At 41.1% G+C, this 144,179-nt stretch overlaps 2 protein-coding genes and 1 non-coding gene across 6 annotated transcripts; all 3 read left to right on the plus strand.

The window, feature by feature from the left end:
• Positions 1–8,424: 8,424 nt before the first annotated feature.
• On the plus strand, positions 8,425–80,819 carry Aplp2 (amyloid beta precursor like protein 2). 4 transcript variants are annotated; one of them, XM_005330729.5, is made up of 18 exons: positions 8,426–8,641; positions 43,758–43,931; positions 44,804–44,927; positions 54,547–54,659; positions 55,754–55,950; positions 56,351–56,550; positions 57,612–57,779; positions 61,086–61,216; positions 62,198–62,272; positions 64,385–64,543; positions 65,451–65,579; positions 69,409–69,508; positions 71,643–71,795; positions 73,390–73,425; positions 76,514–76,599; positions 77,450–77,524; positions 77,848–78,003; positions 79,370–80,819. In XM_005330729.5, the coding sequence occupies exons 1-18, from the start codon at positions 8,537–8,539 to the stop codon at positions 79,469–79,471; spliced, it is 2,283 nt and encodes a 760-aa protein (XP_005330786.2). In that variant the 5' UTR covers positions 8,426–8,536; the 3' UTR covers positions 79,472–80,819. The 4 variants fall into 4 exon arrangements, with proteins under 4 accessions (XP_021585802.2, XP_005330786.2, XP_013216403.2 ...); XM_021730127.3 differs by lacking the exon at positions 57,612–57,779 and having other exon boundaries at positions 8,425–8,641; XM_013360949.4 differs by lacking the exon at positions 73,390–73,425.
• An 18,158-nt stretch (positions 80,820–98,977) lies between these two features.
• St14 (ST14 transmembrane serine protease matriptase) lies at positions 98,978–143,948 on the plus strand. Its single transcript, XM_005330728.4, has 19 exons — positions 98,978–99,313; positions 119,937–120,096; positions 120,366–120,493; positions 120,727–120,797; positions 121,788–121,945; positions 122,136–122,171; positions 122,456–122,696; positions 125,804–125,943; positions 126,278–126,375; positions 128,729–128,838; positions 128,963–129,093; positions 130,484–130,588; positions 131,004–131,114; positions 131,221–131,334; positions 131,645–131,767; positions 132,596–132,782; positions 141,845–142,119; positions 142,991–143,127; positions 143,221–143,948. Exons 1-19 carry the CDS (start codon positions 99,233–99,235, stop codon positions 143,380–143,382), a joined length of 2,568 nt encoding a protein of 855 aa, XP_005330785.1. The 5' UTR covers positions 98,978–99,232; the 3' UTR covers positions 143,383–143,948.
• Positions 113,483–113,555, plus strand: Trnaa-cgc (transfer RNA alanine (anticodon CGC)). Its single transcript has one exon. It is a non-coding gene; the product is annotated as a tRNA-Ala (tRNA).
• Positions 143,949–144,179: the final 231 nt, after the last annotated feature.

Raw genomic sequence — 144,179 nt, forward strand, 5'->3', positions numbered from 1 at the left:
GGTGTTGCTGATCAAACCCAGTGCCTCACACATTTGAGGCAAGTGCTCTACCATTGAGCCACAACCCCAGCCCATGAGTCACATTTTTATGATGGCTTATTTATTATTAAAAGTGTGATTTTGCTGCACACAGTGGCGCAAGCCTGTAATCCCAGTGTCTGGGGAGGCTGAAACAGGAGGATCATAAGTTCAAGACCAGCCTCAGCAATTTAGCAAGGCTCTAAGAAACTGAGTGAGATCCTGTCTCAAAATTTAAAAGAAAGGGGGCTGGGGATGTAGCCAGTTGTAAAGCACCCCTGGGTTAAATCTGCATCCTCCCAAAGAAGGATTTTTCAGAATATCACAAAGACAAAATAAAATACAAGTAAAAAGCTGGATGCAGAAGCGCATGCTTATAATTCCCAGTTAAGTGGGATGCTGAAGCAAGAGGATCACAAGTTAAGGGCCAGTATCAGCAACTTAGCAAGACCCTGTCTCAGAAATTAAAAAAAAATAAAATAAAAAATTTAAGGGTTGAGGATGTAGCTCAGTAGTAGAGTGTCCCTGGGTTCAATTCCCAGTATTAAAAGTAAATAAATAAATAAATATTTTTAAAATAAAACAAAATGCAAGTAAACAGAATGGCAAGGCATTTTTCATGTGTCTGTTGAGGGATTTATCTAATATTTTCTGATATGTCATGAGGAGATGGCTAGTAGAGATGTGGTTAGAAGATCATCCATTTCTGAGCCAGAAAAGACAGGATTCAATTTCCTTCTCTGCTAGAACTGGTTTGGGCTATTGATAAATTATTTAACCTCTCTGAGCCTTAGTTTCCTCATCTGTAAAATGGGAATGATACTAACCTTACACATTTTAAACATCTCTCTGGCCATTTCAGTTTCTCTCCTTCTACAAGCACTTTTTTTTTTTCAGAGCTGATTTTTAAAATGTGTTCTTTTTACCAGCACTTTCTTATCAAGAGCAAACAGCAAAACTCCATACTCCACAGGAGACAGTTTTTGTTCCCTCTTTCAACAGGGAGCATCTTGGAAGAGATGACTGTAAATTATTAGCTCTCCTCACTGAGGAGCCACTTAAATTTTTGTTTTCTTCAATGGCCTCCAAAGTCAGTGGTTCTCTCTCAGTCCTCATATTACTTTTCTAACTTTTTAAAGTTATTTGGGATTGAGTCCAGGGGAGCTCTACCATTGAATTACACCCCCAGCCCTTTGTATTTTTTATTTTGAGGCAGAGTCTTGCTGAGTTATCCAGGCTGACCTTAAACTTGGGATCCTCTTTCCTTAGCCTCTGAAGCATCTAGGATGACAATGTGTGCCACGATGTCTGGTGGCTTTTCTAATTTTTGACTCTGTTCTGTAATTATAAATATATTTATTGAATGAAAAATAACACATCCTTTTAGTTTCTCTCTGCCATTCTTGTTGCAGTCTGCATTGGCTATCTTATGGATTTAATTAAGAAACTTTGGGTTGGTAACTTCATATTTTAATTCTGACTCTATCCTCTCTTTGTGCTTCCCCCCCCCCCCCAACCCCGGGTAATTCCTAAGCATCTCATGCTGGAGATGTTGCTGGAATTTCACATTTGCATATCCTTCTCATCTCAATAATCATTTTTTTCCCTATTTCTGTCAATGGCATTTTCATTACCGTGTTCTCCTAGGTGCCACTTTGGGGCACTCAAGTTTCTTTTCATTCCTTCTCCCTTTTCTTCACTCTACTTCACTGATTCCCTGGGTCAGTGACTGGCCAAAACTACACATTTTTACCTTTTCACCTGTCTCCTTTCTAATCCTACTGCAACTCTCTCAGATCTGCCCTACTGATTTCCCCCCAAGATTATAGTATATACCTAGCTGCCTTCTTACCTCCGGCTTCTAGTTCATTCCTCATCTAGTTATCACATTCATTCTTGCCTAAAAGCCAAGAATTATGTTCTTATCTAAAGGATTCTATGACTTCTTTTAGTAAACCCATCGGACTGTACTACTTTAATCATCTATCATGAACTTTGTGTTCTAATTAAGTGAAATGTTCATGTCTTAGCTTACCTATTCCACATTTTTCCAGTCCCATGCTTTGCTTGCACTGTTTCTTCATACTTCATGTTCTCTCCTGACACTACTTATGTACATTCTGTATATATTCCTAGGAAATTTTGCATATCTCCTTTATGACCTTGGTCTGAGGTCCTTACCTAGGTGTAACCAACTTCCTTCTCCTCTGCATTCCCCCAAAGCCTTCAGTTCTCCCCATATGCATTTATGACTTTCCACCTAGTACTATCTTATGAACGTACAAGTTTCCTCCTCCCCAATAGATTGCAAAGCTCATTTGATTATATATTTCATTCAGTAATTTTTTATTTTTTTGGTGCTGGGGATTGAACCCAGGGTCTCAAACATGCTAATCATATGTTCTACCACTGTGTTACATTCCCAATGCAGCAATATTTTTTGAATGTCCACTAAGTACAAATAGAATGCTACAATGTGGAGATAATAAAACATGGTTTCTCCCTTCAAGGAACTCATGATAAAAACAAATGATTCATACTTAGTTTACTTAGTAATATTGTGATAGAGATGTGTACACAATGTTTTGGGGAACACATTCCAAACTCATGCTGGAAGGGGAAGGAGAAGAGAAGAAAATTCCCATAAAAAGGTGATGCCAGACCAAGTCAAGGCAGCCAAGGCTGAGTGGGAAAAGGGCAATTTGGGTAGCAGGAGGCAGATATTTCAAGGTTACCAGTGGTAGGCCAAGGTATATAACTGATTCACACTTATTTCCCTTCCTTCACAGGTTACACCTGTGTTAAACCAGGATTGTTGCATTATAAAGTCTTAACCATTCTGATCTGTAATGAGAATAATAATACATCTTAATTTAAAAATTTAAAAATCATAACTATTCTTTTTTTTAAGAATTAGTCTATTACTTTATTTTTAACTCTTTTTGTATACTCCCCCTTTTAAATCTTTCTCAAGATTGCAGCCTCCTATTAGTATTTCCTTTGTTTAGAGAACACTCCTTAACTTTTTTCTTTTTTTTCCTTTTTTTTTTTTTTTTTTTTTGGTATATGTGGTGCCGGGGATTGATCCCAGGGCCTTGTTTATGCGAGACAAGCACTCTCCGCACTGAGCTACATCCCCAGCCCCCATAATTATTCTTACTATTTGTTGTTAAATCCTCTTTCTTTAATTAAATGGTGGTGATAATAAATCGTGTCTTCATGGAATAAAATATTTTAAGAGGTGGTGTCTCCAGCTGGGGTTGTAACTCAGTGTAGAATGTTTGTGTAGTAGGCACAAGGGTTTGGGTTCAATTGCCAGCACTAAAAAAAAAAAAAAAAAAAAAGAGCAGATGGGTCTCTTATGTTGCCCTGGCTGTGCTTGAACTCCTGGGCTCTTGCAAATCTACCTTAGCCTCCTGAGTAGCTGAGATGCACACCACCATGTCTCCCTTATGTGTCTTAATGCTTTTATTTAAAAAACTAAAAATACTCTTAATTTTAAGTTAGCTCTTCCAATTAAAAATGTTTTTCCTTTTCCATGATATCCAAGAATCAAGCAACTACTACTTTAGAGCAGCTGTTCTGAAAACTATTAGTGGGCTGGTGATGTAGCTGAGTGGTAGAGTACTTGCCTACTATGCTTAGGTTCCTGTGTTCAAGCCCCAGCACTACAAAAAGCAAACCATCAACAACACAACTATTGGGAAGAGCTTTGAACATATATGCATATACTGATACCCTTGGATATCCCAGCCTTAGAGATTTAGGATTTCTGAGACCTTAAAAATATATTTTTTTTTAGTTGTTTAGGGACCCTTATTTATTTATTTATTCACATATGGTGCTGAGAATCAAACCCAGTGCCTCACACATGCTAAGCAAGTGCTCTACCATTGGGCTACAACCCCAGCTTGAGACTGGGACTTAAAATAAAACTCCTTGTTGAGGCTGAGATTGTGGCTCAGTGGTAGAGCGCTTGCATAGCACATGCAAGGCCCTGGGTTCTATCCTCAGCAACATATAAAAAAATAATAATAATAATAAAATAAAGGTATTGTGTCCATCTACAACTAAAATAAATATTAAAAAAAATAAAACTCCTTGTTGATTCTGAAAAACATCTTGATTTGGGAGCAACTATCATAGCCCTATTTATGCACCCCTATCTCCCTGCCCCATATATGCTGGATAAATGAACAAGAGGATGCTGCTAATATAATTATACAGACAGGGACATGAACTTTGCTTTTTTACAACAAAGAAATGCACTTGTCTTAGGTGTACATGGAAGACACTGTTTTAGAAGAAAGTCTGATTTTTTTTTTTAATATTTATTTTCTAGTTCTTGGCAGACACAACATCTTTGTTGGTATATGGTGCTGAGGATCGAACCCGGGCTGCACGAACGCCAGGCGAGCACGCTACCGCTTGAGCCACATCCCCAGCCCAGAAAGTCTGATTTTTAAGAAGATGGAAAGAACAGATTATGGCCTTTTACTTTTATGCACAAAAGTTACTAAAATGAAAACATATCACTCTTAAACCTTGGTCACAGACAAGAATGTATTTGGGATGAAAAATTGTTATTTGAGAATTGGAAAACTAGGTTTGCACCCAATAGTGTCATTTAATAAAACAGAGTAAAATATTCAAGCTTTGAACTTTGATGAACAGGACAATCAACACTTAACTAAGAATCTTTGGGCCAGGTGTAGTGGCATATGCCTGTAATCCCAATGGCTCAGGAAGCTGAATGTGAGGATGGCCTTAGGCCTGAGCGTAAGCAACTCCATTTTAAAAATTCCACTTTGAAACCTGCAGTCTCACCAGGCACACCCACAGAGCCCTCCAGTGGGCCTCAAACAAGTTACTTTCCCTCACCCTGATAAACACAGTGAAGCCTCTGGCAGGCTGTCCTCTCCTGATATGGGGGAAAGTCAAGAAGATTATGGTGGAGACCACCAGACCAGAAGTTTCTGACTCCAGGGTAAATGATGTCATGGAGAAATCTGGTGGTAGCTGATAAGGATTAAAAGGGGGCTCAAAAGTCCCAAAATTTAGTATAAATAATAGAGCTGATGAATAGGGATTGATAAGGATTAAAAGGGGGATCAAAAGGCCCAATATTTAGTATAAATAATAGAGCTGATGAACAGGGATTCAGCTAGCTGAAATAAGGAGGCACTTAAACTGGAGAGCCTGATGAGGACCTGACATCCCAACACTTGTCATCAATTCCTGATTCCCAGCATAATCCTCTCAGATCTCGAACTCTACCTCCTGGTCTGGACCTTGGTGAGAGCCCTACAACCTACAACCCTCCCTACAATCCTCTCCTAAACTATACCCCATTACACTCCAAGGAAGCCAGCCTTGGTTCCAGACCTGATCACCGTGGTTTGAGTGAGTGTGCATCTGCTGGACATAAAGCCTAAGGCTTAAGACTTTTGATCTGACATTTGAACTTAGCATGCAGAGGGAATGTCTGTCATTAGCCTGTCACGATTAAATGTGTTTTGTAGTGCTTAGAATTAATCTAGAATTGTTTGCTGTGATTAATTAATCTAGAATTGTTTGCTGTGAATTGATTATGTCTATTGCAGTGCCTAGCATTAAGGATTGTCGTTTGCTTGATTAAGAACCTATAGAGTGAAATTGTATTGAGTAATTTGAGTGAATAAAGCATTGAAAGGGGCAGAAGTATGTGGACATTCTTTATTTCTCCTCTTGACTGCATACATCACAATTTTGCCTTCTGGAGACACTGAGGCAGGAGGATCATGAGTTCAAAGCCAGCCTCAGTAACTTAGCAAGGCCCTAAGCAACTTAGTGAGCCCCTGTCTCAAAATAAAAATTAAAAGGCAGGGCTGGGGTTGTGGCTCAGAGGTAGAGTGCTCGCCTAGCATGCATGACACACTGGGTTTAATCCTCAGCACTACATGAAAATAAAATAAAGATATTGTGTCCACCTATAAAAAATAAATATAAAAAAAAATTTAAAAAGGGCTGGGGATGTGGCTCTGTGGTTAAGTGCCCCTGGGTTCAATCCTTGGTACACACACACACACACACACAAAAAAAAAAAAAAAGATTATCAGTTGTTTTACCATCTTCCACCATTTATATTTAAGTCTCTTCATACTTTTCACTTTTGTATAATATTCATTCCCTCCCTCCCTTCATTGAATTCAGGGCCTAGTGCATAACAGGCAAGTTCTCTACCATATTCCCAGCACTCAGTTTTCTTTTCGGTGCTGAGGATTGAACTCAGGGGCACTCAACCACTGAGCCACAACCCCAGCCCAATTTTGTATTTTGTTTACAGACAGGGTCTCACTGAGTTGGTTAGCACCTTTCTGTTGCTAAGGTTGGCTTTGAGCTCATGATCCTCCTGCCTCAACCTCCAGAGTCGCTGGTATTACAAGCATGTGCCACTGTGCTTAGCTCTCATTTTTCTTTGAATCACCTAACTGGTGAAATGAGATAGGCTTTAAGATTCACAATTGACAAGTAAGAGAGTCCCAAGTGATGAAGGAGGGAACCCATTGTTACACAGGTGTATTAGTTCCAGCTACTGTAACAAAATACCATAAACTAGGTAGCTTAAATAACAGGAATTGATTTCTCCCAGATCTGAAGGCTGAGAAGTCTGAGATTAAGGTGCCAATTTGGTTCCTCAGCAATGGCGCTCTTCCTGGCTTGCAGATGGCTACATTTTTATGATGGCCTCAGAGATAAGAGAATGAAAAGGAGGAGGGGTGGGGCAAACTCTAGTATGGTTGTCTCTTCTTTCTCATAAGGGTACTAATCCTATTATGAGGGCTTCCTCCCTCCAATATCCCTAAGGACCCACTTACAAATATCACATTGGGGGTTAGGGCCTCAACATATAATTTTGGGGGAGGGCCAAAACTCAGACCTAAACACAAGTCAGTTCCAGAACCGGGACTAGCACCCAGATAATTGGCTTCAAAACCATTGAACACACATCTGTCAAGGCTTCCACTGTGAGGGGCATTGCAGTATGATATAGCCAAGTATCTTCAGTGGCATAGGAGGCAAGGAAATAACTAGGGGAGCAAGCGCTATAGTAGGAAATAATCCTCCGAGCATTCATTTATGAATGATATCACATCTACTTGAGTATAGAAAGAGCGAAAATGTTCCCAGTAGGTAAATATGGAGGACACAGCAGGAGCAGTGTTAGGAAGGGCTCTGTAATGGAAAGGTACTCAAAGTCTTTGGGGAATAAGGAAGAGCCAGTTTAACCACAGGAACTACTCAATGTAGATGAGTAGTTCAAAATAATCCAGGGTTCTTCTCATTGCTCCACTCTGTTCATTCTGCGAACATTGCCTCTTCTGTTTACTGTCAGTTGCTGAGGGTAGAGATTACTTATTTAGTTGAACCTAAAGAAGCTAGTCCAGATTTCTGCAGACAGTGGTACATAAATTACAGGTTACTGAAAGGATACAAAGCTAGCAGAGCCCTCGTGATGGCAAGGCCATGGTGCCAATGTGAAATGGGGCAGCAGAACCTTTTCCCAGTGAGAAGAAATGCAAAGGAGGAAGAAAACAGAAGGCAATTTTCTTGCTAGTGATCTTAAACAGAATAAGAAATAAACCAGGATCTTTTCCTAAAACGCGAGGAGGAGGGGGGCCTGGTCTTTCTACTTATCATGGTCCTTGCACCAGAGGTCTTCATGCAAAGCAGCTATCCTTGGTTTGGGCGGGTAAGGATGAGGCCCAAAGACCACAGGTCAACTCCGTCGGTTCAGGGACAAGGAAAAGGCGAAGCAGCCTGAGGGTGGGTAGGTAGGTAGCAGAGCGCGGGAGGCTGGCGCGTTCCACTTGGGGGATTGAAGGAGCAGGGAGGCTCCCAGCTTTAGTCTACCCTCTGCCTCGGGGGTTCACCTTTGGTAAATAGTCCTGGACCCTTAACGATCCATCCTGTTTTTAACAAAACCATTTTCAGAACCCAAAAGAGGGCGGTACCCAAAGGAATCTGAAAAATATTCCGCAGGGGCGGGGAAGCGGAATGTGCTTGAATCCGGAGGCTGCAGGCAGATAGACCAGCGCTGTGAACACAAATCACCGCGCGGGTGCTAGCATCCGGGGCGCACCTCCGCCCAGCGGAGCAGAGGCCCGCGGTCCACCCACCGCACACCCCCGCGCCTCACGCCCTCAGGGTCCGAAGCGGGGGCGGGGCTCTCCGCGGTTGGGGGCGGGGCCGGGCGGGGGCGCGCGTCTGGGACTGCGGGAGGAGCAGGCTATGCCATGCACTGATTTGGTCTGGAACGAACAAGGGGCGGTGTCTTGGGGGCAGTCCTGCGGGCCAGCATTGGGTGCTGCAGAAGGAGGGCGTGGTTTTGTGAAGTCAGTTCCGGTTGGTGTAAAACCCCCGGGGCGGCGGCGAACCGGCTTCAGATGCTTCTGGGTCGCGGTGGGGAAAGCGTTCTAATCTGTGTGCGTGTGTGTGTGTGAGCTTGAGAGCCCAGGCTAGAACGACCCGGTGAGGGATGGCGGCCACCAGGACGGCGGCCGCCGCGGCCACGGGCAAACTCCTGATACTGCTGCTGCTCGTGCTTACGGCACCCGCTGCGGCGCTGGCCGGCTACATCGAGGTGAGGACTAGGCGAGTGCCCGAGCACCGTCTCCGCGAGCTGCGGGGAGCGCGGCCTGTGGGCGGGCAGTGGGGTCCGCGGCGGGCCGGACAGGGGGCGCAGCGCGGGGTGGTAGGGGTGGTCCAGCGCTGCGGCGGGTCTGGCGCGCCCTCCCCCCGCCCGTCCCTGCTTGGCGCAGTGCTAAGCGCTGAGGTCGGACCGCCTCCGCCGCCGCAGAGGCCAAATGAAAGGCGTCGGGGCTGCGGGGCGCTGGGGGCGGCAGGCCGCCTCGGCCGCCCCGACCGCCCCAGCCCCCAACCTGCCCGCGGCACCGGTACATTCTCCGGGGACCCGGAGCCGCCCGGACGCTCGCCCCACCCTCCCTCGGGAAAATGCTCGTCTCTGCGAGCGCCCTGCGGCCCCGCCGGCGTTCTTGGGGCACTTGCCACAGCCTCTCCGCATCTCGCACCTCGGGGTCTGGGTCCCCTCGGAGGCGGTCCCGCACGCACCCGGTTCACTCTCTCCCACAGCGGCAGGGCCTCTGGTCACGGGACTCCCACCTGCAGACGGCAGGCTAAGCCTTTGTTGGCCAGGTGGACTTTGTTGTGGGATGCGTCTCCGCAGCCTCGGCTCTTGGCTAGCAGTCGCTTTGCCGGGCGCGTCCCGAGAGGCGCCCGCACCGGCCGCGGGGTGCCTTTGCTCTCCTGGCTGCGGATGGAGCCGGTGCCAGCGCGCGGGCTGCGGGCCCGGAACCGGAGCCTTCCAATACAGCCGGTTGCTCAAGTTTAATGAACTATGGAAAACCTGCCTCTGGATTTGGTGTTTGCCTCTTTTAAGTAGGGGGGAAAGGGTGGGGTCTTAGCCAGAGAGGAAAGTATCCTTTGAAGGCGTTGTGAAAACTCTATTTAAATGCTACTCTTTAAGTGTCAGAATGTCAGTGGACGTTTCGCATCGGGGGTAACCTTGTAAATTTTTTTTTTTTTCCGCTGCTGGGTGGTGAAGTGGCCAGGCTCCCCGGTGGTTGGCGGGAGTTCAGGCCACTGGAAAAGGCAGGGTGGCCAGAATCGGTGTGGATTGGCGTTCTGCAGCGCGGTCTGCCTTGAGCCTCCTTAGAGGATCCCTCTGTTGCTGAAGTAGACGTGGGACTTTATTTTTATTTTTTTCTCAAAATAGTGCTTGAACTGTTGCACTGGAATGTGTGTTTCTATGTAGTTTATTCCTTGTGCTTGTTCGCTATATTTAAGATTACTGTTAGTTTCTGCGTGTTGCGCTAATTTCAGAAACGTGAGACTGGAGTTGAAACTAGGCATTGCCTGCGAACTTGTTAATAAAAACCCCAATTTAGAATGTATTATTCACTTCTATAGAATGTGTAAATATTTCCACGGCAAAAGAAATCTAATAAGAAAAAATCCCTTAAGGAATGGCTTAAAAACGTTTGTATTCGTCTTAAGCTTTTTGACTGGGGGGTGGGGAATTAAGTTTTAAGTAGAAATAGTCAATTTTGATATTTACAGGCTTTTATTTTAGTCTCCACAAAGTGGATCCCCATAAGATGTCTCATGAAAAGCAACAAATAAGTAGAACAGGAAGGGAAAGGGGAAAAAAGGATTTTGTATGCAAGATGGAACTTAACTAGTGAGGCAGGATGTCAGAAACCATTGTTCATACTCTTACCTCACTTTCCAGTGGTATGAGAGACTCCAGGCACTAATGAATTCATAAGAGAGGATTTATCAACTTAAAAATATTGGAGCTGGTGTTGTAGCTCTGTGGTAGGGTGCATGCCTAGTACTGGGTTTGATCCTCAGCACCACATAAAAATATAAAAATACTTTAAAAAATATTAACATGCCTATGGAGAACGAAAAAACAATAATAGAATTGGTTGTTGTGGATTAAATTTGCTAGCCACACTGTGTTCAATTGAAAAGTCTGACTAAACAAAATAAGATATCAACTTATGCAAAATGCTTTGTAAATACTAGTTTATGGTAACTTTTATCCTATGGAACTGTTTTTGCCCACTTAATAAGTTATCTTTATTCTTTTGTCAGACTGGCAGAATTTTATTCACATGTATATAATTTGATTTTATTTGCTGTCAGGATTGCTTAAGCCTTAATTTAGATGAGAATGGCCTAAATCAGGATGTCTTTGGGAGGCCCGTATTGAGATTAGCCAAAGGGATTCTGGCCAAATCCCTGATCAAGTTGCTTGGCACAGAATTATTGATTGGCGAATCTTTTCGTGTTGCTTGGTGTTGACTAAATTAATCTCTTACACCTGTTTAAAAAGAAACCCCTCCACCCTCTGTACTCAGGGTCACTTCCTCTGTTAAATCCGAGACCTTCTCCTGTGTGCCTGCTCCTGTTTGGAAATCAAGAAACAGTTTTTGCGTTGAAACCTGTATGCTAAATACAACCGACATTTTAGACGTCTTAGAGCTCGAACTTGTTCTGGCACATCTGAAAATAAGAGGGCCACTTGATTGCCAATTTTCAGGAAACTCAAATTAAGCTCAAATGACAGTATGACAACTGAGGCACAGAAGAGAAGGCTTTGTGTTGGTATTTCTGAAAGGTGGAATAGGGAATATCTAATTGTATTTGGGAGAGGTATGTTGGTAGTGTTTCTGTTATGACTGTGTTAAAAATCTGTTGATAATAGAAGCTGTTTTATGAACTCCTTTTGTAGAGGGAATTTGTTTTATTCTCATCTAAAGTTAGGCTTTCCTATATTGTAGCCATTACCTATTGAGATAATTGTGGCTAGTGTGGCTGAGAAATGAATTTTTCTTTTTTCTTAATTTTAATTTAAGAAGTTTACATATAAAAAACGGATTGGAAAACTTTTTAACTTTGAAACAATTTTGTCTTGTAAATCTAGTTTAACTGTACATTTATGAAATTTAAATGCAGGTGGAATATTTCCTATATGGTATAACAAACTTAGCTTCTGAATTGAGATACACTGTTAAGTGTAAAATATCTGGTTTTGAAGATTTAGTATGAAAGTTGTAAAGCATCTCACATTTTATATTGATTACATTGAAATGATAATATTTTAGACATTTGGCTAAGTGTATGAAAATTAATTTCACCAGTTTCTTTTAACTCTAATATGGCTATTAGAATTTTTTTTTTAAAATATTTCTTTATTTTTGTAGTTGGACACAATACTTATATTTTATTTATTTGGTGCTGAGGATGGAACCCAGGGCCTCACACGCGCTAGGTGAGTGCTCTCTCTCTGAGCCACAACCCTAGCCCCTAGAAAATTTAATACTAAAAATTTAATTTTCTTGGATAGTGCTGACTTAAAGTCTACTGTTGGCCCAATGTGTTGCTATGTTTTCTTGCTTGTAGTTGGGGTTCAGCATGATCTTAAGTGTTTTTTTTTTTGTTGTTGTTGTTGTTAGGACAGTTTCTAATATACCTTTTTTCCTATTACTTTTTTTCAATTAAATTAAAAAAAATTTTTTTTTAGTTGTTAATAACCTTTATTATTTTTATATGTGGTGCTGAGAATTGAACCCAGTGCCTCACACATGCCTGTCAAGTGTGCTACTGCTGAGCCACAGTGCCAGCTCCCAATTTTTTTTTTAATTTAGAAATAACTTTACATTTAAAAAAAATTTAAAAATTGTATAAACAACTTTTATACTACTATACCCACATTTACCATTAATATTCAGAATTTGCTTTCACTGGCTGCCAAGTTTAGCTCAGTGGTAGAGAGCATGCTTAGCATGTGCTAGGCTCTGGATCTCCAGCACAGCCAAAAAAAGGTTTACTTTAACATTTATTCTATTTACTATTTTTTTTGCTGAGTTGTTTGAAAGTAAGTTGTATTCACTTTTCCCTTTGTCCTTTAGAACTTTAGTGTGTATTTTCTAAGAACCAAGGACATTCTCTTACATAACCTTAGTATGGTTATCAATCTAAGGAAGTTCAACAATACTTGAATCCAGTAACAAATGTCTATAGATCCATTTGTTAGTTGACTCAAAAGTGTCCTTGCATTTGAAAACATGGTTATTTTTAAAGCTGAAGAACTTTTGAATTCTTAGCAGTAATGTGTGGAAGCTTATTTATTTTTTCAAAATACAAAAATCAGATTTTTAACCTATGTGCTTTTGACTTGGAAAAATAAAGACATAACTTTTTAAGATTCTCATGTTATTTACCCTTACTGATTTTTCAGGCTTTCATGTTTTATTTTTAAAATAACAGAAGAAAATTTGTGTAGGTAGTGCATACTCATTTGTAAAAACATATTAATGGGCTGGAATTGTGGCTCAGAGGTAGAGCACTCACCTAGTACACATGGGCACTGGGTTCAGTCCTCAGCACCACATAAAGTAAAATAAAGACGTGTCCACCTATAACTAAAATAAGAAATGAAAACTAATCTGAAATCTCATCCAGGAATATTGCACTGTAAATATTTTGGTGGTGTATGTTCTTCTCTATTTATCTTGTACAGAAATTTTATAAAAATGACACTATAATGATTAGTTTGAATCATCTTATAATTAACTCCTGGAAAAAAAAGAATCTTGTTTTGTCAAAAAGTAGGGGTAAGGATTGGGGATATAGCTCAGTGGTAGAGTGCTTGCCTCGAATGCACAAGGCCCTGGGATCAATCCCTAGCACCACAAAAAAAAAAAAAAAGATAGGGGTAAATCTTTGTATAATAATTGTAGTTGTTGTGGAGGAACCAGTAGAGAGAGAATTCTAAATTGCCTATAATTCAATTTTCATGACTTGTTTTTTAGTGAGATAAACTAGATTACTTTTAAGCTTAATTAAATTTAGTATATCATACCTTGATTTATGACCTGAAATGGAAAGTGGATCATGTAGTTATTCAGATAGAAATGGGTTTCAGTTCTTTGTATTAAGTGCAACTAATAATTGCTTTTAAGGGAATTTTTCTTTATATAAGCATTATAAATTATTATTTAATTTTAGTTTTTAATTTTTTTGTTTTGTTTATTTTTTGTGGTGCTGAGGATTGAACTCTAGGGCCTTGAACACACTAGGCAAACACCCTACTCCTGAACTACACCGCAGCCCAAATCTTTTTTTTTAATTCTTTGTAAACATAACTGTAATCTTTTTTAAAGTAGGAAGGTTAGAAAACTAGCCAGCTTTTCTTTTGTTATTCATTCAAGTAGTACTAAACTCCTTTTTGGGGTTTTGTGCTAGGTGCTATAACAATACAGAAGTAACAACAAATAAGGTTTGTTTTTACTCTTAAGAAATGCCCTTGCATGTGATTTTGAGGCCCCCACCCCCAAATACTCATTGTAGACATTTGGGCTGGTCAGTTTCAAAAGCTCTCCAGGTGATTCTAAAATGCAAGTAGAGAAAACAACTCCAGCCAATAAGAAACCCCAAGAAAACAGCAGTCTGGTTGTTATCCTCACCTAATAAGGTAGTTAGTAGAGACCAAGGTTTGGCCAGGGCATAAATCTGTCCATCCTAAGTCCACTGCTTTTTCCTTTTTTTCTGTTTTTGTTTCATAATGTTTATTGTTTGTTTGGAGTTTTTTGTTTGTTTTTGTTTTTAATGTTTACTTGTCTTTCACACTACTAAAAATCTTGATATGACTATGTCTTTAAAATGCCTGTAATCCCAGTGGCTCACAGTGGCTCTGGAGGCTAAGGCGGGGAGATTTTGAGTTCAAAACCAGCCTCTGTAGCTTGGCAAGGCACTGGGCAACTTAATAAGACCCTATCTCAAAATAAAAAATAAAAAGGTTTGGGGATGAGGCTCAGTGGTTAAACCCCACTGGTTTCAGTCCCCCGTATACATATATATATCAAATGAATCAATAAGAGATTTAACAATGACTCTGGAGGATATAATTGACTTCTTTGACATTTTACATTTTACACTGATTATAGAAAAAAAGTTCAAAAGTTTTATTAACGTGGAAGTTCTCTTTTTTCATCTTTATATTCTGACAATAGTTTTAAAAGAAATTATGACCCCATATGGGGAGTTTTATCACAATCCATAGCATTAGTTGGAAGAGAAAAGGCTAATAGCACCAGATTTATAACTACTGATCAATGACCAATGTGACTGTGACAGTTTTTGGAGTGAGTCATGTGTAAAGGTTGGTTATTTAGCAGTTTGCCGTCATCTTTTCTACTCCATCTTCCTGAAACTAACTCCCCCAGTGGTTGAAGAGTGGTTATTGCATGCTGTGGAGAAAATATCCGGAGGAGCTGGGAGTAGTGGTGCACTCCTGTAATCCAGCGGCTCAGGAGTCTGAGGAGGATTGCAAGATCCAGGCCAGCAATTTAGCAAGGCCTGTCTCAAAATAAAAAATAAAAATGGCTGGGAATGCGGCTCAGTGGTTAAGTGCCCCTGGGTTCAGTTTCTGGTACCCCACCTCCATTCCCTTGCCGCCCCCCCAAAAGAAAAGAACATGTCCAGAGGAAGAGCAGGAAACTGTCTCTTCTCATATATCTCCTTTAAAGAGTGAAGTAACATTTCTCAAAGTCCACCTTCACAAGACTCCTAAAATGTCACTGGCCAGATTATGAGCTTCTAGCCAAATTAAGCCTTTGCAGGAGAGATGGTGCTACCTCAATAGTCGTAGATTATCAAAACTTGCTTTTTGATGAAGCAGGTGGCCAGAGCAGGAGATGCAGCCTTGAATCAAATTGTATGTGGTTTGAAAAGAGAACTATGAATATTGTTAATAACCCAGTGTTATCATCAGTTAACAGTGTCTGCTACGTGAACATTCTCCATTTGGGGAGTTATCCAGCTGAGCTGATGGAAAGAGAAGTAATTTTTTTTTTTTACTCGAAATTACCCATGGGTTAAAAGTTACTGGTAAAATTGAGACCTGTCTTAGGCATATGTGTTACCTATGCACTTTATTTTGTCATCTAGAACCCAGTGGCTGGAAGAGTGAATATTTTGACTTGCATGAACTATAAAAAGGAGATACTCTGGAATAGAAGAAAATGGGGAAATTTTTTGGTGGTGGTAAAAACATAAATATTTTCAAATATTTCATCTTTTTCTCTGTAAGGCTAACAAATGCACAGGTAAAAGCAGGATTTTTACTGGAGAGATGAATCGATAGGATCTCTTTTATTTTACCCTTTTTAATTATGAATAGCTGTAACATAAATATATTTAAAATACATAGCAAACATCCAGTTTTGCTAAATTTAACACTTTGCCTTAGCCTTAAAAAACAAAACAGTACAGATATAGATACAGAAATAAAACAGAAATAAAGATCATATTTGAACTTTCCAGAAGCAAGTTTTACCTTGAGTGAGGAGTGTAGTATTCCCAGTCATGTTTTCATGAAGCTTGCTCAGGTTTGATTACAGCTATAGTAAATAATTTGTTTAGTGTTAAATAAGCCCTTGGGTATTTTTGAGATTTTTAAAACTTAAAAGCATACAAAAAGAATATACCTCCTTGTATTTTCACCAAACACTTGTGTGATCACCACCAAAGTCAAGAAAAAGAATAAGGCCAAAATTTCTTTTCTGTCTCCAGAAGTAACTATTACCCTTTTATGGTAATCATTTCTTGCCTTTCTTTATAGTTTTTCCACCCAAACTTCCTCACACCGCCCTAATTTTTCTTTTTTTTTTTTTAAAGCTTCATGTAAATGAAATGATTCAGTATGTATTTGTAAGTGTTTGGTCTCTTTCAACAAACCTATTTTAAAAAATATTTTTTAGTTGTTGATGGACCTTTATTTTATTTATTTGTATGTGGTGCAGAGAATCTTAACTCAGTGCATCATGCACGCTAGGCAAGCCTGCTACCACTGAGCCACAACCCCAACCCATCAACAAACCTATTTTTGAGAGTAGTTTGTATTGAATGCAGCTGTAATTGGTTTGTTTCCATTGCTGTGTAGTATTCTGTCGTATGAATGAAACACAATTTGTTTTGCCTATTTGCCATTTATTTCTAGTTTAATGCTGTTCTCTCTGTGGCTTTCCTTTGCTCTTTTTTTTTGGGTGGGTGGGGGTGGGTACTGGGGACTGAACCTAGGGTCACTATGTACTCTACCACTGAACTACATCCATATCTGTTCACTGTCTTGATGTCTTTTGAAGAAGGTCTTAATTTTAATGTCTAATTTTTCAGTTTTTATTTTATCTCATGTTCTGCGTGGGCGAAGGAAAGGACTCTCCTCCAGAGATGGGCTGGCTGAGAAATAAAAGCTAGGAAAAATAGTACTAGGAAATAACCACAGGACACAGAAACACGGTTTCAGAATGGGGGCTTCTGACAAAGAGCAGAGCCTGTGCCTGGTTTATTTATATCGGAACACATCAAAGACATTTGATAGAAAGTTCTTCACCAAAACAGGATAGAGGTGGGGGCAGGTAGGCTACTCAGTCACACCCATTCCAGTGTTGCTTGGGACCTTTCCGGGCAGAGTGGAGGGGGAGTTCACTTGTAATTGGATGATCTTAATAACAGGAATGCCACTATAAGTTCCCAAATATCAGATCTACCCCCTCACTGGCTTCAACGCTGAAAAGGTCCTCATACATTTCACAGGTAGCTTCCTCCAACTTTATGTAAAAAAAAGTATAGTAGGTGCTTTTTGTGTCCTATTCTTTTACTATCCTGAAGACCTAAAAATATTTTTTAAACTGTATTTTCCCAATCTTATGACTATATATACCTTTTATTAGAATTGTTTTTTTCTAAGCTTCTTTTTATTTGTTCTTTTTAGATTCACATGACAGTAGAGCATATTTTGACATACATAGGTGGAGTAAAACTTCCCATTCTTGTGGTTTTTATATGATTTGGGATTACACTGGTCATGTATGCATATGTGAACATAAGAAAGGTATATCTAATTCATTCTACTATCTTTAGGAACTTTTTTTTTTTTTTTGCCTTTTACATTTGGAGCTATCATTTACTTGAACTGATTTATTTATTTAGGTAGGTATATAGTGAAGGTCTTTTTTTTCCTAGTTGTTCCATATGGATATCCAGCCTGCTGCATTTATCGTCAAGGTTGTCCTTTCCCTTCTGTTCTTCTCTGCCACCTTTATTGTAAATCAGGTATCTCTGAATCTGGTTTTCTCTCTTACAGTACATTGTTCTCTTTGTCTATCCTTGCACCAGGTACTATGTATGGTTCTATATCTAATAGAACAAGCTTTTTTTTAAACCTTGATTGTCTTTGATGGTGTCTTGGCTATTCCTTAACACATTTCTTTCTATGTAAATTTGCCAGATTCCACCAGAAACAACTACCTGTTAGGACCCTCTCTGCACAATACTGGGGATTGAACCCAGGGGTTCTACCACAAAGCTAACAGTCCTAGTCTTTTTTTATTTCATTTTAAGACAGGGTGAGGGCTGGGGTTGTGGTTCAGTGGTAGAGCGCTTGCCTCACACGTGTGAGACCCTGGGTTCGATCCTCAGCACCACATAAAAAAATAAACAAAATAAAGACATTATGCCCATGTATAACTAAAAAAAAAAAAAAAAAACAGGTGACATTAAGTGGCCCAGACTAGCCTGGAGCTTGTCATCCCTCCTGCTTCAGCCTCCTGAGTAGCTGGGATCATAGGAATGTGCCACTGTACCAAGTGTCCACTGGAATTTTTATTGGTATTGCATGAAGTCTGTGGTTCAATTAGGAAAAAAAAAAAAAAAATCTGACCCTAACCTTGAGTCTTCCAATCCAGGAAAATGTCATATGCTTTCATTTAGGTCCTCTCTATACTCAATGTTTTATACTTTTTTTGCATAGAGATCTTAAACAGTTTTGTTAGGTTTATTAATAGGTGTTTTTTTTTTTTTCCCTGAGACAATCTTGTTAAATTGCTTACACTGGCCTTGAACTTCAAATCCTCCTAACTCAAGTAGCTGGGATTATAGATATGTGCCACCATGCCCAGCTTGATGTATTTATTTTTTTGGTATCAGGGATTGAACTTAGGGACACCTAACCACTGAGCCACATCCCCAGCCCTTTTATCTGTAGCTTTGAAATTTTTTGAATATATTCTGTGAGTTTTCTTTGCATTTAATCCTTGTAGCTTTTCTTTTTCTCACTTTATTATATTGGCTAGGACCCTAGTAACATGTTTTCTGTATTAGATGATATAGATTAAGCTGTTATATAACATCTTTGTCTAACTCCTGGTCTCAGAGGAAACTATCATTTATATGATACTAACAGATACTACCTTTTTAAAAATATTTATTTTTTAGTTGTAGTTGGACATAATACCTTTATTTTATTTTTACGAGCTGCTGAGGATTGAACCCAGGGCCTCACATGTGCTAGGCGAGTGCTCTACTGCTGAGCCCCAGCCCCAGCCCCAGATACCTACCACCTTTTATCAGAAGAGAAAGAATTCTTTCATTCTAAGATTGCCAAAGATCTTCCCCAATTCCTGGTGCTAGAGATCAAACTGGGGCCCTTGCACATGCTAGACAAGTGTTCTACCACTGAGCCACAACCACAGCCTGCTCTTTAATTTTGATAGTGCAATATTGTAAGCAATTTTACATTCGTGAAATTAACCAAATTTTGTTTGCTAAAATTTTTCTGGATTTGATTTGCCAAAATTTTATTCAGGAATTTTGCCTCTGTGCCCCAAAGTGGGTTTGACCTATAATTTTTCTCTTGTTTATAATATACTTGTAAAGTTTTAGTTTCAGAGTTGCTGGCTCCATAAAAGCTTTGGCAGAGAGAGCTTGCCTTTTTTAAAAAAATATCTAGAATATTTTATTTAAGAGCAGCATTATCATTTCCTTAAAAGTTTGGGAGATATTTATCAGTGAAGTCACTGGAATTTTCTTTGTGTTAAAGTTTATAGTTATGAAGTCAGATCTTTTGTCAGTTTTGGTGTGTCTAGTTGTTATTTGATCTGACTTTTAATTTAATTTTGTAGTCCTGGGGATGGAACCAAGGGCCTTGCATGTGCTGTGCACATCCTCTACCACTGAGCTACAACCTCAGCCCCTATCTGATTAAAGTTTTTTATAAATATTCTTATGGTCTCTGAAATGTCAGAATCTACAGTCGTCTGGCCCAACTTTTTTTTGAAATGGGTTGTCACTATGTTGCTCCTGGGCTCAAAGCAATCCTCCTGCTTCAGCCTCCCAGGTAAATGGAATGTCAGGCATAAACCACCCTGCCCAGCTTCATCCCTCCTTTTAGCTAGTCTTGCCGGGTGTTAGCAATACAAGACTTTTCAAATGATCAACTTGGGGGTTTGTTGATCTTACTACATAATTTATTTTTATTTTTATTTTTTTTTAGAGAGAGAGAGTTTTAATATTTTTTTTTTAGTTTTTGGCAGACACAACATCTTTGTTTCTATGTGGTGCTGAGGATCGAACCCGGGCCATATGCATGCCAGGCGAGCGTACTACCGCTTGAGCCACATCCCCAGCCCATACTACATATTTTTTTCAACTTTATTTCTGCTCATTATTTCTTTCTTTATACCTTCCACAAGTTTAATTTGTTCTTTTTCTTTTTTTAAATTTTATTTTGTTATGCTGGGGATTGAATCCAGGGCCTTTGTACATGGTAGGCAAGTGCCTTAACACCAAACTATATAACCAATCAAGTTTGTTCTAAATGCCAAATGTCTTCTTTGATATAAAGAGAGCAACTAAGAACAGAACAGGGAGGAAGAGCATGAGGAAAAGATTAACATTAAACAGAGACTCGTGGGGGGAGAGAAAGGGAGAGAGAAGGGAAATCGTATGGAAATGGTAGGAGACCCTCAATGTTACACAAAATTACATAGAAGAGGATGTGAGGGGAAAGGGGGGGGGAAAACAAGGGAGAGAATTGAACAACAGCAGATGAGGTAGAGAGGGATGATGGGAGGGGAGGGGAGGGGGGATAGTAGGGGATAGGAAAGGTAGCAGAATACAACAGTCACTAATATGCCATTATGTAAAAATGTGTGTAACCAATGTGATTCTGCAATTTGTATTTGGGGTAAAAATGGGAGTTCATAACCCAGTTGAGTCAAATGTATGAAAGATGATATATCATGAGCTTTGTAATGTTTTGAACAACCAATAAAAAAAATTAAAAAAAAAGTTTGTTCTAATAATTTGATTGGTTGTCTAACTCAGTTTTTTTAGACTTTCTTTTATTTTATATTAAAGTTATAAATTCCCCTCCAAACAGATCTTTAGTTTTAGTTCATGAGTTTTTTTAAAATGATCATTTAGTTAAAAAGTTGGTTTCCCTTTGTGATTCTATTTTTTTGATTCAGTTATTACTTTAAAAGTTCATCTTTCACTGTCATTTTTTGGGTGTTGGGGATTAAACTCGGGGCCCTCATGTGTGGCCAGCACACACTCTACCCCTGAGCTTCATCTCCAGAAGTATATTTCCTTTTTTTTCCTTTTTTTCTTTTTTTGTGGTACCAGGGATTGAACTCAGTGGTGCTTAAGCAGTGAGCCAAATCAGCCTTTTTTTTTTTTTCTTTTGGTGATGCTGGGGATTGAACCCAGGGCCTTGGGAATGCAAGGCAAGCACTCTACCAACTGAGCTCTATCTCCAGCCTTACCACTAGCCTTTAAAAAATTTTTTTTTTTTTATTTAGAGACAGGGTCTTTGTTGAGTTGCTGAGTCTGGCTTTGAACTTATGATCTTCCTGCCTCAGCCTCCTGAACTGCTGAGATTATAGCCACATCAATGTTTACAGCAGCACAATTCACAATAACTAAACTGTGGAGCCAACCTAGATGCGCTTCAGTGGATGAATGGATAAAAAAAATGTGGCATGTATACACAATGGAATTTTACTCAGCAATAAAAGAGAATAAAATTATGGCATTGGAGACAATAATGCTAAGTGAAGTAAGCCAATCCCCCCCCCCCCAATGCCAAATGTTTTATCTGATATAGGGAGGCTGACTCATAGTCTTGTAGGGAAGGGGAACATGGGAGGAATAGATGAATTGTAGACAGGGAAGAGGGGGGTGGGAGGGAAAGGGAGGAAGGCAGGGGATTAGCAAGGATGGTGGAACGTGACGGACATCATTATCCAAAGTACAAGTATGAAGACACGAATTGGGTGTCAACCTACTTTATATACAAACAGAGATATGAAAAGTTATGGTATATATGTGTAATATAAGAATTGTAATGCAAAAAAAAGTACACGTGTAAAGACATGAATTGGCGTGAACATACTTTATATACAACGAAATGAAAAATTGTGCTCTATATGTATTAATAAGAATTGTAATGCATTCCGATGTCATGTATTTAAAAAATTAATCAATTAAATTTTAAAAAAAGAGATTATAGGTGTCTGCCACCATGCCCAGCCTTATTTTTTTCCATGAACATTAATTATACAACATTAGAGTGGCATGCACTATTGCAGGTGGCAAGTGGTGTGGTAATCATGGAGATAATAGATGCCCTTGTTGTGGTACCAGTAGAAATATCTCCAGGCAAACTGTAGCCTTAAGACTTGAGAGACTACATAGCTTTCATGATGTGAAGGTTGCACACATTCATATCTGCCAGCTTTGGGTGCTTGGGCATATAGACATTTTTCTTGGCTATCATCACACTGTCCTTAAAAAGGAATTCATAAATGGCAGTCCCATTCTTCTTGGGCATCTGGCATGGTGGAAACTGCAGGGTTTGAGGTCACAGCAGGAAAGTAGTGTGAATTCTTAAAAAAATATGTTCTTGTGAAGTTCCTTAATCTGTAGTTGATGTCTTTCAGTTTTAGAAATTTCTCATTCTCTTTATTTATTTAAAATATTTTTTTAGATGTTGATGGACCTTTATTTTATTCATTTATTTATATATGGTGCTGAGAATCAAACCCAGGGCCTCACACATGCTAGGCAAGTATTCTACCACTGAGCCACAACTCCAGCTCTGAGTCATTCTCTTTAAATGTTTAAATATCTACTAACATTTTACTACTAGTAGTTTTCTATTTTCCTATAGGACTCCAAAAAATATCTTAAAACAAAACCCCCATATCTCAGGAAATAATGCCAAGAGTTAATACATGGATGACATCAAATTAAAAAGTTTCTTCATGGTAAGGGAAAGAAGTAGGAATGTGAAAAGAGAACCACTTTTTTTCTTGGTACGGAGGATTGAACCCAGGGTGTTTAACCACTGAGTCACATCCTCAGCACCACCACCCTTTTTTAATAGGTGCAGATGGATACAATGTCTTTATTTATTTATTTTTATGTGGTGTTGAGGATTGAACCCAGTGCCTCACATTTGCCAATCAAGCGCTGTATCATTAAGCCACAACTCCAGCTCCTCAGCCCTTTTTAATTTTTTTTTTTTTATTTTTTTAGAGAGAGAATTTGAAAGATTTTTTAAAAAAATATTTAGTTTTTAAGTTTTTGGTGGACACAACATCTTTATTTTATTTTTTATGTGGTGTACAGGATCGAACCCAGCTCCCCATGCATGCCAGGCGAGCACTCTACTGCTTGAGCCATGTCCCCAGGCCAGCCCTTTTTTATTTTGAAACAGGATCTCTTGCTGAGGCTAGCCTCCCAAACTTTTGGGATAATAGGTGTGTGCCAGTATGCCTGACGAGAACCTACTTTATCTTTGCTAGCTACTCTTCTAATAGAGGGTTAATATCTGGAATATATAAAGAACTTAATACCCCCAAAACAAATAACCCACTTAATAAATGGGCAAATGAGTTAAACAGACACTTCTCAAAAGAAGAAATATGAAAGGCCAACAAGCCAGGCATGGTGGTGCACACCTGTAATCCCAGTGATTTAGGAGGCTAAGACAGGAGGCTCACAAGTTCAAAGGCAGTCTCTGCAACTTAGCAAGGCCCCAACTTAGACCGCTGTGTTTCAAAATAAAAAATAAATAGGGCTGGGAATGTGACTGAATGGTTAAGTGCCCCTGGGTTCAATCCCTTGTACCAAAAAAAAAAAAAAAAAAAAAAAAAAAAAAGGCCAACAAATATATGAAAACATGTTCTATATCTTTAGCAAATAGGGAAATACAAATCAGAATTACATTGAGATTTCATTTCACACTAGTCAGATTGGCAGTCATCAAGAATCCAAACATTAAGTGCTGGAGAGGATGTAGAGAAAAAGGAATACTTTTACAGTGCTGTTGTGATTGTAAATTAGTACAACCGTTATGGAAATGAGTATGGAGCTTCCTCAGGAAACTAGGCATGGAACCATCACATGACCCAGTTATAATCCTCTTTCGTATTTATCCTAAAGAATTAAAGTCATTACACTATAGTGATACATGGATACTCATGTACATAATCACATAATTCACAGTAGCCAAACTGGAACCAGCCTAGGTATCCATTAGTGGATGAATGGATAAAGAAAATGTGGCGTATTTACACAATGGAGTTTTATTCAACTATAGAGAAAAATGAAATAATTGCAGGAAAATGGATGGAACTTGAGACCATCATGATAAGCTAAATAAACCAATCTCAGCAAAGGTCTAGGGGGGTTATACGTTCTCTCCTCGATATGTGGAACCTAGAGAGAAAAAAGGAAAAGAAAGGTGGGGGTCAGGAATCTCAGAAAATTGAAGGAAGATAGTAGAGGAAAGGGACCAGGAGGTGGGAAAAGGGGAGAGGGAGCAGAGAAGTCCTTGGGAGTGATATTGGCCAAAATATATTGTGTGCATGTATGGATATATATATAACAACAGATCTCATCATTATGCACCAGTAAAAGACCATGGAAAGGGGGAAAAAGTTTTTTTTTTTTTTTTTTTTTGTGTGTGTGTGTGTGTGTGTGTGAGAGAGAGAGAGAGAGAGAGAGAGAGAGAGAGAGAGAAAGAGAGACAGGGGAATCTTAAGACATTATCGCTGTATTCCTCATTTGTCTTCCCTCATTTAATGATTTTATTTTGACTCATTCTGCATATTGGCAATTTCTTTAGCTATAGCCTATTTACCATTAAGTTCATCCAGAGTTTTGTTTTTAATTCATTTATTTTTTATGTGGTGCTGAGGATTGAACCAGGGCCCCACACGTACTGGGTGAGCACTCTACCATTGAGCCACAATCCCAGCCCAGTTTTTTTTTTTTTTAATATTTTTTTTAGTTGTAATTTATTTACTTATTTTTTATGTGGTGCTGAAGATTGAACCCAGGGCCTCCCATGTGCCAGGCGAACACTCTACCACTGAGCCACAACCACAGCCTCCATCCAGACTTTTTAATTTTCATTGTTGTAGCTTTCAGTTTTATAATTTAAAGTTGGTTCTTTTTCTTCTTTCTAAATCATAATGGGGAAAATCTCAGTCTTTTTGGTATCTTTGAACATGGTAAGAATAGTGTAATAGTCTGTCTAATAATTCATGTATCTGTGGTCCTTGTGGAGATCTTTTCCTATGATTTTTTTAATATTTATTTTTTAGTTAGAGGTGGACACAAAATCTTTATTTTTATGTGATGCTGAGGATCGAACCCAGTGCCTCATGTGTGGTAAGTGAGCTCTCTACCTCCGAGCCACAACTCATTCCTATGATTTTTTTTCTGCTGGTTTTCATTCATGTGACTTTATTTTATTTTTTAACATTTCTTTTCAGTTGTTGGTGGACCTTTATTATTATTTATTTATATGTGGTGCTGAGAATTGAACCCAGTGCCTCATACATGCTAGGCAAGCACTCTACTACTGAGCCACAACTCCAGCAAGTTATTTTTGATTATATGTCAGACATTTTATTTATATAGATGCTCATAGATTAATTTGAGGGCCTAATGTTATGCTCCAGAGACCATCTTTCGTTTCATTCTACCTGGAGTTTAAGGATAGGAGCAATCCAGAATCTTTTCTAATTTCCTGGATTTGAATGATTGGAAACTGAGCTGCAGTCTCTTTGGCGTTCTGCCAATTTCTGGCTTACATTTCTAGGTCAGTTTGCTTAGGGATATCAACTCCAAACCTTTATATTCTCCAAGTATCCTCTCTTCCTACTCTTCCTTCAGTCCTGGACTCCAGTCCCTTTCTCTTGTTAGTCCTTCTATGATGCCAAAAGGTATATTTTCTTCAGAATCTTTTAACTTCCCTATAAACTGTACTTGGGCTTCTATCCTATCCTGGTTAGTGGCTTGGTAATTCTTTGCTCTCTTTCTAGATATCCTCACTGTCTGCAAGCAAATGCTTTTAAAATGTTTAATATTATATTTTAATTGTCTTCAATGGGAGGATTGACCATGACTGCACATTAATTACCTAGAAATTATAAATATTTTAAAAGTAGCTTTAGAGAGAATTTATGAGACTCAAGTAGTTTAGGGAAGAAGAATAGATTAGCAGGAATAGACTAGAAGATTCTGAAGTTGGTAGAGTAATAAAAATAATGGTAGCTATTTATGGTCCATTTATTTTGTGTTTAGTGTTCTTCATATATTTATTAAAACTTCCAAATAATCCTCTGAGAAAGGAATTATTATCCCTGTTTTACAGAAGCAGAAACTGAGGTGTGTATAGGTAAGTAACTTGACCAAGGTCATAAATCAGTTAGTGGAGGTTTTGCTCTAAAGTTTGTGCCAACTGGAGGAACAGATGGCTTGAAGTATGGGCCATCTCACACCAGCATGTGGGTATTGATCAGCAGGTTGACCAGACAATTAATATTTAGGCAGAAATTTGGAATAGGTAATTATTAGTAATAAAAAAATAAAAGGAAAACTATTAGGTTTCTCAGTACTTTCCCAGCACCAGTTTACTATCCTGTCATGGAATTTAGATTTCTAGTAGTTGCACATTATGATTTGAAATGTACACAGTGTATCTTAGGAATCTGCTGCTGCTGCTTTGTTTCTTTCTTTCTTTTTTTTTTAAATTGGTGGTACTAGGGATTGAACCCTGGGCCTTTGCATATGCTAAACAAGTTCCCTACCCCTGGTTATAGTGCTTGCCCCTGGGTTTGATTCCCACAGCCCCACATAAACAAAAGACCTTGAGGAGCTTAGAGATGTGGCTCATTGTAGGGCTTATGCTTATGAGGTTTTAGGTCCTGGGTTTAATCCATGGCATAAAACAGAAACCAAAACCTTGAGTTCTAAATAGACACTTTACAAATTATTATATAGTGACTCTTGCTGTGTATCTAGTAGTATGTAGTGCTTGCTTCAGCAGCACGTATACTGAAATTGGAACTATACCAAACAGATTAGCTTTTAAATGAATCAACTTTCATGGTTTGGGACTTTCATTGATTTTTTTTTTTTTAAGTTGTTGATGGTTATCCAAAGTACATGTATGAAGACATTAATTGGTGTGAATGTACTTGGTATACAACCAGAGATATGGAAAATCGTGCTTTGTTCTATATTCGTAATAAGAATTGTAATGTATTCTGCTGTCCTATAAATAAAAAATTAATTAAAAGAAAAAAATTGTAGATGGACACAGTATTTTATTTATTTACTTTTATGTGGTGCTAAGGATTGAACCCAGTGCTTCACACGTGCTAGGCAAGCGCTCTACCACTAAGCTACAACCCCAGCCCCAAGAAATCACTGAAATTTTAAAAGTCCACTCCCTGCCCCCAAATAGCCTTTCATATCCTGATTTTGAATTTGGGCTGTTACATAAACATTGCAGGGGGGTGTTGCTTTCCAGCCTGTAGTTGCTTATTTGGAACTGGTATTTGAATATTTTACTACATTTTACCCTCATTTTTATAAGAATGTATTTTAAAAAAAGAAAAGTGCTTATTTTAATGATGAAAGATGCACGGTTTGATAGAATTGATACATATTGGTGCTTCCCAGGTAGAAAATATTTGAACTTAGGTGAACACTCGGTTTTGTATGAATTTTTATAAAATGTTTAAGGATTTTCCCCTTGAAACACTGGGTATAATTGAAATTTGATAAATTATTAGTTTGCTAGAAGCAGAACTTCCAAATAACATGCATGACTCTGAAACTTCCCCATGTTTTCAGGAATACTTTATATGTGAAAGTAGGGAATTACCTATTCTGTGATTTATTTAATTGAACAGCCATGTTTCTAATATTTCTTTGAAAAGCATGCATTGGATGTTTTCCTGGTCCTTTTAGCTGTAGCCCAAGTTGACATTTAAAAGAACCTCTGGATATAACTTATTTAGAAGTTGAAGACATTCCATGGTAGTTGGTTCATTCGAAGTTCTTCAGTGTCATTATTAGCAAACATTTATTAAATTGCTATATGTAAGGCATTGTGACAGAACAGATAACATCAAAACTGAAGGTGTCATGGAGTTTCTAAGGTGATAAATTCTTGGAAGTTTTTTGTTTTTGGAAAAATGATAATACTTTTCAAGTCCTTTAGTATAGATTATTTTAATCTAGCAGACTTGTTTTCTCATTGATTTATATGCTTTACTTCCAGATAGTTTGATAGCTACAAGAATAAAAATTCTGTAAACCTGAGAGATGTGAGATGTAGCTCAGTGGTAGAGAGGCATGCATGAAGCCTGGGTTTTGATCCCCAGCCTAATAAAAAAAGTTCTTTGAATTACACATCTCAGAATCCAGATGCTCATTGTTGTTGTTTCCTTAGTAAACATACATAATATAAAATTTATCATTTTAACCATTAAATTTTTTCTTCAAGATAAGAACACAATGTGAGATTATCCTCTTAAAAAATCTAAGGCTTAATACAATATTGTTAACTATAGGCACAGTGCTATATAGGAGATCTCTAGAACTTATTCATCTTACCTGAATGAAACATATTTATATCTGTTTATGCCCTTCTTCCTCCAGTCTAGTAGCTATAATTCTACTGTTTCTATCAATTTGACTATTTCAGATAATATATTAAAATGGAATCATGCAATTTTTGTCCTTTTGTGATTGATTTATTTCACTTAGCATAATGTCCTCCAGGTTAATTCATGTTTTGTAGCTGGCAGGATTTCCATCCTTTTTAAGGCTGAATAATATGACATTTTATGTATATGTCATGTTTTCTTTATCTGTTCATCTGTTGGTCATTTAGGTTGTTTTCATAACATTATAAAAATTGTAATGGACAGGATACAATCAATTTTAGTTTATGTTATGACTTTAGGGTATTAGTATTTGGTGAATTTTACTCACCTCTTCATTGTAATACCCACTATATAATCAAAAATTCAGGTAGAAAATCCACAGCCTACAGACATAATGTGTCCTGTCCTTATGTTTTATCTTTTCCTCACCATGTTGGACTTCATTGTATTTTAAATTCAAAGTACATATTTTCATTTCCAAATAATATAGATTTTAATGTAAAAAATTTTCCTGGTGTTTGGAAGAAATTGAAAGATCTGACAGCAGGGGAAGGTAGCAACAGGTTTCTTTTAGTTGGCAAAGAGACCCTGTGGTCTTATGAAGGGGAGACCAAGTGTGGTTTGCCATTTTTGTTTTATACATCCATCTACCTTGTTATGTGTAACCAGTTAAGTTTTTAGCCCTTATTGAAAAAAAAGAGATAAAGGTGGTTTGAGTTTATAGCTTGAAATAAATATTTAGAGTAGTAACCTCCTTATCTACGGGGGGATATGTCTCAAGACCCTATCTTGTTTTTTCTTATACATTACCAATGATAAAGTTTAATTTATAAATTAGACCTACTAAGAGATGAATGATAAATAAAAATAGAACAGTTGTAACAATATATTACATTAAAAATTATGTAAATGTGGTTTCTCTCTCAGAATATCTTTACTGTACTCTACTTAGCCTTGTGATAATATGAAAAGATACCTGAAGCATTTTATGACATCTTTGGTATTTTCAAATTGCCAATATTACTGTGCTTTGGGGCTGTTGTTAAGTAAAATGAGGGTTATTTATAAGTGTTGTGATACTGCAACAATCAGTTTGATAACTCAGACAGCTGTTAGGTGACTAACAGGCAGGTAACATATACAGTATGGATACACTGGTCAAATGGATAATTCATATCCCAGAAGGGTCAGAATGAGATTTTATCTTACAACTCAGAATGGTGCCCAATTGAAAATTTATAAATTATTTTTTTCTGGAAGTTTCCTTTTAATATTTTTAGACCACATTTGACTGTGGGTAACTGAAACCGTGTAAAATGAAAGCTCACATAATGCAGGATCACTGTATTACCCATGGTAATATATGTGGGTGTGTGAGCATGCGTGAGCTGCATATCAAATGCAGGACACTGATCTATATATCTCAAGCACTTTTCTGTTAGGTTGAAACAGTGTCTTGATAATTTGGCCAGGCTGGACTTGAATTTACAATATTCCTGCCTCAGCCTCCCAAGGTTTGGGATTAGAAGGATGTGTGTAACTGTACCCAACCCATAGCAGATTTTTAGTGAACTAACAGAATCATCTGATCTCTACGGTTCTACCCTGACCCATTATCCCCTAAGGATATTAGTTTTGACATTATACATTTTTTTCTTATGGCAACCTATTGCTAGAAAAATGTTTATTTGAGGCTTTGTTAGCTTCCTCAGGATCAATATTACTAAGTGTCCTTCTGGACTATTGCTTTGGAAGATTAATCTTGTGAATTAATACAAGCATTGAAACTATGCTGGCTAGTGTTATTTTTAAACTATAGAAATAATATACAGGACAGATTAAAATCAGATTAATTTTCATTTATTTATTTATTTATTTTAAGAATTGCTCTTAAAAGATTAAATACAGGGCTGGGATTGTGGCTCAGAGGTAGAACACTTGCCTGGCATGTGTGAGGCACTGAGTTCAATCCTCAGCACCACATAAATAGAAAATAAAGGTAGTGTGTCCACCTATAACTTAAAAAAAAAAAAGGTAAAATACAAAGAACAGAATCAAACCTGATCAGCTCCTAGCCAAGCAGAGCCATTACTTGTTGTTTTATGTGTATACAACATGTAGTGTGTGAAAGATGAACCCATCATAGACTATGGACATAGAAGTCTGTTGTGAATCATCGAGTGCCAGTCTCTACTGGATAAATGGATTTTCATTAAAATATCCCTATGGTAGTCTGATATTTATGGTATCAAGGATTAAATCCAGGGCCTGTTCTCTACCACTGAGCTCTACACCCTTGGCCTAGAACATGTCAAATTCAATAGAGCCATGCATGGTAGTTCAGGCCTATAAACCCCCAGGTATTCTCAAGGCCAAGGAAGGAAGAGTGCAAGTTTGAGGTCATTTTGGGCAACTTAGCCAGACCTTGTCTCCAAAATAAAGAGAATAAAATAATGATGACTACTATTATTTAATAGAAGTCATCCAGTCAAAGGGTCAAACAATGAAACTAGGAAGAAAAAGATAAGAAGGATAGAACAATCCAGGAGGTCCAAGGTGCAACTAAATAAAAATTTGAGGAAGGGGGTGGAATCAATAGGGCTGAATATGTTGAGGTTGACTTGGCTCATTGAGAGCTCAGGTCAGTGAATGACACAAAGATCACACCATGGCACATTAGTCATTTCAGAATACCAGAGATTGGGAAGAGAAGGAGGAATAAAACAGGACTGCACAAAAGATTAGGAATCAGACTGACTTTAGATTTATCAACAGCAGTGCCACTAAAACTGGAAGTAAGTCAAGAAAGACAAAAACAGTCAGGAAGCCAGAGAAAATTGTAAGGAATTTTCAAGACAGATGACATCAGGATCAAGAATAATGGGTCTAGGGGCTGGGGATGTGGCTCAAGCGGTAGCGCGCTCGCCTGGCACGAGTGCGGCCCAGGTTCGATCCTCAGCACCACATACAAAAATGTTGTGTCCGCCTAAAACTAAAAAATAAATATTAAAAAATTCTCTCTCTCTCTCTCTCTCTCTCTCTCTCTCAAAGAATAATGGGTCTAGATGAATCAGGGATCTGAAGGCCTAGAGGAGGATTGCTTTCATGAAGTGAAGCCATGAGCTGAGAATGTAGCTCAGTGATAGAGCACTCTCCTAGTAATCCTAAGCCCAGACTTGCATCCCCAGTACTTACGTGTGTGTCTGTTCAGTAGATCACCTAGTACATCTGACTGTAGTGTAAGTGTGTTTCAACAATTTCAGGGGAGAATAAGTAATCAGAGATATCAACAACATGTACTGATTAGTAATTCTCCTTGAAATTGTTAAGGAAATAGATGCTAAGAAAGGAATTCTAATTGTATTATGTGTTTATGTTAGAATAAGGGAAATAAGGAGTATGGATTTGAGCAACAAATGAGTGAATGGATGAGTTTAAGGTGTGATAGAGTTGAAACCTTCTTAATAGCAGGTTGATAGATAATTTCTGGACTGAAATGATACAAAAATACATGTTCAGAAATGTGGAGGTAAACAGACAGGGGAGGCCTTGAAGCTATGGAAGTAACTACCTCTGAGGAGTGTGCTCATTTGGATTGGAGGGGCTGTTCTTCTAGTACATTGTTCGGGTCTTGTATTACATAAGTGGCTTTCTGGAGTCAATTGGCAAAGATTAAAATTTTAAAAACAAAATTTCCATCCTGTGTAAGTTTTTTTTGTTATTCTTTGTAGATCAGTGTGCAGATTAGTACAGTGTTGATGATTTAGAAATCACTGTTGTTCAATATTACTTTAACTAAATCCCAAGGTTTTAGAGTGTAACAGTCAATTACTTGATTGTAAATGACTGCGTATTATATTCTAGGTGCTATTGCTGGATACAGAGGTTAGAAAAATAGGAACTTGTGTTCTTTTTAAAAAAATTTAAAGTTATAGATGAACACAATACCTTTATTATTTAGTTTTTATGTGGTGCTGAGGATTGAACCCAGTGTTTCACTAATGGTAGGCAAGCGCTCTACCACTGAGCTATAACCCCAGCCCAGGAATTTGCATTCTAATTGTGGGCAATGGATACTACAAGTCAGTGAGCAAGGTAGTTTCCGGTTAATTGAGGGAAATAAACCAAATGGGCCTTAAAATAGAGTCAGAAAACCTCTTAAATGATATGCACTTGAGCTGAGTCCTGAAAAGTGAGAATACACATGCTTAGGGAAAAGTTGTAGATATAGGGCCTGAAGATGAGTCACCCTGGCTTGGTTGCAGTATTAAGGGTGCTACTGAAGTGAGTGGGGTGATAGAGCAAGGCAGGGGCTGTGCCAGTGTCCTTTGCAAGCCATGCTAACAACCTTTTTTTTTTTTTTGTATGGGGTATCAAACTCAGGAGTGCCCTACCACTGAACTACATTTTGAGACAGGTTCTTTTTTTTTTTTTTAATATTTATTTTTTTAGTTTTCGGCGGACACAACTCTTTGTATGTGGTGCTGAGGATTGAACCCGGGCCGCACGCATGCCGCTTGAGCCACATCCCCAGCCCCCTTGAGACAGGTTCTTGATAAATTGCATTGCTGAGGCTAGCCTCAAACTTGCGATCCTCTGCCTCATCCTCCCTCATCACTGGAATTATAGGAGTGCACCACCGCGCTCAGCATAAGGACTTAGAATCCTATGGAATGGAAGAGGAATGGGTTCTGACTTGTGGTGATTCAGAGTACTAGGGTGGAGACTGGATCCTGGAAGGCAAGAACTGGCTCATCTCACTGGTGGCCACCTGACAAACTGAACAAAAGTACTGTTGTACTTGCCACTGTGTGAGTTGTGTTTACCTATGTTCATACATATTTATATCCTTATTCGTTCTTTTTATTTGAGTGCAGCTTTTCCTTCTGTTCTTTATGCATTTATTTAGTAATTAGATGGCTTTAACCCAGCAAGACTAATTAATGGCTAATGCAGTAAGCAGTAAACATACTGACTTACAGCATACACTAGCCTTATTACTTTATTTTTTAAAGTTGCTGATAATTACAATAATGCACATGGGCATGGGTCCAAGACAGGAAGAATTATTGTCTGCAAGCAGATCTGGTGTGAGCTGATAATGCAGTCTACTTACTTTTAATTTAAATGCTACATAAATCACAAGAAAGATGTCTTTTGACTTGCTTTGAACTTGGAGAGGGTAGAGTACTTTCATATTTTTGTTATTTTCACAGTTTTAATGGACATTAGTTAAAATGATTTGTTTTTATTTCCTTGAGGTCAGTATCTGAGTATTGCTTGCACCTACTGAAATGTTTAGCAGGATAACTGTATAGAAATTGCCATTTGTATTTTAGATTGTCAGTTTCCTCCCTCTGTGCCTGTGCAAATTATGTTGGCAAATTTTCATCTTTTCTAGTTACAGACAAAACTACAAGTTATTTATTTAAGAATTCCTTGCCTTTCTGCACCACAGAACCTTAGAAATTAAGAGCTAAGTTTGTGGTTTCCAATATTTGGTTTTCATAGAATAAAGTTTTAGGTAGAGAAGGATGTTATTGCTAAATGCTAAATGTTATAAAATATTTTTTAAAAACCAGACTTATTTATGATTGCCATCATTTTATGAAAAACATTTTTTTAAAAAATTATTAAAAACATTTTTAATAACAAAATAAAAGAGCCAGGTGCAGTGGTGAATGCTTGTGATCCCAGCTACTCAAGAGGCTGAGGCAAGAGGTTCATAACTTTTAGGCCAGCCTGGGCAACTTAGACCCTGTCTAAAAATCATGCAACATCAGACCAGCTAGCATAGTGCTTATAATTTGAGAACATTACCAGGTTTGTGCTTAATATTCGTAGAAAACCCTCCATCATAAAAATGTTTGTCATCTATGAAGCAATAAGAATGATTTAGAATGAACATATTTTATTGTTAGTATTTAATCGGTAGTCCTGCATTACTTGAAATAATTTCACCCTTTTAAGGTTTAGGCCAATTCATCTTTGTACATTCTCCCCAGTCCTGCATATGCAAACGATTGTGGGGAGGGCATGTACCGGGGATTGAACGTGGGCACTCCGACCACCAAGCCACATCCCCAGCCCTATTTTGTATTTTTATTTAGAGACAGGGTCTCCCTGTGTTGCCTAGTGCCTTGCTTTTGCTGTGTCTGGCTTTGAATTTGCCATCCTCCTGTCTCAGCCTCTTTGGCCACTGGGATTACAGATGTGCACCACCATGCCTGGCCAGCACGTACACCCACTTACTAGGTGGCCAGTAAGTACTAAGATTAAGCTAAATCACACCATTTAGATCATCTTATACTAAAATCTCCTTAAAACCTGATCTCTGCAGTTAGCATGCTTTGCAAAGTATGACAAATGACAGCTTTGCTACATAATCATAGTGAAATGTAGTTCAGTGAGGAAGAAGTCATTATTTGCAAGATATGTTTCTCATGCATTAGAAGTTTTAGGAAAGTAGACTGTTGTTTGTTGTGGGGTGAACCAAAGTCCAAAGTTAATAATGTAATTGTCTCACTGATTGAAATAAACGAAAATTTGGGTAGCACCATGTTTGTGTTGCACAAAAGTAAACACTAAAGTAAAGAGCAATTCAGTAACTTCCATGAGATTGTTTAGCTAGTATGTAGAGGAAATATCCTTCAAGAAAATAAATTTAGAGAAATAATTTACATAGAGCTTCTTTATCACAGAAGTGTCTCAGTAGTGACTACATATTCATTTGACTGTAGCCAGCGGGAAGGTGGACCAGTCAGAAAATCAGCAGCTCCTAGTGATTTTCTTTTAAATGGTAGGGCCACGTTAAATTGTTCATGTAAACATTTGGTGATGGATTCTCATACCTTATGCATGTCTAGATTTAATAGGTAAAGAAGGAATGTCTAGTCTTTTAAACCCATTTCTTGTCATCATGGATTTTAGAGATGTATAGTCACATGGAGGCTTCATGTGCTCTTCACTTGAGTGCCTGTAATTTAAGCCCCATTCTGTGTAATTGCGGCCAAGAGAATTAAATCTTCAGGAGCCAGTTCGATGATGCTGGCTCTGTAGCACGCATTGTGTTTAGTGCTTCTGTGCATTATCTTAATTTAATCTCCAGAAATAGGCCTGAGAGGAATAGGTATGTTAGTAGCCCTATTTTACAAATAAAGAAATCTAAAGCCCATTATTATGGCCACCAATGCTTGAAAACTTCCTTCTGTGTGACAAGCACTATTTCAAACACTTCATCATCATTATAGTAGAAGAAACAGGCTTAGAGAGATTAGGTGATTGCCATAGGTGGCATAGCTAGTCAGTGATGAAGCTGAAACTCAGTCATGGTTTGTATCTTAAAGCCATGTGCTTAGCTAACCTCTCATGCACTTCCTCTGAGGCACAAAGTGCAATGAAAAAAAAAAAAAAAAAAACTACTGGCAGCCCAAGGTAATCCCTGGAGACTATACCCCTGGAAATCAGTTTCTGAGACTTCCTTTTTTATAATGACAGTTGGGAAGAAACACAGGAACTAGTGAAAAATTCATTTGTGAGAATTATGAGTAAACACTGTTCTGCATCCTTTTTTTTAATAAAAATATTTTATTGTCTACTTTCATTAACTTTATAAAAGTTATATTTAAAAGTTATTTATAAAAGACTTTTGACTCTCATCTCACACATAGTGAAAAGCAGACCTGTATTAAATCATGGTTCTTGGATCTTTACCAGTGAAATCCAGATGGACAAATTACAGTGTTCCTATAAAAAGCCTTGGAGACAGGCTAAGCCATTTTCAATCTTGGAAATGATACCTCATTTATGCTTCAATATTTAAAGCTCTAATGAAAGCAGGGTTATTTGTATAAATTACTACCTCCGAAAATAATGCCCAGCAGCTGGTATACATCTGTATAAGAATAATGGCCTTTAATACTTGGAGTTTTTCCTGTACACTTAATTTACCAATTTCTAATTAGAATTAAGTTCAAATGGAAAAAATAAGCCAAGCATTTTCAGTTGGTATAATGTAAACTATTCTTTTTTGGAGGGGGTACTGGTGTTCAACCGAGAGGTGCTTAACCACTGAACCACATTCCCACCCCTTTTTAGTTTTTGAGACATATATCAGTTGCTCAGCCTGGCCTTGAACTTGTGATCCTCCTGCCTCAGCTTCCTGGGTTGCTGAGATTTAGAGGTGTATGCCACCATGCCTGGCTCAAACTCCTTTTGTTGCCTAAACTTGAACATGCTTAACAAGACACTTGCTATTCTGTCAGATAGTGGATTGAAATGTTCGAAGCCTGAATTTTATTTATTTATTTATTTACTTTTTGGTTGAACCCAGGGCCTCGCACATGCTAGGCAAGCTCTATTCCCTATCCCTTTCATTTTCTTTTGAGATAGGATGTCACTAAGTTGCATGTTGACCTTGAACTTTGGAATCCTGCCTCAGCTTCCATAGTAGATGGGTTTACAGGCATATATCACCAGGCCTGACTTGAAAGCCTGGGTTCCTCCCACTTAAAAAGTTTCCATTTTTTGCTGCTGAAGATACTCTAAAGTTTGTAGTCACTCTTTTTATAGCAACCAAGGTGAAATTTCTTTATGTTAATCCCTGGATCAGAATTGTAATAGACCTCTGAAAGAAAATTTAATTATATGTATTAGGATATGTGCTTTTGTGTTTGGAATAAACAACATGCTTTTCAGGTATCGAACCTGCTTTGGTTACACTTATTAGTTGCCTAATCTAAAAATGTGTTCTATCAGTCCCTATCAGACATTTTATTTTGAACTAATTTTAGACTTTTTAGTAAAAATGGCAAAGATACTACTGAGTTCCTTGTGCCTTCCATTGATGCTAACATCTTAAATAATTCAGAGCAATTATTTAAAACTAACAAACAAACAAAAAAGCCAGGTGTGGTGGTGCTGCGCCTATAATCCCAGCAGATCTGGAGGCTGAGACAGGAGGATCACAAGTTCAAAGCCATTCTCAGCAGCGGCGAGGTGCTAACCAACTCAGTGAGACCCTGTCTGTAAATAAAATACAAAATAGGGCTGAGGATGTGGCTCAGTGGCTGAGTACCTCTGAGTTCAATCCCTGGTATCCCCCAACATCCCCCCCCCCACCTGCAAACAAAAAATTAGGAGAGTTACATTGGCCATTGGTACAGCTTATACAAATAATTGCTTCAGTTTCCCCACTTAAGTCCTTTTCCTATTCCAGGTTCCTGTCCAGGCTCCCACACTGCATTTACTTGTCATTTCTGCTTAGTCTTTTCTCTACTTGCAACATTCCCTCAGTGTTTTCTGATCAGTTTTTGTTGTTTTATTTTTTGGTTTTGTTTTGAACCTGGAGATGTAACCCAGGTCCTTATGCATGCTAGGCAAGCACTTTACCATTGAGCTATGTCCCCAACCCTTGATCAGTATTCTTGAATGGTTTTTTGTTGGTAAAGTTAACCTTTTGTGTGTGTGTGTGTGTGTGTGTGTGTGTGTGTGTGTGTGTGTTCTTGAGGGTTGAACCCAGAGGTGCTTTACCACTTAGCTATATCCCCAGACCTTTTTGTGACACAGGGTCTTTTTAAGTTGCTGAGGCTGCCTTCTAGCTTGTGATCCTTTTGCCTCAGTTTCCCAAGTATCTGGGATCATAGGAATGTACTACTGTGTCTGGCAACATTGGTGTTCTATGGGTGCCTGTACTCTAAAGTAATTGCATTTCCTTTTGTAACTTAGAAATATCTTGAGGAGGGAGGGAAGGGAAGGGAGAGGGTATGGGGGTAGGAAAGATGGTGGAATGAGTGGATATCATTACCCTAAACATGTATGAAGACATGAATGGTGTGACTCCACCAGAGATATGAAAAATTGTACTTTATATGTGTAATATGAATTGTAATGCATTCTGCTGTCATATATAACAAACTTAAATTTTTTAAAAAGAAACACTTTGGGGAAAATACTTTTAAAGTATGCTAAAATCAGGATTTATTTCACTTTATACAGTTAAATAAATCTTTGTTGATGGTTTGTGGGCACAGATTAAACCATTGTAGTTTATGAATCATGAAGTGTCTTTCAGCACTTGAATAAACAGGAATGAAAGTAGTATATAGGTTCTTCAAATCTTTTAATAGATTGCTCTTTACTGACTTTTTCTTTAACAAAAAAAGGCCTTTGTGTAGGACTGTTGCATCTTTTTCAGTCATGAACCTCAAGTGGCACCTAGGCCTGTGAAGGCCTTTTTCATTAGTGTTTATTAGAACTGGAACTGTGTTGACTTGCCTTCAGAGAGTGGAGCATGTCTATAAATCAGTGCCTTCCCATCCAGGAAAACATGGTTCTACCCTAAGTAGTATGATAGAACCCTGCTCTTTGGAATATGTTCTCTTTACAGTAATTGGCATTTTCACAAACCCTGTAGCTGATTTGATTCTGGGGCAATAGCTTTAGTGAGGGTAGAAATAACTCAGCCTGTATGCTGGCTTTGGGGTGGGAGGGCTAGTGAGGTCCTGAGTGTATGTATAAAGGGAGAAGAAGTAGGGATTAGGTGGCCCCAGTAGTAGTGTCTTTTGAAGCGAATGATTAAAGGACCTGATTTATCATAGATTCAGATTCAGATTTATTATATTTACATATTTATTGCTTAAAGTTATTTCAGGGTTTCAACCAAGTTACTAGAAGCAGTTTTTACTAAGTTGAATTTTGTCCTTGGATAGCTAAACTCTTTTCCCCAAGCTAAATTAATAAAATGGAATTTCTTATTAAGAATGAATTATTAAGTAAAGTGGAAGCACTGGCTAGGAAAGCAATTGATGCAATTTGTTTTCAAAGCCTTAAAAGTGCTGCAATGTGCATAGATCACAAAGACTGGCTTAAGTGCCAACACATGGGGCATTAATTTTCTTTCATGGAGGATTCCAGGTTCACAGGAGCTCAGAAATGCTGACTTGGCAGTGAAATCCCATTTGTAACATGTTAGATTAGGAAACAGATTGATTTATATGTTGATGTAATGGATCAAGGCACAGTCTGTGCCTAAGAAAATGGAAAGCACATTAAATAAGAGCATTTTCAAAGGAGTCTAAATGTTATAGAAAAAGTCACCCTATCATACACTAGGTAAGGATGGGGTGTGTTTGATTAGTTGATTCCTAGACATGGTCCGCAGAGGCTTTTTATATTTCAGATGATACTTTCTTGAGAGTCTCTCATAACCACAAGGATTAATCTTTCTGAACTCAGAAGTGAATCACTATAGCTTATTAGCTGTCTGGATTGATTCCAGTTACTCTCCTTTTTCTTGGTGGTAACTGATGTGAGGATATGTTGCTGCTTATCTCTTCTTCCTGTTGCTTTAACCTCTGGTATTTTAGATTCTCTTTAGAGATGATAATGCTGACCATTTCAGTGCAGAGATCAAATGCTCTTACTACTGATGTATTGACCTCCGTGGTTGACTCATAAACTGAACATTTATACTGTTGGAACTCTTGTGGTCTTATAGCCAACAACCATAATGAGTAACATGTGGAACATAATCTTTGGTGCTGATGAATGGCTGCCTGCACTAAATTTGACTACTTCAGGACTCTGGCTTGGGTGAGCTCATATAACAAATTGACACTTGTTTCTTACCTGTATCAGTTTTAGAATTTAAGGTATAGATGTTCTCTGCATTCCCCTCTATTATTTTTGGGGATTGACTGGGGATTAGACTCAGCCACTCAACCACTGAGCCACATCCCCAGCCTCATTTTGTATTTTATTTAGAGACAGGGTCTCACAGAGTTGCTTAGCGCCTTGCTTTTGCTGAGTTGGCTTTAAACTCAGAATCCTCCTGCCTCAGCCTCCTGAGCTGATGGGATTATAGGTATGTGCCACCACACCTGGTCCTCTGTTACTCTACTACAAATTCTATTCAGGAACTGTGTTGTTTAATGTTGAAAGTATACAAAGCCATAGAGAGAATTTAGGAAACACTGCTTAAAATCTTTTGCTAGTTTATTTGTAGTAAATTTAGGAAACATATCCTTCTGACCTTTCGTTTGACTTTCTCATATATATCCAGGTTTCTAGCCACAATTCTTAGTTATGGATCACAAAAGAAGAGCCTTCTCTCCTTTTTGTCATTCTGTTGGGGTGAAATGCAGGGCCTCCCTCATGCTAAGCAAGCTCTCTATGACTGAGCTACACTCTAAGCCCAAAAGAAGCCCTTCCTTTTGGTTCACATCTTGAACTTCATTTTAAGAATTAAACACATTTGTCTTGTGCATCCTCTGTACCTTTTAATGATTTGTTTACCTTAAACACATTGTTTGAATTTATAGTATTTCCTATAATTAAGTATGTGTTACTTTCTTTAGATAGCTTTAATTTTTTTCCTTCTTTCAAGGAAGCAGGAATTCACATCAGTCTGTAAGCTTCATATGCAGTTTTACTGAAGGCATAGAACCTAGGGTCTTCTCTTTTAATAAATGATTGTTGATCACAGCAGGACTACAATCAGTTTAATTAATAAGGGTGCTAATTGTTTGTTGGATTTAATTGCAGTGTTTTCCAACCTTGATAGATCTTGACAACATTTTAATTCCAAATTAGCTTTCTCTGACTGATCTAACAGATATTTGTGTTTCCTTCTCCTCAGTGGAAAGGAGGTTGATTTTAATAAGCTCTGTTCTATTTTATTAGCAATTGTTGCTTATTTCGTACTATACCTAATTTATAAATTAAACTTTATCATAGGTGTGTGTGTATGCATACAAAGAATATTATTCATCTGCTCGTAGAACACATCCCTGCAGATAAAGGTGGACAGCTGTAATAATAGATGCACTCCTGGGCTGGGGATGTGGCTCAAGCGGTAGCGCGCTCACCTGGCATGCGTGTGGCCCGGGTTCGATCCTCAGCACCACGTACAAACATAAAAGAATGGAAGCAGGGCTGGGGATATACATCAGTTGGGTGCCTGCCTTGCGTGTATGAGGCTCTGGGTTCGATCCTCAGCACCACATAAAAATAAAACAATAAAGGTTTTTATAAAAAAAAAAAAAAATAGATGCACTCCTGTGCTTGTTTCTTTGCAGGAGGCTTACCACCATAATTCCTAAATGGTATTTCCTGTCTGTAATTTCTGAGATTATTAATAGTTAATATCTGATCACAAAACAAGAGGCTACTGACCAAAGACTTTATGGAATATTTGATTATTGTTGGATAAAAATAGTTCATGGAATCCCTTTTGTTTTAAAATAGTTGATCTTCCTGCCTGCCTGCCTGCAGTGTTAGTGATTTAACCCAAGGCCTCTCTACCACTGAGATACATCCCCAGCCTTTTTTTTTTTTTTTTTTTTTTTTTAATTCCTTCGAAATAGGTCTTGTTAAGTTGCAAAGGCTGGGCTTGATCTTGTGACTCTTCTGCCTCATCCTCTTTAGTTGCTGGAATCTACAGACATGTAATGAAGAATGGATTAAAAGGAAATAAGAATGTATGTAAGCAGGGAAATGCCTCAGGAAGTCAGAGGTGCACAGTCCAAAGAAGGAGAATGGTAGGTTGGGTCAACTTAGCTAAGATAGGTCTTTCTGTGTTGCCCAAGTTGGCCTCAAACTACTGGGCTTGTGCAGTCCTTCTGCCTCAACTTCCTAAGTAACTTGAGCAGTAGACACAAATTTTTCCTAGCTCAGGAATTCTCTTTTGGTATTGTTTCCATGAATGATGCCACCACATATTGAGTAATGCAGACTATGGTAGTTGGTTTTGCATCACTGTAATAAGATACCTGAGATAATCAAACTAAAAAGAGGAAAGGATTATTTTGGCTCAGTTTAGAGATTTCAGAGCATGGTTAGTTGGGCCCTGTTCTTTTGGGCCTGTGGCATGGTAGAACTGCATGGCCGAAGAAATTGTTCACCTCATGGTGGCTGGGATACCAGTGTCTTTTTAAGGGCATGCCCCCAGTGACCTAGCTTCCTCCCACTAGGCCCCACCTCCTAAAGGTTCCACCACTTTGCAGTAACAGTACATGCTGGCCACTAAACTTTCTATATGTAGGCCTTTTACGGGACCATGGAGATCTAAATAGTGACACAAGCCAAATTTTACATCTTCCTCTTCCTCCATATTTAATCTATCTTCAGGACTTACTTATTTTCTTTTTGTCCTTCTCTAGAATCTCTGTGCTTACTTTAGCCCAAGCTACCATCATCCTTTTGTACTGTGCACCTCTGACTTTCTGAGGTATTTCATCATTCTTCATATTGCATCCAGGAAAAGCAACAGAGTTACATATTGAAAGTAGTAACTTTGTGCTTAAAATCTCTCAACACTTCTAGTGAAGTAGATAAATTCTTGGGCTGGGGTTGTACCTCAGTGATAGAGAGCTTGTCTAGCACATTTGAGGCACTGGGTCTTATCCTCAGCACCATATAAAAATAAATAAATTAAATAAGGGTATCATGTTCATCTGTAACTAAAAAAATTTTTTTTAAAAGACTGAATTTTTTTCCATCTACAGATTGTCTAGAAATATTTCTGCATTCCACTCTACCTTTTCTCTACCTCATGGTCTACATTTTCTCCATGGGAGATGCTCAAAGTTCTGCTTAAGCCTCACTTTTTTTTTTTCCAGGAAGATTCTTTGATCATCTTTCTACTGAAGATTGGGTCAGATACCTTTTTATTATTTTAAATTTTTTTGTAGTTGTAGATGGACAGAATGCCTGTATTTATTTTTATGTAGTGCTAAGGATCAAACCGAGTGCCTCACACATGCTAGGCTAGCACTCTGCCATTGAGATGACCTTTTTGTATATTTTCTGAGCACTCTTCACTTTTCCTTCTTAGAACTGGGAATGTAATCACACATTTTTGTGTAAATTTTGACTTCGTGTATTACATCAGAAACTGAGAGAGTGGGGCCATGACTTCTTGCTTATCCTTGTGTGCTAAGCATTAAGCACATTGCCTTCAAAATAATTGCTCAATAAAATTTTGTTGTTGTATTGTGAATTAAGTAAAATCACTGGAACTTGAGCCGTTCCTCTATTTTTGTGACTTATTATATTGAAGAAGTGAATAGATTTGCTTGTAGTAGGGCAGATACAGTCAGGTTTCTTAGGTTACAAGTATCCCAGGTTGAAACTGGGGTCTGGATTTCTAATTGACTTTTTTCTTTAGCCAAAGATGTCCAGAGGTCATTTTAAAATTCTGGATCTCCTCCTGTGGAAAGGGTTTGTATATGAAGATAAAAATAGTAAATAACAAAGTTTATCAAAAGATCAGTTTTGTCACAAACCACTGAATGACTGTGCTGCCACCCTCTTTGGAGTAAACCTGGACTTTCCCCCCACCCTACTCTTTGGTAGGCTCTTGCAGCCAATGCTGGAACAGGATTTGCTGTTGCAGAGCCACAGATTGCAATGTTCTGTGGGAAGTTAAATATGCATGTGAACATCCAGACTGGGAAATGGGAACCTGACCCAACAGGCACCAAAAGCTGCTTTGGAACAAAAGAAGAAGTTCTTCAGTACTGTCAGGAGGTAAGATTGTTGCCAGGCAGTTAAAACTTACCCCACCCCTGGGGTCAGGATTGAATTTGTTTACCTTGGAAATAGATATGATGCCAATAACTGGAGCCCAGGCCTTTTGCTTCTAAATGTCTGGTATGACTGAGGTCTCTCAAAGGCTTTGCCTGTGTGTGCTGTGAGGTCTCAGTTCTTTCCAGAAGGAATACTCCAGAAACTTGGCAAGTGCTATAGAAGCAGAGCGTGTTACTTTTGTCTTCCTACCAGTCTTGGGAAAATGGAAAGCAAAATATCGTGTGTTATGTCTGCTTGTTTTCTACTTGCTAATAGAAAGTCACCAGTATTGTAATTGATCATCTCATATCTGAGTCAGCTTCCCTTTTGGTCCAAAGCGAAAAGGTTGTTCAAAGAAAATGAGATGCTTTAACTTACCAAGGCCAACATATAGAGCCAGGAATGAAATTTTGTTCTGTAATTTATCAGATACTTCCATAGACTTGCCTTACCTAAAGAGGTTCATGAACTCAGTGATTTACTCATGCCCTGTAGAGGAACTGATATCCAGTTGGATTTGTTTTGGGATGAAAGCCTGCTGCTTTTGTTTGTCCTTAAATACAGATTCCTTTTTAAAAGAGAATGCATAGGAGCAGTCAGAAATGTAACCTGTCAAAGGAAAACTAATAGTTTATGTCTTTTTTTACTTGGTGACTTTAGTTGGAACCACAGGGGTGGTGGAGTGAAACTTCAGATTTATGTAGGATAAGATTAGAGCCTGAGTAAACTTAAATACTTATCCTAACTTGAAAGTGCATGTCCATCTGCAGGTCAATTTATTGTATGTGCATGTTTTTGTTTTGTGTTTTTGTGTTTGTTTTTTTCCTTAACAGATGTATCCAGAACTGAAGATCACAAATGTGATGGAAGCAAACCAGCCTGTCAGTATTGACAATTGGTGCCGGAGGGACAAAAAACAGTGCAAGAATCACATTGTTATACCTTTCAAGTGTCTTGGTAAGTGTTTTGAGTTACTTTTAACTTCTCCCTCATCTTTAAATTTAACTTTTTCTAGACATAACAGTGAAGTATCTGCATCTGTTAAGATGAACTTACGAGGGAATTTGTCCTTTGGATAGGCAGCACTTTCCTATGTTGGTGGTTGACTTCTCAATGATTACTAACTGCCTTTTCCGTTGTAGGTGTTCTCAGTGTCTAGAGTAAGAGTACTGCCCAAGAGCAGTTCAGCTTTCCCCTCACATTAACAGTTTGAAATTAGTGTTTTACAATGATAGTAGAGAGGGGTGATAGTAGAAAGTAGCCCAAGGAAAAGATTCTTTGTCTCCCTTACTTGAACTGCATTTGTACTGTTAGACTAGACTTCTGGTAGTGTTCGGGAGAAGGAAAAGTGACTCATGGTAAGTAACAGGTGCCAGGGCCAGATGCTGTGGAACCCACCATTCTGGTTTGGGGCTTGCTGAGGTGTTTATGACTCCATTGATGGCATTAGCATTTGGACCCAACTTAAATAAAGCTGTGATAGTATATTATTCAGCAACAGTGTTAGTAGTCATCCTAACCATTCCTCATCTGACACATTCCATATTTGGTCATAGATGATTAAAGGGACAAAAAATGGGTTTAAATGATTCATGATACTCGTGTGTGTGTGTGTGTGTGTGTGTGTGTGTGTGTGTGTGTGTGTGTTTTCCTGGGAATTGAACCCAGGGCCTTGTGCAGGGGAGGCAAGCACTCCACCGATTGAGCTATATCTACAGCCCAGATCCATGATAATCTTAACATAAATTTGGCATCAACAGTGACATCCTGAGGAGTTTTCTGTAGATACACCTATTTTGAGCTGTCAGTTAAACTTATTTCCCTCCCTCTCTTTAAAACATTTCCTTAAACTGCAGACAGCAGCACAGTAGAATGCTATTTTTCTTTGCCTAACATCGAGCAAGCAAATAATAGGAAGAATCAGTACTTGAAGGAACAGTATTTAAAATTACTGAGCAATTAACTTAGTTTTAAGAGCACTCAGTAGGGGGAAAGAGGGACAGTGTGCATGCTTTAACATTTACTTTAAAACTGAGCATCTTACAGTAGTGTGAAACTTGTCAAAATTTTTGTATGAAGCATTTTAAGGATATTCTTTCCTTTCATTTGACTCTGGGAAATCTCTGCCTATGAGGTTTCATTCATCATCTGTAACATTTTCAACTAAAAGTGAAACATGATAAACATAAATGTGTGTGTGTATATGTGTGTTGCCATGCTGAATATTGTACCCTGGGCCTTATGCATTCTGGGCAAGCACTCGACCTCTAAGCTACATCCCCAGGCTAAGAGATTATTTTTGAATATTTGTGGACAATAAATAGAAAGTACTTAAAATTATTTCTTTTGCATCCTTACCCCTAAAGATTTTGCATTCTAATCTTCCTATTTGTTCTTGTTACTTGCCAGCTTTACTGTACAGGTAGACTTCCAAGTGAACCTGGAACCTATGATTCTTCTATTATTATTTATCTCCCCATATCCATTTCAGTTTTCTTTTCTTTTTTTTTAAACCATGGATTAAATACAGGGCCACTTAACCACTGAACCACATCCCCAGCCTTTTGAGACAGTATCTCACTAGGTTGTTTACAACCTTACTCAGTTGCTGAAGCTGGTTTTGAACCACTGATCCTCCTGCCTCAGCCTCCTGAACTGCTGGGATTATCAGCCACCATGCCCGTCCTATTTCAGTTTTCAAGTCAGCTTGATTTTTACCTCTTATATATGGCTTATATCCATGATTCCCAAACTGCTCCGAGGCACCCCAGGATTTGCAAGAAACTAAAAAGGACATATTTTATTTGCATGGGAAACGTGACATATGCCAGATGTTCTTCATACTGTTATCTGGAGGTAGTTTTATTTCAACATTATTTATCTTGTGAAAACTTCATGTCTTTATGAAGCTGTGTTTTCAGTGGTTCCTGTGGAAAAAAGCAAGCATACCAGTAAAATCACTTTAGAAGAAGAAACAAGGGCCATGATATTCAGTCTGATTGCAGTGTGGAGGGAGTTGTGCAGTGCCCAAAATGCACTTAATGGTTGGACACAGATACTTATTTAGTTTGTTTTTTTGACCTAACTACTTACCTTTAATGTGTTTTTTAGTTGTAGATGGATACACAATACCTTCATTAATTATTTTTTGAATGTGGTTCTGAGACTCAAACCCAGTGCCTCACACATGCAAGGCAAGCATTCTACCACGGAGCTATAGGCCCAACCCCTCTTTAAATATTTTTTTGGCCTAGAAGTGTTATGAAAAAAATGAGATATTTGGGGTGCTGTGAGTTGAGGAAATTTGTAAATTTCTGGATTATGTCCTCCATCAGATTCTCACTACGCTAACTCAGGCTTTGGTCACTTCTTGTCTCCATCATGACAGCAGCCTCCACATATTTCTTTGTTCTGCTGTCCAGTCTGTTGCCCTTATGGTGATCTAAAGTGAAAATAAAGTTATGTCTCTCTTGTATGTAAAACTCTTTAGCATCTCTTCTTTACCTAAAATAATTTTGAAATTTCTTAGTATGACTTTAAAACTCCATAATCTGTTGGGCACAGTGGTGTATATCTATAAATCCAGCTACTTAGGAAGGTGAGAGAGGAGGATCATAAGTTCAAGACCACCTTGAGCAAGTTAGTGAGACCCTGTCTCAAAAGGAAAAGGGCTGGAGGTGTAGCTCAGTGTTAGAGTAACCATACCTGGATTCATTTCTTAGTACAAAATAAAAATAAAAATCACCTTCCATAATTTGCTGAACCTTGACTTTAACCCTGTCTTGATATCTACCACTTCTTGTTCCATGCTTTATTTAGTGTATGCATTTTGAGAGGAATGTCACAGAATTTTATGACATTGTATTTATTATCAGTTGTGTGATGTCAATTTGTTGTGTTATTCTTGATCATGTTTATCTGCTGGCTAAGATGCTGTTTTGGTTTGGATATGAGATGCTTTGTTAATGCAATCAAGTGATTGGATTATGAGAGTCTGTCCTAGTTTGAATGGACTGACTGGGTGGGTAACCATAGGCTGGTGGGACATGGCTGAAGGGACTATGTTACTGGGCTTGTGCCCCCTTCTGTCTCCTCTGCTTCTTGGCTACCATGAGGGAAGCAGCTTCCCTTCATCACACACTTCCCATGATATGCTGCCTCATTTTGGACTGAGACCTCTGAAACTGTAAGCCCCAAATAAACTTTCCCTCTAACTATTTTTTTGTAGGATACTTTGGTCATAGGGATGCAAAAACTTAACTAAAACAGATGATTTTTAGATTTCAGTTATTTTATATATATTCATTTTCCAGATTTGATCGTGGAAACCATTTTATGCTGTTTTCCTGTATCTTTTTAACATATCCCTGTCTTTCTTTGAGGGCTTACTTGCCTGGTATTCTCTAAGTGCATTCTGAATTTTCCCTTGCCCATGCCTGGAGTAAGCCATTTCTTCTTTGATTTCTTAATGGGACTGGTAGCAGTGTTCAGGATTTGGGGTCCTGGGGATCTGGGCATTAGGAATGCTTACTGCCGCCAAGGGTGTTGTTGCTTCTAGGCATACTCAATAAACGAAGCTAAGAAATATATGTATGTATTACATGTCCAGATGTACAAAAATCTACATTGCCTTATCGACCTGTTAGTGCATATTAAAACCAGTGAGCTGGATGCTATGGTGCACGCGTATAATCCTACTATAAAGCAGTTGGGGAGGTTGAGACAAGAGGATTGTGAGTTTGAAGCCAGCCTCAGCAAAAAAGCAAGGCACTAAGTAACTTAATGAGACCCAGTCTCTAAATAAAATACAAAAAGGGCTGGGGATGAGGCTCAGTGGTCCGGTGTCCTTGAGTTCAATCCCTGGGAACTACCCCCTGCCCCTCCCTGTCCTTCAAAACAAAACAAACTAACAACAACAACAACAACAAAAAAGGCTTCAAAGTGATAGCTCAAATTCCTGTATCCTCAGTATATTTTCTTCTTTGCCTGCTATTCCCACAACCAAATCTTGGCTTTTTTAAAAATTGGGTTTTTTGAGGTATAATTCACATGCTATACAATTTACTCATTTAAAAGTATGCAGTTTGACTGGAGATGGTTGCACGTACTTATAATCCCATGACTCAGGAAGCAGAGGCAGGATCATTGAAAGTTCCAGGCTCTGTGAATGTAGCTCAGTGGTGAAGTGTCCCTGGATTCAGCCCCCCACCCCAAGTTTAAAAAAAAAAAAAAGAATGCTATATGTTGAAAGAGAGATTGCAATAGGGTAGTTGGCTTAAATCCTGAGATCTCCTTTAATATATTGCTGCCTAGCAAATCCAAAGCATAGGCCAGCCAGAGGAAGGGTGAAGAAATGGGGAACAGGGGAAAACAAGCTATGTATGTATTGATTGGGTGCCTTTATTAATTGATTTGGATATCACAGTGTTCTTACCTCTGTTTCTGGGCACTATTTTTGTTTGCTTGTTATTGTTTTTATTGGGTAGTATATTTCTTTTTTTCTTCTCTCTCTCTCTCTCTCTCTCTTTTTTATATCAGGGATTGAACCCAGGGTTGCTTAACAGCCCAGCCTTTTTTTATATCTTATTTAGAGATAAGTTCTTACTGAATTGCTTAAGGCCTCAGCCTCCCAAGCCTCTGGGATTACAGATGTGTGCCATTGAGCCTGACTGCTAGGTATTATCTTTATTACAGTTGATTAAGTTACTGACAGTATTCATAATAAGTCCAGGGTTGGATTGTCTGAAGTTTTATGATGCTGCATGTCTATCAGTGTGGCTCTTTTAAATGTTGTATAGTAAGTTTGGTGAGAAGGAACAGTTGAATAATCTTCTCCTTCCTCAAAATGAACCTTGTATCTTACATTACTACTGCCTTCTGGTTATCTATTATATATATATATACACACACACGTGCACATATACATACATACATACATACATACATGATAATAGTGACCCAAGTAGGACAGAGTAGGTGATGTGTGAAGAAGCAAAACTGACACCTGGGGATATAACTCAGTGGTAGAGCACTTGCTTACCTTGTATGAGATCCTGAGTTCAATCCTCAGTACTTGGGGGTGGGAAAGAGAGTTTTATAAGTTCATGACTGATTTTGTCTTGGGTTATATTTGGATGGAGATTTGGACAGGGAATGTTACTGCACTGGGAAAACTACCAGAAAAATTCCCATTTAATAACTAAATCAAAACCAGTCTCAGAGGCTTTGAGATGCAGTCTTCAGCAGTTGTAGGTAGGTTGCAGTAACTTGTTTCATTGTAGGTGTTCCTTTGCAAGTCCTGTGGTCTTTGAATTCACAGTGGCCCCAAACATTATCTCTGTTGACAGTGTGGACTCTTGTGCAAGGTGAATGTTTCTGCTTGGATCCTTCAGTTCTTGGAGCACTCTTTACCTCAAAAGATATCTACCAAAGATGGCTCCTACTTATTGCTTTAGGCTGTTTTCTTCCACCTGGGCAGTATCCTCCAAGAGTTCCATAAATGTATTCCTTTCCAGCTGGAGAGTACTTTTGCTGTAGATTTATTTACACACGTGGATGTTAGTGTTGGGGGCTTTCCCAAGTAGATAAACAGCCTTTGTTTTTCTGAAAGGAATTTCAGCAACTCTGAAAAAGCTTTAAAACCTGGAAGGCTGCCATGCCCCTGCTGGAGTGAGGTGGCATGAAAGAAAAACTGAATCTCAGAGAGTGAATAGAGTGAAAAGAGGTTGGAGATTGTCACAACTGAAGCTGTAGGTTAGGTTTTGCTGTATTGCCTTATGCATTGAACAGCAAAAACAATATAGCTTTATGTTTGTGTAGTGGCTTAGAAAATAATAGCCATTATATTGTGCTCCAGCAGGTTAAACTGAAGATTGTTACCACAAACTTGCATATAAACTTTTAAAGTGATACCAAACCATTTTCAGTGTTATATAAAACTGACTGAATACTGATCTTTCTACATAAATTTTCCTCCCAGAAGCTTCTGATAAGCGGTTTTAACAAAGGCAGAAGTTGCAATAAATTGATAGAACGGATGCTGGGATTGAAATGTGTTTCCTCTTTTAGTTTACTTTTTAGAAGTTTGTTTTTCAACAAATGAAGTATGAGGTGTGGGGGTGGGGGCAAAAAGTCATTTCCATTTCTGAACTCGGTCAACCTGACTAACATTTTGGTGTGTAAGTGAAAATATTTTTCTTTGGGGGGCTGGGGATGTGGCTCAAGCGGTGGCGCGCTCGCCTAGCATGCGTGCGGCCCGGGTTCGATCCTCAGCAGCGCCACATGCCAACAAAGATGTTGTGTCCGCCAAGAACTAAGAAAAAATAAATAAATGTCAAAATTCTAAAAAAAAAAAAAAAAAATATTTTTCTTTGGATACATGTAGAAATGTATATGCTTTGAGATCCCCACCCCCAACTCCAAAATCAGGCACAGTGGTGCACAACTGTAATCACAGAAACTTTAGAATTTTGCATGGGAAAATCACAAGTTCAAGGCCAGCCTGAGCAACTGTAGTGAGACCTATCTCAAAACAAAACAACACAACACCCCCTCCCCATTTGTTTTTTTCTCAGTGGGATCATACTCTATATGTGCTGCTTTTTAAATTCAGATTTAATAAACATCTATTATGTGTTACATGCATCTTTGGGTAAGAAACAAACCTGGTCTTAGAAGTTAACCACCCTAGGGGCTGGAGATGTGGCTCAAGAGGTAGCGTGCTCGCCTGGCATGCATGCGGCCCGGGTTCGATCCTCAGCACCACATACAAACAAAGATGTTGTGTCCGCTGAAAAAACTAAAAAATAAATAAAATTCTCTCTCTCTCTCTCTCTCTCTCTCTCTCTCTCTCTCTCTCTCTCTCTCTCTCTCTCTCTAAAAAAAAAAAAACAAGTTATGCTGCTTAAAAAAAAAAAACATTAAAAAAAAAAAGAAGTTAACCACCCTAAATGAGAGAACTTAGGGATATATGGGGTGTGTTTATTATTTTTGTTTAATGCTTTTAAAGATGATATAATGCTTTTAAAGATATATATAGTAGTGAAATTGCTGTTTTAATTTTTTCAGTGTTGTAATTATCTGTATAAAACAAAAATAAAGTGCATTAACTATTGCTTCACTATAGATTGCTTTACAATTATGGCTGTATAGTTTACTTTGTGTAAAAGTAGTTGGGCAAGATTTTAAAATAACATTAACAATAGTTAAAACTTACAATTACATAGTAACTGATTGGTTTGGTTTTTGTTCTCAACTTTTTCCGTGTCAGAAAGATGAGGCCATTAATCCTTAGAATAAGAGATGGGAACTGAGGTACAGGCAGGTTAGATAATTTGCCTAAAATCACTCTACTGGTAAAGAACATTGCTGAGATTGAACCCTGGTGTTTAATCCTGTATACCCTGTCCCTTAAGTATATGCTTTTGTTGTTTTTTTTATCATAAATTAACAAGGCAAAAAATGCCTAGGTAATACAAAATTGTCAATTAAACAATGTTAGTTGATGATTGAATGTCAGAATTTAAGTAGTTAGATCGAATTGCATTTAGATTGAATATCAGAGTTGGTTTTCCTAATAGATCTTTTTTTACCACTACTTTTTTTTTTTTTTGGTCATTTTTAAATGAAATGAAGTTGTATGTCCAATTGATTGGTAAAACTTGTATAATATAGGTACTGACTGCTCCAGAGCCTTCAGGGTCCTTGGAAGCAGCACTCTATCTAGCTTACCTTGGAATTCCTGATTTTATATCAAATGGGGCAATTTGACTCCAGAAGTCCATGTACTGGTAGTGCTATGAAAACGTGTGTAACACTGTTTTCATGCTGGGAAACTATTTTCTGTTCTAAGTTAAAACACAAGGAACCACATCCTTTCCCCTTTTAAGAGCAGCAACTCCCTTCTTGAATCAGCTGGATAATAGAAGGACTGACTTTACTTTTGTACCATTTTTAACTTTTTCTCCCCTTTATCGTAGATGTTAGCCTGCCTGCTTTTTTTGTCCCATGTCCCTACAAAATGCAAAACACATATCCCTCCTTTTGTCTCTTTTCCTCTACTTAGATCCTTTATGGAGCATGTGGCTAATGAATCTGATTCACCTGGGAAGCAAATTACTGAGTTTACTCTTACACTACTGAATCAGAATTTAAGCAGTAATGCAGTGAGACAGACAGACAGACACACACACACACACACACACACACACACACCACTCAGCATTTTATTATGGAAAATTACAAACATATTCAAACAGGGATAGTAGTATTGTAAACCCACATTGCCCGGCTATATAATGGTCATCAGTTCAGGAGCCAGGATCACTTTATCTATGCTCTTGCCTCTCACCCCTGCTTATCTGGGTGATAACACCCCCACCACCCCCAAAATGTAGAATTAAAGAAAAAAATATAATAGTGAATACCTTTATGCTCTTTACCTGGATTCTCCAATTTTGCCTAATTTATTTGTGTGTGTATGGGGGTACTTTTTGGTTGCTCAACCATTTGAAAATAAGCTGGGACATCCTAAAAGTTCACTTCTAAATGCTTTACTTTGTGTTTCCTAAGACCAAGGACATTCTCCTTTGTAATGATAATATATTTACTACACTTTGGAAGTTTCTGTAAGTATTCAAATAATGCCCTTTTATAGCCTCTTTTATTTTATTTTATTTTATTTTTTATTTTTATTTTTTTGTGTGTGTGTGTGTGGTCTTAGGGATTGAACACAGGGCATTGTGCATGCAAGGTTAGCACTCTCCCAATGGAGCTATATCCCCAGCTATATCCCCAGCCCTTTATAGCCTCTTTTAAAAGAAAAATCACACATTACATTTGATCTAGAACAGCTCCTCAGTCTTTATGTTTATAAATATTTAATGACAGTGACATTTTTTGAATCCAAGCCATTTGTTTAACAGAATATTCCAGAATTTGGATTTGTCTTACTATTTTATCGTGAACATATTCAAGTGGTATGTTTTGGTAGGTGATATTTTCTTCTCAGGATATCACCCATGTCAACTTGTCTGTTATTAATGATATTTAGTTGATCACCTTGTTAAGGTAGTTTTGCTAGGATTTCCCATTGTAAAGGTACCTTTACCTCTTTATAATTAAACATCCTTTGATAATTTTTACTTTAATCAACTTGTCTAGTATAAGGTTCATCTATACTTCAATATTAGTTTCTGGGGCATTTTGTGATTAGAGGAGATATGGGCCAAATTAGGAAAGTAAGAAGCTAGGAATATTGGTCAGTGGGAGTGGCTGTATATATATTTGAGATGGTCATGAAGGGGGATCCTATTCATGTCCCCTTGTCATGTCTTGCTAAAAGCCTTCAATGGGACTTTGAGGGAGTGTGGTTAGGGAAACATGAGGAAAGCTGCTGGCATTGTGGCCCTGATGCATTGATGATTTCTTGTGCTCACACCTGCTTTTGAGCATAAGCGACTGCTCCTGTAAACACCTGACTATGTAGCTGTCATTAGTCTGGCATGTAAGTCCTTTCTGCCTTGAATCATAATCAGATTTGCCTCTGACAAAGGTTCCTTTTTTTTTTTTTCCCCAGTGGGTGAATTTGTAAGTGATGTTCTGCTAGTTCCAGAAAAGTGCCAGTTTTTTCACAAAGAACGGATGGAGGTGTGTGAGAATCACCAGCACTGGCACACAGTAGTCAAAGAGGTAAGTGAGTGGATGGGGAAAAGTAAAGCATTGTATCTATTAGAAGAGAAAGTAATATTGGTGTCCAAAACCTCATCATGCCTTTCAGTTATTTTTTTTAATTACTTATATCTTCTATATTAAAAATACATGGGAGAGGCATAGATGTTTTTGTAAGAAAGTACAGCTTAGATTGTCCGACTTCTAAAATTCAAGCTATTATAGGGCTAGAGATGTGGCTTAGTTGTAGAGTATTCATCGCACCCTGGATTCTATCCCCAGCATCAAAAAAAAAAAAAAAAAAAGAAAATAGTGAAGTTTCTCTCTTCATTTGAGCTGGGTGTAGCTTATTAATACAGCACTTGCCTAGTAGGCATGAAGTTTGATTCCTAGCACACACACAGAAGAGATTAAAAGGCTGTTAGGCAGGGGTTGTACATGCTTTCAGCAGGCCTTCTCTGAAGGCATCCTAACCCTCTCTACTAAGGACTGTGTGGAAATACGGAATATAAACCTCAGAATTGGTTGCCATTTCTCTGTTCTACTGGAGAGAAACACTTATTCTGGTCATTTGTAGTTTGATTGATTCTTCAGTCAATAGTCTTTTCTTTATTCAAATTCTGAAGTAGTATCTATACCAGTGATAGTAAAAATTAGCATTAGTCATCTTTAATGAGTGTTGATAATCAGTAGAAGAAACTCCCACTTTCTTAAATTTTTTTTTCAAATTTGGACTTTTAGTTGTTTTGGCTCATCTGATGCTATAAGTTGTCTATAATTTTTTTTTTTTTTTTTGGAGGAACTGAATTAAAGGCCTCACATACGAAGCAAGTGCTTAACCACTGAGCTTTTTATTTTTAAGATGATATTGTTAAGTTTATAGGCAGTCCTCGAATTTGTGATCCTTTTGCCTCAGTCTTCCAAGTAGCTGGGATTATAGGCATGCATATGCCCAGTTAATAAATCTTATAGCATCACAACTTTTTGGCTGGTAAGTTGTGTGTCTGTAAGAGAAAGCATTACTTAGAGATTTGATAAGGGTTTCTTTGGGATAAAGACAGGTATCAGAAGTCTTTGTGGAATATGTTTTGATGTGGTCTGTGGTTTTCCTTTAGGCATGTCTGACTCAGGGAATGACCTTATATAGCTATGGCATGCTGCTGCCCTGTGGAGTAGACCAGTTCCATGGCACCGAATATGTGTGTTGCCCTCAGACAAAGGTTATTGACTCTGTAGACTCTACTGTGTCAAAAGAAGAAGAAGAGGAGGAAGAGGAGGAAGATGAAGAGGAAGACTATGATATTTATAAAAGGTAAATTCTTGTCCTGAGCTCTGAAATAATTTAGCACTTCTGTAATAATGGCTGTTGGCTGCTAGTTCCTCACTTTTGGGTAAGGTGGGCATACCCTTGTAATGCTAGAATTGATTCAACCTGCATTTCATTCTGATTGAAGCTGATCATACACACACCTGTAACTTTTGGCTTTTTATTGTTGTGGGCCACGTTATTTACTGCAGGTTAATGTAGTCTATGTTCACTAACTCTTCCCTTTTGCTGATGTAGCTAGGCTGAGGGCTTTCATGGCATAGTTACATATAAGTTGAGCTTATTTCCTGTCTCTCTTTTTGTGTTTGAGAATAGGGAAGGGAATCATTGTGCTTTGTGTGTAGAATTGATATTAACCTTCCTTTATTTTTATTGTGGCCTTTAGTGAATTTCCCACTGAAACAGATTTAGAAGACTTCACAGAAGCAGCTGTGGACGAGGAGGATGAGGAAGGGGAGGAAGTGGTAGAAGACCGTGATTACTACTATGACACCTTTAAAGGAGATGACTACAATGAAGAGAACCCAACTGAACCCAGCAGCGAGGGAGCTCTTTCAGACAAAGAAATTGCTCATGATGTTAAAGGTAACCAGGTTTAAAGCTCTGGCTTTAAAATCCATGTGATCATTGTTTAATGGTGAAGGCATACAGATTCTAAGTAATCAGGTAAGTCTCAGAAGGAAAGGTGGTGTTTCTGCGCTGAAGGGGAATTCTGCTTTTCTGTGTAGTGGTAGAGCGGTGAAGTGATGTTAGCAGTAAGCAGGCATGCATGACCAGGAAGAGATATGGGGTTGACTCAGAAACAGAGTTTGCTTTGTAAGAGTTTAGAAAATAAAAGGCAATATCGTCTTTTTGTTAGCAGGATTATTCCACATCTATCCTTCTCCTCTCAAGTCTTAACTTTTAGGATGGAATAGCTTGCTGGGTTTTTCTTTCACTAAGTATATTCTAATCTGTAGGCTGCTCCATCTGTTCAGGTATCTGTAGCTGGTAGGTTGAAATTGAATGATCTTGTCAACTAAAACAAAGAAAAGGTTGTGATAGTTCCAGAGAGCACATGGCCTCTGCTCATTGTGTATTTGAAACCAGTTAGGATCTGAAGAATTTTAAAACCCAACTGGGAGAAAATTAATTGGTCTAGAAATTTATGATTCATCTTGGAGAATATGAAAATAGAAACACTTGTCCTTTGTAGGCACTTCAGTGTTTGCTGTGGGTATCACCACTTAAAATAACCTTTCTGCCTGCATTGACTCCTTTGGGTCCTTGAAACCGCTAAAATAGATAAACCAGGATCTATTTCCATTGAACAGATTAAAAAAAAAAAATGAGAGACTCATGAGGCTATGAGAGACTCCTCTTTGTTAACCTGTGTGTCAATCTAGTCTCAGATGGTGCAAAAAAAGTGTTTTGTTTTTAATTTTAATTTTTTTAAAATCTCCATTCCCCTATGTTTTTGTCACATGGAAAGTGACTTCATCCACAGAACCCTTGACCTTTGTTGGTGATTTAGGTCAGCCAGGGCCTTAATTTCCTGTGTGGTCTCCCATTACCAACACCTGGTTTTATCGTGGCCGGCCTGTAGCATTTTGAAGCATTTGAAGCACTGCCTCTGCTCTGCTGATACTCTGACCATTTTCACACAGCTGTCTGCTCCCAGGAGGCGATGACGGGGCCTTGCCGGGCTGTGATGCCTCGTTGGTACTTCGACCTCTCCAAGGGAAAGTGCGTGCACTTTATATATGGCGGCTGCGGCGGCAACAGGAACAATTTTGAGTCTGAGGATTATTGTATGGCTGTGTGTAAAGCGATGAGTAAGTCCCGCCTTGCGCTGGCCCTGTGCAGCAGCGCTGTCCTGTCCAGCGTTCTGTCTCTCCCGGCCGTCCTCGTGGCTGCATCTGTGACATGTTTCCGCCGACTCAGGTGTTTGCTGTCAGTCGTTTTCCCCTCATCTTTGTGCTTCCTAGACTGAGGCTTTGCTTTCCTGTTGGCAGTAGTAAGCTCAGTTTTCCATGTCCTGTGCCCCCCTTGTGTCTGCTGGACGTTTAGTGGTGGTGGTGGTGGTAGTGTTGTGTGCCTTCCCTGGCGTAGTGGGTGGCCACAGCCAGGGGCTTGTTTTTTCTCATCCAGACTTGGAGTCTATAAGTGCTGAGGGTGCTCTGGTATTGGTTGGGAAGCATTCATGATTGAAAGGCACCAAAGGGTAACTGAATAGTCCTGAGTTCTGTCCATGATTGTATTCTAAGTTTTGCCTCATTTGGGGGGGGGGGACTGGGGATTGAACCCAGGGGTGCTTAATCACTGAGCCGTATCCCCAGCCCTTTTTTTATATGTTAAGAGACAGGGTCTCATTGAGTTATTAGGGCCTCACTGAGTTGCTAAGGCTGGCTTTGAACTTGAGAGCCTCCTGCTTCAGCCTCTCAAGCAGCTGGGATTTCAGGTGTGCACCACTGCACCCAGCCTGAGTTTTGCCTCAGTTTTGCTTCTTAATCTCATCTTTGAACTACTCTGTTACTGAACCCTGTGATGCCACCTGATGGAATGCCCACTTTTAAAAAGACCAACAATATTTTAGGGATTCCATAATACCGAAAATACCTTGCATTATTTACTCTAAGGATAGAGCTTTGTAGCTGAGTACTATTTCTTTAATATATTGGAAACCTGGGGTCATGCAGGGCTTTAGGAAATGAGGAGATTTTAGTTTGTGTTTTTTTTGGTCTCAGAGAAACTACTACTCAGTGCAATAGTTCAATTGAGTTGGATTTATGTTAGGCACAGGTAGGAAGAGTTTTTCTTGTCAAGCCCTTCTTAACCTGGTGATACCTATCCATGTGCTGGGAAAATCCTCAAGCCAGGCAGGTTTTTTTTCGTTCCTACTCTGGAATTCATCAGGATGACTTGCTGCCTGTTCCTGGTATTTGCTCTAGAGGTCCCGGTGGGGATGTAGTTTCTGATGGTTTTTCATTTCATTCAGATACCTTCATGCTCCCTCTTTTTTCTTTCTCATAAAGAGTTTTAAAATCTTTATTGAATTCAGCATGCTTTCAGAGCTTCTACTCTGAAAGTTGCTGTACTTGGAAAAGACTGTTATTTCAATCAGTTAAAAAGGTGAAAGAGAGTGAGCTTTAGTAACTTTGGTACAAAAACTTTACCAAGGAAAGATTTAGTAATAAAAATTATTGCTTTGCAAAACTATTCAAACTAAGAATCAATACAATTTCCGTAATTGGGGCCCTTTAAAGATCTCACAGAATACAGAGGTGGCAACCTCTATCCAAAGGCTCAAATAAATAGTCTTCTGAGATACCTTGGAATGGAAGGTCTGTGAAATCCGTGTGGCTTTGGGGAAATTGCAGAGGAGAAAATTCTGTTTGTGTCCTAGGGGGAGGGTTTGATGGCTGGAGGGCTTTGAAGGTCTAGAGCATCAGGTTTCTAGTGGTTATGTTTATGTCTGAGGCAAGTTGATGTGCTAGCTTCATGAATTGTAGTGATTTTGCTCTGAGCCCTTTGTGTCTTTAGAAGTAAACCTCTAGACATGCTGTCTTTTTCCCCTTTTGTTCCCATGGAGGGTGGAGGCACACTGTGTTTTGCATTATGTGTATTCTCCCCAGTGATAGAAACCATCCTCAACTCATGAGCCTGCAGACATGTGTCCCTGATAATGATATGCATTTAGCACAAAGGACTTGAATTCTCCTTCACTGAATTTTTTAGTTCCTTGGAGAATGTGATCTGTCTGCTCTTTAAACTTATTTGGGACTCAGATATTCTTCACATGATTTTATTCTAGGTTTATTAAAGGGAGCAAAGAAGATTCTTCTGATGGAAAAACTTCGGAGTGACTGGCTAATCTGTAGTAATATTTTTATTAGTCACATTATTTTTTTTAGTATTTATTTTTTAGTTGTAGTTGGACACAATATCTTTATTTTATTTTTATGTGGTGCTGAGGATCGAACCCAGGGCCTCACACATGCTCTGCAAGTGTTCTACTGCTGAGTCACAATCCAAGCCCTAGTCAGAATGATTAAAATGACACAGTTCTGGAAATTGGGTGAATTTGTTTCCAAGGTAAAAATTAGTTGTATTTTGGCATTTGTCATGATAAACAAGTTACACATTATTCCTCCCTGGTTTGGGAAATCTTGAATGAATTGGGCTAACACATAATTCCAGAGGTGTTTCTTAAGAAGTTAGCCAAGTGAACTTGCTCCCTTCTCAGTTCTTTCTCTTAGAGATTAAACTCCATTATACTTACACTTACTTGCCTGGTGCTAGTAAGAGATTATGTGTGAACAACAGTGAGGTGAGGGGTTGTCCATTCCAATGGGCTTATGTTTGGACAGATGCCCAGAAAGGCCCTTTGGTCAGTGTCATGAGTCCAATAAGACCAAGGTATCTTCACTTCCATGGAAGGTGTCCTTCTAAACTACAGAAACTTAGTTTTACTTTTACCCCAATTATCCCCTAATAATTGGGGATGGGTGTAAGAGTCCTTCAGTGATATTGAAAACTCAAAAATTATATCTAGAGTGAGTTGGGCTTTCTCTACCCAGTCTATATTTAAAGACTGTTTAGCCAGTTTCCCGAAGTAAGTTAGGATCTAAAGATTGCCAAAAGAGTAAAACTAAGTAAATTCCTCAAAAATGTATACATTTGTGGAAGTGCTTCTACAGGGTCTAATTTCATGCTGGTCCCTATTCAGACACCATTAGTTGATGATCAGTAAGGTGGCTGTTTTTTAAAAAATGGTTTTCAGGTTTCACATTATGAAGGGAAGACATAAAAGCAGCTTCTCTTTTTCTGCCCTGCAGTACAGAGTGGATGCCTCATGAGTGACGAAAATACCAGGGGACTGAGCTACCAATAAATTGGTGAATTAGCATGGACTGACATGGTTGATGAATATTGTGTAAAGAATATTGCCCACTGTAATCTAACAAAGTGAAGACTTGGCAGACAGTAGCACCCTGTACTTGTAGTAAGGCATGACACAAATTGAGTCCATCTTGCAGGTCCTGAGCTTGGTTTTCTTCCTAAAGCACTGTGCAGTTTTAACACTGCATCTGACTGATCCCTGACCCTCAAAGCAAACTCCTTCTGTAATTTTGTTTCAGTTCCTCCAACTCCTCTGCCAACCAATGATGTTGATGTATATTTTGAGACCTCTGCGGATGATAATGAGCATGCTCGCTTCCAGAAGGCTAAGGAACAATTGGAAATTCGGCACCGCAACCGAATGGACAGGGTAAACTTAGGCAATTCTGTTATTCTTCATGGTGCTTGGCAGTTAAGTAGCATGGGGGCTTGGGTTTTTTTTGGGGGGGGGGGCTTGTTTTGTTTTCTTTATCTGAGAATTCAACTTCAGTCAAAGAAAGAGACACCATCTTTCTAGAATGTTGTGTAATGGGTAAGGAATAGTGAGGTTCCAGAGTATCAGGGGAACTCCCTGCTGGATGGGTGAGTCCTTGCCTACCCTGTCACCATAAGGATATAGTTGCTGTATGACATGTTGCAGACACTGCAGAGCTCTTCCTGTAGCTATTACTCACTTGTTGCTTTTCTTTGCCATCACTGGCTTTAAATACCACTGCCTGTGGAAGGTTCTGAAGTCTCAGAGACTTTCGTTTCCTTAACAGCATTCTAAGTTCAGAGCAGTGAGAGCCCAGAGTATAGCTTCCTCCTGAATGCACTTAGTACTGAGAAGAGATTGACACAGGAAAATCTTGCTTGGCCTGAGCTCTCCCTCCAATACCTGTACCTCACCTGCATTGAGCATTACCATATAGGAAATGCTCATTATGTTCTCCATAGCAGTTCTGAGAAATAGGTATTAAACTCAATTTTTTTTAAATAACTTTTTATTTTGTGTGGTGCTGAGGACCGAAGCCAGTGCCCCACGCATGCCAGGTGAGTGCTCTGCCTCTGAACCCCAGCCCCAGCCCTAACCTCAATTTTTTAGGCAAGTAGACTAAGGCACAGAGACTTTTAAAGTAACTAATTGAAGGTTATATAACAAGGTGGTCATGGAATTGAGGCTCCATCTGGGGACAGTTGAGGCCTACAACCTTCTGAGGCAGCAGCAACCCTGAATTCTTAAGGGAGCACATGATGCAGTTTCCTTTTGCTCAGTTTCCGACACTAGATTCAGTGCCTGGCAGTATTTTTAGAAAATGGGGAAGTTGTTTCAGAGGATTGTTCTCTGGTGAAGTGTTTTTAACCTTTGTAGGTAAAGAAAGAGTGGGAAGAGGCAGAGCTTCAAGCCAAGAACCTCCCCAAGGCAGAGAGGCAGACCCTTATTCAGGTAAGATGCCTTCTCCAAGAATAAAGCATCCACCTACCAGTTAAAAATATGGTCAAAGCCAAACTCCTAGGAAATTTAAATTTGGCACCTCTTTTTATTCAGGGGCTTAAGTTACAAGGAAGTAACCTATTTTTCTCTTTTCACCTCTAGTATTACTCGCCTACAGTAGAAGGAAACCAAACCCCCTCCCAGAGTATACTTAATTCATGCCAGAAAGTAACCTCAGCTTAGTTGCCACTTGTTAGTCTGCTTTCCTGGCAAAAGTTCTCTGTCATCTTTGTTCTTGGGCTATGACTTGTTTTTCAGCAGTACTGATTTATTGGCAGACTGAAAAGTCAAAAAGCAGAAAACAATGATATAAGTTCATCTCTAATTTTGTAAAAATACAGCCTTAAAATCATAGTAGTTAACTATATTCCCCTTCAATAAAAGAAAGTTGCTAGGAATAGGGACAGCAATTTATAGGACTGCTGTAGTTTTGGAAAACAAACATATATATATATATATATATATACACACACACACACACACACACACACACACACACACACACTTTTTTTTTTTTTTTTTTTTTTTTGCTGCAGGGGTGGCGGGGCAGGCACAGTGTGCTAGGGATTGAATTTAGGGCCTTACTTGAGCTAAACACACTCTGCCATTGAGCTATACCCTAGACTCTGACTACATTTTAAATTAGTTCATTTCTTACTAACTTTTTCTTCTTGTGATGTTAGTTCTTTTCTGGAAGACCTTTGCTTTCTTATCAATGACTTAGAAAAATCTTAAGAGTTACAAGCCAGTGCATCTTATGCAAGGAAATTAAATTCAGCAGCCTTAAATTGTACCTCTAAACCTGGCTAGATATCTCATAGATAACTTGCCCTTCACAACTTTAAGGCATGATTCAGCATAACTTACCACATTATTGTATTATGTTTGAAAGTATATTTACTACTGCTTGCCAATTTCAGGGTTTGGAAGTTAGTCCCTTGCTTAACATGGAAAAAACCATTGATTGATTGATTGATTGATTGATTGATTTAGGACTGAAAATTGGTGCAGCCATTTTTTTTTATTGGTTGTTCAAAACATTACAATGCTCTGGACATATCATATTTCATACATTTGATTCAAGTGGGTTATGAACTCCCATATTTACCACGTATACAGATTGCAGATTCACATTGGTTACACATTCACGTTTATACATATTGCCATACTAGTGTCTGTTGTATTTTGCTACCTTTCCTATCCCCTTCCTATCTCCCCTCCCCTCCCCTCCCCTCCCCTCCCCTCTCTTTACTCCATCTACTGTAATTCATTTCTCTCTCTCGTTTTTTTTCCCCCTTTCCCCTCACATCCTCTTATATGTAATTTTGTATAACAATGAGGGTCTCCTTCCATTTCCATGCAATTCCCCTTCTCTCTCCCATTCCCTCCCACCTCTCGTCCCTGTTTAATGGTAATCTTCTTCTCATGCTCTTCCTCCCTGCTCTGTTTTGAGTTGCCTTCCTTATATCAAAGAAGACATTTGGCATTTGTTTTTTAGGGATTGGCTAGCTTCACTTAGCAAAATCTGCTCTAATGCCATCAATTTCCCTGCAAATGCCATGATTTTGTTAGTTTTTAGTGCTGAGTAATATTCCATTGTGTATAAATGCCACTTTTTTAATCCATTCATCTATTGAAGGGCATCTAGGTTGGTTCCACTGTATATTTATTTTTTGTGGTGCAGGGAATCAAACCCAGGGCCTTGTGCATGCTAGGAAAGCTCTCCACCACTAAGATACCCTGTCAGCCTGGTGTTATTCCTTTATTGCAGTGTACACTGAAAAATACAGATATTGAGCTTGAGTTTGCAGTGCTAGTAATTTCAGTTACAGAAATGCTAGGAGTCCCTCTAACATTGAGATTTAACTTACTTTTTTAGTTAAGGAAGTATTTATCATGGTAGAACTCAGAAGCATATCTTGATCTTACCCTCACTTTACTCTCTGAACCTGTTACTGTCTTGCATAGACACTGGGCATGGAGAAACGTGTGAGCCTAAGGGCATTTGCTTAGACTTCTTCCAAGTATTGCAAATTAAATGTTATTCCTTCTTTCACGGGTTAGCACTTCCAAGCTATGGTTAAAGCATTAGAGAAGGAAGCAGCTAGTGAGAAGCAGCAGCTGGTGGAAACCCACCTGGCCCGTGTGGAAGCCATGCTGAACGACCGTCGACGGATGGCTCTAGAGAATTACCTGGCTGCCCTGCAGTCTGACCCGCCTCGGGTGAGTTGTAGTCAGAGCAGAATCACTCTTGAGTTGTCTTCTCAGTGTTATTCACCTTAAAATGATGCCAGTTTATGTCACAGGTTGGTAAAATTTACATATTTCTGACAAGTTTTGGCAGTGCTGATGGTAAAGAAAAAAGATTAGGATAGAAAAGGTATTATGTAGAAAAGCATAACCTCAGGATATTGTTTAAGAATTAACACAATTTATGCATTTTCTGTCGTAGCCTTATTTTCAAAGAATAAAAATTTGCTTTCTATGAATGAAGGCTTTTGGACCAGTTCCATTCAAAAAGAAAAGGTTGAAGTAATTTATATTGAAACTCTTGGGTGAGCAATCTCAACCTTTTTTTTTTAGTCTCTTAATTCTAACCTGCCTTGCTTTTGGGAAATGGGAAGTATTGGAAGGATATTTGTATCCTTTCTGAGTGAGTTGGTATACTCTTCTCTTTAGGGTGACATAGGAGACCTCCTAACTTATAACTCAGATGTCAAGAGGTTTAGCCAAGAAAGAAGACTATTAGAGGGAGGACTGTGGGCTGGAGATTCTGGGAAATACTATTTTTTACAGATTTAATGCAATGCTGGAACTTAGTTTGGTATTTCACCTAGAAAGAGTTTCTTGTTACTTGGTAGGCTAAAGCTTTCAGAGTTACAGCTTTCATTCTTGTTCATAGCTAAGCTTTACATTCCTTTTTTTTTTTTTTAATGTATTTTATTTATTTTTAGGTGGTGCTGAGGATTGAACCCAGTGCCTCACATGTGCTAGGCAAAGCACTGTACCACTGAGCCATAACCCCAATCCCATAAGCTTAACATTCTTAAGTGAATTTTTCACACTTTGTTTCCTACCTGTTTTTAATTCTTGAATCTCTGGATATTAAAACAACTATTCTCTCTTGTAGCCTCATCGCATTCTCCAGGCTTTGCGGCGTTATGTCCGTGCTGAGAATAAAGATCGCCTGCATACCATTCGTCATTACCAGCATGTGTTGGCTGTTGATCCAGAAAAGGCAGCCCAGATGAAATCCCAGGTATGCCAGACACAAATGACTGCCTTGAGAATATTTTCCTTGGGGACATAGGCCTTGACTGATGGTAGGATAGCATTCTAGTTGTGTTTATTGTTTGTTCTTAGAAAATGATTTTTGATTTCCAAAGACATTCAGTACATGCATTGGTTGTTGTTGTAGCACTCTTAAAAATATCTTTTCCAGGGGCTGTGGCTCAGTAGTAGAGCACTTGCCTTGCACATGTGAGGCACTGGGTTCAATCCTCAGCACCACATATAAAATATATAAAGGTATTGTGTCCATCTACAACTAAAAAAAAAAAAAAAATTAAAGTATTTTCCATACCTTATACTAAGTACTTTGTATTTAAAGTTTCTGAAGGTTTAGAAATGCATGATTGTATTGAAAATATAATCAATTTCTAAATTGGTTTTTCTATCAGTTTATTTCTGATTTAGGATATTACCAGAATTAATATTTGAAACCCCTTTCTAGACAAATATATTAAGCAGATCTTAAAAGTTGTTCTTGGGCTAGCAGTGTAGCTCACTGATAAAGTACTTGCCTAGCATGTGCAAAGGTTCCATCTCTTAATACCACAAAAATATTTTTAAAAGAGTCTTCTGTGCATTTAGTTTTTTTTTTTTTTTTTTAGACATGTTTACATTCCTGGGTTTTGTTCCATAGTGAGTCCAGCTTTACTTTACAGTTATCTGTAGAGACTTGTTTCTGGTTCCTCTTTCTCATTTTGGTATTATCCATATATCAACTTGTTTTTACTTTTCATATATTCCAAGAAAATGATTTCGCCTATAAGAGAGGTTTATTTTAAGCTAGGAAGTCTAGCAGCACAGCCTCTTCGTTTTCCTAGATGGCCTTGTAATAACATCACTGATCTTATTTCCTTCCATATTTTAAATATAATGCTGTGCATACATAGAATACAGTTACAGCATGGGTCCCTCCGAACTTTTTCTGTATGTTATGGTCATAATCTGCCTAGAGGTATTAGGAATATATAAGCTGAGTTTTGTTCCACTTGTTGGTGAGAAGTTGTATCACCATCTACATGCCAAAATCTTTCATATCATCTGACAGTACAAAGTTATACCACCTAAGTACTCTTGAGCGTCTTTCAGCTAGTATGAAATTAATTTTATTAATTATAAAGGTGAATAATCATATTTAAATATACAGAGTTTACATTAGAATTTGGGTGTTTGGGGGAATAGAAGAACTCAGACTCTTGAAAAGTGGGAATGTAGGAAGGAGATGGATCTAGGACCTTGGGAAGTATATGATATGGGTTTGTTAAAGGCTTTGCTTCATATCAGATGGAGTAGAAAAGAGGGAGAAAAGGCACAGTAGTACAGGAGTACTCTGAGAAGAAAGGTAGAGAAATGCATTTTGTTGGATTGAGTTAGATGCATTTTGTTGGACTAGGTTAGGCTTCTTGGGTCCTACTGATTTTTTAATACAGAATGTAATTTTCCAAACTTTTTGTTTAAAATTAGATTGTTATGCTCTATTTTCTATTAAAAAAAATAGCCTATTTTGTGTGGTGAGAATAGAAAGGGGTGTTTCAATCCATATATTGAATTAATAATTGGACAACATTTGCAAGTGAGAACAAAGTCCCATATCAAGTAGAGTGGGAAGTAGAATCCTCCCATTGTAGAACATCTTGGCTGGGGTGTGGGTAGATCCAGCTTTCCTGGATCCTATTTACTGTCCACTTTGAACTTGTCATTCTGTCAAAGTGTAGCCAAGTATCTGAATGCTAGAAAAACCCAAGATCTAAAATGCTTTTCTGATTTTGGATTTTTTTGGACTTTAAAGTATTTTTCATGTACATATGGGATGTCCAAATATCCTGGAATAGGACTCAAGTGTAAACCTGAAATTTATTTGTTTCATGTACACTTTATATGCATAGCCTGAAAGTAATGTTATGCAGTATTTTTAGTGTACCTGTGTTTTGAATACAACCTTCATATGAAGTCAACTGTGAATTTTCCACTTGTGGCATTATGTCAGCACTCAAAATGTGTCAGTTTTTAGAGCATTTATGCTTTTGGATTTTTAAATCAGCGGTTCTCAACCTAAGAAACTTCTGCCTGAATATGAGTGAGATGATGCTTTTACCCCCTTATTGCTCTATAATTCAAGAGATACTATAAAGGTGCTAATTTCCAGTATTCCACCCTGAGGCTCTTGTCCTGCTGTGGGTATATGAACTTCCTCTCAGATGGTTTCTTAGTTCATCTGAGTAAGTATAAACAGCGTCAACACTTGCTGAGGCTTTAAGTGGTACATTTCAGTTCCATTTGCCCTTTTTCTCTAAGGTACTCACTCTTATGCTTTCCCATCAATTTACTTGAATGACAGAATGGCAAATATAAAATTAAATTGCTTTCATCCTTGCTTTTAAAGATCAGAGACCCATCAGTCTTCAATAAAAGCATCTTTACATTTAACTTTTTTTCATTTTGACCCTACATCTTAATGGTTTCAAGCCCATATAATTAATGCATTGGCTTTGAGCACCCTCTTTAGGCAAAGCGAGTAACTGCAAGTCTGACTGGGCTTAGCTTAGAGTAGGAGCTTGTGTGAGCAACAAGAGTATGCCTCACTGTATCCTTAAGGTGAACTTTATCCCAGGTCACCATTCAGCTCCACCCTGAATGACTTTTTTGTTGTTGGATAAACAATCTTGAAACTTGTACATTCAGAAAGGATAGTAAACTAAGTGAGCTATAGTCAATAACTTCCTTTAACAGTTCCTTAAAATCAGTTTTTTTAGGGATGGGGATGCAATTCAGTGCTAGATTCCTTGCGTAGCAAGCATGAGGGCCTAGATTTGATCTCTAGTACTAAAAAAAAATCAGCATGCATTATTTTAAAGAATAGTGATTTAGTTAAATAGGAATTAACTAATTCTATTCTTTACCATCATAATCATCTTTCCCCCAGTGTTGGGGATTAAACCCTGTGAAGTTCCTACCACTGAGCCATATCCTCAGCCTTTTTTATTTATTTATTTTCTGAGACAGTGTCTTGCAAAATTGCTCAGGGTGACCTCAAACTTGAGATCTTCCTGCCTTAGTCTGCCAAGTCACTGGGATTAGAAGTGTGTGCCACCAACTCTCCTGGTTACCATAATAATTATGTTAAGTATTTGCTTCACTAAGCAAAAGCCATAAATGGTCTTCCCACATATCTACTTTTTAGATATGTGAGATCAATGATAAAAATTAACTGACACTTTCCCTTTTTCATTCAGCTCTACCTTTTTGAACATCCATCACTGTAAAAAGTGGGGCTCTTTAACTCTGTGTAGTTGGTGATAAGTGCCTTGTATGAAAATCAAGCCAGTAACTGGCTAGCAAATATTTTTAAACTAAAGTTTCTTTTAATTTGGAGTCTTCCTGTAGATATATTCTTATGTCATCTAGTGGTATTATAATGTTGCCTGAACATATTCTTATACTTTAGCTGTTGGTAAATATGGTATGGAGAGTAATACATTTCCTCTGAGGAACTGTCCTGTTGGACTGTATAAAGAATGCACCTTTTGCTTGGCATGGTGGTGCACACCTGTAATCCCAGTGGCTTGGGAGGCTGAGGCAGGAGGATCGTGAGACCCTGTCTCTAAATACAATATAAAAAAGGACTGGGGATGTGGCTCAGTGGCTGAATGCCCTGGAGTTCAATCCCTAGTACCAAAAAAAAAAAGGTACCTTTTGAACTTGTCTTTCTGTGTGTGTGTATATGTCTTTCTGCCTTCATGTTCCTTTCTGGCCTGGTTGTTTTCAGTGATAAGACCTCTCCATCGTAACTGTGCTTCCAGGTAATGACACACCTTCACGTGATTGAAGAAAGAAGGAACCAAAGCCTCTCTCTGCTCTACAAAGTTCCTTATGTAGCACAAGAAATTCAAGAGGAAATTGGTGGGTACTTGATGAGTGTGTCAAGGGCAAGTTGGGACTTCTTGCTGAGTGAGGCTCAGGCACCATGGCTGAACAAGATGAGAGAAATAGGAGTCAGCAAGGCCAGTGGAGTAGGACATTATCTCACTATAGCTTCAGGGGTCTGGAAGACTGGAGCTCACATAGTAAGGTCAAGGAGTCCCCAAGGACAGATGTCCTGGAGGGGAGCCTGGAGTTCCATTGATCTTGTTAGCGGAAGAAGAAAATCCAGGGTGTGAAATTACAGGGGCCTTGGAAATTTCCTTTTACTATCCACCCCATCCTCTCGCTGCCACTATCGCCTTAATTGTTGATATATTCAGCAGTTCAAGGTACTCTGTTTTATACACATTCCCACCTTCTCTCTCTATTTAACAAGTTTTATCATGTCTACTGTGTGTTCCAGAGTACAATGGTAGAGTTTCTATTACAGTAGGAGAGAAACAGGCAGCAAAATGGAATGAAATACTAACCAAGTGTCAGATGGTTATAAATGCTAAGTAGAACTTTAGAAGCAGGATGTAATAGTGGGGAGTGACTTTAGGTCAGGATTGCTGCTTCAGGGGAAAATAACTAGATATCTAAATAAGCACAAGCTGTCTATGCAAAGATCACAAGGGAAAACATATTGTTTGCAGTGGGAATGATGAATATCAAAGCCTAAAATTTAAGTCAGTGCATTCAAGTAGATCAGTGTGGCTAGATCATAATAAGGGGAAGTGAGGCCTGGGAAATAGACAGGGTCCAGAGTATGAAGCAATTTGAGTAAAATCAAGGCATTTGGATTTATTTAAGATTTTAATAGGAAACTTTTAGAGGGCTTTAACCTAGGGAGTAACTGGATATGGATTATGCTTTTTTTAAAAAAGAACATGAATTTAAAAATATATATATATATTGGGCTGGGGTTGTAGCTCAGTGGTAAAACACTTGCCTAGCATGCATGAGGCACTGGGTTCGATCCTCAGCACCACATAAAAATAAACAAATAAAATAAAGGTATTGTGTCCATCTACAACTAAAAATAAAAATAAGAATTAAAAAAAATTTACTTGACTGCCATGTGGAGAGCTAATTAAACTTGGAAATCAGATAGGAAATGTTTATGAAAATCCAGGAGAGAGATGGTGGTAGTGTGTGCTGAGATGATGGGAGATATTTTTAGGGTATTCCAGAGAAGGGTGAAGGGATATGCTGAGAGTTAGATGTGGGGTGAGGAAGAACATCAAGAATAACGTACGGGTGTTAAAGTAGTTATGTGGATGGATGGTAGTATTAGTGTTCACTGAGGTGGGGAAGAAAATCTAGAATTCTCTTTGTACAGGTTAAAATAGAAAGTGCTCTTGTATGTTAAGAGAATATCTAGGGCTGGGGATATGGCTCAAGTGGTAGCATGCTCGCCTAGCATGCGTGCGGCCCGGGTTCGATCCTCAGCACTACATACAAGCAAAGATGTTGTGTCCGCCGAAAACTAAAAAATAAATAGTAAAATAATTAAAAAAGAGAGAGAATATCTAAGGTAGATGAGGCAGTTGACAGTTTGGGCAATAGCTATGGAAGCCATGATGCATGGATTTTTTTTTTTTTTAACTGACATTGGCAAAATAGGTCAAAGGGTATGAAATTATGGCTGCATGTACAGTGTAAACACTGTAGTTAATATTATTGTATGCTGAAAATTTGCCAGGAAAGTAGATTTTAGGCATTCTTACCAATAAAAAGTAAGATGATGAGTGTATAATTAGTAATCATTATTAGTAATCATTTCACTATGTATATCAAAACATGTTGTACATCATAAATTATACAATTAAAACATCATAAATTGTACAATTAACAACCCAAAACTAGCTTTGGAGGAGAGCATATAACCAGATCGTGGAAACAGTATGACTCTGATAATGGGTTCCTTGCTGAAGCTCTGCTGTGTTACAGAGTTGGGGAAGGTGTTTCTGGGAGTTGAGTGGTCATCTGCGTTGTAAGCTGGTGGGACACTGTGGATCATGAGCTCTGAAATGACAAGCATTAGCCTTTTTCAGACTGCTGGTCCTGTACATAGATACTAGGTCTTTGTGAAAACTGCATCTCTATTTCCTGCTGTGTCTGTCTTTGTCAGATGAACTTCTTCAGGAACAGCGAGCAGACATGGACCAGTTCACTGCCTCCATCTCAGAGAGCACTATGGACGTCCGGGTGAGCTCTGAGGAGAGTGACGAGATCCCACCGTTCCACCCCTTCCATCCCTTCCCATCCTTACCTGAGAATGAAGGTGCGTATGGTCCTCAGTGCACTTCTTGATCCATGGGTCTGGGAGAAAGAAATTAGAAAAGTGGAGTCCATGTTTTCAAACTGAGTTGAGCTGGGGAGGTTGTATTACTGGTAAGAGTTGGGAAGACAAGACTCCCACACCACCTGCTGTGTGTGGGTACTGTTCTAGGTCTTGCCAACTAATTGGCTTCAGTATCACCATGAAGTCAAGAATACTCCTCTGTTGGGCCTGGGGATATATAGCTTAGTTGGTAGAGTGCTTGCCTTGCATGCACAAGGCCCTGGCTTATCCCCACCTCCACCCCCCCCAAAAAAAAAAAAACCCTTTTGATTGCTTCAAGCCCACTGCTCTTCATGCTGATGTGATACCCCTCACATGTGGGAGTCACTTGGCAAGTGAGATATCACCTTTATATTTTACTGTGGTTTTTTTTTTTTTTTTTTTTTGTTAGTCTTGGGAGATAGATAGGGGAGGGGTTAAGGAGGTGCCTGAACTGACTCAGGGTCATATCTCCAGTGTGGTAGGGTAAGAAGCTATGTCATCTGGCTCCTAGTCAGGAATGCTTTCCTTTATTCCCTTGCTGGTTTTCAATGTCTAAAAGTATCTCTAAAAACCTTGAGTCTGCACCAGAAATAAACAAGCTGCAGAGACCATGCCCTGAGACCAGTATATATAATCAGATTCTGATTACTGCTGCTGCTAATGGTGATGGTAATGATAAAAATGGCCCACAGCTATGGAACTGTGATTACATGCCAACTTTAGTTAAGCATTTGGCTTGGATGCTTTCATTCAATCCTCAGAGTAATCCTCTAAGGTAGGTACTGTGAGTATCCCCCTTTGAGGATTCCAAGGTTTAAAAGTTAAGTACTTGTCCCCGGGGTCATGTAGCTTATAGGTGGAGAGTCAGGATTTGAACCCCAACTGACAATGCCCTGTAGTCACTGGGGTACAGTCACATGACTGTATAGTGCTGGAACAGAGGTCTGGGGAAGGTGTCGAATTGAATGGTATGTGTTCAGTCAGCTTAGCCTTTAGAAATGCCTTCTACACTACTCATTGAACAACACAAACTCAATAGTTGGCCCTTTAATAACAAAACAGGAACTGTGAAAATAGTGGGTAAAGATATGTTACCCCATTTTTAATACTTATCTTAATTTTACAATCTCAAACCTGTGGGGCTATTGGGTGGTCATATATGAACAACTTTTTTATGCTTGTTTGAGGTTGGGGCATCTTGGACATTAGTTCAGCTGGGACCTTGTCTCCTTACAAGCAAACCACAATCAATACTAACTTCAATTTTTGCTGTTTTCGAAGAATAATTTCATGTACTAAACTAATTTCAGAAATTCCCTCAAAAGGCACAAGTCAGATTACTACTTTTTGTCTCTTCAAGGATACCTTTTAATGATTTGCTGTGGATCTTACTGCTGTTAGTTTATGGGATATTTTGGAATGGTTTTTAAGGAAAAAATGCCTATTGTTGACACTGTAGAGAAATTCTAAGACAGAAATTCTGAAAGAAGCCATTTTCTTTCTTAATCTCCTTTTGTGCTGTTTTGTTTTTTATTGTTTTCCTTTCTGCTAGACACTCAGCCGGAGTTGTACCATCCAATGAAAAAAGGTTGGTTTGTCAAAGATGTTCCCTTTAAGACCTTCATTCCTTTTCACTTCTCCAGCGTCTTGGAAGTTTCATTTTCTGTTTCATGCCATCATCTGATCTTTTCCACCTCATTTCTTCAGCCATGGCTGTGAGAGGAGCCAGAGTAGCTCTACTTCCATGTGAGCTGGGCCAGCTTTCCTACACTCAAAATCTAGTGTCAGTGGTATTGGTTACTGAATGGCCATCTTAAAGCTTTCCTTCTAAAGTAACCAAAACAGATGTTTTCCTGAATCATTTTAATCTGGGTAGGTTTTTAAAAATAGCTTCTGTTTAAACAGGTTGGTTGTTGAGTTCTAATATATGTAAGAATTTGCATAATTTACAGTCAGGTTTTTGGTTTTTGGTTTTCCCTCATTTCTTTTCTTTTTTTGCTGTTCCCACCTATATCTTTTTCCCTTCTATTTTACTGTCTCTGCCCTGTGTTCTACTCATCTTATATCCCTGAATTGTAGCATTTCTCAAATGTGAGAAGCTGATAGGTGCAACAAGTGGAGACAGGTGAACAAACCCTTGCTGTAGTAATCTGTAGTTTTGAAGACAGTTCAGGAAAGCAATGTGCTGAATGCCTTGACCCTCCAGTCTTGTTTGATGGTTCAGACCTCCCTGTAGGGCAGATTTTGAGCTCTATTTTCTAGATTAGGCAATTTGAAGAAGTTACTGAGATTGCCATGACTTGCAAGTCTTGAATGTAAAAAGTAGAAGACCTGGGATCTGTACCCAGTCTCTTGGCTCAGAGCCCATGTGGTTTCTGTTGCCTAGGTTCCCATTCTCAGTTGTTGAATTCCCTGGGTAGTTGGGCAGTCCACTCTTTGAAGTCACTGAGAATACTTCAAGTTTTTTATGAGCCCACTCTTTTGGCTTTGCCAGTCTGATTATGGATGGACCAAACAGTGTTCCCTGGCTGAGAATTTGGTATTCTGATTTATACCACAATTCACTCTTAGAACATAAAAGTGATTTTAATCTTATGAAAATGCTTTACTATGTTCAACTGGGGTATGTCTCTTTTTGGAGATCACTGGTAACATTCCTCTCAACAGCACATCTTAGATGTTTATAGATAAAGATGAATTTTCTAGACACTAAACTGGCTTTTGCCTTTGTACTTAAACTGTTATGAGTTGCAACAATTTAACCATTAACTTTTGGTCCCTTGAAGTCCCTTGTTTATGTACTTTATAAAACCAAAGTGGTTTGGGTTCATATTTACAAAATGTGGGTTTTACCAGCAAGAAAGTATTATAACAGGGAGCTGAGCATGTGGCTCAGTGGTAATGCACTCACCTAGCATGTGTGAGGCCCTGAGTTCAAACCCCAGCACCTTGTCGCCCCAAAAAAAGGTATTAAAATATGTGGATTGGTAGTAGGTCTTTGTGTGAGTTGGTTCAGAACCACATTTTTTTGAATTGGATTCTGCCTTTGCAAGATTCTGAGGAGAGGGAACAAGATAGATGAGCTCAGAATTAGATTTGTTGGGCTGGGTCCTTGCTCAGGTAACTCCCTTCTTTCTCAAATAGTTGAGGCACAGTATTATTGCTTTCAGGTGAAAGGTTTAGAAAAAAGTAATCATTTGTAGCTGCTATGATATATAATGTTAATGAATTCACTAACCTTCAAGTTCAGCAGATTAGGTAGTGTTAATTTCTGCTATTGTTCTGTGTTAAGAATGATTCTAGTTGTGAGCTAGAAAGCTTTGTTTTATTGCTGGGAGCTGTGATTCACATCTGTATTCCCAGCTACTTGGGAGGCTGAAGGAGGATCACAATTTTAAGGCCAACTTTGGCAACTTAAGAGCCTCTCAAAATTTAAAAAAAAAAAAAAAGTGGGAGGAGGGGAACTGAAATTGTAACTTAGTGGTAAAATGTTCCCAGGTTCCATCCCTAGTACCACTAAAAATAAACAAAAAAACCCTTAGCTTTCTGGCTAGACTTGTCTGCCTTTAACAAGCCCAGAAATAGCACCATGGTGCATAAACTCACATTGGAATTTTATTCACTTGCAGAGAATTACCAATGAATGTTGAGTATGCTGTCAGGTTGGTCTGTTTATAATAAGTCACAGATGTGTATAGAACTATAGGTATAATTAATAAGAAACTTGCGATAACTAGAAATCATGTGCTTTGGAACTATACAAAGAGGTTTGCCCTCTTTCAGCCTCCCTCTGTCTGTGCTGGGTCAGTCATGCTATGTATTTGGATGCTATCATTTCAAGTGCCATTGATTCAGCAGTGTCTGACCTTGGAAAGAGAAGAGTTACTATTGTTCCTTGTAGAGAAAGGCATTTTCCCACCCTGGTGTTAGAATTCTCCCTGTTGATGGAATGCTTTGTTCCTGTTCATTCTGTATGTATCATTTAGGATGTGATCATCTAGGATCTAGACTCTGAGAAGGAATACAACCTATGGGAGAGACAAAAGGACACTGATAATTACAAAGTGTGTGGTTTTAAATGTTATAACCTGTGTGTATCCGCAAGAGGAGCTGAAGCTTGAAGGACAAATAGTAGAGCTTGAGGTGTCTAGGAGGGTATTTGAGACAGAAAGAACTACCTGTGGAGTAAACTGTCATGCACAAGGCAAACATGCAGATCATTGCTGTGTGATTGTCCTCCTTTGTACATATGGAAAATCCTGGGTGAAGAATCAAGTTGTTGGGATAGCAGGTGCTCAGCAGTGTCACATATGAGGGTACTGCATGTTTTTCTTGCTAGAATGCCTTCAGACTCAATTTTTATCTATTTTAAAATAAACATTCTCCCTGGAGGCTGTATATTTTCTTTTCTTTTTTTTTTTTTCCCAAGTGGAGGACAAGTAAGCTCTCTGTCCTCCTACATTATGCCCATTGGTCCTTGGAAAATACCTCTGTCATTCATCCTTGTAGAGCACAGCACATCCTCAAACATGGGAACGCAGTGGCATATTGCGTCGGAGGTGGGGGAGGCACTTGGTGAGGGGGCTTCCTGGCCCTCAGGCAGAAATTTGCTGTTTCTGTGATATTGGCCCACAGTGGGGCTCCTAGAAACTCAGCTGTGATCTCTCCCCACACAGGGTCCGGAGTAGGAGAGCAGGACGGGGGACTGATTGGTGCAGAAGAGAAAGTGATAAACAGTAAGAATAAAGTGGATGAAAATATGGTGAGCCCATTCTCTCTTCTGCCCAGAACATTTCCTTTTGTGACTCATTAGAATCATTGGTCTGATGTTAGCACTTCATATCCAGTAGGAGATGGAAACTCCAGCTGTCCTCCTAAATTAGCTGTGTCACTTAGCATCTGCAGATGAGAAGGACTAATGAAGTCTTTCACTGTAGTATTTTATCTCTTAATACAGTAGGAAAATAATGTTTGCAACTAAACATATCAATAACACTAGAAGCCATTTTCAAGTGAGTAACAATTTAATAACTTAAAGTTGGGCTTAGTTTTTATACTGCAGAGTTTATACCTCTTTATATTCTTCTGTTTTCTGTCATTTATGTCTCTGGATTATTTTTAACTAAGTTTGATAATTAAACATGGCTTCTTAGTAGTCTTTCCTGAGACATGTATCCACAATAGTTCCCTAAAGAAAAATGCAAGTGGTCAGGCACGGTGGAGCATGCCTGTAATCCCAGTGGCTCCAGAGGCTAAGGCAAGAGGATTGGAGGTTCAAAGCCAGCCTCAGCAACTTAGTAAGACTCTGTTTCAAAATAAAAAGGACTAGGAATGTGGCTCAATGGTTAAAGCACCCCTGATTCAATAGGTAAACATCACCACCACCACCCTCAAAAAAATGCAAGTGAAATCCCTTATTAGACCAGCTCCCACACAGTAATTTTTGTATCCCCATTTGCATTAAGGGGTTGTGACAGAACTGACTGGTTAGTAGGTGTCAAATATATGTCTGCTTTCTACACCAAATGGAGTACAAAAGAAGCAATAATACTTAAAGTAAATTTCCACTCCTACCCACTTGGTAGTTGCTGACGTTTTCATTAATCTTCCAGGTCATTGATGAGACTCTGGATGTTAAGGAAATGATTTTCAATGCCGAGAGAGTTGGAGGCCTTGAGGAAGAACCGGTATGTGGTTAATTCCAGAACCCAATTCTAGATTTCATGTCAATGTTGGCTGTTTCCAGTCTGCTCAGTTCACGTAGAAGAGACTTGTGTTTTAAGCAAATAAGGGCTCTCATACTTTTGGGTAAGAAAACTAAAATGAAAATCTCTAGAGATTGGAAAAGAGGGCATTCTTCCCATTTGGATAGTTAACGTGAAGTAGGATTTTGTTCTGCTCCCTTAGGTTTTAGAAACCCAACTTTAAAGGCTCGTGACCGTCCTTGAATTACCTGTCTCATGGTTTGCAGGTGGTCATTGGACTTTGTTCCCCATCTTCTATATTTTAGGAATCTGTGGGACCTCTGCGGGAGGACTTCAGTCTGAGCAGCAGTGCTCTTATTGGCTTACTGGTCATTGCAGTGGCCATTGCCACAGTCATCGTCATCAGCCTGGTGATGCTGAGGAAGAGGCAATATGGCACCATTAGCCATGGGATTGTGGAGGTGAGGAGCTGTACTTTGTTCTGCCTTGGCCCAAGTTCATGAAGGTTTCCTCTCTGCTTTCCACCTTAGAGTGCCATGAGGGGGCTTGTTAGTAGAATTCAAACATCTTAAATTCTTGAGTAGTGAACACATTGCCATCATCAGTTGCATCACTCACTGGATTATTAGGTCACATTTTGGAAGTTAGCCATAACTGAAATATGTTGATTTCAGCATTAATTTGGGCTCTGATTGTGAATATCAGAAAATTACAAGAACATTTTGTGCTGTGGAGAATAAAAATAATTTTCTGAGTATTTCCTTTGTTCTTCCTGGGGTGCTTAATCATTGAGCTACATCCCAGCCTTTTTATTTTTTATTTTGAGACAGGGTCTCACTAAGTTGCTGAGGCTGGCTCTGAACTTGGGATCCTCATGCCTCAGCCTCCCAAATCACTGGGATTACAGGCTAGCACCACCATGCCCAGCCTTAGCTTTTCCTTTTTTGAGATGTGTTAGATATTTAATGACCAAGGACTGCCACTCATTTTTGGTGGTGGGGGTGGGGGAAATAGAACTTTTTTTTTTTTTTTTTTTTTGGCTGTTCCTGGGAACTGGACCCAGGGCCTAACACATGTTAGATGAATGCTTTACCATGAAACTACACCCTCAGAATTACTCCTCTTTTTTTAGTGGGGGAAAACCAAAAAAGAAACAGAAAATTGAGAGAGAGCCAAAGCAGGCCATTTCTGTTCTGTCTTCTGATTTGTAATTGGAACTGTTTGCCTCTCATTTTTTAATGGATGTGGGAAATGTCCAGCATTTCTTGATTCTAGAATATAAATACAATAAGGACTATAATGTATCCTAAAAAATGAGTTTGTTTGTTTGTTTGTTTGTTTATTTTTGGAGGGGAGAGGTGGCACCAGAGATGCTGGATTGAGCTCAGGGCTTATTAGTTCAAATGCAAGTTTCAATAGTATTTTCTCCTGTTGGAGCCTGGCCTGGCTGTGGAGTTTTAGAATTCAAAAGGACTAGAGACTATCTGGCTCTATTCCTTATTTTATAGCTGAGTGTGACGTGACTTGCCTTCACTGTCCCACATAGTTAAGCAGAACTGAGTTGCTTGGCATTATGGAAATTCAGTAGGCTCTAAGAATTAAGTTTTTAGGACTCTAGTTACAGAAACTGGTATTACTCTTTGACCCCCTTTCTCTTCTCCCTGCATCCTTATCACCAGCTCTCCTTGGTCTCTTCAGTGGAAACAAGATGCTAGGTTGCTTTTGGTCCCCAGGGTATTACAAATAGCAGCAAATAACTCTGGTCTCCTGAGACCCTGCACAGGCCTCTTCAAATATATTACAATGACTTCTAACCTTTTCTTCTAGGTTGACCCAATGCTTACCCCAGAAGAGCGTCACCTGAACAAGATGCAGAACCATGGTTATGAAAACCCAACCTACAAATACCTAGAGCAGATGCAGATTTAAGTAGCAGGAAGCATGTGGCACCCTGAATGAAGGGGTGGTGCAGTGGGCCAGAACAGGTCCCGCATTTTGGACCAATTGCTGACCCCCAGCTGCTGTCAGAAGGTCTCATCTTACATCTTGACCTCCTGGATTGTTTAAGACTCTAAAGTACTACTGTAGAATTGCAATTTCCATTCTTTTAAATGGGTGAAAAATGTTAATATAACAATATATGATATATAAACCTTAAGTAAAATGGAAAAAAAAATCTATTGCAGATATCTGATGGATGTAGTTTTCTTTTTTAAATTAATCAAATCCCACTTCTATTGTATGGTCTCACATGCTCTCTATATAAATGGAAATTGTTGATTTTCAATGATAGACTGTATATGCAGACTGTTTGTTCCAGTTACATTGTGTGTAAGTCAACTCTTTAGGCTCATTCACTGTTCTGATTTTTATTATTTAAAAAAGATAAAAAGGCAGTATTCCCTTTTTAAACTTTCAGAAAGTTGCTGAGAAACTTAGTGGAATAGGAAACTGCAGTTGACCATGAAGCACATCATGATGCCCTTGCTAAATGATTCTGAAGGGTCAGTAGTCTCTTGGAAGCCCAGTGTTTGCAGTCTGGGTGGGAGCCTTGGAGTCTTCATACTAGTTATGTCACCAAGGTGGGGTGTCAAGGCATTTTTGTTCCCGTGTCTTTCGGCAAGCCTAATGCATACAGATGGGGGTGTCCACTGCTGCTTTCCTTCTAAATCCAGTTCTTCCACAGCAACTAGCCTGTAGTTTGTGAAATTGTTTCACTATTTTTAGTTCACTTACTGTAGCTTTTTACTCTTCACTTCCCCTTAAAATTGTGTGCAGATGTGCAGTCTCTTCTTCTTTGGATGTCTCCCTCTAAGGCACTGACCCTTGGCCTCCTTTTGTACTTTCACTTCTGCCTCCTCTCCTGTCATCCAGAGAAGACACTACTATAAGTAGATGAGGGAGGGTCCAGAAGAGAGCATGGGGAATATTTATGTGATAAGAGAATGTTCCGGGTTGTACACAAAACTGGGTCTTTAGACACTGTGGAAAGCTTTGAAGATTTTTTGTTTCTTTCACATGAGTCTTTGTAATGCTTGTATAGTTCATGTTGATGCTCACAGCTTTTCCTTTTTCCCATTTTCAGTTGAAGGTTCTGGTAACCTGTGGTGTATTTTTTTTCCTGGTTTTTTTTTTTTTTGTTGTTTTCTTTCCTCCCTTTGCCCTTATCCATGTCTCTTCCCACTATGCACAGATTAAACTTCACCTACAGACTCCTTAATATGATCTGTGGAGAATGTACAGAGTTTAAACACATCAATAAATACTTTAACTTCCACTGAGACTCCTTGTTTTATTGACTGTGCAAAGTATTGATCTGTTATGATGGTGTTACCCCTCCTACCTTCAGAGATGACGGATGTCTTCTTTCTGTGAAGGATTACTGGGCTGTTCCACAGAGAATGAAATAAGCCAACTTAAGCAAGTCTTGACTCTTGAGCATAAATTCCATTTTCATTCAAAAAATAAGAAATTCTGCCTAGAAATTCTGTCTGGCAAAGTTTATTCGGCTACCGGTACTTTATTAATGACAGAATTTTTGTCTTAATGTTACTAGAAAGAATGAATAGGGCTTATGGCACTAAATTTCCAAAGAAATGTTTGCAGCCCTCATTTCTGAGTTTCTTCAATAACCTGCCACTAGGAGACCTAGTTGAAGGGGGTGTTATTGCCACTAAGACTCATGCTCCCCCAGCCCCCCATACTGGGGATTTAACCCAGTTACATCCCCAGCTCTTTTTATTTTATTTTATTTTGAGATGGGGGGTCTCTCTAAGTTTCTTAGGGCCTCTTTAATGAAGTTTTTGAGGCTGGCCTCAGACTTGCAAACTTCTGCCTTAGCCTTCCAAGTTACTGGAACTGCAGGCATGTACCACCATGCTTGTCTTCACTAAGCTTTTTTAATGCTGTGATACTCTGGAAAGTAAATTTCAGGGCTGATTCATTCCTACCCCATTTAATATAATTTAAATATCTGGAGCAGTTTTCAAGGTCATATTGCATACACCCGTATGTAATTGTATACACACACACACACACATATGTATGTATGAGGGATCTTTCCTAGAACACTGGAATAGAAAGAGCACTTTATGAGCACCTTGGGTTGAGCCACTGAACGCCTTGGTTCTCTCGCTTCCCCAGCGTCTCTCCCTTCTGCCTGGTCATTTAGGTGCTGCCAAGAAAGACATGGAGGAGAGGGGCCTTTTTATTTTTGAAGCCAATTTCTGCCAGTGTGCTTTAAAGAAGGTTGTCACTTAATAATCTCAGCCAGGAAATGGTTCTAGCATTCCTGATCTGATTCCAAATGCAGCCGACCAGCTTCTTTTTTTTTTTTTTTTTTTAGCAGGTCTACCATCTGCTAGCTTTTTATGGGCAGTGTCTAGTTTAATCATCTTAACATTTGGAGGTATAGTACTCCTGTGTCACAGCAAGCTGAGGTTTTCCAAACCCAGCTCTAATGGAGTTCCTCCTTCACTGTATGTCAGTCTTAGAAAATGGGTCTTCAAGTTTGCCCTAGAAGTGGGTTTCTGTCCACTAGAACTAGCCAACTGGTCAACTAAGGACTTCTATCCGTTACCAGCACGCCTGTTGATCATGTACCTCAGAGAACTTCAGAGATGGTGAAATTGCAAAAGTTTCCACTTAGACATTATCCAAACAGGTCAGCACAGCTACAGCTGGGGATAGATCAGAATGTAGGAGACCCCAAGTGGATTCTTGACTTTCACTGCTGAAAATAAATTCTAGAATGTATGAAAAGCAAGGAATGAGCAAAGATCTATTTATGGACAACCAAGATAAACACATCCCAAAGGCAGAGTGCAGGGGGGACCCTTGCCTCTCAGAGAAGAGATGAGTGATGCACCCAGAGCTGAGCTAACTACACAAATGATTTTCCTGGGAAGACATGCACAGGTTCTGAAGCAAGCTCCTTTGAAAATCAAATTCCATGGCAGTCCTTTGATATTTAGGACTTAGAATTTCTTTTTAGTTAAGCAGCCTAGCCATAGAACATTTGTCGACATATAAGTCTTTGAATCTGGTAACATTTAAGTCTATTATGGCTTTGTTCTATTTGGTTCACTAAAAACATATGCTAGAGGTTTTTATTATTCATTTAACTAAAGGGATAAACATTTTTGCCTCGCAAAAATAGACTGGAAGAAGAAAGATGCTTCATTCATTGGCTGTGTTTATGATAGAATCATACTAAATTTTTAATCCTATTGATTCTATTTCCAAGCGTACAAATAGATCTTCCAGGTGAGACATCACTTTTGACAGTGACGTTACTTGGTTATGGAACTTTCCAGACATCTGTTTTGAAATTTCTCTATAGCATGAGTTTCCTTGGGAAAAGTTCAGCAAATTGGAATGGGTGTCAAAAAAAAAAAAAAAAAAAAAAACAGGGTTGGGAGGTTTTTTCCTCCAACCTCAGTGAAGAGTGCTAACTAGCATGTTTCGAGACCTTAGTTCCATCTCCAGCACTGCAAGAAACGAAAAACAAAACCATGTGACATCTTCAAGTTCAAAAACTCTTTTCCACAAAATGAAAAATCTCTGTGTAATTTAAAATGTTTTCTTGGCCCCTTTCAATCTTATTTAAAAATACAGCACAATGAGAACACCAAACAACAACAATAACACACAGATTCTACTAGGTTTTAAAGTTAACTACACTGGAGATATTTCGTAGCTTATTATGCATTTAACATTCCAATGTAGGATAGCACCGGAACCCTACCTAAGAATGTTTCTACATTCCAATCAAAGTCGCATTCATCAGCATTACCTTGGCCTTGATTTTTAAAATACATTCTTCCCTACAGGGTATAAGTAAAATTTAAGAGTGTTCATATTAAAAGCTGAAATTCTAAGGTTAAACTGCCTGTTCTTTTCCTAACATGTCCCCTTACTGACTGAGTGACCTTGAGTAAGTTATCTAACTGCTCTGTGCCCTAGTTTTTCCATCTGAAAAATAGGGTTAGTGATGCTACTTACCTCATTGGTTTGAGAGTGAGTTACTGCCAGGCACAGTGGCACTTTCCTGTAATCCCAGAGGCTTCGGAGGCTGAGGCAGGAGGATCTCAAGTTCAAAGCCAGCCTCAGCAATTTAGCAAAGCCCTAAGCTACTCAGCAAGACCCTATCTCTAGATAAAATATAAAAAAGGGCTGGGAATGTGTCTCAGTGGTAGAGCGCTCTTGGGTATTAAAAAGATAAGAGTGAGTTATCATACATAAAGCTCCTAAACCTAGCCTGGTACCCAGGACAGACTAGGTGCTCAGTGAATACTGGGTATTATTATCATTATTTGAGATAAGGTTTTGCCATGTTGCCTGGGCTGGCCTCAAACCCCTGGGCTCAAGTGATCAGAACTTCTGCCTTAGCCTCATAAACAGCTGGGACCATGGCGCAAATGACTGAGGACATATATTTTACAATACACAGGGCTCACTAAAAAAAAAAAAGTAGTGTATTGTATTTCATGATCAAATAATTAGCAAATATCCATGAGCTTGGCTATAGTAGAAACATCTGTGCCTTCATTAATATCTTCTCTACCTTTGTTTTTTTTTCCTTGTTTCTTCCATTCTGTGCATCTTCCAACAGTGCTTCCTGACAGAATAATGAATTATAGTTTTTGCCCTATTGTTTCTTTCTTTCTTTCTTTGGGTATGGGGGATTGAACTCAGAGGCACTCAACCACTAAGCCACATCCCCACCCCTATTTTGTATTTTATTTAGAGACAAGATCTCACTAAGTTGCTTTGCACCTCATTGTTGCTGAGGCTGGCTTTGAACTCACAATCCTCCTGTCTCAGACTCCTGAGCTGTCACTGCACCTGACTTGCCCTATTGTTTCTGTGTGTAATTTCAGTCCTTTTTCCTGTGGAAAGAAAACATGATTCTGTGATGGTTTTATGGCTGTTTGTCTTTGTCTTTTAATTAAGAGACCTCAAGCTGTACATTTATCATTTTCAATGAAATTTTGTAAATTACTAATTGAATATTGAATGACTTAAAGCACTGAAGAATTATAGTGGCTTGTCTTTGTGTACTGGTCATTTAATTTTTATATCTCATTAATCACACTGACCTCATAATATTTGTTAATACCTTAAGATTTAACAGACTCTTTAGAGTGAAAAATGTCATTGCTAATAGTACTGTAGCTTCTCTTATTTGTGGAGAACAAGTTCCAAGACACCCAGTGGATGCCTGAAGCTTCAAACCTTGTGTATCTTATGTTTTTTGTGTACATGCATACTTACTGCTGAAGTTTGGATGCTAATGTTCCCCAAATGTCCGTGTGTTAAAGCCTTAGTCCCCAGCCTGGCACTATTGGGAGGTAGTGGAACCTTTAAGAGATGGGTCCTGGGCTAGGGATGTGGCTCAAGCCTCAGCACCACATACAAATGAAGATGTTGTGTCCGCCGAGAACTAAGAAAAAATTAATAAATGTTAAAATTCTCTCTCTCTCTGTCCCCCTCTCTCTCTCACTCTCTCTTTAAAAAAAAAGGGAGAGAGAGATGGGTCCTATTGGAAGAAAGCTAGGTCATTGAGTGCTTGACTTCAAAGGGAATTGTGGGTCTGTAGTCCCCTCCTCCCTCTTCCCTCTCCCTCTCTTTCCACTGGGGATTGAACCTGAGGTGCTCTACCACTGGGTTAAACCCAGCTCTTTTAATTTTTTATTTCAAAATAGGATCTCATTAAGTTGACCAGGCTGGCCTCAAACTTCCCATCTTCCTGCCTCAGCCTCCCAAGTAGCTGGGATTGCAGGCATGTACCACCTTGCTTAACTCTCTTTCTCTTTTTTGCTCCATGGCTCACTGTGAAATAAGCAGTTTTGCTTTACCATTCACTCCCTCCTAGGATGTGTTCCCTTGCCACAGACCCAAGAGCAATGTGGCCAAACAATCATGGATTGGAACCTCCAAAACTGTGAGCCCAAATAAACTTTTACTCTTTGTGGGTTGATTATCTCAAGTATTTGTTCTGATAATGGAAAGCTGATAGTAAGAGATTAACAATAATGACTACTAATAAAATAGAACAATAATAATGTATGAGTGTGGTCTCAGTCTCTCATATATTATATGTACTGTAATTTCCCTTCTCATGATGAAATAATGAAATAATGCCTGGGTGATGAGAGGAAGTGAGGTGAATGGTGCTATGTTAGCATATTGTAAGGGAGTTACTTGAACACAAGCAGTTATGATACAGTGAAAATTGTTCTGATAACTGAGACATCTACTAAGTGACTACTGGGTAGGTAGCATACACAAAGTGGATACGCTGGATAAAGGGATGATTCTTGTCCTGGTTGTGATGGAACAGAATGACTTGAGATTTCATCATGCTACTCCAAATGACATACAATTTAAGAATTGTTTATTTCTGGAGTTTTCCATTTAATTTTGGACTATGGTTAACCAAGAGTAATTAAAACTTTGGAAAATGAAACTGTACTGTAAATACAAATTCACAGTTTTGATAATTTCAACTTTATTTTTGCTCAACGTCTTATCAGATGATACCTGTTGTCACCTGAGCATGAGCTCAGCATGAAGCAAGTGAGTCAGTGGACTTTGATATTAAAAACCAATCTAGAGCTTGGTGTGGTGGTGCACACCTGTAATACGAGGGATTCAGGAGGATCCCAATTTCAAGTACAGTCTGGGCAACTTAGCAAGACCCTGTCTCAAAAAGGGCTGGGTATATAAATTCACCCCTGGGTTCAGTCTCTAGCACCAGGAAAACAAATGAACATGTAGACCTCGTGTGGCACCATGAGCCAGGGAGTAGGCTGGGCCATAGCTACATATATTAGAAGGAAGGATGAACTTGGATGTACTGATGATGTGGAAAGAGCAGGTGAAGTCTGAGAATGACAGAGTATCAAATAAGTAGCCCAGGGTGAAATGCATTTCCAGAAAGGCTCAGAGGACACACTTTCATACTAGCATTTTAGTTTTGTTAGTTAGATCTCCATTGATGTGACAAACACCTTAGACAGTAACTTAAAAGGAAGAAAGGTGATTCTGGTTAATGGTTTTAGAGGTTTGAGGCCATCTTGCTTTGGACCTGTAGCACCACAGTGTATCATGGCAGGAGCATGTGGTAGAGGAAGTCTAGAAAGACAGGAAGGGGCCAAGGTCCCAAAATCCCCTTCAAGAACATGTCCCCAGAGACCTCACTTCCTTTATTAGGCTATATCTCCTAAACATTCTCCCCGCTCCCTACTGCACCACAGGCTGACCACCAAGTCTTCAACAGGCAGGCCTTTGGGGACACTCCAGACTCACACTACAGTGCTAGTGTGTCTGCATTTACCAAGTTTATGGACACTGAGTGTCTTTGGAGCAACCCTCCCATGTTGAAGAATCCCATCGCACGAGTCCTGGCTGGGTAAGGCAGAAGCCACACTTCACCTTCTCAGCTCGCTGGCCGGTAGGGCTCAAGTTAAGATCTAATGAGATGCACTCTCAAGAGGCTTAGTCAGGAGAAAACAAAGAACACAGTGCTCGGGGACCCACTTTCTGTCAGGGTGAAGTAAGAGGTGTCAGTTTGGGGGCAGCAGTGGCAGTATGACAGGTGTCAAGGTTGGTGTCTCGTCTCAGTGAGGCGAGCGGTTGTGCTGTCCATGGGCAAGACCAGCGGGGTTTTCCATGCAGCCTTGTCCTGTGGCTGGAGCTTGTCGCTAGCTCTCTTTCCTCCCCTCATGCCTCTCTGGCCCTCCCAGTGTCTCTAAGCATCTTCCAATAGTCTCCTCCCTCAAATGAGAGTATTCGGTTGTTTGTTAGCTGGCAGGTTGACAAAACTCCATTAAGGATGAATTGACTGAACTCTACTGTGACAATTGCACCTGTTGCCTTTATTTAATAAAGGAGATAGTGGGGGAGAAGGGCGGATCATGAACTGAAACTGAATTCCATGCAAGTATGCGTTTGTCAGGATGAACGTGTTAACTATAAAGTGTTAATAAAAATGAAAGGAGATAGAGTTTTTCTCTTTTTAAAAGGTAATGCCAGAACAGGATTCTCTTGTGGAAAAAGAAAATATAGACACAAGATAAAATAAGTTAAGTCAGTACCATGTGGTCCTAAAATAGAATTGGAGGTATCATTATGAACGTGTTGGGTATCCTTATCTCTTTCAGAAACTCCTAGCTTTCTGGGCTTAGGTGCCGCTCAGTGGCACAACACTTGTCTAGCATTTGTGAGGCTCTGGGTTCAATTCCCAGCACCAAAATAAATAAATAAACAAACAAACAAATAAATAAGTATTCCTAACTTTCTTCACCAAAAGCCCCAGAAACAATGACCAAATAATAATGAACATCCCCTGTGCCCAGATTATGATTTAATACTTCAATATCATTTGTTAAAAAAATGACATTAGTATGTCTTGAAGAAATGACTGTATGTGTAAGCCATGTAGAAAATGAATCTGGGACATTATACAAGGAGAATTGAAACAATCAAAGATGACTAGGAGCAGGTCAAAGAGCTCAGAGCTGACTTAAATAGGCTTCCACTGGACAAAGAGGGGATGCGTTAAAAATCAATCAGCATTAAAATGGCAATAAATCGAACACATCAAATATGTCTAAACCCCAAAAGCAAGCAAACAGAAAGCTGATCTGTTATAGTTTGGGGGTTTTGTTTTTAAGTTTTTGAGATGGGGTCTTGTTATGTTCCTCAGGCTAACCTTGAACTTCTGGGCTCTGGTGAGTCTCCTGTCTTATTCCTGAGTATCTGGGACACAGGCACATGCCACCGCTATTTATAGCTTGAATCTTCTTAAAAATCTTTTACTTGTTCTTTTTAGTTCTACATGACTGTAGAATGTATTTTGACATATCATACATACATGGAGTATAACATCTGATTTTTGCAATTGTACATGATGTGGAGTTACAATGTATTCATATAAAAACATAGGAAAGTTATGTCCAGTTCATTGTAAAGTCTTTCCTATTTCCACTCCGCCTTCCCTTCATTCCCTTTTGTCAAATCCGGTGAACTTCTATCCTTCCCTTCCCCCTTCCCCACTTATTGTGAGTTAGCATCCACTTATCAGAGAGAATATTCGGCCTTTGTTTTTTTTTTCGGGGATTGGCTTATTTCAATTAGCATGATAGTCTCCAGTTCCATCCATTTACCAGTAAATGCCATTATTTCATTCTTCTTTATGGCTGAGAAGTATTCCATTGTGTATATGTACCACATTCTTTTTTTATTGCTCCTCTGTTGTTGGTTCCATAGTTTAGCCATTGTAAATTGAGCAGCTATAAAATTGAAATGACTGTGTCACTATAGTACGCTGATTTTTTTTTTTTTTTTTTTTGGTACCAGGAATTGAGCCCAGGGTGTTTAGCCACTGAGCCACATCCCCATCCCTTTTTTAATATTTTATTTAAAGAGAGGGTATTGAGGCTGAGGTTGTGGCTCAGTGGCAGAGCACTTGCCTAGCATATGTGAGGCACTGGATTCAATTCTCAGCACTGCATATAAATAAATAAAATAAAGGTCTATTGACAACTAAAAAATATTAAAAAAAATAAAGACAGGGTCTTGCTGAGTTGCTAAGTGCCTCCCTAAGTTGCTGAGGCTGACTTTGAACTCTGAATCCTCCTGCCTCAGCCTCCTGAGCCACTGGGATTATAGGTGTCCTACCGTACCTGGCTATTTTGCTGATTTTAAGTCCTTTGGTACATGCTGAGGAGTGGGATAACTGGGTCAAATGGTGGTTCCATTTCAAGTTTTCTGAGGAACTTTCATACTGCTTTCCTTAGTGGCTGCACCAATTTGCAGTCCCACCAGCAACGTATGAGTGTACCTTTCCCCCGCATCCTCACCAACATTTATTGTCACTTGTATTCTTTATAATTGCCATTCTGACTGGAGTGAGATGAAATCTCAGTGTAGTTTTAGTTTGTATTTCTATGATTGCTAAAGAGGTTGAACAGTTTTTTCCACATTTGTTGACTGATCATATTTCTTATTCTGTGAAGTGTCTGTTCAGTTCCTTTGCCCATTTATTGACTGGGTTATTTGGTTTTTTGGTGTTAAATTTTTTGAGTTCTTTGTAAACTAGAGATGAATACTCTGAGGTACAGGTGGCAAAGATTTTCTCCCATTCTGTAGGGTCTCTCTTCACGTTCTTGATTATTTCCTTTGCTGTGAAGAAGCTTTTTAGTTTGATACCATCCCATTTATTGATTCTTGATTTTACTTCTGTGTAAGAAGTCTTGTTGAGGAATTTAGTTCCTAAGCCAACATTATGGAGATTTGGGCCTGCTTCTTCCTTCTAGTAAGTGCCAGGTCTCTAATGTCTAGATCCTCGATCCATTTTGAGTTGAGTTTTGTGCAGAGTGACAGATAGGTATCTAATTTCATTTTGCTACATATGAATTTCCAGTTTTCCCAGCATCATTTGTTTTCTCTAATGTATGTTTATGACACCTTTGTCTAGTCTGAGATAATTATATGTATGTGGGTTTGTCTCTGTGTTTTCTATTCTGTACTATTGGTCTTCAGGTCTGTTTTGGTGCCCATACCATGCTGTTTTTGTTACTGTAGCTCTGTGATATAATTTAAGATCTGGTTCTAGCATATGTGAGGCACTTTTTTTGCTGAGGATTACTTTGGCTATTCTAGACCTCTTATTTTTTCAAATGAATTTCATGACTGCTTTTTCTGTTTCTATGAAGAGTGTCATTGGAATTTTAATAGGAATTGCATTAAATCTGTATAGCTCTTTTGGTAGTTTGGCCACTTTGACAATATTAATTCTGCCTATCCAAGAACATGGAAGATCTTTCCATCTTCTAAGGTTTTCTTCCATTTCTTTGTTTAGTGTTCTGTAGTTTTCTGTGTAGAGGTCTTTCACCTCTTTTGTTGGATTGATTCCCAAATATTTTATTTTCTTTGAGGCTATTGTGAATAGGATAGTTTTCCTAATTTCTCTTTCAGTTGATTCATCACTGATGCACAGTTGATTTATGGGTGTTAATTTTATGTACTGCTACTTTACTGAATTTATTTATGAGTTCTTATTGCTGGTATCTTAAGTGACCCCAAAGGTCCATATGTTGAAGGTGTGGTCTCTATTTTTTTTTTTTTTTTTTTTAATATTTATTTTTTAGTTCTTGGCGGACACAACATCTTTGTTTGTATGTGGTGCTGAGGATCGAACCCGGGCCGCACGCATGCCAGGCGAGCGCGCTACCGCTTGAGCCACATCCCCAGCCCCGAAGGTGTGGTCTCTAGCTGGACGCTATTGGGACATGGTGGAAACTTTAAGAGGTGAGCCTAGTGGGAGATCTTCCAGTTATTGGAGGCATGCCTTTTAAGGGGATTGTGGGATCCCTATCTCTTCCTCTTACATTTCTGACCATGAGTTGAGTAAGTTTGCTCTACTGTGTGTTACCATGTGTTCCTCTTCATGATGTACTTTCTCTCCACAAGCCTAAAAGCAACATGACCAACTAATCGTGGACTGAAATCCCTGAAACCATGAGTCAAAACAGATCTTCCTTCTTTTTAAATAGATTATCTCTGGTACCTTGTTAAAGTAATGGAAAGCTGACCAATACCTTTGGAAGGTGTTAGAAAATCAACTATTGTGAACTAGCTAAATGAAGGGAAAGATAAATATCCTTCCTTTCCTTCACTAATATTAACATTGTGTATCCAAATAGTTAATAAGATATCTCACTTTCTGGAAGTATTCCAGCAAGTAAATAAACAGAAAATGTTAAACTCTTAGACTTCCCATTTCCTGATGAATTTAGAATTCAGGCATACAGCTTGCAATACAAACCAAGGGATAGTTAGATGTGTATCTTCTGTTGAAGACATTATCCACTTTGAAGTAAATGTTCTCCAAAAAGAAAGTAAACTTTTATCCAAGGAAACTTCCAGATACAACAGTTTTCAAGGAATACAAAGAGCCAGGGAGCCCACAAGATAGACTCCTCCATGAGAATACAATCAGCAAAATTGTGACTATGGAAAAGTCTACAGAACAAATTATCTGGAGTCTTCAGAAAATACACTGTAAAGGGAGGGTCAAAAAGATGAAGTGGGAACCTATAAGAGAACTAAAAACCATTTAATATAGAATGGAAGAAACAAAAATCATGTCAGGTTTGGGAGAGTAACTCAGTGGTAGAGTACTTGCCTTATGTGTATGAGTTCCTGTGCTTGATCCCCAGCACTGAAGAAAAACAAAGCAGGTCAAAGGTAAATTTTAGTGTGCAGAGAGCCAGACCTGGATGATAAAACTATATAAAGAAAAACAGATAAGTAATTACCATAGTGGTTTCTCTGACTGGGGAGGGTAATGATTGCTTTGGGGACAGTCATGGGGAGGTTTAGAGTGAGAGAGGGTTGACAAGGTTCTACAGTTTGAACATCCCTAATCTGAAATTCCAAAATACGAAACATTTTGAGTACCAACATGATGCCACAAGTGGAAAATTCCACAGTCAAAAGCAAGCACACAAAAATAGTGTATGAAATTAACTTTGGCTATGTGTATAATGTATACATGACATAAAAATAAATTTGATGTTTAGACTTGAGTTCCATCCCCAATATTCTCATTATGTATATGCAAACATTCCAAAATAGGAGAAAATCTGAAATCCAAATTACTTCTGATCTCAAATATTTCCTATAAAGGAGACTCAAGAAGAGTATTGCCATATAATAATCCAGTAGGTTGTATACAATAGTCATGTTTTCTTCATATTTGTACTACATTTTTAATAATAATTGTCAATAGAAAGTATTTACTAACATTTTACTTATTCATTTGAGTTTTTAATAATTTTGCAAAGACTTATCAAGTGAGTGCTGGGTAAACTAACAGGTTTGAATTCCTGCCTTTGGTAACTGTGGTTTTGAAAGCAGAGTGATGGGGTACACTTGGTCTTTCACTGTAATCCCAACAGATTACAGTTGGGCTGGCAGTGTAGCTCAGTGGTAGAGTGCTTGCCTAGCATCCAAGAGGTCCTGGGTTTTATCCCCAGCACCTCAAAACAAACAAATGAATTGGAGTGGAGCAAACCAGGTGAAAGAGAGCTTCCAGAGGCTATGTGTGGTCCAGGAAGGAGATGATGGTGTTCTGGAATAGAGGAATGTCAGGCAAGAGAAAAAGTAGATAGATTTTAAACATAATTTGGAGTTAGAACTGATAGATTGGTGATTTGTTTGTGTGTTTGTTGTTCTTTTTTTTTTTTTCTTTTAAAGGTGGGCACCTCCAACAACCGTGTCCCACCTCCCAGGAAGAAGGCTCTTTTTTTTTTTTTTAAGAGAGTGAGAGAGAGAGAGAGAATTTTAATATTTACTTTATTATTTTTTAGTTTTCGGCGGACACAACATCTTTGTTTGTATGTGGTGCTGAGGATTGAACCCGGGCCGCACGAATGCCAGGCGAGCGCGCTACCGCTTGAGCCACATCCCCAGCCCTCGTGTTTGTTGTTTATGGTTGGGTGGAATAAGGAAAAAAGCCAGTGGTGTGTTCTAGAATTAGTTAATTGAATGAGTGATGAAGCCCATTTATTGAGATGACCAAATCCAAAATAATATAAAGGAGATGACACTTCAGGATCTCAAAGCTCTATTTTGTTTTAAAAGAAGTGACTCATATTGTGTCCCAGGTTCCTAGAGCTTAGTTTTATCTAGGGCTAAAGAAACATCTTTCACATAAAAGGTGCTCATGCAATCATCTGAAAGCAATGCACATGCAATGCCTCTACTAGCAAATCCAGATGAATAGAGAGAGAGGTCCACCAAGACCCTTCCCTAGCATCCCTGTGTTATGTCAACTTACTAAGTGCACCTGTGCACATGACAGAGAAAGCAGTGTGACCATTTGTTAATATGTGAAGCCCATTTGGTTCAATTCTCATAAAATTACAATAATCTTTTGTTTCTATATTGTTAGTGAAGAATCCCAACAGCACACAGCCTGTGCAGGGGCATAACATTCTCATACTCAGCTTCTTCAAGAATTATTGTCACTTATTGTGCAACAACATCTTGAGAGCCCTTATGTGTAGCAAGAAAATAGAAATCCGCTATTTTATAAGATATGTAGCAATTTTGGAAAGAAGAGATTGATTATGTCTAGGAATATGATCACAGATATGAGGTTTTATTTATTTATTTATTTATTTATTTATGTACTAGGGATTGAACCCAGGGGTGCTTTACCACTGAGCCACATAACTAGCCCTTTTTAGCTTTTTTTTTTTTTTTTTTTGAGACAGGGTCTTGTTAAATTGCTGAGGATGGCCTTGAACTTGCCTCAGCCTTCCAAGTTGCTGGGATTATAGATGTATGCCACCGTGCATGACAATATTATGTTTTAGCTGAACTGGACTCTCACCAAGAGAAGGGGGCAAAGGCTGAGCAAGGTGGCCTGTAATTCCAACAACTTTGAAGGCTAAGTCAGAAGAATCACAAATTCAAGGCCAGCCTAGGCAACTTAGTGAGACTCTGTCTCAAAATAAAAAATGACTTGGGATACAGCTCCATGGTAGAGCATTTACCCAGCATGTGTTAGGGCCTGGGTTCATTCCCTAGTACTACAATCAATAAATCAATTAATAAAATAATAAAAAATTAAAAATCAGGGTCAAATCTTCATAATTTTGGAATTGACAAAGGATTCTTAGATATCAAACCATGACGATACTAAACAACTGATAGTGCATTTACCAAAAAGCACCGTCCACAGGGAGATACTAGAGCTCTTGAGCACAAAGGCAAAGGCAGTACTAGGTGTTGAATAGATAAAACTTGCTGTTCCAGGAGGTATAAGACATTCATGGATGGAGGTTCCTTGACTGGTTCATTCCACTTTATTCTGTTCATTCTAAACCTCTCCCACAGCTCTTGCTATTTGCAAACTTTCCTCCTTTTAGAAGTAATGTGAGTTGTCTGCTGGCCTGGCACAATTTTCTCTGGCTGTGTTGGCCCACCGGTCTCACTGTGTTGGAGGGAACATCCCTGGTGATTTTAAACTTAGGCTAGGTCTACATGGTGCCTCCTCACCCTTTCCCTTACCACCAGCACAAACCTGGTTCTTCAGCCTACAGGCAGGTCCACACCTGTACACCCACCCTTTAAATGATTCTGGCTCCAAGGACATGGGGGCTGGTTGGAAAGGCTCCTGGGGTCCTCTGGACACAGATGTGGCTTTCCTAGCAGACAAAGAACTCTGGGAAATTCAGGGAGGAGAGATGGCAATTTGGGAGGGAGCATGGTGGTGGTATAGGTGAAGAAGGCATGGTGGCAAAGATTGATTAATTTGGCCATGAGTCACCTTTGTATAGCAGAAGAATGACAGGAATCTGGGTTTGAGTTGGATTTATTCCTGTGAATGTGAGAACTTTTTTTTTTTGGTGGCAATGCTGGGGATTAAACCCAAGGCCCCTTGGCCACATTGTTTGGGCTTTCTGTTCTTGGGCTCCTTCATGGAAAATTTGGAAACAAAAGCACTGAGATAAGATAACTTAATGAGAATTTTTAAAAGTGGGTTTAATGTAATAACATATATTTACACTTTTTTCTCTGCCATGGGAGTGAACATAGTGTGAACCCAGTAAGTTGCCATGACATAACGATTCTAGGGAAGGGTCTTCTGGGCTCCTCTCTCTTCATCTACGTTTGCAGCAAACACATCACAGGTGCATTGCTTTCAAATGAATGCACGGATGCCTTCTATGGGCCAGACATTTGTTAAGCTCTAGATAAACATGAAGCTCCAGAAACCCTGGGATACAATATGAATCACTCTTTTCAAAGCAGAATAGCAGGTCTGAGAGCCATGAGTGCCATCCCATCTATGGCTTACTTCCAGTCCTGCTCTAATTGTCAGTGTTGTACCTTTGGTAATCCAAAGTAGGAAACTATTTTTTGATATCTTCTATTTGACTTTGGAGAGCTTTATATGATGGAAGTTTACAGATATATTTTCCTATTTATTCAATGGACACAATTTATTGTGCTAGACTCTGAGGACTCAAAGGTCAATAAGAAAGAGAAATGTAATGAAGAGGTGATAATGCCATAATAGAGATACAAACACATCTAGTCCTGGTTTAGAAGGAAGGAAGAAATCTCTTGGTGGAGGTTTGTAAATCACTCAGGATAGGCTATGTTTGTAGCTATAACAAACAACCATCAACTCCCAGGGTTTAATGTCCCAAAGCCATTATCACTCATGCCACATAACCAATATACCTGGCAGGATCTCTGTTATTTGTGACCACTTGGGATCACAGGCTGATAAAGGTTGTATTGTTTTTTAAATGTAATTTTATTTTAAAATTATATTTCATTTAAATTACTTCAAAATTTATCTTTAAAATACATAAAACATAAAGATCATACATATTTATGGGGACCCACATGGTGTTTCTTTAATTAATTTTTTTTAGTTGTGGATGAACCTTTATTTCTATTTATTTATTTATGGTGCTAAGAATCAAACCCAGTGCCTTGCACATACCATGCAAGTGCTCTACCACTGAGCCACAACCCCAGCCCCCAACTGATACATGTATACATTGTGTAATGCTTAAATCACGTTAAAGGTATCTACCTTCTTAAACATTTATCATTGCCTTAAGGTGATGACAGAGATTTTGTCTCAGAAAAGAGCATAGGGGCTGCGTACTGCCTCCTGTGTTCCTATGTGAAAGTGATGGGTACCGTCTCTTTTAATTCACTTTTTTTTTTTTTTTTTGCTACAGCTACCCATATGGCCAAACTTACCATCAAAAGGGAGGGAGAGGGGTAAAAACATTTAGTGAACAGTGCTAATAACTCCCATTGGTGACTTTGGACTCAAGATATAGAGGAGTAGAGAGGGGCTTTCTACTGGATGAGAAGCTTTGGGAAAGGTGAAAAGGTCAGAAAATGTGGCTGAAAAGAAATGGTCCTGTGTAGTGAGCTTTCCTTCACCATGACCAAAATACTAGACAAGGACAACTTAGATGAGGGGGACTTTGTTTTGGCTTATGGTTCCATATTCAGCTGAATTCATTGCTCTGGGTCCAAGGTGAGGCAGAACGTCATGGTGGGAGGGCATGGTGGAAGAGTGCTGCTCCATTCATGGCTGTCAGAAGGCAGATAGAGGAAGTGGAAGGAGATACAGGGACAGTGAACATCTCCGGGGCATCTGCCTGCCAGTGGCCACCTCTTCCAACCACACCCCACCTGTCTACCATTACCACCCAGTCAGTCCATTCAAACTAGGATGGACTGATTAGGTTACAGCTCCCATAATATAATCAATTCACCTCCAAATATTCCTGAATTAATACAGGAGGTGTTTGGGGATGTCTTGTATTCAAACTGTAATAGGTCCAGATAGCAATGCTGGCAGGCATGGTTGCAAAGGAGGATGGATCAGAGCATGGAAGCTAGGCTAGGAGATTGGCTTTGGTCCAAAAGACACACCAGGTTTTAAAGAAGCTGTGGTTTTAGAAAGTTAGCCTGACTGCTTTGTGTAGGGGAGATCCCATGATGGCACACTGGAGGCAGAAAAATCCCTTTGCCTCTTACAGGAAACCAGGCAAAGAATGGTGAGGGCTTGAATAGATTCATCAAATGGAGACAAAAGAAGGTCTATGTATACATACATATTAAACAAAGCCTTGGCCAGATTTAGAACTAACTGGATATGAGATGTAAGGTAAGTGGAGAGTCAAAGATAATTTTTGAGTTTTGAGCCTAGGAAGAATGATTGTATTAGAGAAAACAGTGGAAGATGGGCAATTTGGCGAAGTCCATTTTGGGCTTGTTGATTTCAAAGCAGGGGACTTTATTTTGTTCACTCTTGTTGTTCAGTACCTAGGACAGTGTATGTGCTCAATAATATTGATTGACTGTGTAACAGTGGTCAACTTTATTACTCATGTAGAACACTGGTGGACAAATTCCCTGGTGATTGCTAAGGCAAAGTGACAACTCCTTGGTGATGTCTCTTCTAGGAAGGCAGGTTTCCCTCTCTGAAGCCAGAAGATTAGATGAATTGCCAAGAGAGAAAAAAAGGAGGAGGCTGAAGAGAGAATTTTGGAAACCCTGACATCTAGGGGCTAAAAGCTAAGACAAGAATCCAGGAAAGGCAAACATTTGGAGAAGGGATTAGTCCGTATCCAATGCAGCAAATGGATAACATGTACAGAAGGAGATGGGCACAGACTCTAGCAAATGCTTCCCAACCTCATAAAAGAGGTTGCTACTGACCACCAGGAAGAAGAAAGTTAGTGGCATGGGAGGGAGGCTGGGTCACACAATGGCTATGATTTTTGGTTTTGAAGACATAACTGAGACACGGTGTTGTAGCAAGGTGACTAAGTGTCGGGATTGGTGGTTTGAATCACATTCTCTGTCTGGCAACAGGAGTGCACCTGCACTGGAAACTCCTTGTGCAAAGGCAGGAGTTGAGATTGCCTGGTTGCTGTGGTGATGCCCTGTTCAAAGGAGGTTCTGTGTAGGCCACAAGACTATCATCTCTTGACCCTGAGTTCAGACACCAGCTGCCAGGGGTAAATAATTATGAGCACAAGTTGATGATTATAATTGGGCTGCCCAGAATTCGACCTCCATCCTGCATGCTTTGAAGAAAGTTTCTCACAAAAAATCCTTTTGATTTTAAAATCTATATAATAAACCTGCCGAGCTAGCATGAGTCTTTCATCCTCATCAGGGGATGAAGAACCACTGGGCCCTAACTTTTCCTCTTTGTGTGTGTGGCTGTTCGTCTTTTCTCCATCCCTCATTGCCCTTGACAGCTTTCTGAATTAATGGCTGGCAGGTCACAGCAACTAAGGTGAAAGATCCCATGGAGACTGAAGTTGCAATGATGGCAGTGGTGAAACGATGGTTGGCATCAAAGAGCCAGATGGTGTGCCCCCAGCACAGTGGTGCACACTTGTAATTCCAGCCACTTGGAAGGCAGAGGCAGGAGGATCACAACTTGGAGGTCAGTCTCAGCAACTTAGTAAGACTGTGCCTCAAAATAAAAAAAAATTAAAAAGTGCTGGGGAAGTAGCACAGTGCTAGAGCGCCCAGTACCAAAAAATAAAAAAAAATTAAATAATTACATAAAAAGAAAATAAAGAGGAAAAAAACCCAAACCAAACCAAAACCAAAACCAACCAAACAACCAACCAACCAACCAATCAAACAAAAAAAACAACCTAGCTAAAGAAGCTCTCCGTTCCATAGAAAGTGCACTTGGTTGTTGTTAGGTCCTTACAGATCTCTGATCTAGTCTGGACATCCCCTCTCCCTTAACTGGGGGCCGGTTAACCCTTAACTCCTCTCTGCCTTTACACGAAGGGAGGAGCTTTCCTTGGAAGGCGTGACCAGAGGCGGAGCCCGAAGACGCGGTGGCGGGCAGGGGACAGGTGCGCGGGCTGGCGGGGCGGGACAGACCCTGAAAGCCACACCCTGAAACTACCTGCGCGGGCCAGGAAGAATGAGAGCGAGAGCGAGAGCGAGAGCCGCCGCCGCCGGCCGGGCGCGCTGGGCCTGCCCCGGAACTCGGCCTTCCCTGCGCCCTGAGCTCCCCGTCTCCCCCGCGGCCCGCGGGCCATGGGAGTCGGCTGCCTGCAGGGATCACGTCTCTGAGACCCAAGACCCACCACCGAGACCATGAAGAGCGATCGAACCCACAAGGCCGGAGGGGATCCAAAGGACTTCGGCCTGGGATTCAAGTACAATTCGCGGCAGGAGGTGGGCGAGGACCGGGGTCCTGGGTGGGCTGGGCGCTGAGGTTTCGGCCCCACGATCCCCAGTGTCCTGCGCATGGCGCTTAGTCTCGGCCAAGCTCCACTCCATTGCCCGTTGGTGGCCCGGTCGCTGGGCGCACAGGTGGAATTTCCTGTTCGGCGGGTACCTGTCCGCGGGCGGCCGGGCGGGGCTGACCGGACCTTTGGTACCTGAGCTGCGTGCGGTGCGCTGGCCACCGTGGAGGTGGGAAGCCCCAGGGGCCTGAAGGCACTGAATCACCCCCTCCGTCTTACTTCCCTCTTGGTCCTTTCCCTGACTTGAAAAGAGGAGCTCCGTATCGGTCCCTCCATTACCTTTGGATTATTAATATACATCTGTGGGGAGCCAGGGCGCGGACGCAGGGAGTAAGATGATTTGGGCGAAGGAAAGGAGGTTTCGTGGGGCTTGGAGACTTGACTATCCTTGGCCTTTGCAGGATTTTTTTTTTTCTCCCTTGATCAAAAGCACTTTGGGACCTTTGCTGAGAGTAATTGGGAGACCTAGAGCTTTCCGTGGTATAGAGGGTGGAGCGCGGGTCTCCAGTGTTAAAGGTTTGCCTGGGCTTCTCCAAAAAGGAATGGAGCCCTTTGGGAAGGTGACTGGGTAGGGATGTGGGAGCGCGTGCTTGAGTCTTTTGGAAGATACTGAATCAGGAAGCTTTTCTTTGACTGGAAGAACAGAAGCGAGATCTTTTGAAAGATCTCAAAAACATTGCATTTAATGTACAGAGTCCGGGAAGGGGGTGTTAGTCACTTTATTGAAGGACACACCTAGGTGGCAGTGCCCAGGCAGGACTAGCAGCCAGAACTCCCTCTCCGAAGAGAGGACCCCAGGAGGACCTCACATTTCTTGGAAGGCACTGAATGGGTACTGAGAGGTAGGTTTGTTTGGTGAGGGAGATTTATTCCTTTATCCTCGGCCTCATTGTTCCTGGCTTCCATGTCAGGCCAGATTTTTTTTTTAATATGTATTTTTTTTTCAGTTGTAGGTGGACACAATGCCTTTTTAAAAATTTTTATGTGGTGCTGAGGATCGAACCCAGTGCCTCAGGCGTGCCAGGCGAGCACCCTACCACTGAGGCCAGATTTTGGAGCCATCTCAAATTGATTCCTTTTCTTCAAGCAGCATCCTGACTTAGGGAGCTTGCATAACACAAGATTCCTGGGCTGTTGTGGGTGCCCCCACCACACATACCAACTGAGGCTGGGCAATGTTGTTCTCTCCACTTTTCGCCCCCAAAGACTGGAGCTTCTGGTTGTGCCTCTGCCCTGCTGTAGAGCAGATTGACCTGTTCCTGCCTTCTCTTCCTTTCTGTAATTGGGGTGTTTGTGAATCCTTAATAATTACCTACTTGAGGCTCTAGACTCCTGCCTCAGCAGAGAGCCTACTATTTGGTGTTTATTATTTCAGGGCTGTTTTTCTCCCCTCCTTCCATGTTTACCCTTTCTGTCTTCCCTTTCTGGGACTTTCCTGCTGACACTGGGAAAGTAGATCTTCCTGGAGTCTGAGTCCAGCTTACTCCCTGGGCCATTTCCTGGAGGGCACAGCATCTTCCCCTGATATAGGGACCAGACTGGGTCTAACTTCCCAATCTTCCCTGGGTTGCTGGACTTGTCTGGTCACCTCATTTTCTTTTCCTTTGGTTCCTGCTCATTTTCTCCTGTGAGGCTTATCCATTCTCCATGCCATTGGGTGGCTCCTTCCACTTTTGATTCTGCTTTTTCCTTCCCGTGATTCACTCTTTGTCTTCCTTTTGCAGAGCTCCACTGAACCAACTCTGTACGTAGTTCTAGGCCAAGTACTGCTGAGGGGCTGGCTCTCAAAGACCATTACTGTGTGGTTGTTCCTGTAAGGAACTTATAGCCTGGGGGAGCAATGCTAAGAAACATGTGCAGAAGGTTAGATGGGAGCAGTGTTTCTGGAAGGAAGTAGCCAAAGCTTGTTTTCATTTCTTCTGAAAGTTTTCATATATTCTTCCCACCCCAAGCCTCACCCGAAATCTCACTCCCTGGGATCACCTGGAATTGTTTGTGGCTGGGGTCTGCCTTGGCACATTATCTGACCAGGAAGTGGGGCTGCTCTCCCCTGGGTTTGTTCTTTGTGTCATCAGGTCATGCTGGGTCCCAGGAGCACTGTTGCTTTTGGGTTTCACATTCACATTCACTTCCATTTCTGGATCCTGGTTGGTAGTATAGTTGGATCTGGCTGCCTTCTTCCTAAGGCTGATGACCTAAGGCCCTTGCCCCACCCCTGCTGCTCCAATCAAGTGGGAAGTGGCCCTGCTGTGCAGCATTGTAATGTTCTCTGTGGCTCTAAGGCCCTGTTGTCTGAACTGTGTCTGGGGATTGTGTGAGCCCTGCCTGTGTGGGAGCAGGTGTGCAAGTGCCAGTTGTTAAGGCAATATTAAGGAGAACTGAGAAGCCCGCCTCACTGAGTTGCTAGGTCCTTGTTGAATATTTGGTGGTGACTATGAAGCTGTTTTGACATATTCATATACAATCAGGTCTTAATTTTCATAAGCAAGATTCAGTGTTCCCTAGCCATATGGGAGACTGGCTTTCGGGAATCGGATTCTGTGAGGTCAAAATCAGATGCTTGGGGTGGGGGGCTAATCTGTACAGCCTTGGCTTTTTAGGGTCATCTGTTTATCAATTGCTCAAACATTCACCCATTCATTAAGTCTTTCATTGACATAAGAGACACTTATTTATTAGGTAAGTACCCACTATCTGAGCATGCATTGGGAAATAGAAGTGACACAGTCCCTGCCAGTCACACAGTGCCTGCCTTCAAGGCCCCCTTGTGTGGTATGGGATAATGGAGTTATATTCAGGGTCATGAGTACTAGATTCTGGACAAGCCCTTAGGAACATCAAGAGAACATCTGTGTAACCCAAGCTGGAAGTGTTTGTGATCTGGTGGCAGTAGAGTGCTACATGGAGCTGGGGCCCTGCCTAGCCATATGATCTCAGAAATGTTACTTAATTTCTCTAAGTCTCAGTTTCTTGTGGCTATAAAATGGAATGATACATATGTGCAGGTTGCAAGTATTCAAAAGGATACTTTACATGAAAGTCGTGTGTAAGTTTTTGCACAGTATTCAAATCATATAGTTTGAGTTTTGGAGTTGGAAAGCTGTGGGATGAATAGGAAGTTGATATAATAGTGGGATGCAAGTCAGGAGGCTGAGAATCCCAGAGTTTTTTTTTTTTTTTTTTTTTTTTTATACTGGTGTTTGAACCCAGGGATGCTTAACCACTGACCCACATCCCCAGCCTTTTTAAATTCTATTTTAAAAAAATTTGAGACAGGGTCTTGCTAAGTTGCTGAGGGCCTTGCCAAGTTGCTGAGGCTGGGGTGGGGTGGAGAGTGAGGGGAACTGTAGTGGAGGCAGTGAGCAGAGGGAATCTGGAAGTGCTTGGAGGGAGGGATTCATAGATCCTAGCCTTGGAGGGGAAACCTGTCCTTTCTAGAGTGCTTCCCTCCACCATGGTCCTGGGAATATCTGGAAATTCATAGTCCTCATTTAAGAGTCTGGAAAACTGAAGCATAAGAGACCATCCTAGTTTGATAGCAAGCTTCTTTGGGTAAGATACCCAAGTTGTTTGCTACCAGTGGACCTCATCAAATGGTGGTTCTGCGCAGAGCCAAAGCAGCGGCTTGGGTGTCTTGTCATCACAGGCTGTAGAAGGAGAAGCAGCTGAGGCTCCCTCACCCCCAGCCTCTGTGGCCAATGGCCTCTGTCCCTCAGAATGCTGTGGTCCTGGAGTTCCCCTGACTTCTCTCTGTTGGCGTGGTTCTCTCCTAAGACAAGAAGTCTGTTCTTAGGTGGGGAGGGAGAAAGTGACACTGTCCCCGGGTATCCTACGTTCCAAAGATGAGATATTTTTCCTGATACTGTGCACACGGCTACTGGAGCATCTGGAGTACTTGTAATGACACTAGCATTTATGAGCCCGGATGTGTTAGCTATGACCCTTAGAAGTAGTACTATTGTCTCTCACTATCTGAGGGGGATTGGTGCCAGAATCCCTGGTGGACACCAAAATCTGAGGTGCCATTAGATAATGTAACATAGACAGTCATGCATTGCTTATGAGGGATATATTCTGAGAACTTTGTGGGTAGGTGATTGATGTGTGCAAACACCATAGAGTGTTCATACACAAATGCCCATAGTGTAACCTACCACATACCTAGGTATATGGCGTTTACAGTTGAATCTGTGGTCTGTTGTTGACTGAAATGTTAATCACACATGATTCTATGTGCAAAAATTCTGCACACATCCTCCAGTATACTTTAAATCATCTTTAGGTCACTTATAATCCCTGATGCAATGTAAATAGTTGTTGCATTATATTGTTTAGGGAGTAATGATAAGAAAAATCTGCACCTATTCAGTTCTGATGCAATTTAAAAATATTTTTGGTTCTCAATTGGTTGAATGCTCTCATGAGTACCAGGGGATATGGCATGTTGACTGCTATTATTATTATTATCATCATCTTTTTGCAGGTGAGGAAAATGGAGTCTAATTAACTTGCACAAGGTCACAGAGCAAAACAGAAGTGGGGTCTAGGTTGGGACCCAGCTTGTCTACCTCTGCTCTATTGTACTTGGACTTTAACATACAAAACATGTCTGTCAGCCTAATAGGCACAAGAAGGGATGGATTACTAAGGATAAGAGTTCATTTGATATGGTTAAGAAACTAGATTTCTTTTTTGGGGATGTTTCTGAGATGCCTGGGGCTAAGTTATGAAAGCTGTTTGGTAGTGTGGAAATGAGAATAAAAACTTCTTGGCTTTTCAAGAGAGTTTCCACACTAGTTGGCAGTGGTGAAAAGAGTGTTTGCTATTGGCTTAGAGTCTGTGGATAGTAATTCTTTATTGCAAGCTTTTTTATATTAAGAACTTTTCTAGAAGCAGGGCCCAACTAAAAATTCTGTCTTGGGTGCTCATTCTTTCTGTATTTGCCCGTTTTGTCTGGGCTTAGTGCTATGTTGGGTTTCCCACAGAATCCTCATGATAGTTGACTAACTGTTGTAAAGCTTGGATCCTTCATCTCTTTTGGCCCACATGGATAATTCTGAGATGCTGTTGGTGGTAATGATGATGGTGGTGGGAAGAAGGTGAAGAAAAATATGACAGTCATTTCTACCCTTCACTAAATATGTGCACTTCAGTTCTCACTTGCTCCTTGTAGCAGCTATAAGAAGGAAAATGCCTAGTTCACAGATGAGAATACTGAGAATCAAAGGGCTTGTGTAAGTGTCCCAAAGACAGTAAGAATTAGAGCAAGAATTTAAACCTGATCTGTGCGACTTCAAAGCCTATGATCTTAACCACAAATGCTATCATAAAATTGTATCCCAAAGATGTTGGTGATTGACGCACATCCCCAGCAAAGCCCCAGAACACATCATTAGCGAGTTGTGAGCACATAAAAAAAGAAGTAGTGATCACCAGGCGCCAACACAAGTGCACCAAGTTTTCTCACTTCAAACTTGTCTGGTTTCCCTTTTGATGAGGTTACTTAGCCGGCAGACCAGGAGCTCACTAAGCTGGAGGTATGATTCCAACAATGCTTTAAATAACACGTAGCTTTGTCTATCACGCACATGATTAAATATCATTAAAAATTTAAACTGAAAAAATAATTCACCTACCCAAGCCAACATGTTGTCAGGTTCCCATCTCTTGTTCCTTGTTCTACATAGGTGTGTGTGCTTTGTCTAGTGTGTTGTAGTTGTGCACATACCCTCTGTGTTCTGGGGATGGCCTGTCAGTCTTCTGTCTATTAGACATGCTGGAGGACTGGGGAATCCTGAGATCTGGTAGTATTATGTCTGATGGTGCAGTTGCATTTAAGAAGGTCCCTCTGGGTGTGGTCTCCCACCTGGGTTCTGGGCCATTTCCTTTTTAGTGACAACTCAGATGAGGTCTTGGGGCTCTTGCCTATTAGCTGTTATGGATGACACCCAGCTGGGAGGGAAAGGTCGATACCTGGATGATTTAATTATGAGTCAGAAAAGAGCTGGACAGTCGGAATGAGAGGCTGCCGCGAGCAGAACATGTCCTTCTGGCTTAGGAGTAAGAGCTGCACATACCACACCACCGTCAGTACCAGGAACAGAAACACCTCCCTCCTGTGGTCACCCTTGAGGAAATGGTTGACTCCACCATATGAGTTCCAGAATTTAGAGTTGACAGTAATCACAGGAAAGGCCACGCTTGTAATGTGGCTGCCCAAAATCTAAACTAAGTTTTTTTCCCCTACAGTTTTATTTGGTCATACCTGTAATATTATTAAAAGGCTAATATACTATAATTTATTGAATACACACATATATAGCCAAAGAATATCTGACCAATGAAGGCAAGTAGTAAGAATTTTAGAAATGGAGGACAGTGCCTATGCATAGGCATTGTGACAGTTTTCTGTTGCCTATGCCTGTTTCCTAAAAAATGTTTGTTTATTTTTCATTAGAAAAATTAAGATTTTTTTTTTAATCAAACAGTGTAGAATTGTATAGCTAGAAAGCAAAATTCTTCCGAATTCTTTCTAGATTTTAACCCCTGTAAACAGAACTCTAGTTTGGATCTTGAGTATCCCAAAGGCCCATTGGAGATGGTGGAAACTTAAAGAGGTGCAGCCTAGTGGGAGGTTTTTGGGTCACTGGGGACATGCCCTTAAAGGGGATTTTGGGACCCCAGTCTTTCTTTCTTTTTCATGTCCCCACCATGAGGTGAATGGCTTTGCTCTGTCACTCATATCCATCATGATGTGCCAACACAGGCCCAAAGCAAGCATGCTGATTGGTCATGCACTGCAGCCTACAAAACTGTGAGCCAAAATAAACTTTTCCTTTTTATAAGTTGATTATCTTAGGTATTGTGTTACAGTAACAGAAAGCTGACTCATGCAAATAGTTTCACTGATACTTTCCCACAAGTCTTCCATGCCTATACTAATGTCAATGAAGACATTAATATATATACACATACACATATTCTTTTCCAAATGAAATCATAGTATAATATCATTCTGTAGGTAAGACATGATTCTGACTAATTGATTCATCAATCATATATTAAATATCTTAATCTGGGCTGGAGTTATGGCTCAGTGGAAGAGTGCTTGCCACACATGCCGGGTCCTGGGTTCGATCCTCAGCATCACATAAAATTAAATAAACAAAATAGAGGTATTGTGTCCATCTACAACTAAAACATAAATATTAAAAAAATATATCTTAATCCATGCTGGGATTATTGAGCAAAGACACAAGTCTTTCTCTTCCCCTTCCTCATCTAAGAAGAGATACTCCATAAACTGAATGGTGGGAAGTAGCCATATAAAGTTGGCGCTCAATATCTGCATATTGCATTTATGAATTCAACCAACCACCTATTGGAAATGTTTGGAAAAGAGATGTGTTTATATTGAACACATATAGATTTTTTTTCCTGTATTTATTTCCTGAGCAATACAGTATACCAACTATTTACATAGTATTTACATTATTAGTATTCTGAGATGATTTATAGTATAAGGGAGAATGTGTGCAGGTTATATGCAGTACTATATCATTTTATATAAGGGACCTGAGCATCTGTAGATTTTGGCACCTTATGGGGTCCTGGAAATAGTCTTCTGGTGGATATGATGGACAACTGTACTTTTTGACTTTTTGGATTTTTTTTCAGTCTATCTTAGTACTTTCATGTTAACTACCTACTCTTTGAAAACCATCTTTGAGGGCTGGGGTTGTGGCTCAGCCGTAGCATGCTTGCCTAGCAAGTACGGGGCCCTGGGTTTGATCCTCAGCACCACATAACTACAGCTAAAAAAAAAAAAAAAAGAAAGAAAAAAGAAAACCATCTTTGATTGCTGAATAAGCTTTTATCAAGTGGATATATCATTTGTTCTTATTTTCATTTTATTGCTGCGCGTGCTACTTGTCTGGATGAGGTGGGTTACTGATGAACAGATACTTTGGAAGTCATGTAGGTCAGACTTCGTGGAGTTATGCCGTTGAATTCCAGGGACTAAGGTAGTTGTGTTCATGAAAATATGACTAACAGTGAGGTTAAACCAGATAGCCAAAAGTTTAGAAAACATTTTGTATACGCAACCAGAGGAACTGATCATGGTTAACCAGATCAAGAGAGAGCTTTAGCACTAATGTGAGATGGAGAAATTAGACTGGTTCTGTTGCAATGCTGACTAGTGCCGCGGTCATTGCAATGCCACACTCTGGGGAAGCAGAACTTGCTAATATTGATGCTCAGTGAAACTACTATTTCCCCTATGAAGGATGGCCCCAGGAAGATGAGAGGTGAGCTGCTCTCTAAAATCTGTCCTGCTCTAAGCATTGGGTTTCAAGAGCCTTGAAGTTTTCGCCTTGCTCCTCTCTTTTTACTTCCAGAAATTTTACCACCAGAAATTCCACTTTGCAATAATGGACCCAAGGGTCTCCCCTGTTCTCTCCTGGGGTCAGGGGTTTTCTTATTTGCCTATTCCATCATTTCACTCCAACATCATATAGCTCAGTTAGGGGACTGGGAGCCATAGGTATTTCAGAATCCAGTCAATTCTCAGAGGCTACACGTAGATTAGGACTTTTCCACTAACTTCTGAAGATCCCTGGGTCTCCCAAAGCAGAAACAAATTGGGTACCTGCATGTCACAGAATACTCCTCAACCATGAAAAAGAACATTGTCTAATCTACTGATAGACGTCATAGCTTAAGTGAGTTACCAGGGAACGTTTTACAGTGAAAAAAGGCAATAGTCCTTAAATCCTATATGCTGATTTATTTATATGAAATTTTTTAAATGAGTGAGAGGATGGATTAGTGGTTTGGGGGTCTGAGGGGGATGGGAGATGGGAGGGAGGTGAATATAGTTACAAAAGGCAACAGGGGGAACCTGGTGCTGGACCTGCTCACAAGCTTGACTGTGATAGTGGCTATAGGAGCTTGTACAAGTGATTAAACTCTGTGTAACTCACTACACACATAAGTGCAAATGTAAGTAAGACAAGCTGTCTGAATATCATCCCAGGTTATATCAATGTTGTGGTATGATCATATAGTTTTATGAGGTGTTACCATTGGGGAAAACTGGGTAGAATGTACAGAGGAGCTCTCGTATTATTTCTTACAACTTCAAGGGAATCTACGATTATGTTGATAAAAGTTTCAACAGTAAAGAATGCACTGAGCCATGGAATCAGATTGTGGGTTCAGTGAAAAGAAAGGAAGTAACATGCTACTGGCCACACCCTCACTCCTCTTGTTTAGTGTTCAGAGGATCTGGTGCCTGGCTGAAGCTGTGCAGGAGGAAGGTGGCTGGGCTGGGAAGGGCTTCTGCAAATAAGGAGACTTGTGCGAACTTGGTATAGGCTCTTCTGAGAGCCTGAGATAGAATTCTTTGGTTGGAATTTCCAAAAGAGGATGTGTCCTGGTGGTGGTGGTGGTGTGTATATGTGTGTGTATTGCGGAGGCAGGGACAGGAGAGGAAGAGACCAGGCAGAATCCAGAGTGGAATGGTGGCCCAGCCACTTCTGACACCAGAGAGCCCTTGGCAGGGGGCGGGGGGCTGTCAGCAGAGCTCCTCAGTGGGGATAGAACATTCTACCTTTTTCCAGGATAAGGAGAGTACTTTGGAACACAGGCTTGGAAACTGTCCTGGTGCCTGGAACCTCCAGGATAATTCCAGCCTGCCCTGGGAGGCTACCTAGATCTAAACATGGTGGGAAAAGTCCTTCCATCAATCTACCCACCAGTCATCAATCAATAGATTTACATGCTCTGGGCTCCATCCCCAGCACTGCAAAACAATCAAGTGCTAACTCTGGGCAAGATTGGGGGTGGAAGGGATGGAGGGGAAGCAGGCAAGAGAGGAGGCTCTCCTGGCTCGGGTCAGGCTGGCTGGTTGGGCAGACCTTGACACAACCCCCCATCCCCATGCCTGGGCTTCAGGAAGATCTGCCAGGTCTTTAAATTGGCCCACACACTCGTAGTAAACTTGTGCTGTAAAAGTTTTTGTTTTGTTTCAGTGTTTGTACTCCAGCTGTTCCTACCAGCCCTGAGGGAGAAGTGGGACTGCATGGCCTTGGGCAGGTGGATGGGTGGTGGGTGGAGAAATAAAAATCAAAGGGAGGTATAGGTTAGGCCCCTGTCATTAGCAGAAATTAGCTTAATTATATTCTACAGCTGGTTTACTTGGGGGGGCATAAGGAGTCATTAACCCACTTTTAAGGGGGAAACAGGCGCCATGAGAAGTATTTGCCCCAGTGGCTCAGGGATCTCAGCGACCCCTTATCTAGGTCACACCCATCCTACTCTCCCCAAAATGAGTCTCTGTCCGGGCCTTGTTGCAGGGGTGTGTGGCTCCCATCTGGAAGGTGTACCGGCAGGGAGGGCCCTGGCAGTTCTGGGAGGTATGAAACCTGCAGGATCTAGCTGCTCCCTGGCAGAGAACCACAGTGTTTCTGTGTTGGCAGAGTGTCCTCAGTAGACAAAGCCAGGTCCCTGGGGGACTTTCCTTCATGATCTGGCTAGGTGTGGAAACTTGGTTTATTTCCTTCAGTCAGAGCTACCAGCTGGCCAGGGGATCAGCTTTCTGTTCCCCTGATGGGTTGGACTTATACATGTATAGCAAATTCTGGATCTTCCCTGGGAGCCTCATGCTCCCATTTGTTTCTCAGTTGCTCTCGGTCTGGTGGGGCAGCTGAGGAAAGTGATGGTCAGAGGGCGAGGATGAGAGGGCTCAGTGGCAAAATGGCAAAAATGTTTGGAGAGCTCAGTGTTCTCCTGGAAGCTGGGACTGGGAGTATGTGTCTGTGGAAACTGGTGACAGCCCAAGGGACTTTTGGGATGATGCTATAACCTATGGTGGGAGGATCCCCAGGGCAAGGAAGTAAAACCCAACCCCACACAGCAGGTACCTTGCACCTTAGGTGGTTGCTTAAAATAGACCAGCCTGACTGATGAATCTGGAAGCCTCCTCTCACTGGTGATAGGAATTGGGTGAGCCAGGCAGGCAGCCTCCTGCAAGCTGGAAATGGTAGGTGGAATTTCTCAAACTCTCAGGTTCCTAAGAATGATCTGGTGCACTTGTTAAAATTATCAGATCCCAGGCCCTTCCCCTGACCAAAATATCAACATCTCCAGGAAGAGGAGTTTGGGAGTCTAGATGCTAAGCAAGCCCTTTGTTTGTTTTAGTTTATTTATTTATTCATTCATTCATTTTTTTTGTGATACTGAGGATTTAATCCAGGGGTGCTCTGCCATTGAATTATATCCCTAGCCCTTTTTATTTTTTATTTTGAGGCAGAGTCTCACTAAGTTGCCGAGCCTGTCCTTAAACTTGTAATCCTCCTGCCTCAGCCTCCCAGTTGCTGGGATTATAGGTGTGTACCACTGCACCCAGCTAGTGTATCTTTTATTATAATTTTTCACAACTGGACAAGTCTGGGGAATGCTGGGTGGTATGAGCATAGAGAACTGTAGCCTCTGTGGGCTTCTTGAGAATCTGTCTTCTTGAGAGATCATTTATCCGAGGTAAGTGAATAGGTGGGAGTATTTCAATGTGGGTCTTCTTTTTGTTCCCTTCTCATTTGTCCTTCAGTCATCCCTGGGCTCTCTGGATTAGACGTTGTACTGGGCTCTAGATTTTGATGGTGGTAGAGTGGGTATAGTCTCTGCCCTTAGAAGCTTGCAGGTGACTGGCTGCTCCCTGTACACAGCTGCTCAAGTCCACCTGAGGCTGCTGGTTTAACTGGAGAGACCCCATCTATGCAGGGCCTCTCTTAGCTGAGACCACCCTTTTAATACAGGTGTGCCTCTGGGGTGTTGTGGGTTCAATTTCAGAATATCCTCATAGAAATTCACATGAAATATTTGGGTTTCCTAGTACATATAAAAGTTATGTTTATCCTATACTTAGTCTACTGAGTGTGCAGTAGCATTCTATTTAAGAACACAGTTTATATACTTAATTAAAAACACCCTTTTTGTGGGGCTGGGGTTGTAGCTCAATGGTAGAGCGCTTGCCTAGCATGTGTGAGGTACTGGGTTCGATTGTCAGCACTGCACATAAATAAATAAAATAAAGGTCCATCAACATCTAAAAAATATTTTTAAAAAACCCTTATTGTTAAAAAATGGTAACAATCATTGAACTGTTGAAAAAATGTTACTCATAGACTTGTTGTATGCAGAGTTGCCACACCTTCAATTTGGAAGTGTCACAATATCCGTGGAGCACAGTAAAATGAGATATAATAAAATGAGGTAGGGCCACCATTAGCAACTGAATGAAGAGACCTTTCTCTGACATTACCTCTGGTATCTCTCTCAGTGCTGCCCACGTCTGGGCTTGGCATTGTCCAGATGACAAATATAACATTTCGAATTTGGAGATCATTCCTTGTGCAGTCATCTGAGATGGCCACTAGCCATTCAGTGGGCATTTAGAAATGGCCACAAGAGTCATGCTGGCTTGGTCTTCCCATTGAGCAAGGGGAACATCTTTGACGTGTTGCAGAATACTTCTCAACCTGGAGAAACATTCCTGGTGCTCAATCCCTACTGTCCTTTCTTGCTTGAATGATCACAGGGACTTGACTGCCCCCAATGGTGGTGATGATGTCATGGGATTGAGATGTGTCCCATCTGGTTAGGTGGATGCTCTGAGTCACTGAACATGCAAGTGAAGAGTGTCTGCCACACATCAGAGACAGTTGGCAGTGGCACATGAATCTATCCACCCTTGTCCTGATCTCAGGTCTGAGCCACCTGTGTCCCCAGACAGTGAAATCACATCTGCCCCTTGACCTTGATCTCCAGCACCAGAAGCAGGCTACCATTTGTCTTGTGATTGCCCTTAATGGTCCCTCCCTGAAGTCTAAGTAACCTCTCAGGTTTCCAGGATCACCCGCTGCCTTCCCAGCAGATCACACCCACCTTAGTTAAATGAGGAACAATCTTTAAAAAAAACACAAAGTCTGGCATGAAGATTTATTTTGTCTCTCACTTGTTTTGGTTATTTCATGTGAATTTTGGATTGTTAGTAGTATTTTTGCTGTTTATAAATGTAATCACCAGTTGCTTTTCTCTAATGAGCACCACACTATGAGCTATCATTGGCAAATTCTTGCTTTGGATTTGCTTGTCCCAGAGCTGGAGGGAGGGGGTCAGGGCCATAGTGAGTTTGTGTCCCAGTGATGGGTGTAGTAGTGAGTGCTAGGAACTAGGAGAGGGTTTCTCTCAGTGGGCGGATCCTGTTGTTGATTTGAACAGAGTTTTGTTTGTTCTGCTTTTGGCTTTGAGCCCAGGTTAGTTTCTTATTTAATGGGAGTAGGGTGACCACAAGCCTTTTTCCTATATATTAGTAAGTAAAATACACTTTTTTTGGGGGTCTTCTATAAAGCAATTGTGTTATTATTTTTTGACAGGCATTGACCTTGAGGAACATACCACTTGCACTACTGTGCCAAAATCTACAGGGTTGTTGTGATATCCCTTCCTGGGTTTCTGGGCCTGTCCAGGAAGTTGGTTGGTAATGGCACTAACTGAATCACATCCTCCCACCTGCTGCCTTGATTCTCCTTCATCTGTTCCAAGTCCTTTACTCAACAAACACTCCAAACACTTTATTCCCATCCATCTTCCTGGAAGTCATTCCTTGTTCTTTTGTCACAGTGGCCTAGAACTAGCTTGTGTTTCTGGGGACCCTGGCCAGAAGACCAACTAGACCAACTAGAGTTGGTGGTAGGAAGAGGCCCCCGTGGTTATGTGGCCCTATCTATGTCTGTGGTAAGCCAGCACCTGGCTTCATAGCATTACGTCGTGCATGTGCACCTGTGGATGTTTACTTTTAAGAAAAAAACAGAGGCAAAGCAGATACAGGTGCACTTTCTCTTCGTTTGGTCTATGGCCACATGGATTATGTGTGCAATTAAGTCAGGGTGGATGGGAGCTCCCTGAGACCTCTTCCTCCTCCCTCCACATCTGCCCAGCACTGGCTTAGGGGCCTGTGTCTGAAGCCCTGCCTAAGAATTGAAGACCTTGGCTTCTGTTCCAGCTTTGCTGCTTTACTGATTACTATCTTGGGGCTGGGGATATAGCTCAGTTGGTAGAATGCCTGCCTCGCATGCACAAGGCCCTGGGTTCAATCCCCAGTACCCCCCCCCACACACACACACACACTACACTGATTACTATCTTTGTGACCTTGGAGGTCACTCCCTCTTGCTCCACCTCAGTTTCCTTATCAAAAAAAAAAAAAAAAAAAAAAAAAACCACCAAGGGATTATGCAAGATGACATCGTTATTACTCCTGAAAATGGAGTTGAGAGTTAGGACTATAAAAGGAGGCAGGCTAGTTACTGATTAAACAGTTGTTTCTGGGCTGAGTAGAGCCTCAGAATTCATACTTGCTTCTGGAGGTTGACCACCCAGGGAGGCAGAAAACCAGGATCAGATTCTGGATCTGCCACTGAGTGCTCTGTGAGTTTGCAGAAGCGTCATTTCTCCCTGCCTTTCCTGTAAGTCAGAAAGTGATAGTGCTAGTCTTTTTTTTTTTTTTCTTCCTATGTAATTCATGATTGAGTACCTAGAAGAGCACAAAAAATGTATTAATTCCTGGTAAAATAATCTTCAAGGGCTGGAGTTGTGGCTCAATGGTAGAGTACTTGCCTGGCATGTGTGAGGCCCTGGGTTCGACCATCAGCACCAACACCACATATAAATAAATAAAACAAAAGATTCATTGAAAAAAAAAAATATATATATATATGTATAAATCAAGTTTTTTTCTTTTTTTTTTTTTTTCGGTGGTGCTGGGAATTGAACCCAGGGACTACATGCTTAGGTAAGCACTCTACCAACTGAGCCATATACCCAGCCTTCAAGTTTTTTTTTTTTTTTATCGGGCTTCATATGCCTGATAAATAAAACCAGGAAAATAAATATGAGCTCATAGAAAATTATCTGGCATCTGATCTAACTAGTTAACATTTTGATATATATTCTTATATGTGCATGTATGCTTTAGACATACATACTTATAGTTGAGACCAATACTGCCAGTTTTGAATGACTGGCAGGATTAAAGTGAGGGTCAGGAAAGGAAATAATTGGAAAATTACTTTGTAAATTGAAAATACATCTAAACATAACAATTTGCTATTTTCTTATCTTTCTTTTTTGTTGTTGGTTTTTGAGGTGGGGTCTCACTATGTTGCCCAGATTAGTCTCAAATTCCTGCACTCAAATGATCCTCCCACCTTAGTCTCCCTCCCAAGTAGCCGGCATAACAGGTGCATGCTATAGTGCCTGGCTTGTTATATTTCTTACACACACACACACACACACACACAAACCATCTGTTCAGAGTCCAGCTGAAGCCTTTCTTTTATCATTCTTAAGTAGGAGTAGAACTGTGGGCCATCCAACATTTAAAGAAAACTATAGCCTGAGAGAGAAAGGAAGGCTAAGGCAAAGTCCAAAGATAATCTTAAAAAAAAAAAATCAGCTTGAATGTAAAACCTAAAACTGTAAAATTGCTAGAAGAAAATACAGGAGAAAGTCTGCAGCATAGGCAAAGATTTCTTAGATACAGCACCTAAACTACAAATCTTAAAAGAAAAAATGGGACAAATTGCCCTTCATCAAAATAAAAATACCTTCTACTCTTCAAAAGAGTTATTAAGAGAATGAAAACACAAGTCACAGACTAGGAGAAGATCTTTGCAAAATATATAAACAACTTGTATTCAGAATGCCTGTAAAGACCTCTCCAAACTCATTAATGGAAAAACAAGCAAGCCAATGAAAATATTGGCAAAAGATTTGAAAAACACTTCAGCAAAGATGAAAAACTGAGGACAACTGAGCAAATGAGAAGATGATCACTATCTCGAGTCATTAGAGAAAAAACACTGAAAACCACAGGACACTGCTGTATGTCTAGTAGAATGGCTAAAATTAAAAAGACGACCATACTGAGCTCTAGATGGGACGTGGAACAATGAGAATTTTCACACACTGCTGATGACCATGTAAAAGCCTACAATCACTTTGTAAAACAGTTTGGTGGTTCTTTAAAGAGTTAAACATATACCTATCATACAAACTTGCTAGTCCACTGCTAGGTAATTACCCAAGAGAAATAAGAGCATTTTTGAATACAAAGCTCATACAGGAGTGTTTAGAGTGGCTGTATTTGTAGTAGCTCCAAACTGGAGACAATCCAAATGTCCATAACAGGGATCCATGCATAGGATAGTGCTTCAAGAGTAAAAAGGAACGTAGTATTGATGCATGCAGGAATCTCAAAATAATTGTGCTGAGTAAAAAAAAGCCAGACAGAAAAGAGTGCCTACTACATTATTCCACTTACACAAAGTCATGGAAAAAGCAAATTAATCATTAGTGACAGGAATTGGATTATTGGTTGCTTGGGGCAGGAAAGGGAATCAGGGAGGAACTACAGGAAGCTTTGGAAGGAGATGGTTATGTTGATTATTTTGATTGTGTTGATGGTTTTGTGGGAAAATAGATATATTTGCCCCAAACTGTATACTTTGTGTATGTACAGTGAAGCTATTTTATTTATTTACTTTTTTAATTTTTTAGATATTTATTCTTTAGTTTTCCGCAGACACAACATCTTCGTTTGTATGTGGTGCTGAGGATGGAACCGGGGCCGCATGCATGCCAGGCGAGCGCGCTACCGCTTGAGCCACATCCCCAGCCCCAGTGAAGCTATTTTAAAAATTAAAAATAAAAGATTTGCAGGAGCAAGTTTAAAAGCATTCCCCGAAAAGAACCAAATGATGAGGAGATATAAAATATGGGAGAGAGAAAAAAAAAAAAAAAGAACAGATGTGTAGAGTATCCACTCTTTATACACACACACACACACACACACACGTATTTTTTAGTTGTAGTTGTACACAATACCTTTATTTTGTTTATTTTTATGTGGTGCTGAGGATCAAACCCAGGGCCTCAGGTGTGCTAGGCAAGTGCTCTGCCGCTGAGCCACGACCCCAGCCACCCCCCCTGCCTGCCTCAATATCCACTCTTTATCTTTGTTGTTCTGAAATTTCATCATGACATATTTAGTTATTTATGTTTTTGCATTTATCTTTTTTTACCGTTCATTGAGCCCTTTGAACCTGAAGATTTATGCATCTCTTCAGATTATAGAAATACCCCTTAGGTATTTTTTTGGTAATTGTCCTCTTTCTGCCAGGAATTGGGCTCAGGTGTTATTTATTTTTATAGTGCTAAGGATTGAATTTGAGGGGCAAGTATTCTACCACTGCACCACATCCTGGCCGTTGGGCTCAGGTATTATAGAAGATATGAGTGAGACAAGGAAATCATTGTTAGAAATCCCCAAATCCCCACCTCTGCCCAAGCAAAAAGACAGCTACCCCTCCAGATCCCTGTAATAGAGGGAAAGGATCTGGAGAAATGGAATCAAATATCTCGACTTGAGGATACCAGATTAGAGGAAAGCTAAATGAGGAAAGGGGAATGAGTTTTTTTCTCCTATCTATTCCTGAATGCTAGTTGTCAGGTTTAAATCACTCCAGTCGGAGATTAGAAAATTGTAATTCTCTGGAGCAATTAAACTGTCCCTTGGAAAGATCCACACAGACTAATCATTGGTTATGCCCAGTAAAGTAATCTGACTGAGCTTCCAAACAGCCTTTACCGCCTCATTCCTGAATATGAATGAACAAGCAAGGACCCTCAGGCATTTGTGGAAAGCCTTCAATATGAAAGGTACAAGATGCCATCAAAGAGGAAAATTTCAGAGAACAAGAAAACTTGTGTTTATTAAAATTTTGACAGCAAACTCGAAAAACCTTAATAGTAAGGTTAGAGATAATAAGATGCCCTGTCTCTAGATAAAATACAAAATAGGACTGGGGATGTGGTTCAGTGCCCCTGAGTTCAATCTCCAATACCCCCTCTCCCCCGCAAAAAAATGAGAAAGGATAAAGTAGAGGATCAATATAATAAAAATTAGGGGCTGGGGTTGTGGCTCCACGGTAGAGCGCTTGCCTCACACATGTGAGGCACTGGGTTCAATTGTCAGCACCACATAAAAATAAATAAGCAAAATGAAGGTATTATGTCCATCTACAACTAAATAATAATAACAATAATAATAATAATAATGATTGAAGAAAGGTAGATCAGAGAAAATTCCAAATTGAAAGGATATGTGGAAAATTTAGCATAATGAAATGTATATCCTGGAGGCTTTAAGGGAAAGACAATAAAGTTATTAAACATGAGATGATGGATTTATAATATTCTGATAGTTCTCAAAAGCAAAATTAGAAGCAGACAATGGAGCTTTCAAAATTCTAAGTGAAAAATTAAAAAAAATATATTGTTTAGTTGTAGATGGACACAATGCTTTATTTTGTTTATTTATTTTTATGTGGTGCTGGGTATCAAACCCAGGGCTTCACACATGCTAGGCAAGTGCTCTACTACTGAGCTACAACCCCAGACCCCTAAGTGAACTCTCAACAAATATGGATATACAGCTAAGATTCTTTTTTTTTTTTTTTTGGTACCAGGAATTGAATTCAGGGGTGCTTAATCACTGAGCCACATCCCCAGCCCTTTTAAAAAATATTTTTATTTAGAGACAAGATCTTACTGAGTTGCTTTGGGCCTCACTAAGTTACTGAGGCTGATTTTGAATTTACAATCCTTCTGCTTCGATCTCTCTAGCTGCTGGGATTACAGGCATCCACCACGCTGCCCAACTCTAGAGTTAAAATTTCAGAAACATGAAAGTGTCCAAATTTCCTCAGGAATGTACTAATGTATGTATTTTTATGAAAACGCAACAAACCCCTAGACATTAGGATATGGAATTTTAGGAAATAGGGGCTTCAATTGAAGACAGAGAAGAAGGAAGTTCCCAAGGATGATGGTGAAGGAAGATCTACATAATCGCCATGAGAAAGGACAGAAGGCTCCAGGAGGAAGGCTCTCGGGAAGGAAATGAAATGACAAGTTATGTGACAGACTTTATATGTTGGGGATGGAGACTAATGCAGAGAACTTAGAGATTATCCATAGAGAGTTGGGTATATGTTAAAAAAAGTAAATGAAAATTTGAGCAAGAAAAACAAATTATACAAGAAAGAAAGCTTAATAGTGAACAATATTTTCACAGCTTAACAACAAAAGTAATAAAATCACAAATGGATATAATTTTTTAGAAACTTTGATCCCAGAACTTTTAGGAGAATGGGGGAGAGAAAGAGAAGGAAGGATATTAAAATCCACATTATCAAAATAGGAAATCAGTTCATGATATTTTAAGCAGATGATTTAAGACAGTGGTATTAGTATATGCTTTATAATATGGGAACAATCAGCTTGAATGTGTTTTAAGTGTCTGTCTCTGGGGCGTGCTTCTGTGTGTGGTATTAGGTAGAGTCATTAGCATAAGCAATTAGGAAGCTAAAATTAGACATATAAATATTCCAAGGTGGCAGGAGTGGGGAGAATCTTTTATAGTGGTGCATTAATCGATGATATGAAGCGGCGACAAATCAAGAAATATCAGGTTAAGCATATAATGTAGCATCAGAAAACTGTTGAAAGGGATGGCGTCACTTTGTGGAATTTGGAGTGGGGCTGTTGTGATCATAAGCCCCTTTGGAGCGGGTATGAAGTAGTTGAACTTAAAGCACCACACTGAAAAAGCAGGCCTCTCTGCAGGATGAAGCACCAGTGTATGCTCTGGGGAGAAATCTTGCTCATCTGCCAGCGGCCCCTGGGACACCCCTCCTGCTCCTCTCCATATTCATGTCCCCGCCTCCTGGCAGGGAGGAACCCAGAGAAGCTGCCATCTGTTTGTCAGAAATTTTGCTTGTTTGCTTTTACAAAAGGGTGTGGAATCCAGGAGGGGGCTGCCTTTCCATATCCACTTGGGTCCTGGGTTAAAATCATGTGGTCTGTTTCACTGTAGCACTGCAGAGCTGCCCAGGCTTAGTGCCCTTTCCCTTTTGGCTGGTTAAACATCAGCAGGGACAAGGCTGCTGGGCAAGGGCGTGGAGTTTCTATGCCACCCGGCAGGCTCCTGGCCCTGGTGACCATGGGGACTGAATCTAAATAGAGTGGCATTGGAGCAGGTGAGGGCTGGCCTTACAGGTCACCCCAGAGATTCCACAGTGCCAGTCATGGCTTTGAGCTTACATCTACCTGACTCAAAGATGATTCGTGGAAATTGAGACCCTCGGTGACTGGGTTTAGCTAGCCCTTAATTTCAATTTAATTTTAAGTGATTCATGCCTGGGTTGTGTGGATGGGAGGGCTTCCCTCACTTTCCTCCAGTAGGTTCACATCTTGCAGCAGGCAGTCTTGGCCGAGTGGTCTTTATGTTCATGGATGGTCCTTATGTTCAGCCCAGCCCTGACTTTTTCTCCAAGCCAGACCTCACAAAATGTCAATGTTCTTCCCCAGCATGGCTGGGAGGCTCTTAGGCGGAGAGTTTCTGAGTCCCAGTGCATCTTTCTGTTCAGAACATGAAGGGCTTCGAGGAAGGTGTGGAGTTTTTGCCGGTGAACAACGCCAAGAAGGTGGAGAAGCGGGGACCTAGGCGCTGGGTGGTGCTGGTGGCCTTGTTGATCGGCTTCCTCTTGCTCTCCCTCGTGGTTGGCTTGCTGGTGTGGCACTTCCAGTGTGAGTACAGCTGGGGTTGGCTGTGGGGGAGGGTGGTATGGGGTGGCTCTCCCTCTTCCCGCAGTGGGGGAAGCGTAGAGGGATTGGAGGGAGTGCTCTCAGGTGCCATCTCCCTGGGCTCTTTTGAGCCATGATAGGGAGGGATGAGTTGCTGGTCAGAGCCGGCCCCTCCCCACACTCGCTCCCTCAGGAGCTAAGGGTAGCTGTAGGTGTGAGGGGACAGGTGGAGGTGCACCACTGCCCATGACCACTCTCCTGGCCTGGCACAGACCGGAATGCTCGGATCCAGAAGGTCTTCAATGGCTACCTGAGGATCACAAATGAAAACTTTGTGGATGCTTATGAGAACTCCAACTCCACTGAGTTTAAGAGCTTGGCCAGCAAGGTGAAGGAAGCGGTGAGTCCAGTCCCTGGGCAGGGTCCCTCCAACGGCTGTCTGTCCTGGTGTCCCTAACGCCCCCTCCCCCCCCCAAGTAGAAAGGACACTCTCATCTTTGCTCCAAGGTCACTGGGCTGGGGGGCAATGTGGAGGGGAGCTCAGGTCCCAGGAGGGGAGGGAGCGGCCTGGGCTTGGGGAAGGGATTATTATTGTTCTTGGGCCGATTGTGAGTGTTGTCCCCTCCCCCTCAGCTGAAGCTGTTATACAGTGAAGTCCCTATCCTGGGTCCCTACCATAAGAAGTCTGTTGTGACTGCCTTCAGGTGGGTGCCGGGGGATGGTTTGAGTGGGGTGGCCCTGGTCTGTCTGGGAGTGGGATCAGTGTGATATTCTATGTGGGGCAAAATGCCTGGGACCCTAGGGTATGATGAAGCTGAAAGCCCTTGGCTTGTAGGGCCAAGGCGACTCCTTGTTCTACCCTTTGTGCAAGTGATCAGCACACTTGATTCTCCTGTCTCCAAGGCAGTGGTGGCCACAGCAGTGTTGGTAGGAGGAAGTGCACAAATGCCTGTGGATTGCTTTGCCTAGGGCCAGCCAAGTGAGCTGCCATCAGGAAGGGCAGTGAGTATTTTTTTAAACTTGGCTTTGCGGAAGTTGAGTGCCTGAGAAGGCTTCCATACAAATATATCTTTTTAAAAGTAGATTTTATTCCCAGAGTGGTTTTTTTTTTTTTTTTTTTTTTTTTTTTTGCAGTGCTGGGGATTGAACCATGTGCCTTATGTAGGCTAAGCAGGTGCTCTACCAGTGAGCTGCATCCACAGCATTTTATTTTATTTATTGTTTTTTTGGAGATGGAGTGTTACTGTATTGCCCAGGCTGACCTTGAACTCCTGGGCTCAAGTGATCCTCCTGCCTCAGCTTCCCAAGTAGCTGAGACTATAGGTGTGTGCCACTGTGCTCAGCACCCAAAGTACTTTTTGTTTTGTGTGTTCAGATGAGACCTCAGGACAGCTGGGTGGCAAGTGGCAATCTTATCTCCTTTCCCAGAACTGAAAGGTGATTTTGTGTGCCCAAGTTAGTGGCCAAACTCCAATCTAGAATTTTTTTCCCTTCCCTTCTAAACTTGAGCTTACCACAGAATATGTCTCGTTTTGAGAGGAGGACAAGAAGGTAGTGGTGGACATTACAGAAAGTTGGGATGATAGGGCCTCTGTATGCACTGAGGTCCCTGTGTTCTGGGAGATTGTGGGTCTTCAGAACCTGCCTCTGTCCTTGTCTCAGTCCTTGTCTCAGGCTTGACCTTGTCTCCCTAGTGAGGGCAGTGTCATCGCCTACTATTGGTCAGAGTTCAGCATCCCGCAGCACCTGGAGGAGGAGACGGAGCGCATCATGGCCCAGGAGCAAGTGATCTCCTTACCACCCAGATCTCGGGCACTACAATCCTTTGTGTTGACTTCGGTGGTGGCCTTCCGTGAGTCTGGGGTAGGCGGGGAGTGGGCACGTGAAGGCCAGCCTGCAGAGGAGTGGAGTTGGGGGGACCCATGTGCCTGGGGCCCATTGCACTGAAGAGGACTCTTGCTGGGCACCTCCCTCATGATAATAAGGAAGCAGGAATAAGGAAATAGATGCTATGAGTAAATACTCTCCTTCTTGTTCTTTAGCCTCCGACCCCAGAACAATACAGAGGCCCCGGGACAGTGAGTATCATGCTTCTCACCCCTAAAGTTGAGAGAAGGAGGGATATGGCTGGATGTCCTTTGAGCTAAGGGGGCCCCTAGAAGTCATTGCCAATGGTCAGCACATCCCTCCTCTTCTTCCAGTCCCCTTGAGAAGCCCCCTTCCTTCTCTCTCCAGGCCCAGGGCAGCCTTGGAAGTCTCAGAGTGGGGAGGCTAGGCCTGGGGTACACCCCTGCTGGGTCTCTGGGTTGGTCTCCCCAGGGGCAGCCCTGGCCCCACCCCATGCCCTCCTTATCTACTGCAGACAAATGCAGTTTTGCCCTGCATGCCCGTGGCAAGGAGCTGACGCGTTTCACCACACCTGGATTCCCCAACAGCCCCTACCCGGCCCGTGCCCGCTGCCAGTGGGCCCTGCGGGGGGATGCCGACTCAGTCCTGAGCCTCACCTTCCACAGCTTTGATGTTGCACCCTGTGACATGCAGGGTAGTGACCTGGTCATGGTGTATGACACCCTGAGCCCTGTGGAGCCCCATGCTGTAGTGCGGTGAGTGTCCTAGGGAACTGGGGTGGGGCCACAGGAGCCTGGCAGCTGCAGGGGTCAGCCACTGAACCAGCTGTAGTGAGGCGTTGGGATTTAGTTTATGACTTTTGGCTACAGGCCAAACTTGCAGGTAACAGAGGATAGTTGTGGGGTACTTCTCAGCACAGGCTCCAGTTGGGGAGGGGGGTCTCAGGTGATTCCTTAGCTTAGGCAAGATTGAGGAAGGCTCACTGGCCCCTGGATGTTGAATCCAGCATCAGCAGGATGTGCTTCCTATAACTGCCAAAAGGAAGGTGAATCCTTCCTTGGAAAAATGTAGTTCTTATTATTAATTAATAAATTAATAATATTAATTAGTAAAACCCACAGATGAGGAGTCCACCGCCATTGCGGATAGTTCATTATAGTTCCCAACAGGGGGCGCTGCTGTATGTCATGGCCAGCATGCAGGGCCATACAGCGGAGCCCCAGGGTTGTCCAGGAAGCAGAGGGAGAGAAGATGAACTGTGGGTGAGAGCCTTTATCATGGTTTACACAGGAAAGGATGAGTACAGGGTGAACAGGCGTAGGACTGGCTGGTTTCAATCATTATTGCAGGCTCTGGAGCATAGGACTGTCCCTTGCTGTCTGGTACTTGGCCTAGCGCCCAACTTTGAGACTTCCAAACTACCCTTGGCTTAGTCACCCCAGGGCCAGGTACCAGACCTCAAGGGACAGTCCTATGCTGCAGAACTTACTGTAGTGATTGAAACTAGCCAATCCTAAATGTGTTTGCCCTGCACTCTTCCTTTCCCATGTAAACCCTCAGTAAAGGCTGTCGCCCACAGTTCCTCTTTACTTTCTCTGCTTCCTGAGTACGATGTGGGAGTTTGATAGTGTGTGGGGTCTGCATAGGAAAAGTGCCCTAGCCAGCAAGTCCTTTACCATTTCTAAGATTGGCAGCTCTTGGAAGGTAATCTTTCCAGGGTTAGTAAAACCCCTGATGTCAGAGCATCAGAATTATAGAAAATAGCCAGGTGCAGTGCCACAGGCCTGTAATCCCACAGGCAGCAGGGTCTCAAGTTTGTGGCTGACCTACGCAACTTAGCAAGACCCTATCTCAAAAATGAAAAGGGATGGAGGATGTAGTTCAGTGGTTGAGCACCTCTGGGTTTAATTCCCATTATTTGGGGGAAAAAAGAATTACAGATAATAAAAGGGCATGATCAATATACCTGCTGAGGGAAGAACCAAGGTGCTTGCGCTGGCTGGCTGCATGTCAGGATAGAGCCCACTTCTCATACCTGGGTGAAGGTGGTCAGGTTCACCTGACATTGATCTCTGGAAATGGGCAGGTGTTTCTTGATTAATGATGGGTTAAAATTCAGGCCAAAACCAAGATAGAACCATTTTTTTGCCACAGCTCAGCAGTCAGGATTTCTACACATCTTTTCCTACCTCTGTAATTTACTAATTTACGACAAAGAAATACACAACCTCAAGAGAGTAAAAGTAGAAATCAACAATCAAGGAGGGTGAAAGTCACCTATTACCTTACTGCCTAAGAGTAGCCATTGTTAAGTTTTGTGTGTGTATGTGTGTGTGCGTGTGTTTGTACTGGAGATTGAACTCAGGGGCACTTAACTATAAGCCGCATCCCCAGCCCTTGTTTGTATTTTATTTAAAGACAGGGTCTCACTGAGTTGCTTAGAGCCTTGCTAAGTTTGCGAGGTTGGCTTTGAATTGGGGATCCTTCTGCCTCAGCCTCCTGAGCCACTACAATTACAGATGTTTACCATTGTGCCCACCCATTCTTGAGTTTTTGATGTATATTTTCCCAGACTGTTTGGCTATGTACGTATGTGTATGAGTCTTTAGAAATAGGATTACATTTCTGGCCATTGTGGTGCAACCCTGTAATCCCAGCTACTTAAGAAACTGAGGCAAGAGGACCACAAGTTCCAGGTCAGACTCAGCAACATGTCAGACCCTTTCTCAAAATAATAAAAGGTTGGGATGTAGCTCAGTGGCAGAGCACCTCTGGGTTCAATCTCTAGTACTGAAAAAAAAAAAAAGAATAAAAGAAATAGGATTATGGTGTACAATAATGCAATAGTATACATTTGGTTTTGTTACCTGTTCTTTCCAAATCAATCTGACCTGGTCATTTATCTTATCTTTTTTATTTATTTATTTTTCTTGGTACCAGGAGTGCTTTACCACTGAGCTACATCCCCAGCCCTTTTTAATATTTTATTTTTAGACAAGGTTTCACTGTGTTGCTTAGGATCTCACTAAATTGCCGAGGTTGGCCTTGAACTTGTGTTCCTCCTGCCTCAACCTCCTGAGTTGCTGGGATTACAGGTGCGCACCACCATGCCCAGCCCTAAGTCATTTTTAATGGTTGTATTAGAGGCAGGATGACATGGTCATTGGCACTGTGGGCTCTGAATGCCTTGAGTTTGAATTCCAGCCCTGCTGCTTATTTATTTATTTATTTATTATTCTGTGGTACCGGGTATGGAACCCAGGGCTTTGTGGATGCTGGGCAAGGGCTTTACTACTGAGCCTGTCATTTATTGACAGTGGGATCTTGGGTAAGTTACTGAGCCTGTCTGTGCTTTCTATTATCTATGACATGGGGTTAATAGTATTGCTTAGATTTGTGAGTTAGTAGCTATAAAAGCACTAAGGGGCTGGGATTGGGGGCCAGTGGCAGAATATATGCTCAGCATGTGTGAGGCCCTGGGTTTGAACCCCAGTACCGTAAAATCAACAACGACAGCACTGAGAACTATGCCTGTCGTGTTCTTAATCAGTATTAGTTGTTTTGACTACTGATGGTATAATTTAACACGATTTACCTAATGAATCCTCTGTCAGGCATTTCATGTTTCTCGGGTTTTACTATTTTAAATAAAGATGAGCAGTCTTACCCCTAAGTCCTCACGGCGTTGATTGTTCTTTGTGTGACGATTGTCCGACTATTTGGGGAGGGACTTTATGGAGGGTCTTTTGGACCCCACCCTTGGCCTTTTGTGCACCTGTCCAGAGTTAGGAAAGGGGTCCTTGAGTCCCCTCTGTGTGGAACTGAGCTGGGTGTGTGACAAGCCTGAATTCTCTCCCCACAGGCTGTGTGGCACCTACCCTCCCTCGTACAACCTGACCTTCCTCTCCTCCCAGAACGTCTTGCTTGTCACGCTGATAACCAGCACTGAACGGCGGCATCCTGGCTTTGAGGCCACCTTCTTCCAGCTGCAGAAGATGAGCAGTAAGGAAGGCGGGGGAGGGCAGAAAATGCTCACAGGTGCAGAGGAAGGGGCCGGCTTTAGGGGTGACCTGAGCCCAGGAGGCCAGAGGCTCCACCTTGTGGCTAGTAAACTGGGCCCCATCAGCCAAAGAGGTTTGGAGCTTGAGCCAAAAGGACACTTTGCTGACCACCTGGGTCAGGAGCTATTTTTAAAACAGTTAACTTGTGAGCACCTCGCTGGAAAGCCACCAGGTGCCCAGGCAGCTGAGGGCCTCAGGTGCTACCCTTGGGGCACAGTCTCTCTACCTGCCTGGCTGGTGGAGCTGGCCCTCCACCCTCATGGTTTTCTCTTCAGGGTGTGGAGGCTCCTTACGTGAATCCCAGGGGACATTTAGCAGCCCTTACTACCCTGGCCACTACCCACCCAACATAGACTGCACATGGAACATTGAGGTAGGTGCTGTATGTGAAAGGGAAGGTGGGGGGGGGAGGGGGATGCCCCAGGGTGTAAATGGTGAAAGGAGAAGAGAGAAGATGAGCACCTTCAGCAACAGAAGAGTTCACATACTCATGGGTTAGGTGGGATCTTCCTCTGCTGTATCAAACTGACTCAGGTCCCAGCTCCTCCCCCATGCTAGGCCTGCTTCTAGGAAGAAAGGGGGTCGAAGTTCTGTGCCTTAGAGGTGCTGTCAGGATGGTCTCTGGAAATCTGCATGAAGCACAGAGAAAGTCCTTATCAAGTGGTAGTGAGATAAGAGCATTTTGCCCATTGATAACACTCACTGTATCATCCTGATCATCATCCATCCCTTTTCCTTCTCCAAAAACCTTCTTTAGTAATAGAAAAGCCTTCTTTAGTAATAGAATATGGTGTCCTCCTCTTCTTTGTGGTTTTGCTTTCAGAGGTCTCAGTTACAACAGTCTGAAATGTTAATTATAAAATTCCAGAAATAAATAATTCATAAGGTTGGAATTGCATGTTGGTCTGATTAGCGTGATCAAATCTCATTCTGATCTGAATCATCCTCCTGGGATAGGAATCGTTCCTTTATTCAGCATGTATGTTACCTGGGCATTAGGTACATAGTAGCCTTCTTGGTTTTCAGATTGACTGCTGTGGTAGCTCTTATCTTCAAGGACCTTCATTTTACTTAATAATGGCCCCAAATTATAAGAACAGTGATGAAAACAATTCTTATTTGCCAAAGAGAAACCCTAAAGTGCTTCCTTTAGGTGAAAATGTGAATGTTTTTAATTTAATAAGAAAAATAAAATTGTACACTGAGGATGCTGAGTAAAATAAAATCTTCTATCTGTGAAATTAAGAAGGAAAAAGAATTTATATTGTAATTTTTCTATTTTATTAGTTACTGTTATTAATCTCTTACTGTGTTTGATTTATAAATTAAACCTCAGCTGGGCATGGTTGGGCACGCCTGTAATCCTAGTAATCATCAGGTGGCTGAGGCAGGAACATTAAAACTTAAGGCCAGCCTCAACAATTTAGCAAGGCCCTAACCAACTTAGTGAGATCCTGTCTCAAAATAAAAAATAAAAAGCACTGGGTATGTGGCAGAGTGGTAAAGTGCTGGCTGGGTTCAGTCCTCAGTACCAAAAAACAAACAAATACGCAAACAAAAAAATATTCGGGTACATATACACAATGAAATACTAGTCAGCCATAAAAAAGAATGAAATCTTGTTGGCAACATAGATGCAACTGGAGACCATTATGTTAAATGAAATAAGTCAGGCACAGAAAGACAAGCACCACATGAGCTCACTCACTTGGGGTTTTAAAACAGTTGATCTCAACTGAGTTTGGTGGTATACTCCTGCAATCACAGTAACTTGGGAGGCTGAGGCAGGAGGATTGCAAGTTTGAGGCCAGCCTTAGCAATTTAGTGAGGGCTTAAGCAACTTAGGAAGACCCTGTCTCAAAATAAAAAAAGAGCTGGGAATGTAGCTCAGTGATTAAATGCCCTGGGTTCAGTCACTGAATTTCATAGAAGTTGAGAATAGAATAGTGGTTACCAAAGACTGGGATGAACGGTGGGAGGGAGGAATAGGGAAAGACAGGAGCAAGCAACTCTGGTATACTGTTGCACAGTATGGTGACTACAGAGTAATGTACTGTACATTTCAAAAAAGCTAGAAGGAAGGATTTTTTTTTTTTTTTTTTGTACCAGGGATTGAACTCAGAGGCACTTGGTCACTGAGCTACATTCCCAGTGCTATTTGTATTTTATTTAGAGACAGGGTCTCACTGAGTTTCTAAGCACCTCACTGTTGCTGAGGTTGGCTTTGAACTCATGATCCTTCCGCCTCAGCCTCCCAAGCTGCCAGGATTATAGGTGTGTACCACCATGCCCGGCGGAGAAAGAATTTTGAAAGTTTTCACCATAAAGAAATAATCAGTGTTCAAGGAGATACATATGTTTAACCTGATTGAAAAATTAGTGTATACATACATCAAACATTATATGGTTTTTCCCATTAATATGTCCAATTTTAGTATTTTTGTGTATCTGCTTTAAAAAAACTCTAAAAATTGGGGGGGAAAAGAGAGAGAGAGAGAGAAGCACCTCTAATAGGTATGTATTGGAAAAACCATGGTATATATAGGTACTATCCTGGTTGTCAGGCATCCACTGAAGTCTTGGGACTTGTCCCCTGTAGATAAGGAAACTACTGTAGTATGTCCCTGCTTCATGCTGTTCCATGCCCACCTGCCCACCAGCCATGTGTCATCCTGGGGTTCAGGGAAGAGGAAAAGAACTCAGAGTCCAAAGCATTCTCTCTCCAGGTACCCAAAAATAAGAATGTAAAGGTGCGCTTCAAAATCTTCTACCTGGTGGAACCCAACTTGCCGCTCGGCACTTGCCCCAAGGACTACGTGGAGATCAATGGGGAAAAGTGAGCTCCTGGGGATTGGGACCGCCAGGCCTTGGCACTGGAGGTGGGGAGGGGGCAGGGGTCCTGTGCATGCCCAGTGTCCTGGCTCCATGCTGAGGTGTCTCTCCCTCACGCTCTCCTCTAGGTACTGTGGAGAGAGGTCCCAGTTTGTCGTTAGCAGCAATAGCAACAAAATCACAGTTCGCTTCCACTCGGATCAGTCCTACACTGACACGGGGTTCCTAGCTGAATACCTCTCCTATGACTCCAGTGACCGTGAGTAAATTCTACTGCAGCAGGGGCCTGGTTGGTTAGAGGGATTCACACAGGATGCACTGTTTGTTCTATATATTATCAGCATTGTGCTTTTCCTGATTCAAAGATAATTGGAAATGTAAGATGCATATCACTCTAGTAGCTTTTTGAGGAAAGAATTTTATTTCAGATGCAGTTATTATAAAAGACTGACAGCAAATGTAGGTTCACACCATGCCCTTCAGGGTTGCATCCCAGCACGATGAATCTGGAGCCTGAGGACTCTCCTCTCTTGTCTTCCTGGGGCTATCTGTCCCTTTGGTTCAACATCACTGTGACTTTTATTGTCTATGCTTGTCTTTATGGCTGTTGAGCACTTTTAGGATAAATATCAAATTTTTGAAGCACATTAGAAAATAACCCTTGGCTGTGTGAATAGCAATTGGTTGATGCACATAATACAGATTGAGTCTCCATTATCTGAAATGCTTGGGACCAGAGTGTTTTTGATTTCAGATTTTGGATTTTGGAATATTTGCATATGTGCAATGAAATATTTTGGGGAGTATGTGAATTTAGTGCTTAGACTAAGTTCATTTATATTTTACATATACCTTGTACACATAGTGTATTTGGTACACCTGTATTTTGACTATAATCTGTCACACAAGTTCAGGTGTGTCATTAGGTTGGAGCTCAAAAATTTGGAATTTTGGAGCATTTTGAGTTTTGGATTTTGGATCTGTAGTTTTAAATTTCAACACTGCATCTTAGAATAATCTTTCAGAAGACATCTTTGCTCTACTAAGGAACCCACGTTTAAGTTAAAATTCAGCTGCATGACTTACCAAAAGTGTAATTAGATGAGCAAGTACCTTTGATCCAAAGACATGCTTGTGACCAAAGCGTATGTGTGCACGGGCAATGACAACAGTCTCCTCACATCTTTGTCCTCTGCTTGATGATCCCAATTGTCAGACACCTCCCAGTTTCAGAGACAGTAAAATATGAACAGTTCCCTAGCATGAAGGAAATAGGTGATGTCATTAACCCTTGGGCGAGGACATGCACATCATCCATGTACTGAGCCTCCGCTGCCCCTGTCGCAGGCGGGGAGCCTGGTGCTCAGAGGCATGAGGGTACAGCAGCACTGCTAATGCAGCCCCCTCCTGCCACTTTGCCTGGAGCTGCTGGTGTTCGTCACTGGTGGTCAGGAGGAGCTTGGCCAGCCCTGCCCTGCACCAGCTGCTGCTGTAGGAGCCCCCCTCGCCACCGTTTGGTGGGCCTGGGTGACCCTCAGTGCCTGCCTGACTTCCCTGTTTGCAGGCTGGGTCTTCCATGTGGCTGTGAGGTTGGCATTGAGGGAGGGAGGTTGGGACCACAGACCTCGGACCTGCTTTGTTCCCTACAGCTTGCCCTGGGATGTTCACGTGCAAAACTGGGAGGTGCATTCAGAGGAACCTGCGCTGCGATGGCTGGGCTGACTGCACCGACTACAGCGACGAGTTACACTGCGGTGAGTCAAGCTGGGAAACTGGAATGTCCCCTCCTGCCCTCATTGTGCCCCATGGCTCCTGCTGGCTGCCCCTTGTGGCAAGAAGGCCCGAGGTGGTGGGAATTTGTACTTATGTTCTGCGGCCCTCCTTCCCTCTGGGTGCAGAGACATCTGGCCCCTTTCCCTCCCCCTGCTGTCTGCAACTCCTGGCTGCTGGTGAAGCAGGCCGTGGAGTGTTTTGAAAGTGCTGAGGTCAGCTCCTTAGCTGGTGGAGCAGGCATGCCCCAGGCCAGCGATCCAGATGGGAAGTGGTCCCCTGGCGGCTCTGATTGTCCAGGCTTCCCCTGGGGAAGTCATGAGTGCTGAGGCTGCCACCAAGAAGACCAGGATCACAACCGAACCTTGCGGCTGACTTCTGCCTCTTGCCTCACTCCAGCATGCAATGCCACCCACCAATTTACCTGCAAGAACAACTTCTGCAAGCCCTTGTTCTGGGTCTGTGACAGCGTGAATGACTGCGGGGACAACAGCGATGAGGAGGGGTGCAGTGAGTGTCCTGGGGCAGGTGGCCATCTGGGCTTCCCTGCAGCTGCCCGCTTGGCCTGGGCAGACAGGGCATGTCAGGCCTTCGTTAAGGAGTTGTTCTTCCCCAGGTTGTTCCGCTGGGAACTTCCAGTGTGCCAACGGGAAGTGCCTCCCACAGAGCCAGCGGTGCAACGGGAAGGACAACTGTGGGGATGGATCTGACGAGATCTCGTGCGACAGTGGTGAGACCTGGCTCTGCCTTCCTACAGGGATGCGGATGTTTTTTCCCGGGTATCTGCACTAGGAGCACACTCCTGTGCATCGTGCCCAGAGATTAGTAAACAAACCTGTTAAGTGTGATAAGAAAGAGCTTCAGTTGGGGGAGAATCTTTTAGAAGGTAGAGAACATGGGTGTGATAGTTGGGGCCAGCCTGGGGGAGGGGTGGAGGGTAGGTGGATCATGAGGTGCCTCTGAAGGCTTCTGGCACTGACTCTGGCTTATAGTTATGGGCTGCAGAGGAGCTGATTCCCATCTGTGTCCTCCTTGAACAGCGAGCGTCGTCACTTGTACCGAACACACCTATCGCTGCCACAATGGGCTCTGCCTGAGCAAGGGCAGCCCTGAGTGTGACGGAAAGAAGGACTGTAGTGATGGCTCCGATGAAAAGGACTGTGGTAAGCAGAGCTTCTGTGTCTGGTTAGGCAGGCTGTTCACTGTGTGAGGCACCCATAAAAAGGTGCACCCAGAGGGGGAAATCCTGCCAGCACCTTGCTCAACTAGGTCTGTGCCCGGAAAGCTGGTGCATTTGACTGGAGCAAAGATGCTGTACCATAGCCTAGCTCTGGTTCTGGAGAAAGGCCCAGGCAGGCAGCACATTGGTGCCTCTGTGGCACAGCTGGGGTGCTGGCAGAGGTGCTGGGCTGGTGCCTGCTCTGTAGATGGAGCCCCTGGTGAGTGGCTTGGAGAGGAGTCCTTAGCTCCTCTGAGTACCAGACAGGGGTTTCCCCCACCGGCCCATGTGTTAACTTGCACCCCCTGTGTGTTGCTGAAACAGGGGTTCAGTTTGGGCAGAGTTATAGTTCTGTGCCTTCCTGTCAGGCCTCGGCTCTTCCCTCTCGGCAGTCAACAGGCATATTTAGGCAAATGACACCCAAATTGAGTCTAAGCAAACCAGCAGGTGTCTCAAGACCCTTTAGTGCATTTGTGCAGGACAGAGGAGCTGGGAGCATGGGGGTGAGAGGAAGGGGAGGTGGACGACAGAGGGTGCCTGAAGCTCAGAGTGCTGAGCTCAGCTTCCTTAGCTAGTGGAGCAGGCATGCCTCAGGCCAGCTCTCCAGATGGGAAGTGGTCCCCTGGTGGCTCTAGAGAGTCCCTCATGCCACCTGTGCTCCAGCACTGCTGTGCAGGCCAGAGCCAGAGGCGATTGCCCTGGGAGTGGGGAGTCTGGCTGCTCCCTTGTGGTTGGGTGGCCCGCCATCTTTGGTTCTCTGTTCTCTCTCCAGACTGTGGGCTGCGGTCATTCAGCAAACAGGCTCGGGTCGTTGGGGGCACAAATGCAGACCAGGGTGAGTGGCCCTGGCAGGTGAGCCTCCACAGTCAGGGCCAAGGCCACGTGTGCGGGGCTTCGCTCATCTCTCCAAACTGGCTGGTCTCTGCAGCCCACTGTTTTATGGATGACAGAGATTTCAGGTAGGTCTCTGGGTGGGTGGTGAGGTCCCCTGTGCCTATGAGTCATGCCAGGGTGGGCTGTCACTAGGATAGGGTGGTGGAGAGGTGGCAGTTATCTAGCGACAGAACTTATTAACAGTGTTAATAAAAACTCACTTTTATTAGGTACTCTCTCAGTCAAATACTTCTGTGCCACCCCTAGTGGGGCCAATCTGTTTATATCTCTACTTTATAGAAACAGACTCAGAAAGGTAAGGGCATTGGCTCAAGGTTGCACAGCTATGTGGCAAAACCAAACTTGAGCTCAAGGGTGTTGATTCCAAAGCCTTTTTGGTTAATGTCTGTACTGCATGGTTCCCTGGAATTAGTTAAAGATGAGTCTTGGTTTTTCAATCCTGCTCTGGTTTGCAAGTGACCTTAGGCAAGTCATTCGAACTTCTTAGGCCTGGGGATGATATGATGCTGTTAGTTCTCTTTCTTAGAGTTGTGAGAATTAAATATTATATTGTCCTTGGTACACAGTGCTATGCCTGTCACATAGTAGGTGCAGGCTGTTATGCTCGAATTCGGGACCCCCAAAAGACCACCAGAGACCCAAGATCGATGTAAGCAGCAAAGAGGTGTTTATTGCGAGTTAGCTCCGTCCTCTGTGCACACACACAGCAACTGGTGATGCTGAGAGGCCCCGAGCCCAGGGTTTGCAGCAGTTTTATACATTCTTTGGAGAAGGCAGGGACTCCCACATACATCATAGCATCTCTTAGCAAATCATCACACACCGCGGGAAAATCAAATAACAACTCTAAAACATGATTAACACATTCACTGGCAGGAACAAGTTGGTAGGGGTGATTGGTTACTATAAGAGGGGGATTCAGGGGCTGGGGATGTGGCTCAAGCAGTAGTGCGCTCGCCTGGCATGCGTGCGGCCCGGGTTCGATCCTCAGCACCACATACAAACAAAGATGTTGTGTCCGCCGAAAACTGAAAAATAAATATTAAAATTTTCTCTCTCTCCCTCTCTCTCTCTCACTCTCTCTTTAAAAAAAAAATTCATGCTTATAAAAAAAAAAAAAAAAAAGAGGGGGATTCATTTGAACTGATTGGTTTAAGCCACGAGGGGAGTAGTGCTAAATTACATGGTTTCCCAACACGTTATCAACCACCATAAACTTCTGGGAGGGTCATCTGGCATCCCAAGTATTTCCCTGTCTCATGCTGATTGGTGGCTGCTAGGGGGCTGCTATGGATCCCCACCTAGCCTGACTAAGTCAGGGACACCTGGCGCAGCAGATCTCTCCTATTATTTGTAGATAAACAACTTAGGGTGGGAATGTGCCTAGGAGTGCTCTGTGGGTCTTTCCAAGGACAAAGGTGATGTCCCTTCCTTGGACAGGCTTTGCTCTGAGGTAGAGGCTGGTTTTTCAAGGCCTGGAAGAAGAGCCACATTCGTGTCCCAAGGCTAGGTGGGCAGGCACCAGAGTCTAGGAGGCCAGAGAATTTGCAGGAGTTGACTAGGTGTGGGGCTGGGGTTGTTGGGGTCTTGCTCCTGGCCTGTGTGGGTTGTCTGGCCATCGGCCACAGGAAGGAGTCTAAGGGGATAGCTTGCTCTGTGGGCCTTCTAGGGGATTGTACCTTGCTGCCAACTGCATGCTCTTCTGCAGTAGGCAGCTCCAGGACAGGCAACCCAGGCTACCTTGACCTGAGAGGAAAGATGGGGCCCACAGCAGGAAGGCAGCCAAAGGCACAGGTGTGTGTGGTGTGGGTGATGGAGGCAGCAAATGGCTGGAGGGAGGGGGGGGGCTGGCTCATTTACCTCTGGGCCTCTCTAGATTGTCGCCATCCAGCCTCATCCAGGCCCATCCAGCTTGAGCCAGTTCTTCTTTCTTGTTTTGTCATACTGAGCTCCACCCTGGGCAGGAAGGATTATTTTTCTTAGTGGGGTTTTAGGAACTTATTTAAGAATTTTTAAAAATAAACTTTTTATTTCAAATTGTAAAAGTGTTATGGATTTCTCATGTACCCTTTACCCAGGGCCCCTCCACGTTAGCATATGTGTTTATACTCAGAAACTAACACTGGTCCGTTCCAAGTAATTAAACTCCAGATTTCATTAACCAAGTTTCATGCTAATGTCCTTTCTGCTCAGGAGCCAGCGCAGGCAGGCGAGCGTCTCCTTGCCCTGTCTCTAGGACGGGAGTGTCTCAGTCCTGTCCTTGCCAGTGCCGAGGCCATGTGCTGTGTGGAATGTCCTCCTGTGAGTTAGTCTGATGTTTTTCTCATGACCGGACTGGAGTTAGGAACATTTGGAAAGAATGTTACATCATTTCAGCAGATAAATGACATGTAGTAGTCAGCTTTTTGTCACCGTGACTAAAATACTCAACAAGAACAACTTAGAAAAAGAAAGATTTATTTTGGCTCAACAACTCAGAGAATTCAGTCCATGGTTGACTGGCTCCAAGGCAAAAATTTCATGGCTGAAGGGTGTGGCAGAGGAAGGCTACTCAGCTCCTGGCTATCAGGAAGGAGGGGAGCGGGGAGAGGGAGAGACACACATACCCCCCCCCCACACACACACGCAAGCACGCACGCACCCACGCACGCTGGCAGGGGAGGGGGGCGGGGGTGAGGGCCTGGGGACAGGCACACCCCCAGTGACCTCTAGCTAGGTCCCACTCCCAGTAGCCCATTCAGCTACCAGTGGATAAGTCCATCCAGTGAGAGCCCTCAAGATCCAGTCATTGCCCAAGCCCCACCTCTGAACCTTGCTGCATGAGGTCCCTGCTCTCAACACACGAGCTTTGGGGAGGACAGTCCAGATCCAAACCATCACATGTGTGAGCATGACCTGCCTCTAGTGATGTTGCTCATTATCCTTTGGTTAAGGTAGTGCTTGCTAGCTTTCTCCACTATCACATCATTATTTTTTCTGATCTTTGGATGTGAGTCTATTTAGAATTTTTCTTTTTTTAAAAAATTTGTTATTATGATAACAGAATGCATTACAATTCATATTACACATATAGAACACAATTTTTCATATCTGGATGTACACAAAGTGACTCTGTCTTACTCTCTGACAAAAACTGTCACATTAGCTGTAGCATCAAAGCATGTTTTGTATAGAATAGGTGAAGACCATACTTGCTTTTGTTGTCTAATAAAAAGGAGTGATGAGAATTTTGAGAAGTCCAGTAGATTGAGGTCTCAAAAATTATTTGCCTACATGCACAGCAGACTCTGGATTTACTTGATAGATTTATATCTGTAAGTTGACAGCTTCATCTTTTTTGTAGTCCCCCTGGAAAAGAGCTAGAAATGGCTGTTGCTGCAAATAACACTCCGGATGACTGGTATATCCAAACACAATAAGTTTATTGAAAATAGGGCTTTTTCATTCCACTGCTGTCTTTCCCATCTTTGGATACATGTCTGAAGAGTGTACAAGAGGCAGCAGTGGAATTGTGTGCCGGAAGAATAGAACTCACTGTGCAGAAATTAAGCAAGTGACACAATGTTTCCAAGGAACAGTTCATAAAGCAGTCTTGGATGATAGAAATGTAAGTCCTCCATAACATTTGAAGAAATGGGATATAAATGTCCCAGACTGTATGATAGGTTTCTATTTCTCTCAAGTGACTTGGATACTGGTATAAGAGAGGAAGAAGACAGAACTGGTCACTCAGGGAAGAATACATTCCCTTGTCCTGGCTCCAGTTAAGATGAATGTTGTATTCACTTATCATGATCTCTTTAATTAAACATGATTAATTTGAAATACATTCAAATCCCTTTTGTGCTAATATATTGAGTTATTTATTGGTTAGCTGACTTAAAAGAAATACTGGTTAAGAGTGCTGGCTGTGGAGCTAAGATTGAATTTAAACTTTGTGACTTCCCTGATTACTAATGAGTTGTCTCACATGTGACTCAAATTCTCAGAAACACAATTTCCTCATAGGTGAAACAGACAGAAGAATACCTACTTGTAAAAGTTAGTATACAGATTAAATGAGGAAAAGTATTAAACATTCAGCATAGTTTACCTGGCAAATAAAAAAATACTCAGCAAATGAGAGTGAAAGCAAAAAAAGAACAAATGTTATTTTCCATTCTAGTATAGGTGCACTGTAAGGAAGTTTGTCCTTTTCCATTTATTTGCATTCATGTTGACTCGTGTATCTGTTTTGTATTTGGGGGTTGTAACCCAATAACGTGATACTTACTTTGTTGCTCAGATTGTTCCAGAATTGCCGGTTGGGAACTCCTTGAGGGCTGCTTCTGTGTGCCTTTGACTTGTTCCATTCTTTCAGTGTTTCGGAGTCACTCTCTTGCTTTCTAGCAACACTAGACTCATCTGACACCTTCTCTGCCCCAGCCTTAGACTCAGTCACTTTGCAAGGAGCACTTCATCAGGGGATGGTTAGAAATCAAGATCTGGGTTCTCATTGTTATTGCAGAGTCACTCTTTCTAGGTCCTTCAGGGGGCCCAGCTAGGAGATAGGTGTGTGTGTGTGCGTGAGTGTGTGTATGCGTGCGTGCAGTGGGCCTGTGTTTACTGCTTTCTCTTTCTTTGCTGCAAAATTTCATTTTTTATTTCTTTTTCCTCATCTTCTGTTGAATATCTGTCTTATTTCTGCTAATTCATGGTGCCTTTTATAACAGCCACCGTTGTTAATAGTATGTGGGAAACGAGCCTTAGTTTCTGTACTTCACAGTCTTGCTAGGTCAGGGATAACACACTACAGTTGCTCACACCTTCATGCACACATGCACACAGGTGGTAAGTGCTGGGCCGGAACTGTGTGCAGGCTACCCCAGGCCCCCCAGGCGATTGGAAGGGTGCCGATTGAGCAGGGGTGTCTATACCAAGTGCTGGAATGTGAGGGTTTTTGTCAGCAGGACCAGGTGGTGGAGACCTTCCAGACAAAGGGAGTGTTGTGCACAGAGGCAGACGTGTGAAGTGTGCAGGGACCTGGGGTCGAGTTACTCTGCGTGCATTTCTGAGTCATCTAGTGCTCCTAAGGCACTGTGGAGAGGTGTTTTTTTTTTTTTTTTTTTCTTTTTGGTACCAGGGATTGAACTCAGGAGCACTCAACCACTGAGCCACATCCCCAGCCCCATTTTGTATTTTATGTAGAGACAGGGTCTCACTGAGTTGTTTAGTGCCTTGCTAAGTTACTGAGGCTGGCTTTGAATTTGTAGGTCAGCCTCCCCAGCTACTGGGATTACAGGCATGCGCCACTGCACCTGTCCTGAAAGATGTTTTAATGCCATGAAGTACACAAGCTGCCTACATTTAAATGGTGGCCCACACTTATTAATGTGTGTTTTAAGCAAAAGATTCTTTACTCAAGTCCTTATCTTACAATTGCAGGGCTGTTTGGTCAGCCTGGAGAAGGGTGCTTGGTTCTTGTAAATGCTGTCTTAGTGATTACTATGAGAAGTTTCAATGACTGCATCTGCCCTCCTGGTCTCTCTGTTCCTAGTAGGTGTGCAGACCTCAAACACTGGCAGTCTGTCAGTTGGCTTTCCATCACGCTGACAAATACCTGAAACAATCAGCTTAGAAAAGGGTCACTTTTTTTTTTTTTTGCTCACAGTGTTAGAGGTTCCAATCTCTGATTAGGTGGACCCATTGCTTTTAAAAGCCTCTGGTTGAATGGCAATGGCAGAGATCAGGGACAGAGCAAAACTGTTCTCCCTGCTGGGCATGGTGGTGTCTGCCTGGCAATCCCAGACACTCAGGAGGCTGAGGCAGGAACGTCACAAGTTTGAAGCCAGTCTCAGAAACTTAGCAAGACCCTGTTTCAAATTAAAAATAGAAAGGGCTGGGGATGTGATTCAGTGATTAAGCACCCCTGGGTTCAATCCCCAGTACCAAAAATTGTTCACCTTGTGGCTGGGAAGCAAAAGAGAAGAAGAGGAAGGGACTGGGGTCTCATAATCTCCCCTTCAAGAGCATGCCCCAATGACCTAAAGACCTCCCAGTAGGCCCCACCTCTAAAAGGTTCTACCACCTCCCAATAGTACCACCATGGGGACCAAGTCTTTAGCATAAGGACCTTTAAGGCGACACTCTAAACTATAGCACTGAACTTGCTGATGAAATTGAATGCTTTTCTGGGTGAATAATGTTGCCTGTAGGAAAAAGACCACTGTGCAGGATTAATAGAGAGGGTTTCTTTTTTTTTATTTTTATTATTAGTTGTTCAAAACATTACAAAGCTCTTGACATATCACATTTCATACATTAGATTCAAGTGGGTTATGAACTCTCATTTTTACCCTGTATACAGATTGCAGAATCACATCGGTTACACGTCCACATTTTTACATACTGCCATACTAGTGTCTGTTGTATTCTGCTGCCTTTCCTATCCTCTACTATCCCCCCTCCCCCTCCCATCTTCTCTCTCTACCCCCATATACTGTAATTCTTTTCTCTCCCTTGTTTTTTTTTTTTCCCTTTCCCCTCACTTCCTCTTATATGTAATTTTGTATAACATAGAGAGGGTTTCTTGAAAGAGGGTTTGGGGTTGTTGGGTGCATAGGGCCCAGTTTGGGGGAGAGGAGGTGAGGCAAGGAGCCTGACAAGGGCCTTTCTGTGCTGGGATAACACAGAATGGAGGTGGAAGGGACTAGGCTGACTGTCCCTCTCCTCCATCCTATCTCATCCTTTCTACTTCTGACACTTTGCCTACTGAGCATTCCTGAAGCATCCTTTGGCTTGCCCTAGACTACAGACCTCCTTGCTCCCTCCCAGCACTCTGGTCTGCACAATACATTGCCAGCACAGTCTTTCCAAAATCTTATTGCATTAACCTCTTGCTTAAATGCTTGCCCTGGCTTGCAGGATAAAATAGAAACCCCTTTCCAATGACCCCCTTCCAATGACAGCCATGTCATCTGTCCTCTGCCAATCCGACCAGCCCTAGTCTCACCTCTGGTCTTATACCTTTACGTTATTCAAGTGTTGCTTCCTAAAAACGCCCCTTTTTCTTTTTAAATATGCTGCTTTCTGCCCCACCTGCAGACTTTGATCCAATCCTTTTTTGACTTCAGGACTTGATTTATTTCCTTCCTCTCACTGCTACCCAACCTGTATTCTTCCAGAGCTTTCTACCCCCTCCTCTGTGGGATATTTTTCATGTTGGGCTGTGATCGATGATTTTTATGTCTCTCTCTCCCAGTATAACTGTGAACTTGGGGACTGAGTTTAGTGTAATTCCTTGAACATCATGGGTGCCCAATAGTTACTGAATGAATGAATGAGTAAATGGATGGATGCCTGTATCGCCAGGATGAAGGATGAATGGGAAGAAACATTAGAAAAGGGAAGACTAGCTGGGCACAGCAGTGCACACCTCTAATCCCAACTACTTGGGAAGCTGAGTCAGGAGGATCACAAGTTCAAGGCCAGCCCAAACAACTCAGCAAGACCCTGTCTCAAAATAAAAATTAAAATGGCTGGGGATGTAGCTCTGTAATAGAGTATCCCTGGGTTCAATCCCCCATACCAAAAAAGAAAAAGAAAAAAGGAAGAAAGGGAAAGGCCAATGAGTGGTGGTGGGAAGTTGAGGCCTGACCTGATTCGTCTTGGGAATCACTTTACGTTGTTTAACAAAATAAAAAGGATCTCACAAGAGCGGTTTTTAGGAAGTTCTTTTTTAGAGAGTAGAGACAGAGCCCAGTTTGGAGGGTAGTGCTTCAGTCAGGGTGTGAGGTTCTGGTGAGCGGGCTGTGTGGCAGCCCAAAGGACAAAGAGGTGACCAATGCAAGGGGAGTCAGGGGACCTGTGGAACAGCAGGGCTTCAGCAGGGAGGAGGCTCAGCTCAGGGCAGGGGTGAGGAGGGGTGCCATGGCTGCACAGCTCAGCTACCTCTTGACTTTCCTGAGAGATTAGAGAAAATGAAGTAGGTTTTTATGCTTGTCTCTGCAATTTAGATTTTTCTATTTTAAAGATCTACTTTTTTTTCAATTTTTTATTTTGGAAAATGTTCAGTCCTACAAAATGTTGCAAGTATAGTGGTGAAAGGAAGGAAGGAAAAAAGGACTAGAGCAGTGAGCACCTCGGACCCTCTCTATGTTCACTAATTGTTGCACTTGACCCCATTTACTTTATTTTGCTCTTTGCATGTGTACCTGTGTTTTGGGGAACCATTTCTGACTTAAGCGCAGCTGCTAGGACACTTCTTTAGTACCTCAGCCTATAACTTTTTTTTTTGCCCCACATCTGAAATTGCCACTTCTCCAAAGAGCCCTGGTTCCTTTGAATGGAGTCTCGGGTGCCCCTGGGAATGGCATTACTTTGAGGCTAAATTTTTTAAATCATGAAGTTTTTTTAGTGAGACTTTTCATTTTTGTAAATCTCTTTTTCCCCACACTGAAAGTTGGCTCTCAGCCACATCTGTGTCCTCGCTTCTTTGCTCTTGTCCTCCAGAGTACATGATATGGTTTCAGAATCGCTAACTTGTTCCACGGCCAATCACTAACCTCACGTTAAAACTCAATATATTTTTTTCAATTCGCTTTGGTCTCAGAATATATACCACTGTGTTTAAAAATTGGATGATTTTTGAGTTATTCCTCCTGTGAAAGGTCAGATTAAAAGATACTTTTTTTTTTTTTTGCTTTACTAGAGATTGAACCCAGAATCTCGACCATACTAGGCAAGTGTTCTACACTGAGCTACATCCCCAGCATTTTAAATTTTATTTTGAAATAGGGCTGGCCCCAGACTTGCCATCCTCTTGCGTCAGTTTCTGGGATTACAAGTGCACTCAGCTAAGATATGTATTTCTTGATAATCAGATTAAAAGTGTAGTAAAAGAGGGAATAAAGAGGTCCAGAGAGGTTCAGTGCTGTGTCAGAGTGCTTAATAGCGTTTTCAGTTTAGGATCAAGCCCAAGTAAGGGCCACTTTCCTCTGTCACCTGCTTCTCAGCAGCTCCTGGTGGCTTTATGTGTGGTGAGCAGGAACTTGGTGTGGTACTGGTGTGCACACGCACTCACACGTGTCTTGGCGCAGCCTTGCAACTGCAGTCTCATGGCCACTTCTCCTCCTTTGACCCCTCCCAGGTATTCAGACCCCACTTTGTGGACTGCCTTCCTGGGCCTTCATGATCAGAGCAAGCGCAGCGACTCTGGGGTGCAGGAGCACCAGCTCAAGCGTATCATCACCCACCCCTCCTTCAATGACTTCACCTTTGACTATGACATTGCACTATTGGAGCTGAAGAAGCCTGCTGAGTACAGTTCTGTGGTGCGGCCAATATGCCTACCTGACACTTCTCACGTCTTCCCTGTTGGCAAGGCCATCTGGGTCACAGGCTGGGGGCACACCCAGGAGGGAGGTAAGCTTCAGGCTGGGCCCAGGGACCTGCAGAGAGCCTGAGGCCTTCCTCAGAGGCGGCTATCAGCTATCTTGCCTCTGTATTTGCATCCTTTTTGGTGTCTAACCTGTCTGCTTGGCTTCTGAGCTGATGGATTTCCCTGATTTATTTTTGCCTGGCAGGATGAGGCTGTATAAGGTAGAATGTAAAAGGGGCATGGGATTTGCAGGTTGGGCTCTGGATTGAAGGCCTGGCTTTGCCGCTTAACTACCTGAGTGACTTGGGTGAGTTTTTTAAACTGTGACCTTGGTTCTTCATTGGCAAAAAGAAATGGTACTTAATGTATATGAGAATGTGGGTGTGGATGCACTTTGTCACTTGGAAAGGCCATTAACTGTGCTGTGATATTACCTGTCGTGAAAATGAGTGGCCTGTTCCTTCTGCACCCACTTGTAGGAGGCAGTCTGTTGGCAAATTTAATTTTTTTTTTAAATCCACTGTAATATTTATATAGCATGTTGCTGAAAATTTGTAGCATATAGAGAGGTAAAGAGTAAAAACCTGACTTGTAGCTCCCCTGCCTTGGCAAAACCACTGTGGCACCTGGTGGCACTTTCTGTCTGCTGCTTTCTTCACACCCCTTACCTCGGTGCACATCTGACTTCATATCATGTGACAGATTTCCAGCATATTGCCTATTTCTGATTGAGTAGTATTCCATTGAGAAGTGCCATCAATTACTTACGCATTTGTTAGTTGTCCACACCTGGACTGTTTACAGAGCTTTGCTGGTCAACTGCCTCTGGTGGGGAGCCTCTCCAGTGACCTTTTCCCCATGCGGCTCGTAGGAGAGCTCCCTGATTGAGTCAGCCCTGTCCTACCCGCTCTACAGGCTCCGGGGCGCTGATCCTGCAGAAGGGTGAGATCCGCATCATCAACCAGACGACCTGTGAGGGCCTGATGCCGCAGCAGATCACCCCACGGATGATGTGTGTGGGCTTCCTCTCTGGGGGCGTGGATGCCTGCCAGGTGTGTGGGCTGCCGGTGGGCGGGTCCTGGGGAGAGGCCAGTCCTGGGGAGATTTGGGGCAAGGCCCTCACGCACAGGGCTTTCTCTACTCAGGGTGATTCCGGGGGCCCCTTGTCCAGCGTGGAGGAGGATGGACGAATCTTCCAGGCAGGTGTGGTGAGCTGGGGTGAAGGCTGTGCCCAGAGGAACAAGCCAGGCGTGTATACGAGGCTACCTGTATTTCGGGACTGGATCAAAGAGCAGACTGGGGTGTAGAGGCAGGGAAGCCTGCCAGTGAATCCAACATGAACGCCTGTGGGGCCACCCCAACGCACACCTGCAGGCTGAGGACAAGACCACTGGCTGTATTCCTGCTTTGTTCCTCTCTTCTCCGCAAACCCAGACTGTGAACTGCCTCCTCAGGACTCTGAATCCCCCCTGGAGAGCCTGTTGCCTCCCTCAGTCTCCACAGTGGGGTCAGAAAGGTGAGGAGGGGGAACAATGGGCAGTGCCCGTGGCCCAGCCAAGCACAAAGGCTTGAGGACACAGACTCCCGCTCCAGCCCCAGGCTGGGCCTGAGGCTTTTTCCTGCAGACCTGCTTCCTGTGTCTCTAAGAAGGAGCTTCTGGGATCTCATCAGTGGAGGAGGTGGCAACTGTAATCGAAGGACTGTGGGGTCCTGGGTGACACTCCTCCAGAAACCCGAGTCCAGAGGACCCTAGAAAACAGACGAATCTGATTGGAATTGTTTTACCCTCTCCCATTGTGGCCTTCAGTGTGTGTGTTTGTGTGTATGATAAAACATTTTATTTCTTTTTAGATAAAAATTTTCCTTTCTGGAATTGACTGGCTGTCTGTCCTTCCTCTTAGCTCCATTTGCAAGAAACTGGTCCTAAATTCCCCTCAGCATAGACCCTGGTGTCAGATTGCGTAGAGGCCACACTACCCTGCTGTTTTCTTCAGGCCAGCAGGGTGCTGTGTTTCTGTACTGGGGCCTGAGCAGGGGCAGTGGGTCAGCCAAGGAATCTGGGGAGAAGCAGTTGTAGGGAGCTGGTGTGATTGCTCAAGCCCTT

The sequence above is a fragment of the Ictidomys tridecemlineatus genome, chromosome 4, assembly GCF_052094955.1.
Source record: "Ictidomys tridecemlineatus isolate mIctTri1 chromosome 4, mIctTri1.hap1, whole genome shotgun sequence".
NCBI classification, from domain to species: Eukaryota; Metazoa; Chordata; class Mammalia; order Rodentia; family Sciuridae; genus Ictidomys; species Ictidomys tridecemlineatus.

What these genes read in the sequence shown, in the direction of transcription:
- Aplp2 (XM_005330729.5), top strand. Translation starts at nt 8,537, where the DNA reads ATGGCGGCCACCAGGACGGCGGCCGCCGCGGCCACGGGCAAACTCCTG. An exon ending in CGCTGGCCGGCTACATCGAG is followed by an intron (nt 8,642 to 43,757) that starts GTGAGGACTAGG and finishes ACTCTTTGGTAG; the next exon opens with GCTCTTGCAGCCAATGCTGG. An exon ending in TTAGCCATGGGATTGTGGAG is followed by an intron (nt 78,004 to 79,369) that starts GTGAGGAGCTGT and finishes CTTTTCTTCTAG; the next exon opens with GTTGACCCAATGCTTACCCC.
- St14 (XM_005330728.4), top strand. Translation starts at nt 99,233, where the DNA reads ATGAAGAGCGATCGAACCCACAAGGCCGGAGGGGATCCAAAGGACTTC. An exon ending in CCAGCAAGGTGAAGGAAGCG is followed by an intron (nt 120,494 to 120,726) that starts GTGAGTCCAGTC and finishes CCTCCCCCTCAG; the next exon opens with CTGAAGCTGTTATACAGTGA. An exon ending in GGGGCACACCCAGGAGGGAG is followed by an intron (nt 142,120 to 142,990) that starts GTAAGCTTCAGG and finishes CCCGCTCTACAG; the next exon opens with GCTCCGGGGCGCTGATCCTG.